Source organism: Camelus dromedarius, chromosome 9 (assembly GCF_036321535.1).
Source record: "Camelus dromedarius isolate mCamDro1 chromosome 9, mCamDro1.pat, whole genome shotgun sequence".
NCBI classification, from domain to species: Eukaryota; Metazoa; Chordata; class Mammalia; order Artiodactyla; family Camelidae; genus Camelus; species Camelus dromedarius.
Window position 1 is genome coordinate 63,621,268 of NC_087444.1, and position 142,935 is coordinate 63,764,202.

At 50.3% G+C, this 142,935-nt stretch overlaps 1 protein-coding gene across 4 annotated transcripts; it reads left to right on the forward strand.

Moving 5' to 3' along the window:
• The first annotated feature begins 1,150 nt into the window (after nucleotides 1-1,150).
• CHST8 (carbohydrate sulfotransferase 8) lies at nucleotides 1,151-121,256 on the forward strand. 4 transcript variants are annotated; one of them, XM_031458579.2, is made up of 4 exons: nucleotides 1,151-1,483; nucleotides 57,107-57,325; nucleotides 119,080-119,117; nucleotides 119,682-121,256. In XM_031458579.2, exons 2-4 carry the CDS (start codon nucleotides 57,196-57,198, stop codon nucleotides 120,786-120,788), a joined length of 1,275 nt encoding a protein of 424 aa, XP_031314439.1. In that variant the 5' UTR covers nucleotides 1,151-1,483; nucleotides 57,107-57,195; the 3' UTR covers nucleotides 120,789-121,256. The 4 variants fall into 4 exon arrangements, with proteins under 4 accessions (XP_031314439.1, XP_031314440.1, XP_031314442.1 ...); XM_031458580.2 differs by having other exon boundaries at nucleotides 57,110-57,325; XM_031458582.2 differs by lacking the exon at nucleotides 1,151-1,483 and adding an exon at nucleotides 51,682-51,986.
• The last annotated feature ends 21,679 nt before the right edge of the window (nucleotides 121,257-142,935 follow it).

Consider the following 142,935-nt stretch of genomic DNA (forward strand, 5'->3'; position numbering starts at 1 on the left):
TGTAACTCATCCATAAAACAGGAATAATGATAATGCCCGCTTTGTTGTTGCAGGAACTAAGGGAGATCATGATATTTTATCAGCAGATAAAATGAAGGTGGTGAAGGAGGGTGAACACCTTTCGCTTTATTTTACTAAAGGTTTCTCTATAGGTTTTTTAAAATACTGAGTGGCCCTTCAAGAAGAGGTGACGGATTTAGTTTCATATCGTTCCTGTGAAAAGCCAGACTGCCTTCCTTCCGGGCACCTGCTTGCCCCCTGCAGATGGGGGCTGCCTCTTCTCAGGAATAACGAGGACCGAATCAGAGCATTTCACCCACCCCCTTTATGTCCCTGCTCTGCCCTGGTGCTGTGTAGCTGTAGATCTGTGACGTGCCCACTCTGTTGTTGAGGGTGTTTATGCAGAGGGGTTGGTTGACCCACGTTGACCTCGTTCACAACCCCTCCCTGCTCTCAGGCCCGTGACCCAACAGGAATTTCAAGGAGAGCCTGGGTCATGGGGCACTTCCAGAGCCCCAGGAATTTGGGGATCGGTCCGGACACCAGGGCTCGATGCTGCCCAAGACCTTGACCGAATTCCACCGAGGCTGTAGCCAAGGGATCTCACGGAGTCTTCCTGGGATCAATCCTCTGCTTTTCGCCCGCCCCACGCCCCCGCCGCGTCGGGTCACAGGCGCGCCCTCCTGCCCAGCGGTGGTCACGGCCCGCTCCGGTGACGCCTCGTCCTTTGCCCGGGTCGGCGCCGGCCTGCGACCCACCGAGGCAGTGGCAGCACTCTGGCTGCGGTCTGGAGCCAAGTGGCAGCCGGGAGTCCGGCTCTCAGGGAACCTGGGAGACAGGCGCCGCCCCCAGCACCCCCAGTCCCACCCCCGTGGCCGCCGGACCGCGCCCAGCGGCGTTTCACTGCGAGCGCGGGGCCCCTGAGGCCGCCGGAGTCGCAGAGCGCGCGTGGGCGCGGCGCGGATGAGCTCCCGGGAGGGCCGAGCAGATCGCAGGAGTGATCCTCTCCCGGCCCGGCCACCGCCGTAGCCTACACCACCGCGGGGCGGGGCCCAGGCCGGGGGCGGGGCGCCGGTCGGGCGCGGCGCTATTTCCAGCCTCGCCGGAGGCTCAGCTCTCACTTCTCTGGGAGCCCTCCCTGTGCGAGAGCCGATCTGGCTGCTCCGTGAGGAGAAGGGAGACGGCGGCGGCGGGAGGCTGGAGGTGGGAGGGGGATGGACGGGGGCCAGTGACCGAGGAGGAACACGCCACCGCGCCCTCTCCCTTTTCTGCGCGCTCCGGCCGCCGGCCCCATGCGTCTCGCCTGACAGACCTCACGGGGCTCCGCTCGGAGCTGGAGGAGGCACCGGGCCCGAGCTGGGGCGGAGGTCCTCCCTGCAGCCCGTGCGTCCCGGAACGGAGGATTCGGCGTGGAGGACCGCGCCCGGGCTGGAGGCGCCCGGGCTGGAGGCGTCCGCGGCCCCGCGAGCGCCGGCTACGCCAGGTAAGTGCGCTGCGTCCCGGCCCCACTCCTGTCCCCGCCCTATGCCAGCTCCCGCCGGGAGCGGCGCCCCGAAAGGTCCCGGGAGGATCTGGGACTGCACTGCGCCCCAGCCTTGCGAACCGACGCGGATAAGAGTCCGAAGCCGTGGCGGAGATAGGGCGCACGGGGTTCCGGTCTGGCTGCACTTTGGGGACTGGCTCCAGTAGCGGGAACTTTAATTAGACTTTTACTTCTTGGATTTCACTCGTCGCCGCGCGTCTGTGAACTGCCACCCCTTGGGCTCTCTAGGTCCCTGCGGATCCTCCGCTCCTCTTTCCCGCTGTAGATGCTGGGCACGGGGAGGCAACGTCCGGCTCCGAAAGGGCGGGGCTGGAGTCCCCGAGGCGCCTAGGGCTTTCCCGCGCGCTCGGGACTGGGACTCGGGGACCGGTTGTGGCGGGCAGGGGCGAGACAAGAGTTCGAGGCTGCCTTCTTGGCTTCCTGCCGAACGGCGGAAGGTGCCTTCCCATTCCATCGCATTCATCCCCATCCCGCGACTCTCCCGGGCACCCGCCTGTTTTGAACTCGAGAAGAGTGTGTGTGCGTCAGTGATCGTGTGAAGGTGCGTGCGTGCGTGTGTCCAGGAGTGCAGGCGTCGGAGTCTTGGGCGGCTCCGGAGGAAGGGGAAAGGATACGCTTTGCCGCGGGACGCAGCCGAGCTCTGGCGGCGGCTGCGACTCCAGCTGCTGGCTGCTAGTTCTGCACATCAGTTGTGGTCTCGCAGAGGCAAACCCAGACAGGGGAAGGCGAGTTTCCGGGGTTTGACAGTGCCAGTGCTGGCGCTTGGGTCAGAAGTGACCCCTCTCTCTTCCTCCGCGCAGGACTCCTGCCGCCCTAACTTTCGCGGTACATCCGGGCTCCAGGCCCAGCGACCCCGACCAGGAGTGGACTCGGCATCGGTGCAGCGCCCTGGGCACTCATTGCCCGGCTGTCTGTCCCAGCCGGTTATTGGGGGCCAATCTTAGGACTCCCTGGCCCTCTACAGCCTCCGGTATCGCAGTGGACCCCGGGTCCTTGGGCCCCCTCCCAGCTGAAGCCTGAGCCGGAACTGGCTACACTAAGGGGAGCCGGCTTGGCCCTCTGTATCCGCTTGGCCGGCATCTGGCCTGGCAGCGGAGCCTGAAGGAGAGGCCGGTGAGTGAGGGGACCAGTGTTGGGGATGAGGAGGAGGCGCGGGGGTGTTGCAGAGGGGTAAGCGGCAAACTAGCCCCTTCCCCATCCCTGGGCTGCTTACAAGCTGCACTACCAAGCCCACTCTCTTTGGCTAACCTCTCACATCTAAGTTCACCTTGACCCTTGCTCATGGGATGGAGAACTTTTCCTAAGTCCTGCCTTAGAGCAGTGTGGCCTCTGAGGCAAGAGTGGCCTTTAAGAGTCCTCTTTAAAATTTCTCAACTGTCATGGCTTCTTCTGCCCATTCTCTGCCCCTGTCCCAAAGGCAAGGGAGACAGGCTATCAGAAAGGGTGACACTCTGGTCCCTGGAGGAAGCCCTATTTTCATTCAGACAGCCTACTACGACGTACAGCAGGACAGGTTCCGGGGAGATTCTGGGGGGTGTGGAAGCACATCCTGGAGACTTCATCAGATCTGCCTCTGCGAAGTAACCCACAGTGGGGATAAAATTCAGACCCTAAAGAGAGTTGAGCCACGTAGGATGATCGATAATCCAATAGCAGTTGAACACAGAGAACCTCCAAGTCTGACCCCATCTATTGCCTGGCCCATTTACCCTGGGAATCAGGGGAGGCATAGCTTATTTATTTATTTACCCGGAATCAGACTCCACAAGAGTGAATTATGTTCCCCCAATATTGATTTTTAAAAAGACCCCAAATTAAAAAGTCAAGTCTTTCTTAAAGCAAGGTCAAGGATTAATCATTTATAGAGAGACATCAATCAGCCAGTGCCGGGGCTCACTTCTAAATTGCCTGAGTGGGTGAGAGGAACATCTTCTGATTTTTCCTGACTCCGGCCGGGAGAGGAGCAGCTTTGTCTGACCTCCTGGACTGGGCAGAGCTTTCCTGGACTGTGACCAGAGGAGGATGCTTTGTAACTCAGCCTGCTATTTGAGATGCTTTTTTAATCTTGTAGCCAGAATACCACTTGGGAAATTTCATGCATATTTGCTGTGTTTCCATAATGAACATTTACTGATTACAGAGTATCAAGGGAATTTCATTTTTTTAAACATTTATTCAAATCTCTGTTTATGTAAGCTAATAAGTCTGGGAAAGTTTGGTAACTACTTTTTCACCCTGTGGTTGTTCAGAAAGTGTGCCTGGTGGGCTTGTCTCAGAATTCCCCTTCAATTCAATTAAAAGGAGGAATGTCAGATCCTCTTGATTGGAAACATTGTCAGGCTCCTTCTCTGCTCTTTCCTCTGGTTCGTGCCAGTGGTGGCCTGATAGGCTTTTTGCGGTTTTGCTGATCGAAGAGATGGGAGCTTAGAGCTTTTATCGTTGTTTGCTGATGCATCCGGTTAAAGACACCTGTGGTGGGCACTGGAGTCTTATGGGGGCTGTTAGTTTACTTATGGGGGGTTGAGGTGCCCCATCTCCTGCCTGCTGCCCGACCTGGAGTCTGAGACTTCTATTTTAGCGGTACCTGCCACACCTCCCTGATTTATCTGTGCATGGCAGCTACAATGGAGAAAGGTGGAGCAGGGAGGGAGCCTATGGGCGGGAAAGTGGACAAAGGATTATTGCAGCTCCTTTGTGAGTAACTATGGCAATTAGATAACACTGTGAAACAAGTACCCAGCCTTTCAGCTAATCAGAAGGTAAGGAGTTATAAACAGGAGGTTCATGTAGTGCTGACCCAAGGAGATCAGCGCAGCTCTGACATGGGACAGTGAGAAATAAAAAATAAATGGAGGATAGTTGTCTGGATGTGTATGTGGTGACTATGTCTGGATGTCTGGGAGTCTCAGGAAGTTTGCTGGGGGCAGGCAGCCTGCGTGGGAACAGTGTGGTGACAGTAGGCTCCCCGGCACTGTCTTTGGAGTCTTCGCCGAGACTCGTCTGACTCCAGAGCAGCTGTGTTCCCTCCCTCCTGGGAAAAGGCTGCCCAAAAGCAGAGGAAACCCTTGGGCTCAGACAGCCGGGGACACATTAGCTCAGGTAGCAGAGGACACGGGAGACGCCGTCTCATTTCTTTCTGGCTGGAGGATGTGTGACCGTGCGGTCGGTAAATCACTGTGGCAGAAGATGAGACTTACAAATTGGTCATGGGAAAAAGTTGTGACTTTTACCCTTTACGGAACTTCCTGTCATCTGTGATCGGGAGCTCTGGTCTGCGCCTGCTGGCCACAAGTGCAGCCTCGGCTACCGGCAGTGGGGAAGCCTGTGTCTAGGCGGGTTGACACCAAGAAGCCAAATTATATCTCAAAAGCCACCTTTTGGGAGGTCAGAAAGTGTTTGGAGGCAAGGGGCTAGGAGCGCAGACAGCTGCCCTCCCAGAGGCCTGGGTCTTGGCATTCTTAACTCATACCCTGAAGGACGTGCGTTTCTGGGAAATCAGTGCTCCTTGCTCCTGGTGACTGAGAGCAAGACACCCTGTCCCTGGCAACCCAAGGCCAGAGCTGGCCCTGGTGAGTGACATTTATTTGAACTAAATTAGAGTTGTCAGCATTGAAATCTGATGCCAAATAATGCTCCATCCCACCCTCCTAGCATCAGGCTCGTTGTCACTCTCCATTTTGCTGTCAGTGAGCGTTTATGAGTGCATATTAACGTCTGTTCCTGGGTCAGGCTCTGGGGAAGGCCAGCCCGAGAGTGGCCGTGCCCTGGCAGGGTCTGCAGATGGTGGGATAGAGGCTTGCTTACCATCCTCTCATCGCACACTGTTTCACGCTGCGCCAGACAACACCATTACTAGTGTTGTCTAGGCTATGATAAACGTATAAAGGAAACATCTGGGTGGTTATGAGATATAAAATAGGATGATCTGACCTAGGCTGAGGGCTCGGGAGGACCTCCCTGAGGAGGTGACTGACTCTTCAGCTGAGCTCTGAAGGAAGAGCTGGAACTAAGCATGTGGGGGTGGGAGGGGGAGCTTCCTGGCACAGAATGTGAGTGAGGGAGGGAGATCGTGGAGCGCCATCCAGGAGCTGTGGGAAGACCCATGGGGCCAGGAGAGTGGAGGAGACACAGGCCATATAGGGCCTTGCAGACGGGGGGAGGGACTTGGGACCTACCAGCAGCTGAGAGTAGGGAGCCCAGTGGGGGGGGGGGGCTGCAGTAATCCTGGAGGAGGACGGCTGTGGTGCTAAAGAGGGGTGGGTAGACATGAATCTGCCAGGGCTTGGTGCTGGGTTAGGTGCCGAGGGGAGGTGGTGACTTCTGGATCGTGACTGGGTGCCCCTTGGACCAAAATGTCCAAATGCCCATTCACTCTAGTTGGGTTATATCCTCCAGGGCCAGGGAGGGAAGGTCAGGCAGCCACTCGTGTGGCCCTGCCTCTGTGCCCCTGCCCAGCTAGCCCACCTTCCAGCTTTCCCCTGAGCCCCTGGACCTTCTGCTCCCTCCCACCATGTGTTCACCATTGAGCCCTGGCTCATGGCAGGCACTCAGTAAGTGACAGCCCAGTGCCAGTGTTCTCTTGTGAGCGTAGGCTGCTCAGACACCCACCTGCTGGCCAGAGGTGGCCTCCGCCTGTGTTTCATCCACTTAACTTTCCGGTTCCCTGGTAGGTCCTCAACCTCCCACCCACTTGTATTGTCCTGGCAGCTAGCTGGTGCCTGCCCCAGAAAAAACTCCTCTCCTGTGCCCGCCCCTCATTCTCTGTCCCCTCTCCTTCCCTCCTCCCTGGGGAGTCAGGCTCTACCTGCTCCCACCCTCTGCGATGGGCACGGTCCTGAGCTCCCAAACCCCCTCCAAAGCCAGTGAGTTCCTTGGGGCTGTGTGAGCTCAGCTCGGGCCCTGGCTTCCCCGTGGACATCAGCTGGGTCCCTCTGGCTCTGTCTTCCAGAACTGGGGTGGGGGGAGCAATTCTGTGAGTCACCCTGCATCCCATTGGGCCTACGCTGCTGGCTTTGGGCCCTGAGCCGAGCGGCCGCTGAGCTGCAGGCAACAGCCCAGGTCACTGTCACCCTGTCCTCACTCTGCCTGGACCTGAGCCAGTTCCTCCCTGGCTGGGCTAGACTCTGGGACAGAAGGGATGAGAGCCAAGGAGAGGATGCTACAAGGTACAGATCTACTCCACGGGCTCCAGGCATCTCTGGGGCTGATTCCTCCAGCCCTTGGGCTCTTTGCCTGGAGTGTGGCCTCACCAGATGGGCTTTCTTTCTATCCTGGCTGCTGCCTTCACCACCGTGGACCGCTGGTCATGCTCTCATGCTCATCAGCAGAGCCCCGTGCCAGCAGCCCCTAGCCCAGGCTCAGGCTGACTCATCCTTGGCATACTGGTCGTCCCCACCTTCAAGGCTGCCTCTTCTTGGGGGCTGACTCATCTCCCTGGACAAGACCCATCTGCCCAAGCCTGTGGACACTGAGACCCTCCTCCAGCCCTGAGATGCTGGGGGCTGTGCAAAGGGGCTTTTCTTCCTGTGCGCCTGAGGGAGCATCCAGAACCCAGCAAATTCTGATGGGGGTCCCTCATGTGCAGCACCTCCTGCCGTGTCGGGAGGAAGCTAGCTGAGCTGGTGCAAATACTGCTTTCTCCTGTGCCTGGGCCGTGATGAGCTCGGCATGGAGAAGGTACTCAGTGATTGCTGCTGGCAGGCGGAGTGAGCTTAACTGTGCCGTCTGTCTACACCGTGGCCAGCGTGTGATGCAGGTACTCTGTCTACACCAGCTGAGCCAGTACATGGTGCAGACAGTCTGTCTACACTAGTTGAGTCCAGGGTGAGCACTGGAAACTTCCATTTAGTCTGTGCCTGCCTGGCTCTCTATAGGGTCTTTGCACAGGCTCTGAAACGCTCTCTGGCTTTGGGGACTTCCCTCAGGCCTCCGCTTCCCCTTGGCCATGGCCCTGCCCATCAGGCTCTGTCTCCCAGAGCTGGGGTGGTTGAGCCCAAAGTGCAGTGCAGTCTGTCTACACTGACTGAGGCCAGTTCATGGTGTAAGCCATCTGTCTACACTAGTGGAGCCAGTAGGGGATGCAGTCAGCCTGTCTGGGGCTCCTTCTGACACTTTCCCCAGGAATACTCTTTTCTACCCCTTCCCTTATAAGGAGCCTTACTTCCAACGGGCTTTCCTTGAGGGTTCCCTCGACTTTCCCACGTCTTTTTAGGATCTTTGGCAGAGGTGTGGCCACTGGGCTGGAGGTGGTGTCACATGGGGTGTGGGGACCTGGTGCCGTATGGTGATCTCACCTAGACGCCCCCTCCCCTGTCACTGTGCTTGGGGGCTGAGCCAGCTGTCAGTGGTCACGGCCCCCTGGGCATCCTTTGCAGCAGCCACTCCTGCACATTTTTCTCATGAAAGTCTTTTAAGCATGGATGACTGCCTTGGTGTGCAGGGTGAACCGCATTTCTCCAGATTGGGTCCATCTTGCCATCTCCTGCTTAGATTTTGGGCCTCCCCATCCATGGATGTTATTTTACCTCCTGAGGGTTGGCCTCATGTGCAAATTTAATCTCATGACCTTTCATCCCTGTGAAAACACAGTCTGCCTCCATGAATTAAAGTGTCAGTGTGCAGCCATGGCAACCAGCTCCACCCCTCACCCCACCCCATGCAGCCATCTCAGGGTTGTGACTGAAGCCAACACCTGGAGTCAGACTGCCTGGGTTGAAATCCCAGCTTCACCATGTGGTCCCTCTTGGACTATAGACTCAGTTTCCTCATCTGTAAAATGGGGATGACAATATTGCCTAGACCTCACAGAGCCGTAGTGCCTAACAGATAGCCAGCCCGCAATAAATGGCAACCGCCGTTATCACCAGCATCAGCATCTCCTGTGTTTGGTCTTTCAGCCAAGGCTCAGTCCTTCTCCCTCTCGGATGCAAGGAAGCATGTTGATCAAGGGCCTTGTCTGGTGATGTGACAGAGGCTGAGGGGGCATGTGGCTCCACTGACTGATGTCTTCTTTCTTAGCAGTTTCCCATGGATGCCTTTTCCCGGACTTGCGTTCAGTACATTTGAAAACTTTATTTGAAGTGCTGTATGCACGCTGAAAAGCTCACAGATTGTGTGTACAGTGCAGTGAATATCTGCAAACAAAACAGGCCTGTGTGCCCAGGGCCAGAGCAGGAGTCAGAAGGTGGCCAGCATCCCTGTGATCTGTTCCTGATGCTTCCCTTCCAGCACCGGGAACCGCTCTCCTTACTTGTGATGGTGTGGATTGTTTTTCTTTGTTTTTAAACTTGACAGCAGTGGAGTCATAAGTCTGTGTACCTTTGTACATCATGTCTGTGAGTGTCACCCACGTTGCAGTGAGGAGTTGTAGTTTGTTCCTGTTACTGTCTAGGATTCCAGGGTGTGAAGGTGCACCGTTGTCCTGTTGATCGACATTTGGATCATTCAGAGTTTGGGGGTTTATGAACAATGCTGCTGGGACATTCTTGGATCTCTTGGGCATATATACAGGTTTTAATAAGCATATACCTCAAAGAGACTTGATGGGTCTCAGAATATGCATACCTTCATCTTTTGTAGATGCTGTCAGTTTCCTAAAGTGGCTGTACTAATTCCCATGGCGCAAACCATATATGAGTGCCAACTGCTCCACATCCTTTCCGGCACTTTGTGTTGTCAGTCTTTTTCATGTTAGCTATTCTATGAGCATGCAGAGTTATCACACTGTGGTTTTAATTTTATTTCCCAGATGACTAATACAGTGTGTGTATATATATATATATATATATATTTTTTTTTTTTTTTGCCAAGGATATGTTGAAGTTGAAAACATTTTTCAACAAATTTGAAAATTCACTTCCATCTCCAAATTGTGTCTTAAATGTCTGGGGTGCTTGTGGTTCCCTCAGCCATGCGGGTTTGAAACCACCATGCTCTTAGGCATGGGTGGAATAGACAGGTGTTTCTCTGGATGAAGCTGGGGACCTGGCCACCTGCCCCAGAACCACCAGATGGATTTCCATGGTCCATCAGTCTCTCTGGGGCTTGTCTTTCTTTCCCTTCACAGATTCCAGGAGCATTGAGACTTCCTGTCTGTCACGTGCACTGCTGTGTGCCAGCGCCTAGAATGGTCCTGGCACAGAGTAGGGCCTTGTAAATACCCACTGAATAAGAGACAGAGGATGGAGTGTTGCCTGTTGGCTTCTGTCCTCTCCTACCCCAGCTGACCTGACAGGGATTTGTTGGAAGCCTGGGTTGCTATGGGAAGGGCTCTGGAGGGTGTCCCATCCTGATGCTCTGTTCCTATAAATGACCTCCCCCTCCTCCAAAGTCATTTTCCAACCGAGGTCTGCGGTTCCGAGCCCCAGGCTCTGTGCTGATGCCCCCAGCAGCCATGCTCACCCTCAGCGCTCCAGGCGCTGGCCATTTAGGAGCATCCCTTAGGGGACCTCATCCCTGATGGGCTCACCTGTCATTGGGTCCCTCCAGAGAAGCCTGAAAGCCCCGCTGAAAGCAGCACTCCATCCCTGCTCCACGCAGCCTCCTCAGCTTTGCAACACCACCTCTTCACAGATGATATGAAAAGGGCATAAATGATATGCCCTCCGGTCAAGTGAAAGTCAGAGCTATGTCTGTTACCAGCCCACCCACTCCTGCCCTATCACATTTTGATGCGGACTATGATAAAGCCTTTCTTTGGGCTTGACTAGTTCCCTTTCTCCTCAAGGGTGGCATAATTGTTTGGAAAGCAGCATGGCTGGGGGCATGAGAGTTCTGGGTCAGACCCCTCAGGTTCAAATCCAGGTTCTTTTCTTATTTCGTTTTGAGACCAGCTGTTGCCCCTGAGGGAAGATTCATACCAACTCTGATGCAAACAGTGGAGGCTGACTGGGAGAGGCTGAGATCTCTGAAGTTGGGGACCGAGAGCAAGGGATTCTGGTTGGGGCATCTGCTGGGGACTTCACAGAGGTGGGAGACCCAGGCTGGTCCTCATAGATGGGAAGCGGGGAGATAACACCTCATGGATCACTCAGTGTCAGCCTCGAGGGACCAAAGCATGAAGTCCTCAGGGAAAGAGGTGCACTGAGCCCACAGGAGACTGTGGTCTAGTTGACATGACACGCAAGTGTATAGAGCAGTGATCAGAGTTCATTGGTGAGTTATGGAAAGCTTCCTGGAGGAGGCGTGCTTGGGACTACATGTTAAAGGCAAGAGAAGAAAATTTTATCCTGGTGCTGGTAGAAATTCTCTCTAAGCTGCGGGATCACGGGGGCAGGGACAGTGTGAACCAAATACCAGTCGCTTTAAAATAGGGCAACAAAGAATCCATGACACACACATTGTTTATGCGATGTGGAGGCGGGTGTGCAAAGATGGAAGAGCTAAAAGCAGTTTGGGAAAAACAACACCTTTTTTTTTTTTTTATGGGAAGACAGATTAGAAAGGTTTATGCTCTTCTGTGATAACTAATATGAAAAGTTTATCAAAGTTAAAAAAAAAAACTTGACGCTTACTCCAAAATTGATTTGAAGAGTTGGCAGATTTGAGGAATCGTTCAGTAACGTTTTATGAGTTGATGCTAATTTGATGCAGCAGCCCCATGCATCGCGCCAATTTACTGCCAAACCAACATTAAGCACGGACCTTTCGTGCAAGGTTTATAGGCGGACAGCTCATAAAGATGCATGCTTGACAACGATTCTGCTTCTCTTAGAATGTGCAGTATGAAGTGTTTCTCAAAACCCAACTAAATCGCCCTGGCCTTTTACTCATAAACAATCTCTGGGGACTTCAGGCCTGGATCCCATGCAATATTTCATGCAATATTTCACCAGTCTGTGTCCTGGTACATGGGGAGCCTATGCCTCCAAAAGTCCCGGGTACTGGGCAGTGGTAGGAGAGGGAACCCTTTGGGCTGAAAGATGCCCTAAGGGACCACTTTGGAAATGACTTGTTACCCAGGTCATGGGAAGGCTAGTGACACTCTTCCTAATGGGATCTGCTAAAACAAATCAAGGGTTGCACCTAAATGAGATCAGTGACCCCAAGGAAATACATTTCCTGCTTTCGTTTTTGTTTCCCAGGCTGATGTGTGATGGATCACTGCTCATTACACATCTCTCTTCATCCAAACATGCTGTCAGAGCCTCGTCAGTAAGGAGATCACTGAGTTTGTTTTGCACGCCTGGAAGTGTTTAACAATAAAAATTATCAAAACTCCTGTCTTGCACCACTGAGAACCCACTGCTTCTGTTTTCCACAAAAGAAAAGTGGACTTTTGTGGTGTCAGTCTGCATCACGCCCATCCCTGGGTTCCGCCGATCCAGTGTTAATTACCCGGGTTTAAATAGAGAAGGTTGCTGTAGGGGGGAAGTGCGCAGACCGCTGTCAGCACAAAGCCTCGTGGGGTTTCGCAAGGGAAAATTTGATCTTGGGCAAATGTCAAGGCGTTTTTGAAATCTGTGTTATGCTATCAGCTCATTGCCAGCATAGGGCTTCATCTGGATTTCATAAATATTGTATGGGGTCCTTTTCCTGCCACCTCGGCCAGCTGGAGAACACAACAGCCACACCTCCTACACACGCACACACACGCACATACATGCACACACACACACACACACACACACACACCATCGCAGTCGCAATTTATTGCAGAGTTGTCATGAAAAGCCAATTGGTGATATTTCAATCACAGTGTTCTTGTAACAAATCCCATTCAAATTCCATTGGAACGGGAGTGAAAGCTTCCTCCTGCTGCTGGGAGAATCGTATGCTAAATGTAGCCTCCTAGGGCCCTGGCAGCCATCCAGGGCTTTGTAATTTATAGTTCTCCTTCCTGGTTCTCTGAGTGACCTTGGAACCTCCGTGCTGGTGGATTTCTTAGGCTCACACGTTGCCCTCTCTTGTCGTCCTCTCTTGTGAGAACGTTTCCCATGTGAGCGCTTCCAGCACCCATCAGGCTGGCGCTTGAGAGAGAGGATGTGATCAGGGGCACCCAGGGAACACAGAGCGGGTGATTGGAAGATTGCTTGTTGCTGCTGACCTTTCCTCTGAAATTTATGTCAGCCACGAAACAGTCCAATATTGTGTTTAGAGGCAGCCTGCGGGTGACAGGAGCCTCTCCAGCCCCAGCACACAGCAGGTGATCCTGGAAAAGAAGGGGAGGGACAGTCTGCAATTACATTCATCAGCTCTTTTTGGTTGAGGAATAAACAAAATGGCCCAAACTGCTGCTGTTACAGATTCTAGCAGAGGAGTGGCGTGTAGGAAAGATTAACGTACAATTAAAACCCGTGTACTGGTAAATTATAGGGTGACAGCTATCTAATGCAAACACCGCAGACGTGTAATTAAGAGGAGTTACGGGCTCTCGAGGATGGATTTGCTGAGGAAAGTGCTAGGGAGCTGTCTGTGGAGCTGGAAGGCCAGGACGCACACTGGGACAGCGTCGGGGGGTGGGGGCCAGTGCAGGTGGTGAAGAGGACCCCCCCATGCAGCATCTGGGGGACAGTCTGGGATGTGAGGGGACCACAGCTCCTTTGGGTGACGCAGCCTGCCTCTCCGACGTCTGCTGGGTCTTGTTCCAGTCTTCCAGCCCTAACAGGAGCTATCCTGCTCTCCCCCTCCTCACCTTTGGCTTTGTGGCAGTTAGCACCCATGGATGTCTTTTTTTTTTCACGTTTTTAATTCCTTCTGCTTTGTCAGCTTTTTAAGGAATATGTTACATTATGTGGAAATTGGATGCTAACAAGATTTGTATGAATAAATTAGACTCTTAACTTTTTATGTTATTACAAAATTGAAATGGACTCTAATGACAGTCAGAATTAATGTTCTGTTTCAAATAAATGCTGGGATGTGACTGAATTTTCAGTGCAGTCTCCTCCTCTTGTGTCTCTAGCTCTTCATAGAAGGCTTTGCCTGAGAGAGAGGAGTCTCTCAGGGATCCCTGACCCCTTCTGCTGAGGCTGCCTGTAGCACTCAGGCTGGCACTGTCCCCAGCACTCAGGCTGGCACTGTCCCCCTACGACCTGTCCCTGACCATCCCCCCCACCAAGTTGTGCTCTGCCCACATGCTCCCATGGGAGCTGCTGGGAAAATCTGCAGCTGATGCTTCTAGTGGCACCCCTCCCCCACCAAATTGGAACTGCCCTTGGCCTCAGGGGGTTCCTTGCCCAAGGCTACACTCATCCTGCATCCAGTGACTGGTTGTGTCCATCCCTGCTCCAGAGCTCCCTGTGGGACCTCTTCGCAGAGCCCTTCCCAATAAACCCCAGAATTCCCAGGGAACTCAGTCCACAACACTGGCTCTCAGGGATTTCAGTTTTCCTAAACCAGTTGTCTTCCAGGTGAGTCTCTTCTGCTGGGATCAGAGTCCCCGAGGACCAAGATCGTCCTTTCTGCTCTATGTTCCCTTCTTGAGCCCAGAGCTGAGGTGAGGCACTGACAAGGTCTTGGTCTCAGTCCAGGTCCCCCTGGGTAGGGTCTGAGCAGCAGCAGGGCCAAAGGGCTCCCCGAGATCTGAGCTGTCACACCACTCGGCTGTGGGTAGGAGGCAGACTTGGAAGGATTTTCTGCAATGAAAACCATAATGTCCCAAGGGGGCAGGTCAGAACAGGGGTCAAGGGCACCGGGATATGGAGCCTGGTTCCCACAGCTGACGGTGGGAGGGGAGAGGGTCCTGGTAAAGTGGGGAGAGAGCATTGTAGCGCAGACATGGAATAGCCCAGGTGTAAAATTCTGCTCCCATTGCAGTCAGGCCTCTTGAAAAGGAAGTGGTGCAGTTTGGGATGCCCGGGGACACCTGCCCTGTTGGAAGGGTGTCAGGGAACTCAGCGCCAGCTGTCACTGCAGAAACTGGTTGGGGTTTCGGGGTAGCCAGATATTCAGATATTCAAGAATGGGTAGATTTTTATATGACATCTCTCCCCTTCTGAAATCTGGAGACGAATTCAGAATTTAAAATCAAAGTCTTCCACCGACCAAACCATATACCTGTGAACTGCATTTGGCTTCTGGGCTGGAGGAATTTGGAGCCTGGAGCTTCACTGGCAAGGTGAACAGTTCGCCACCTGGAGGGTGAGAGCCAGAGCCCAGAAAGGGACAGTAACTGCCAAGGCTGCAGGCAGCTGTGGCCTGCCCAAATGTAGCCTCTGTCCTGGGACCCCAGCCCCCGCCGCCATCTGCCGGAAGGGGGCTCTCACTGCCGGGGCTGCAGGCATCAGGTCGCTGGCTGAACCCCTAGTGCAGTTGGATCCAGGCAAGTCCAGCCGTGGCCGGTTGGGCCACTCAGCTTGGGGTTTGGTGGGTGAGTGGGTGGCAGAGGGGTATCTCACCTTGGCATTCCTGCCTTCACCATCACAAGTCTTAGCAATTCCCTGCAGAAATTCTTTAATAAAAGCAAAAAGCAGAATATCAAAATCTTATCACCCAACCCACCCTCTGGATTTGGGGCTCCCGTACGTTGTCACCAAGTGGGAGGATCTTATGTTTAAATCCCTTTACGTATATAAACTCATAAGTCATATTCATTTTACTAAAAAATGCAATAATAATTTTTATGCCTACTGCATCTAAACTGTTTAATCACTTTATGCACCACGAATGCCTTCCCCTGGGAATGGGTCTCTTTCCCTCCTGCTTTTGACACCTGCACAGCATTCCTTGGTGTGAATTTATCATAATTTGTATAAACCGTTCCCTGTTGGACATTTTGGGGGGAACCTCATTTTTGTTTTTCAATTTTAAACAATGTTGACGTGAGCGTTCTTGCTATATTCCTTTGTGCCATTTCAGGATACATTCCTGGAAGTAGAATTGTTGACTCAAAGGGTAGGCTTGCTTTTAAGACTTTTAATACTTCCTGACAAATCACCTTACAGAAGGACCCAGTGGTGCATACCAGCAAATCCTCATTTTTAAAATCTTGGTCAATTTGACAGGTTAAAGAGAGGCATGCTTGTTGCTTTTTTAAAATAACTTTTGTTTTCATCAAAGTAGTATGTATGTGTAGTTTTAAAAGCACAGATAATAAAAAGTGTGTAATAAACCCAGCAGTTCCCTGCTTCATTCCTCAACATCCCTCCCAGTCTTGCTCCCCAGAGACAACCCCCAGGAGCTGTTTCCCTGGCACGTATTATGACTTCTATATTTATTTCCACATCACATGCGTGTACTGCAGGTGTAAAATGGCCAGCCAATTGTCCCAGCATTATTTATTGAGCTCTCACTCTTTGCTTACTTCCTTTTTTTAAAATGCCAGCTTCGTCATTTGCTTAATTCTTGTATTCACTGGGGCCGCTTTGGGACTCTTCTGGTTTAGTCTGTCTATTCCAGTACTAGAACCCACTATTTTAATAAGTGGAGCTTATGAACACATTTGTAACATCTTAGAGGGCAAGTCTCCCCTCATTATTTTTGTGTGAGATCACATGTTTATTCTTTTAGGTACACTCTTAGAAATATCAGCTCAAATCTCACATAGTATCCCGCAGAGATTTGTACTGGGATTGTGTTTCATTTTAGACAAATTTAAGATTAATTTGCAGATAAATTGACCTTTTACTTTATGTATTATGTTTTACCATATTGAGTCTTCTGGTTCACTTACTCAACAAATATTTATTGAGAACCAGTTGTGTGTCAGGCACTGTTCTAGGCACAGGGGATACACCGGGAAACAAAGCAGAGGAAGATCCCAGCGCCGCCTCTCCCCCCCCCCCCCCTTGAAGCCAACATGATAGTTGCTCTGAAAAGCCAAGCAGGGTAAAGGGGATTGGAAGTGCGGGGTCAGGGGGAGGGGATGGGTGGGTCAGAGTAGGCTTTGTTGTGATTGTGAGATTTGAGGGAAATGAAGGCACAGGCCATGCAGATGATCTAGGCCAGTGGTTCTCAAACTGGGGCAGTTGTGCCCCCCCAGGGGAATTTGGCAACATCTGGGACGTGCTATTGGTATCTAGTGGGTACGGGTGAGGGATGCTCTGACCATCCTCTGATGCACAGAACTGGCCCCGCAACAAAGAATTGTCTGGCCCCAAATGATAGTGCTGAGGCTGAGAAATTCTGATCTAGGTGAAGATTTTCCAGGCAGAGGGGCACTGAGGGAAAGTCTTGAGGCAAAATTAAGGAACATCAAAGAGGTGAAGAGATGGAGGGGGAGGGTAGCTGGGAATGAGGTCATGGGTGGGAGGGTGGATGGAGAGACAATTTGGGTTATACAGGGCAGGATAAGGCATTTGACTTTACTTCATATGAGGTGGGATTTTAAACAGGAGTATGTTTTGAGAGCATCCATGATGAAGGACAAAGAGAGATGGCAGTCTGTTGCAATGAGAGATGATGTTCTGGGTCAAGATGGTGACAGTGACATGGAGAAAATGAGGTCACATTCTGGATATACTTTGAAGGCAGAGCCAACAGGATCTCCTTATGGATTGGATGGGGGTGTGAGGAAAAGAATGTTTTTGTCTGAGCAACTAGAAGGATGGAGTTGCCCACAACTGAGATGGGAAAGGCAGTAGGCAGAACAGGTGTTGGAGGGGGTTCAGCTAAGGACACACTGCATTTGAGATGTCCTGTACACATCCCACTGCAGATGTTGGCTCTTTGGTTGGATATATGAGTCTGGAGTTATAGAGAGAGGTTAGAACTGGAGATATAAATTGGGGGGGTCATCAACAGATGGTTTTTGAAGCCATAAGACTGATTGAGGTCAGTAAAGGAGTGAGTGCAGATAGAGAAGAAAAGAGAACCAATAACTGAGACCTAGAATTTTCTAACATGAGGCAGTCAGGGAGATGAGGAATCAACAGAAGAGACCAAGAAGTGACCAGTGAGATAAGAAGAAAGCAGGAGAGTGTCATGACCTAGAAGCCAAGTGAAGAAGATATCTCATGGAGGAGTGTGTGTCAAATACTGGTGACAGTTCAGGGAAGATGAGGACCAAGGATTGACCAATGGATCCACTGTGTTCCCTGGCAAGATGGCATTGGTGGGAGGAACAATGTTCTGGTTTAAGTGGGTCTTTGAGAGAATGGCAAGAGATGAGATGGTGAATGTGGGTAACTCAACGTTTTGCTGAGAAGGAGAGCAAAGAAATGGAAAGCTAGCTGCTGAGGGAGGAAGAGCTGAGAGAGGGTTTTTTGGTTGTTGTTTGGTTTTTCTGATGGGAGAAATAACAGGAAATGTTTATGTTGATGGAAATGATCCAGTAGAATGTGGACAATTCTACAGGTAGGAGAGGAGAGAATTGCTGGAGCAAAGTCCTTGAGAAGGTTGGAGAGCATTGGAGCTGGTGGAAGTGGAGGGATTTGCTCTGGGAGCACAGACATGTAACCTCTGACAAAAGGATAGAGAAGGCTGAGAGGGCAGAATCATGGATGCCCAGATGGTGACTGGAATCTGGAATTTCTCTGTCTCTCTCTCTCTGTCCCCACCGGCCCCACATAACTTTATTGAGATTTAATTACATACTATATCATTCGCCCATTTAACATGTACAATTTAATAGTTTTCAGGATGTTCACATAGTTGTGCATCCAATTCTAGAACATTTTCATCACCCCCCAAAAGAAACTCTGTACAGATTAGCAGTCACTCTTCATTTACATGTCCCCAGTCCTATACTAATCTACTTTCTGTCTCTATAAGTGTGTCTATTCTGGGCACCTCATATAAATTGAATCATTATACGATATATATATGTGGTCTTTTGGTTTTTGGCCTTTTTTTCCTTAGCAAAATGATTTCAAGTCTCATCCATAATATGACATGGCATTCTTTTTTATGGCTGAATAATATTCCATTGCAATGTATATACCACATTTATTATTTTAGCCTTTTATCAGTTGATGGGCATTTGAAATGTTCCTACCTTTTGGCTTTTATTAATGAGGCTGCACTGTACACATTATGGGACAAGTTTTTTTTTTGTGAATGTGTGTTTTCATTTCTTTGGGACATATATAGAGGAGTAGAAATTCTGGGTCATTTGGTAACTCTGTGCTCAGCCTTTTGAAGAACTGCCAGTTTTCCAAAATGACTGTACCACTTTATATTCCCACCAGCAATGTGGGTGTTCTAATTTTTTCACCTCTTTACAAGTTTGTTATTGTCTGTCCTTTTGATTTTAACCATCCTAGTGGATGTAAAGTTGTATTTGATATTTGACATGTATTTAGTATATTATTTCATTGCAGTTTTGATTTGCATTTCTCTAATGATTAATGATGTTGAACCTTTTTTCATGTACTTATTGGTCATTTGTATATCCTTGGAAAATGTCTATTCAGATCCTTTGCCCATAAATTGATTTTTTTAATTATCGAATTATAAAAGTTCTTTGTATATTCTGGGTACAAGTTCCTTATCAGATATATGATTTGCAAATATTTTATCCCAGTCTGTAGGTTATCTTGTCACTTTCTTGACAGTGTCATTTGCAGTGCAAAAGGTTTTAATTTTTATGAAGTCCAGCTTATCTATTTTTTTCTTTTGTTGCTGTGCCTTGGTATTGTATCTAAAAAGGCCTTGCCTAACTCAAGGTCATGAAGATTTACTCCTTTCTCCTTTTTATTTATATATGTTTTAAAATTTAATTTTCCTTTCTAATTGAATTGGCAAGTCTTCCCAGGACAATATTAAATAGCAGCTGGCTTCCCTTGTTCTTTTCCTGATTTTAATGTTTCTAATACTGTCTATGGGAAAATATTTTCAGAACTTGAAAAACAAAGTGTCCCATATTACTAATGTTTGTATATAATCAAGGACTTCTCCCTCTCCTGCAAAGGTTTAATCTATCTATGGAGATAAATATGGTTTTTATCCTTTGACCTATTGATGCAATAAATTATATTAATAGATATTCTAAATCTGAGCCATTCTGTAATGCATTTCTGGATTAATCTTAATTTATTGGGGTACATAATTATTTTATTATACTGCTTGTTCAATAGCCAAAGTTTTATAATTTCCTTTGTGATTCTTTGACTCATGAATTATTTAGACTAACAAGCATTTCAAGGGCAAATTTTTCTTTTCTGCTTCCCAGTCTTGCTGCATTTTAGCCAGAGACTGTGGCTTGCATGCTATTGATTCTTTAATTTTAGTTGAAAATTGTTTTGTTTTCTGGTTAGTATATGGGTTTTTTTGTTGTTGTTGTTCCATTATGTTTGAAATAATGCATACTATCTAATTGTTGGGTGCAGGAGTCTACATATATCTTTATGCATTCTTTAGCTTAGTCTTCTTGTATTGCTTGCATCTTTATATCTTTAAAGCTTTTGACTGCTTAATTTATCAATTTCAGAGTGAGGTGTATTGAAATCTCCTAATATGGTTATCAACTTGTTGATTTTTTTCTTTTTAAACTTATCAACTTTTTGTCCATATTTTTTTAAAAGCTATATTATTAGTTGCATACAGGTTCAAGATTGTTATATCTTCCTAGTGAATTATCTTTTTCTTTGTGTAAGAACTCTTGATTCCCATTGATGCTTTTTTACCTTTAATTTTGTTTTACCTTGTATTACTATTGTAAAAACCACTTTTTCATTGTCTTTTATGTGGTATAGCTTTATAGCATTGCTTGACTTTCCACATTTCTGCATCATGTTTTGGAACTTTCTCATAGCAAGAATAATGTGTGTGTGTGTGTGTGTGGTTGCTGGTGTATTTGCATTCTTTTTTCTGTTTTATTTTGTGTTTTCTACTTTTCTTTCTTTTTCAGTGTTTCTTTTTAGAAAACCTTTTCTGCTTTCTAAAAGATTGCTTGTATTTTATTTTTTCCTTTTTGCTCCCTCTATTGATTTGAAAGTTACACATTCTCTTCTTTATTCTTTCAATGATTACCTTTAATTTTTTAATATACAGACTTGCCTCCACTCAGTATGAATTAAGTAAAAATCTCTACCTTTCTCCAAAGCAACACTATAATTGTAGAACACTTTAATTTTGATTATAGTCCCATCCCATATATTTTGTCTAATTTTAGAACTACATTGTTAATAAATGCCCCAATTTTAAAATCATTATTACTATTATTATTATTTTCAGTTAATGATTATTTTGATTTACAACTTTACCAACTTTTTGCTCACCTTTGCTTATTGCATCTTACTCCTCTCTAGGTTCCATTTCTAACTACCCCTCATAACCCTTTAGTAGTTCTTTCAGAGAAGACCTGTGTAGAAGACCAAAGACTCTCTGGAACTTTGTTCATTTAAATATGATTTTGCCCTTAATGGCTAAGCTGGGTATAGAATTCTGGGATGGTAGTTGTGTTCCTTTAGCCTTTTGAAGACTTATTCCTTTATTTTATGGTCCCTACAATTCCTCAGAGAAGCCTGGAGTCAGTCTGTCTGTCCTCTGTAGATAATGTCTTTATCTCTAGTTGTTTTTATGATTTTTCCTCTCTGTTTTGATATTCATCAGCTTCACTTGGATATATCTAGGTATGTAATTTTATTTCTCCTGCGTGGAAGTTGAAGTGCGTATTTATTCAACCTGATGGATTTCTTAAGTTCTGAAAAATTTTCAGTCATTGTCTCTTCAAATAGTTCTTTCCCTTTCTTCTCAATATTGGCCTTTGAAACGCCAACCGCATGGATAGGGACAGTATAGCATGTGGTTCAGAACATGGACTCTGCAGATAGCTCTGACTCTACTTCAGTGCTTCACAGCTGAGGAAAATTTCATAAACTCTGTTTCTCAGTTTTCTTGTCTATAATTTGGGCATAATAATATTACCAAACTCTTAGTTGTTGTGATAATAATTGAGTTAATGTATGTAAAGTGCTTAAAATAGCTCCTGGCACATGGTCATTTCTATGTAAGTCCTAGTTATTAGTGTTCCCTGGAATGCTCCAGAGACCCTACACTGACACTAACGTGTTTGCTTCAGAATCATTATTGTGTGTTTTCTAGAAAGATCGAACTTTGTTTCAGTCCCTAGGGATGCATTTCTGCCAGAGTCTCCATGATTATTAGCATTTTCTGGGGCCTTCTCATTATGTTCTCTGCCTTGAAACCTCAGTCTCATAGTTTCCCTATATGCATTTTGGGTATTATACCAGGTTTATCTCCTGGATCACTACATCTCCTGGTTTACTAGTTGATTTGTTATTAAACTCTTGTACTATGTTTTTAATTTCAATAGTTATATTTTTTATTTCTAGAAATTCTATGGAGACCTTGAAAATCTACATGCTGTTTTTTGTAGTTTTTGTTCTTTCATTATTTTTAGTCTTTCTTTTACTCACTTAATAATTTAAGACATATTATCTTTGGGTTTTTTTTTTTTCTTATTGCATTCATGGAGCACTAGTCCTTCTGTTTGTTTATCAGTTGATTTTCCTTCTTGGTGAATCATTTCCTTGAGCAGACTATAATTTCTATATGATATTCGGGGGAAGCAAAAATTATCCAAACTAATTTAAGCTTGTTTTTTTTTTTTTTTTTAATGGTAGCCCTGTGCTTCCTGGGTTGTAAAGTGTTGCTTCAGAACATTTCAAAAATTGTTTCTCCTGGGAGTCATGTGGATGCATCAGTTGGGACCCACTTTCTCCATTATTTCTACATGTGGGGATTCTAACACCACATATGTAGTGTAAATTTGGACTCCATGACCATGGTACAGGCTTGGGATTTCCTTTCTTTCTAGAAACCGCCCCCTCCCCATCAAGATCTTTTGTATTTCCTCAGACAGGGGTTGAGTGTTCCAGTCCCCATTTCACTCGGGTGGGATCCCCTCTAGAGCCCAACCTTTGTACAAGAGCTCAGTTCCAACTCCTCCTCTAAGGAGAGATGAGAGCCAGGCTGTATCTCCAGCCCCTTGTGGACACTAACGCCCCAGCCCTGGCCTCTGGGGTCTGCCATCTGTTGTTCAGGGCCTCTGGGGCACCAGCTGACTGTTTATCACTCCAGCTCTCACATCTCTTCATCTTTTGCACCAGAGGATTTCCTTTTATTCCTTTAGCTCAATTATGTATTTAATTATTTTATATTATCTTCTATCTGGCGTTTCCTTGCATTTGGAACTGGGGGTGGTGATGGTGGGGGCTATGTGTGTCTGCCATGATCTTTTATTTAGGATTTTTACATCTAGAGTGACAAGCAAGATTAGTCTATGATTTTATTTTTGTTTCATCTTTGGCAGGTTTTGGTGCCAGGGTTATGCGTTATTCATAAAACTAATTAGGAAGTTTCTCTCCTTTCTTTATCCTCTGGAACATTTTAAATAGCATAGAAAATTTCTGTTCCTTGAAGGTTTGAAATTTTCCAGTGAAATCTGTCTGAGGACAACGCCTCTGGGGGTGAGGATGATTGTTTTCCACACTTATTTTCTATTCAGCTTTTCTACTTCTGAAATCAGTTTGTGTAACTTCTGCTTCCCTAGACTATCATACATTTAATCAAGATTTTAAAATTTATTAGCATAGAATTCCATGTAGTATTCTTATATTTTAATAATTTTTTGGCAGCTCTGGTTGTATCTCTTTCTCATTAATGCTTTTCTCTCTTTTCTAAATTAGACTTACCAGAGATTTGTATATTTTATTGACCTTTTCTAAGAAACAGGTACTGAATGTATTCATCTTGCTATTAAACTCTTTAAATTCTGTAATTTCTTCTTTCATCTTTCATCCCCCTTTAAGGTTTATTATCTTGTTCTTTTTCTAATTGTAAGTTGAATATCCAGTTCATTTATTATCTTTTTTCTTTAAGAATGAAACACTTAAAACAATAACATTTCCTCTGAGTATGGTTCTGGCCACAGTCCGTAAGTTTTGATGTGTGTAAATTGTTATTATCATAATTTTTCATAGTCTAAAATTGCTGTTTTTATTTCTTCTTTGATACAAGAGAGGTATTCAGGAGAGTATTTTAAACCTTTTTCTTTTTACTTTTGTTAATAATTTCTAGTTAGATAATATCATATCACATACATTTTTTAAACATTTTTTATTGATTTATAATCATTTTATAATGTTGGGTCAAATTCCAGTGTAGAGCACAATTTTTCATTTATACATGAACATATACATACTCATTGTCACATTTTTTTCTCTGTGAGCTAACATAAGATCTTGTGTGTATTTCCCTGTGCTATACAGTATAATCTTGTTTATCTATTCTACAATTTTGAAATCCCGTCTGTCTCTTCCCACCCTCTGCCCCCTTGGCAACCACAAGTTTGTATTCTATGTCTATGAGTCTATTTCTGTTTTGTATTTATGCTTTGTTTGTTTGTTTTTTTTTTTTAGATTCCACATATGAGCGATCTCATATGGTATTTTTCTTTCTTTTCCTGGCTTACTTCACTTAGAATGACATTCTCTAGGAGCATACATGTTGCTGCAAATGGCATTATGTTGTCAGTTTTTATGGCTGAATAGTATTCCATTGTATAAATATACCATACCTTCTTTATCCAGTCATCTGTTGATGGACATTTAGGCTGTTCCCATGTCTTGGCTATTGTAAACAGTGCTGCTATGAACATTGGGGTGCAGGTGTCATTCTGAAGTAGGGTTCCTTCTGGATATATGCCCAGGAGCAGGATTCCTGGGTCATATGGTAAGTCTATTCCTAGTCTTTTGAGGAATCTCCATACTGTTTTCCACAGTGGCTGCACAAAACTGCATTCCCACCAGCAGTGTAGGAGGGTTCCCTTTTCTCCACAGCCTCTCCAGCATTTGTCACTTACGGATTTTTGAATGATGGCCATTCTGACTGGTGTGAGGTGATACCTCATTGTAGTTTTGATTTGCATTTCTCTGATAATAAGTGATATTGAGCATTTTTTCATGTGCCTATTGATCATTGTATGTCTTCCTTGGAGAATTGCTTGTTTAGGTCTTTTACCCATTTTTGGATTGGGTTGTTTGTTTGTTTCTTATTAAGTTGTATGAGCTGCTTATATATTCTGGAGATCAAGCCTTTGTCGGTTTCATTTGCAAAAATTTTCTCCCATTCCTGATGTTGTCTTTTTGTTTTACTTGTGGTTTCCTTTGTTGTGCAGAAGCTTGTAAGTTTCATTAGGTCCCATTTGTTTATTCTTGCTTTTATTTCTATTGCTTGAGTAGACTGTTCTAGGAGAACATTTTTGAGATGTATGTCAGATGTTTTGCCTATATTTTCTTCTAGGAGGTTTATTGTATCTTGTCTTATGTTTAAGTCTCTGATCCATTTTGAGTTCATTTTTGTGTATGGTGTAAGGGAGTGTTCTAGCTTCATTGCTTTACATGCTGCTGTCCAGTTTTCCCAACACCATTTGCTGAAGAGACTGTCTTTATTCCATTGTATATTCTTGCCTCCTTTGTTGAAGATTAGTTGACCAAAAGTTTGTGGGTTCATTTCTGGGCTCTCTATTCTGTTCCATTGGTCCATATGTCTGTTTTTGTACCAATACCATGCTGTCTTGATGACTGTCGCTCTATAGTATTGTCTGAAGTCTGGGAGGGTTATTCCTCCAGCCTCTTTCTTTCTCTTCAGTAATGCTTTGGTAATTCTAGGTCTATGAACAATTTTAAGAAGATAGAAATTATCTCAAGCATCTTTACTGACCACAATGCCATGAAACTAGAAATCAACAACAGAGAAACAAAGGAGAAAAAAAGGAAAGCATGGAGATTAAACAATATGCTATTAAAAAACCAGTGGGTCAATGAGGAAATCAAAGCTGAAATTAAAAAATACCTTGAGACAAATGAAAATGAAAGCATAACAACACAAAATTTATGGAACACAGCAAAGGCAGTGCTAAGAGGGAAGTTTATAGCAATATAGGCCTTCCTCAAAAAAGAAGAACAATCTCAAACAAACAATTTAACCCACCAACTAAAAGAATTAGAAAAAGAAGAACAAAAAACCCCAAAAGGCAGCAGAAGGAAGGAAATTATAAAGATCAGGGAGGAAATAAATAAAATAGAGATTTTAAAAAACCATAGAAAAAATCAATCAAACCAAAAGCTGGTTTTTGAAAAAGTAAATAAAATTGACAAACCTCTGGCCAAACTCACAAAGAAGAAAAACGAGACAGCACAAATTAGTAAAATAAGAAAGGAAAATGGAGAAATTACAACAAATACAATAGAAATACAAAATATCATACATTGTTTAAAAAAACTACCACAGTCACATGAAATTTAAATCAATGCTGACTGTATTGTACACCATTATTTTATATTTCAGTGAGAAAGAAAAAAAAAACTGCTAGTTAAACTCTTAACATTCCAACAATTGTAAGATGTATCTTGGCTTCAGAGACGATGTGAAAAAGTTCATCTTTGAATGTATGAAATAATGGAGTTTATCATTCATTTTAAATTTAAGTACATTGTGATCAGAGAATATGATCTGTAATATATTAGGTCCTTGCAATACATTGTAACCTGGTATGTGATAAGTGGCAGTTTTTATAAATGTTTTACATTATTATTATTACATTATTATTTTCTTGAAAATTAGTATCTTCTCTATTTGCTGGCTATGGAAATGCCCAGAGAGCGTGCACACACACACATATTTCTGTATGTTCCACACATACACATATGCACACACATGCATATATAAAAATCAGTCTTGAAACTGTGCTTCTCAAATTTTTTATCCCTTGCTAATTTTTTATTGGCTTGATCTTTCCATTTCTGAGTGAGAACTATTAAAATCTTCCACTCTGATGGTAATTTGTTAATTTTCCTTGTGATTGCCACTTTCTGCTTTATGTATTTTGAGGTTCTGTTGTTAGATGCCTACAAGTTCCTACTTGTTATACCTTCTTTTTTAGATTGTTCTTTCTCTTATTATGCTGTACCACTCCTTACCCCGATGAGGTTTTTTTTTTGCTTTGAAGTCACTTTTATCTGATAATACTCCCACAATGTCAGCTTTCTTTTGGTTAGTACTTCCTGGCATTCTGCTTTCTAACCACTTACTTCCAGCCTTTCTGTGTTGCTTTTAAAAGTGTTTTACGACCAAGATTGATGGTTTTCATTGGGCTGGCAGTGCGCTCTCTTTGTGTGCAAGCACCTGCTTCTGAAGGCAGCAGAGAATGTGAGAAAGCACATGGGCTGGAGAACCTGCATGTATCCTGGCTCTATTCTCTGCCAGCAGCGGGTACTTGCACATATCCCTCAACCTCCTGGGGCCTCAGTTACCCCATCTATAAAATATGATCATAACAGTACCTAACTCATACACTTGTTTGGAAGATTGAAAAAGCCAATACATGTGAAATGCTTAGACCACATCTTGGCATATAGTGAGCATCGCTAAATTTTAAATGGGTTTTATCCCTTAATGTTTATTGTCATCACTAGTATTTTGGATTCATTTCTATCACCTTATTTGTGGCTTCTGTTTACTGACCTTTCATGTGCTCAATTCAATCAATATAATTTTCTTTCTTTCTTTTTTTCCTCCATTGATTTGAAAAGTATATTTTTTTCTATCATCTAACTGAGTACCCTCAAAATGTTAACAGACATATTTGACTATAAATTTTTTAGCAAATCTAAGCTTATTATCTCTGTCATCCTCCAAAACAATCAAGGAGCTTTGCACATGAGGACTGCACACCAAACACCCTCTCCCTCCATCTTCCTTCTTGTCATAGTTGAGAATTTTTTTCTACCTTAATACAAAAATAGTATTTTTAATATGTTGAGATAGTTAATTAAATTTCCTAACAAATTTTACCAGTGTTTGTGTTTTTAAAATCCCACTCATTCTCTCTGGGTTTATTTTTCTTGCAGAAATGTATCCTGTAGTAATTCTTTCATTTTAGCTGGCACACCCTCAGCTTTGAGTGCCTGAAAATGTCTTTATTTTGCCCTCATTCTTGAATAATTGAATAGAATGACTCTTATTTTCCTATAACACCTATGAAAAAATGATATTCCTGTCCTGTCTTCGGGGCATCTCTTGATGCTAAGACGTCTGCTGTTTGTCTGTTGGTAGATAAGATTTTCTTTCTGTAAACTTTAAGATTTTCCTTTTTGTTTTTGGTATCCTGTAATTTTACCAAAATCAGTGAATTGAAACATTTAGCCCTGTGTGTAAATTTTCAGTACAAAAAAAAATCACATGTTTCTTCAATTCTGAATCATTCTTAGCCACATTTCTTCAATTTATTGTTTTTTTCTACCAGTACCTCATTCTCTTCTTCTGAAACTCTGTATTAGATGAATGAGGTGATTTTTTTTTTTCCAGCAATTGAATAGGATTCCAGAGTTTGGGTGGACCAAAATTTAAACATTCTTCTACTAATGGAAATTTATATTTTTGAACTTTTTTTCTATTGAAAACAATGCTGTGACCAACATTTTTCATCTTTTTTGTTAGATTCTATTTTTATTGCAACATGGCAAAGTAATGACTTCTATTGAGATTTTTTCCCTGTAGTCTAATATAAGCCCATATTTCTAACTATCCTATGAGTGACTGAGAAAACTGTATTTTGTTTGCTGAGCACGAAGGTGTGAGAGGGAGTGCCAGATTTTATTAGTCAAATCTTTAATATTCTTATGTAATTTTGTTTGCATAATTTGTTCATTTAAAAAGTGTTAAAACCTTTATGGCTGGGGATTTGTCAAATCTTCCACCCTAATCATTTGCTTTATAGAGTCTGAAGCTATGTTGTGAGATGTACTGGTGCCCATCTATGGAGGTCACTCCACGGGGCTAACCGCTGGTGTCCCCCTAAAGCCTTTGTGGACCTCCTTCATGGCCCTTGGACTCTGCCAGGCGCTCTGACCTTTCAGAGGCTGCCCTGTCACCTGTCCTGTGCCTGTTGCACTGGGCTTGCTGGAATTCCTGGCAGAGCCCTTACCAGCTTTCTTCTGTGGATATAGGCTCCACTCCCACCCTGCCCATGTCTATATTTATTTGATCCTTTCAATAGAAGTTTGGAGGGAAAGAAGTTAGAAAAATGGTGCTTGTTTGCATCCTTAACACAGAAGTCCTTCGTCTTCTGATTTCTGCTTTTCCAAGCTAGAAAGTTCTTTCTTTACTCAGCTCGACCTTTTTCCTTAGCCCCAGCCTCCTCACATGTCCAGGTGAATGCTATCCATTTATACATGCGTTCATGGCAGGAAGGAAGGCTTCTTGCACCCCTGGCCTAACATAAGGGCACAGAAGCTATGTGGAGCTGGCAGCCTGGTCTGGAATCCAGTCGATGAATGAAGAAGGACCTGAGGTTGAGCCCCATGTGTGTGGTCATCCAGGTGGTCAGTGGTCCAGTGGGGTTTTCACCCAGGTCTTGTTTTCCTGGCCACCTCATAAATTTCAGCTGGAGCAGAGCTCAGCACCCCCTGAACCCCTCTCTCCTCCCCAAGGGAGGGGCAGTCTGGCCCCTCATGGCTGAATTATCCTTGCTGGACCAGCAGGAGCGAGGCGGTGCCCACCTCCCAGCCACACTCTTCCCTGTAGCCTGCACAGCCCCTGCCCAGCCACCTGTGGGACCCTTGCTTCTTTGGCCGGTGTTTACCCAGGGCCACTTGGGCTGCCCCTGGGTGGGTGGAGTGGATGGGGGGACAGCTCCCTCCCACAGATCTGTTTCCCACAGCAGCCAGAGTGGGTCTTTTTAAAGGGAAAATTGCACAATCTGGTGGGAGAGGTTCATAGTCATCCCTCATCCCATATCTGCCCCACCCCTCCTTCAGTTCTCACGTTGCATGTGCCAGGCACAGGGCTTTTCCTTTGCCAAGACCAGGGTCACATGCTGTGGTCTCTTGCCTCGGAAGTGTCTTGGCATCACTGGGAACTCTTTGAGGGTAATATTATACAGAATGGCACATAGTAAGTGCAGTGTTCAGTGAGGGTTTTGTGGAACCCTCAAAGGGAGGCGTTGAAGGCGGGGTGATGATGAAGGCAGAGGGCGAAGAGAAGGAGACAAAAAGGTGGAGGGAGGGTGCTCTTGAGCCAAGCTCCAGGCTCCTCCTGTTCTGAACGCCTGCCTTTGCCGCACTGTTCCCAGTGGGTGCCAGCTCTGAATGCCTGTTTAAGTCACTCCACGAAGCTCAGCTTCTCAATCTGTTTTTTATTTGCAAGGGCCAGATTCATCTTCCTTTTATAAAGTCAAGCTTCTGAGAAAGTCATTTAAATTCACAGTGATTTTCCTTTCAAATAGCTCCTTTGAATGGGGTTTTTGGAGTCATGGATCTTAGGGACTCTGCCAGGAGGGGCTGAGGGTCATAGACTCCTTGACAGGGCACGAGTTGTAGACAAGGACCAGGGACTCCAAGGATGGGGACTGTCTTCAAACAGATGGGATGTATGTGTGCCAGGAGCCTGCAGGGCATCAACTGAAAGATGGTTTTCCGAGGTGACCTTTGGACATTGGGCCCTCTTTCCTGAGAAGAAGGGAAACTGGTTATGCTAAGCTCAGCGGTCACTCTAGGTGTTTGTGTACATTGAGATTAGAATTTGCAATACCCAACATTTGAATATTATGGATAGTTAAAAAGCACGAGGTAGATCTGGATGTACTTCCTGGGAAACATGGCCAAAACATTTTGTTAAGTTAAAAAGCAGACTTGTGAACGGTATGTACTTATATTACCATTTATGGCTAAAAAATATGTACATGCAAAAAACTCCACAACTGTATATTCTCTGTTCACGTAGTCGTCAGTACACAGCTAGAAAGAAGTCTGGAAGGAATTGCACCAAATTATCCCAGGATGGAATGGACTGGATTGGGGTGGTTTTTGAAGGGATCTTTGCTTTAATTGTGTTGTGTGAAGTCTTTTCCTATGAGATGCAGTTGGATGACCCTTAGGGGTTTAATTGATCCTTAAGACACAGATGGGTATGAAAGTAGAAAAATGGCAAATGGAAATATTTTAGGCATCTAATCAGAATTATCATATTGAAAGGGTTATTTGGGAATTTACAAAACTGAAGGATAAAAAAGATTTCTCAAATCCTGTCCTGCTAGACCAGGGTGAGGCTGGGCTGCCAAAGCCCAGGAGGGAGGGTGATGGCTGCTCCTCTGTGGCTCCCGCCGGAGAGGCAGGTCCTCTGGGAAGTGCTCCTTGACCCTGTGCAGGTCTGGGAGGGATCTGAGCTTGCACATGGTTGCACTCAGGAAGCTTTGGTGTGTGAACAGGGCTCTGACTGGCCTGCGCAGCCCTGGGGAGCCAGTAGAAGGGTCAGGATAGGGCAAACATCCTCAGGTTTGGAAAAGAGTCTAGTGGCACCCCTGCAGCTGGATGCTGAAAGCCAGGCTTCTCCGGGCACCAGCCTCAGCCCTCCTGGATGGGCCTCAGAACCGCTCTGCCTCTCCTGGCTTTCTCCTGGGCTGGGGAACTGAGGTTAAAGTGCAGTGGGCTGCAGGACAGGAAGGACCCATTAGGGCCCGGCTGTGTAGACCACATTCATTTGATATGTGGCTCGAGATGGAGCACTCGTGTCTGGACTGAGTACCTCATGCCCCATGTGACCAGGAGGGTCAGGGGACCCCGAGAGAGTGTCTGCTTCTTCTCCTTCACGCTGAATGAGCACGTGTGTGTGTGTGTGCGCGCGCACACACACGCAAGCAAACACAAACGGGCACCCGCAGATGGATGTGGCTGGGAAACAATCACTAATAGGCAAGGACCCCAGCATCCCCTCCTCCCAGCCTCAAGAGGAGAATTCTGTCTGCCTGGCGTTTCCCAGGCCTCTGTGTGGTCAGGGTAATGAGAAGAAGGAGACAGATCCCATGGGTCCTGAAAGGAAGAGGGGACATGGTTACCCAGGGAAGTGCAGGGAAGAGAAGGGATGGAAGGTGAGAGAGGCCAGGCGGGCTGTGGGGCTCAGGGCTGGGTGTGAAAGGAGAAGGGGGTTGGGGCATTTGGAGCGAGGGAGGAGAGAGACGAGGGGAACAGCTTGCATGTGCATACATGCAAGATCTGGAGACTGGATGGAGACAAGAGGCAGCTGGGCATCACCCATAGGATCCCTTTTATTATCTTGGTGAGCTTTGGGGATAGATTTAATTAGAGGTTGGTTGTTAAGTGGGTATTTTTAAATTCAACTTATTTAAGCTAAGAAAATGAACAAACAGTTGACCATTTCTCCCACCCTCTCCCCTCTGGCAACCACCAGTCTGTTATCTGTGTCTATGAGCTTGTTTCTGTTGATTTTGTTTTTGGTGTCAGATTCAAAAAAGAACTATATCAAAGAGCTCACCACCTATGTTTTCTTCTAGTTTTATGGTTTTGGGTCTTACGATCTTTCATTTATTTTGAGCTAATTTTCGTGTGTAGAGAAAGATAGTGATCCAGTTTCACTTTTTTGCACGTGGCTGTCCAATGTTCTTAACACCATTTATTAAAGAGACAGTCCCTTCGCCATTGTATATTCTTGACTCCTTTGTTGTAAATTAATTGATCATATACATGTGGGTTTATTTCTGGGCTCTCTGTTCCGTTCCGCTGATTCATGTATCTGTTTTTATGCCAATACCATACTGTATAAATTACTACAGCTTTGTAATATAGTTTGAAATCAGGGCAAGTGATGCCTCAAGCTTTGTTCTTTCTCAAGATTACTTTGGTTATTTGGGGTCTTTTATGGTGCCATAGAAATTTTAGGATTGTTTGTTCTGTTTCTGTGAAAGATGTCAAAATTGAATTTTTGCTAGGGATTGCATTGAATCTATAGATTGCTCTGGGTAGTATTTTAACAATATTAACTCTTCCAATCTGTTAGCACAGAATATCTTTCCACTTATTTGTGTCTTTTAAATTTCTTTTGTTAATGTCTTATAATTTTTGATACACAGGCCTATCACCTCTTTGCTTAAATTTATTCCTGTTTTATTTTTGATGCAATTGTAAATGGGTTTTTTTTCTTAATTTCTCTTTCTAATAGTTCATTATTAGTGTACAGAAGTGCAACAGATTTTTGTGTATTCATTTTGTGTCTTCCATCTTTACTGGCTAGGACTTCCAATACTGTGTTGAATAAAAGTGAAGAGAGTGGGCATCCTTGTCTTATTCTTGATCTTAGACGAAATGTTTTTGGCTTTCCATCATTGAGTATGATGCTAGCTATGGGCTTGTCATGTATGGCCTTTATTGTGTTGAGGTATGTTCCTTCTGGACTCACTTTGTTGAGAGTTTTAATTTTTTTTATCATAAATGGATGTTTAATTTTGTCCAATGCTTTGTTCTTTATCCATTAAGATGATCATATGATTTTTATGCTTCATTTTGTTAATGTGGTATACCACACGAATTTGCAGAGGCCGAACCATCCTTGCATCTCTGGAATGAACCCTACTTGATCATAGTGTATGATTATTTTAGGATTAAGTGTATGATTGTTTTAATGTACTGTTGAATTTGGTTTGTTAATATTTTGTTGAAGATTTTTACATCTATTTGGCCTATAGTTTTCTTTTGGCATCTTTGTCTGGTTTTGGTACTGGAGTAATGCTGGCCTCATAAAATGAATTTAGAAGAGTTATCTCCTATTCTCCCCTTTGGAAGAGTTTGAGAAGGATTAGTGGTTGGTTGGTTGGTTGGTTTGTTTGTTTGTTTGTTTTAATATTTGGTAGAATTCAGCAGTGTCTGGTCCTGAACTTTTGTCTGATAGGAGGTTTTTGATTACTGATTCAGTCTCCTTACTAGTAATTAGTCTGTTCAGATTTTCTATTTCATCATTATTCAGTCTTGATAGATTGTATATTTCTAGGAATTTATACATTTTTCTATGTTGTCCAATTTGTTAGTATACAGTTGTTTATAGTACTCTCTTATGATCCTTTATATTTCTGTGCCATCAGTTGTAACATCTCCTCTTTCTCTTCTCATTTTATTTGAGTCCTCTTTTTTTTCTTGGTGATTCTAGCTAAAGGTTTGTCAATTTTGTTTACCTTTTCAAAGAACCTACTCTTAGTTTCATTGATCTTTTCTATTATTGTTTTAGTCTCTGTTTCACTTATTTCTGCTCTAATCTGTTTTATTTCCTTCCTTTTACTAATTTAGGATTTTATTTATTCTTTTTCTAGTTCCTTGAGGTGTGAAGTTAGGTTGTTTACTGGAGAATTTTCTTGATTCTTGAGGTTCCTGAGATTCTTAGATCTGCTTTTGCTGCATCCCATAAATTTTGGTGTGTTCCATTTCCATTTTCACTTGTCTCAAGTATTTTTTGAATTCTCTTTTGACTTTTTCTTTCATTCTTTGGTTGTTCAGCATGTTGTTTAATCACATAGTTGTGGATTTTCCAGTTTTGTTCATGTAACTAATTTCTAATTTCATACCATTATGTTGAGAAAGATGCTTCATATGATTTCAACCCTCTTAAATTTATTAAGTCTTGTCTTGTGGCCTAACAAATGATCTATCTTGGAAGATGTTCCATGTACACTTGAGAAGAATGTGTATTCTGTTGCTTCTGGATGGAATGTTCTATAAACATGTTAATCCCATATGACCTAGTGTGTCATTTAACCCCACTATTTCCTTACTGACTTTTTGTCTGGATGATCTATTCATTGATGGAAGCAGAGTATTAAAGTCCCTTGCTATTGTTGTATTGCTGTCATTTCTCTCTTTAGGTCTGTTAATATTTGCTGTATATATTTAGGTGCTCCTATGTTGAGTGTATAAATGTTTACAGAAGTTATATCTTCTTGTTCAATTTACCCCTTTATCATTATGTAATGCTCTTCTTTTTCTCTTATTACAATCTTTGTTTTAAAGTCTGTTTTCCCTGATATAAGTATAGCTACTCCAGCTTTCTTTTGATTTCCATTTGCATAGAATATCTTTTTCCATTCCTTTACTTTCAGTCTGTGTGTGTTCTTGCATCTAAAGTGAGTCTCTTGGAGGCAGCATGTAGATGGGTCATCTTGTCATTGTTGTTGTTGTTGTTGTTGTTGTTGTTGTTGTTTTTAATCTATCAGCTTTCTATGTCTTTTGGTTGGAGAATTTAAAGTAATTATTGCTAGGTATGTGCTTATTGCCATTTTGTTAATTGTTTTCTGGATGTTTTTGTAATTCCTCTGTGTTCCTTTCTTCTTTTGTGGTTTGATGACTTTCTTTAGAGGTATGCTTGTATTCCTCTGTCTTTACCTTTTGTGTGTTTACTATAGGTTTTTGCTTTGTGGCTACCAGGAGGTCTACATTGAATAGTCTATTTTAAGTTGATAACAACTTAATTTTGCTCTCATTGTAAAGCTCAACATTATTCCTCCCCACCTCCCCCCCACCTTTTATGTTTTTGATGGCACATCTTACATCTTTTTAACTTGGTGTATCCCTTAACAAATTGTTGTAATCACAGCTATTTTTTTTTTACTGCTTTTGTCTTTTAATCTTCAGTCTAGCTTTATAAGTGACTAAAGTGGATTAAGTGGATATTTTCCTGAAAGGGACCTGAGACGTGCCAAAGCCAGCTTCATGGGCAAGCCCCAGTGTGATCACGGTTGTGTGTGTGTGTGTGTGTGTGCGTGCACGTGCGTGCGCTCCTAGGTTTGTACATACTAAGGCTGGCCCAGATAGGTGCAACCAGCATCATTTAGCCTTGAAGAGTGAGGTTTGTAAAAGGAGGGTGAATGGTGCATTCACTGTATCTGTGTCCTGGCACACAATAGCCAGCCCTATGTGGATGCTGCCCAGAGACCCTTTTCCTGGGTCTGGACCTGACTGTGGAAAGACAGAGGGAGAAACAATGGAGGAGGAAGCCTTAATGCAGCGCCCGAACGGAATCTCCTCCTCTGCTGAAAGTTAGATCCAATTCACACCCTCGCACAGCCTGAAGGCTGGCGCTGGCTCTGTTTGGTAACATCACCGCGAACGGCAGCCTTGTCTCTATTTTGGTTCTTGCCACTGCTGCCTCTCTCCACACCTTTCAAGAAGCGCTCCTTCCTTCTGGAAGGCTGAGGTGCCAAGCTCCCCTGGCTCCCTCCCATTTTGGTAAATTAAGGGACAAATGGTGCCAAATTGTTCTCGTCTCTTTCACGAGATTATTCGTAACCGGCTTATTTTCTTTTCCCCCATTGAGTGAACGCATTAAAACTAAAATTAAATCATTACCCAAAGCACAGACGACGATCCCCTTCATAATTACATCCTCTTAATTGGCATCTGAGGACTCAGCTCATTTTAATACTTGCTGGAAAATGTCTCAGACACATTTAATTTTTTTTAGGTTTAAAGGTCAACAAGAATATCTTACCTTAATTTGACAAGTGTGCAAGAAATAATGCAAGACTGGCTTATGTTCAGGTAATGCACAAAGAAATCTATAAATCAAGCTGGGGGAATATTAGATGATGCCATATCGGAACCATCTGCCTTCATTCTCAGAAGAATCGATACCACAAAGAAAGCACTGAAGATGTAGTGATTTATGCCTTTGTGCCGGGGGAGAAATATTGGCCATCTTTAGAGTCACTTCATATCATCCTAAAACAACAGAGCCTGAGGGAAAGAATGAGAGTGGCCATAACCCTGCATGTGTCAGAGAGCAAATCTGACCCTTAGTTTTTAATTGTCTCTGCTTGAGACAGAATGATTCTGAGGTCCCTTCGCGCCCATGACTCTGCCCTCTCTGCTATTGTATGCGGGAAGGCTGCCATGAATGCTGAGATGATGTGGAAGGGAATTAACTAAATTGCATCTGAGTGATTGCTGCCAGGGGATGGAGGCTTAACACTTGGGGATCCTGGGTTTTCCGTGCTAGGCACGCTGCTTAAACCTCTGCCTTCCTTCTGAGAGCCCTCACTGGCTGTTTTCATCACCGGGCAGGGAGAGCACACAGCCTCTGGGAACTCCACCCTCTGCCACATTGGATGTTGGGACTTGGTCCCGACCAAGTTGTCTGAGATGGGAAGAGGTGCTGTGGCTTTGTGGGGAAGGAAGGAATGTCTCTGAGCCATTAGGGTTTGGAAAAACAGGTGGAATCATTTCACCGCCTTCCCCAGCGGTGGTTATCCACAGCACACTTCTCCAGGGAGATGGGAGAAAGCGGGACAGAGCAGGTGAAGCTCAGGCACTTGTACCAGTATCTGGGGAGGGAGAGGAGGATTTGTAAGGCTTGAAAAAAGAATATTTCATAATTGAAGAGGTGTTTTGTGGGGAGAGTTCAAAGTATAAAATTGTATTTTCATAAGCAAACTATAGAAAGTAAAGCTTTTCACTGTCTTCCTGGTGGGTGGGGCCCTGCAAAGTTTCTTACGAAAGAGATTTGGAGATGTTGCTCTGTGACCCTTGTGTTAGGTGCGTTGTGGGCTGTCTGTGTGTCTGTGTTGCCGTGTGTACCGTGGTTCCTGTTACAAGTCATAAACATAAGCATTTTCTGTGTTAAGTTGAAGATATGCTTTGAGGAAAAGTTTGATTTTTGTATTTACTATAGTGTGTAGCACAAAAAAAAGGGACTGTGAGCTTGTTACATCTTCAGCGTTATCCTTTCCAAGAGTTGAAGTTGGTCCTAACACGACACAAGCTGGAAATCGAAGTAAGATCATTTCCAACACCACAGGCACTAGCACACTGTGCTCACGACTTTTTATGCTAAACAGACCCACGGCCACATTCCGGCTTCTTGGAGCCTGGGCGTGAGTGGATGACTGGCCTGCCACACCCCCACCCTCTGGCTACTGGCCGTGGAGGTCACGTTGCCATTTGCATATCAAACTTGAGCATCAGGGCTCTGATTTTGCTGTCTTTGTCACACTTGGGGTAGCTGATGATGATGCATGAGGCTCATCAAGGGTAGATTTATGTCTGTTGCAAAGACAGGGTGCACCTTCCTTGAGGCATTGGCAGATTCTGGGCAATCAGGCCAAACCACATTCACATCTTAAATAATGTTGGACCAAGATCATGTGAAATTTATTCTAAAACCTGTGGGTATTTTTTTCTCCCCTCCCTCTGCAAAACATCATTCTCTGCCTCACATGAAAGAAACTAGCAGTGGAACACACCATCAGCATCTGAAACATTTGTCACCAGTCTGCACAAAACTCCTAAATGCTGGTAGGAAGGTAGAGCTCAGTGGTAGAGCATGTGCTTAGCATGCACGAGGTCCTGGGTTCAATCCCCAGTATCTCCGTTAAAAAAAAAATAAACAAATATAAGCTAATTACCTCCCCACCAAAAAAAAAAATTTTTAACTCCTAAAGGATACAGATTCTCGCCTTATTAGAAACTCCCATGAAACCTGCACTGAGGGCAGCCAGACCTTACCTTAGTGACGAAACAGAGAACACATCCTGGAGGAATTCATTACAAGAGTGGCAAGCTAAAAGTTTTGCAAAAGGTCAGATCTATTATTTGGCTACTAGCTGTGATGAATGGATGATAAAGGAAACCATGCCTACCTACTTAGAGGTGTGTGATGCATGACTCAGGGGATGATCAGAGAGGAAGTGCTGCTTTCCTAAGCTTTGGAGACTACCAATAGAGTTGACTATGTCTCTGAACCAGAGTCACACTTCTTCAAAGTAACTGAGTCGAACTGGAAAATAATATTAGACTCCCATTATGGGGGTTCTTGCAATACCAGATTCAAGATGAAGACTGTGTGTATGTGTGTTTCTCTGTCTCTATGTGTGAATACAAGGGAAAACCTCTCAAATATTTTCAGAATATCCTCCATCGTTCTCTGCCAAGCTTCAGCGTCTAACAGTTTGCCAATTTTTAGAAGATTTCAACCTTGCTAGCAAAATAATTAATTATGTTAAAAAACACACATACACACTACAACAACCAAAAACACCCACCCAAACCGAATGCATTGGATGCTGTGCTGTTTTCTTAATTCTGAGAAGATTTGCACGCCAGAGAATTTGGATTGCATGCTGAGTTCTTTCGGTCTGAACCGAAATGATCAAAGGTGCTTGGTGAGTGTATGGGCTGAAGGTAGAGGTTACCTATTTTTAATCATCCGGGAAAAGACCAATTGCATTAAACTTTCAAAAATTGATCATTCTGAAGTGTTTGGCACACTCAGCAGACATGACTGAAATAGTTTTGCAAACAGGGAACTTCAAAGTAAATACCAACCCCATTGTGCATGGTGACATACACCAGTAGAGACAGCCCAAGGCCAGTGCTGGCTGCAGAGGCGTGGTGCCCAGAACAGCTGCTCCTTTTTTCCAGTGGATGAAGTGCTCAAGACTCAGTTTCATGGAAGCCCTTTCCAGACGCATTGCATTTTTCTCTGAATCTGTCTGTAGCCTGAGCTCCTGAGATGTTTCCCGGAGACCCCTGTTGGAAGCTTCCACGGCTCCCGTTTCTTGCTGGCCTTCAGGCTTTGCTGGATGATATCCAAAAAGTGGTTGTTTCTCCAGCTCCAGGTTGATGGGCTTGCCTGAGAGAGAAGCACTTTGGGGAGCTGAGTTCATCTTCCCCAAAACAATCAGTAACATGACCGAGCACCCGCTGTGTGCCAGGCACTGCCCCAAGAGCATCACTCTTACTGTTTGTTTAGTTTTTATAACAAGTTTGAGAGGTAGCCGGGTTTTTTTTAATTTATCAAATTTATTTTTATTATGGATATTGTTATAGCAGAATATAAAAATTAAATGATAAAAATTTCTTCTAAGAGTACAATTTAACTTCAGCTTAAAAAAGTTCTTTTTTTTTTAAACTATACATACTCAGGTAGAAAAAATGCTCTTTGACTTAAACTTACAACTTCAGAATTAAAGTCTAGAAATAAATGCTATGGCCATCCAAAAGTTTATATTGACAAATTGCATACATTTTCAAATTATAATGCAATATTTGTACACAGAGTAACTATATATACACTTCAGTTACATTGCTGATATATTTTAGATGAGAGATGTTGACCATGAGGGAGTTCACTGCTGTGCTCAGTTGTAAAGGTGGAGGAACCCTGGTCCAAAGGAGGGGATTGCCCTCCATCCACTGGCCTCAGTGCGGCTCAGGTGAGGATCTGACTGAGTGAGCGAATGCAGCCTGGCAGTTTGGGAGGCCTGAGTGGAGGGGAGGGAACAGCACAGCTTTAAGACGAGGGCCCACTCCCGGGAAAGGGACCATCAGGACTTGGTGCTTGGTCCCCTGGCTGGGTAAAAGCCCCTTGTGACGTGATGATTCTCATGACCTCTTCCAGGAACTTGAGCACTTTTAGCATCTCCACCATCTCTTATAGACTACAAGGCTCTCTCTTTCTTCAGTTCTTGGACGAGAAAATTGATTTCCTTCCTCGAACTCAGGTTGACCGGCATCAACTTTCTGTAAGTGTCAGCGAGGCTGGGTATACTTACTGGCTCCGTCTCTAGCCTGACATTCTTTAAAATTGTCTCCATCCTGGCATGCTCCTTTTTAGCCACACAAAGCTTGTCAATGAGGTGGCATTTGTCCTCGATCTGCGCAGCCAATGTTTTTGCCAGTTATTTTTCACATCTTCTATTAAGTTGACTTCTAACAGACTGAATAAATCTGAAAGTAAGTAAGACACCCAGCAGTAAGGTGAGGACAGGCAGACTCAACACTATCTCCAAGCAGAAGCTCTGGAACATGAACTGGGAACACAGGCCATTGGGCAGCAGCAAAACCAGGACCGCACTCAGCTTCCTAAGGATCAGCCCAAAGCCAAGCTCCACAGAGGACGGCAGCCCCTCCATGGCACTGGTCTACCACAGGGCTCTGCCCAGTTACCATGGATCCACCAGCCACAAAAAGCCCCAGGGGACACCCCAACATTCCACCCGGAACCCAATCAGCAACTGACATCCTGGATTGGTCAGTTATCTGGTCAGTGTCAGTGGGGAGGAGGCATGGTTGTCAGAGGAGAGGTTTGTAACTAAAATGTCATTTTCTCCGTTATTGTCTAATGGTAATTTTTTCTTACCTCTTTCTTTTTGTGTTTATATCTGTATACAACAAAATATAGTGAGATGTGTCCATGTAAAGTTTATGATTTCACAAATCTTTCAAATTCCTGACCCTGGACACTATCGGAAAAGTCAGTGTTTGAATCACATCCATTAACACAGAATATATATGAGAGGTAGCCATTATTACTCTCATTTTGCAGATGAGAACATTGAGGCACAGAGAGCTAAAGTCACTTGCCTAGACACAGTGGGTAAGTGATGGAGCTGGGATTTGGACCCAAGCAGCCTGGCCACTCCAGGGCCCACCTCCCTGTCATCACCTGATGTCTCATTCCATTTTGCTCACATATACCAGGCAGCTGAGTTTCCTGCACTTCCAGGTATGAAAACCAGCTGTCAGGCCAGGCTTAATGTGAAGAGTAACTTACAGATTTTTCAGGATCCAGAATACTCACGCGGGAAAAGCTCAGCAAGTGGACCTGAGACATGTTGGTATCAGAACATCAAAGTAAAAATATGTGTATTTCAACATCATAATAAAGCCCTCTTCTAAAAGTGCCAATTTTCATGAGACTGGCAGACACGGATTTTCATGTTGTAGCAATTTTCACTTTGTAGACATTTCTCACCTAAACTGTTATCGTTGCCTGTTCCCTGGCTTCCCTGCCTCTGCCCTTGCCTACCTACGTGGCTAGTGGGACCCTGCTTGAAATACAAGTCAGATAATGTCCTTCCTCTGCCCCTATCTCACTCAAAGTCGAAGCCAATGTCCTTTCAATGGCCCACCTGACTGTACCCATACTTAGTTCTTTTATCTCATCTCTCCTTCATCTTCCTTATGTTCACTCCTCCCCACACACACTGGGTATCAAGAATGTTCCCACCCCAGGGCCTTTGCTTGTGCTGTTCCCTAGATCTCCATGTAGTTCAAGTGTCAGTTCTTACTGAGACCTACTCCCACATGCTTAGGTCCTAAGACTGCCTATAGCTTCCAGTCCTTCCAGCCCTCTCACCTTGCTGTTTTTCTTTTCTCTGTAACACTTATCACCCTCTAATGTTATTTATAATTTACTAATGTATTATGTTTGTAGCACTGGCTGTCTCTCTCGTGGTTGCAATTTGATTTTACAAGGGCAGGATGTTTGTTTTGTTCACCAATAGATCTCAATTGCCTAGAATAGTGCCCAGCACAGAGTAGGTGCTCATTAAATATTTATGACACGTAGTTACCTCAAGAGGGGAGGGAGCAGGGAAGTAGCAGGAAGGGGTACAAAAGAGTCTCCAAATATTGGTAATTGTCTTATTCTTTAAGCTAAGGGTGAATGTACTGGCTGTTCTTTATCGTTTTTATATATCATTTATCTATCTGAAATGTTTCATAGCGAACTTTTAAAAATCAAACTGAGTCAAAAAGTAAAATTTATATATTTTTGTGTCAGTGGGATGGTCCCCTTCTCCATCCAAACATATAGGCTCATTTTTGTGTAGTATTTTTGTCAATGGCTGAACGTGCGGGTTCTTAGGCAGATGCGTTTGTAACAGAGGGATGTGGAGGGACAGGAAGAGAAGGTGAGGCAGAAGCTCTGACCATCAGGGCAGCTTGATGGAGGGTGAGCAAAATGAAGGGAGCCCCGGGCTGACTTGCAGAGCTGACCATCACAGCATGTTGGGGACAGATGAGAAACAAGAGCATAGCTGCCTGGGGTCAGCTTCCGAGAGCAGGATGCTGGCAGGGCGGTGATGACCCTTGAAAGGAAAGCTTCCGTCCTTTCTGCTTGCCAGAGAAGAGACAGAAAGAGAAATGATGTTTCCTGAGCCACGAGGAAGGTGCAAAGGGCTGAGTTCAGGGACCTGGTGGAAGATGTCTGGCAGGGACTCCTCTGGGTTGGGGTTGACCTGAGAGGAACAGAACTCAGAACTCAGCTCCATGACTTCCTGTGGCCCCATAAGATCCCCAAGTCCATGAAAGGAGAGCCAGTTTCTGGATCTCTTTTTAATCATGTTCAGTTTATGCCTGTGACACTGAAGGAATGAGGGTCTTGATGGTGTAGACACTCTGGCCTGTGGGCTGTGGGTGCGGTGAGCTGGTCGGTGTCCAGGCTCGTGGCTAGGAGGACACATCATGTGTGCATGCATGCCAGGCAGCTTCCAAGACATCGATCAATGCCTCTGGTAAGCATAATTCCTTCAGAGGGAGCGCCATTGATCAGACCCGACGGAAAACAAGTGGCCATGATCGGGACGAGTGAATATTCATTTGAAAGTGTCAGTAAGCATGTGGAGATTATGCCTGTGGTGGCTGGCCAGGCAGGATCGATTCAGGACATGAGGTGGACCAGATGTCTACAGAGATTGAGGGCTCAGGCTGGGGCCCTGGGAGGAGAGGGGACCAGAGATTGTCTAGAATAGCGAGATTGCCATCTCCCCTCTCACCCCCAGCTCCCTGGATGCTGACTGAAGCTGGGGCTGACGGAGTGGTTCTTGGGGGGTGTAGGGGTATCCTGTATGGGACCTTAGTCTTCAGGTGGATCACTCCCTGCATAGCAGCCACCAGGTTTGGGGACATCTGTGTGGGTGGAGGGGGTTGAAGGGCCTCAGGACATGCAGCTGCTGGGAGAGAGAAGGGGTCTGCTGAGTCTGAGTCTAGTCTCTAGCTGAGACCCTTCTCCCCACTCCATCAGTGCATCCTCTCTCTGCACAAATGGGGCTCAGGCCAGGGAGGCTGCTTGATTTCAGACTAGGGTCCTGTGTTGTGGTTCTCCTTGCCCTGGGATGGATGGATGAATGTTTGGATTCACCCACGTCACTCTGGGACCCCTGGTCCTTGGCTAGAAGCTTCCTAGATAGAGGTGAGAGGTCATTACTGCTGCCCTGGGAGGCCAGGAGTCCTGCAAACTCACTGAGAGGGACACTTTCACCTAGCTGCAGCCCACCTCTCCCTGCCAGCCCCCATTAACCATCTGTAGGAGCTGCCACCAGCATGGGGAAGGAACTCAGTCCCTCTTCACTGTACAGACTGCTCAGCTAATGAGGGGGTTTGTGAAATTTTTAATTATGGCTTCCATGTCTAGCTAATTATTTGCATATGGCTTTTACAACTGAGAAGAGGACGCCTGCGTGCAGCGTTTCTCCTCAGCCCCACGTTTGACTTTAATTAAAGGCAGAACCTGAGGTCTTTCCATCACTAATGATCGTGGAAAATTAGCTTCCGATTCCCAGGGGTCTCCAGAGTGATGCACCCTGAGGCAGAGCGGGAACAGAGGGCGGTGGAGCGGGAGGCACAGATGGCAGAAGGCCCTGCTGGGCTGCTACCCCTGAGCACCCCCAGCCCACCCTCCCACCGGCTTCCCTCCAGACCTTGCAGAAAAGGGAGCCTTGCTCTCCCCTGCCGGGAAGGAGGCTGGACCCCAGGCAGTGGCAGGGGGAATGGGGGAGCACTGTGGAGCTGGGAGTGAAAGCTGCTGTGGTCCTTGTCCTGGTAACCAGGAGTTGGGAATGGCCTGGGCTGCAGCTGGACTGCTCCCAGCTAGTGGCCACAGGGGAGAGATATGGGAGGTTCTGGAACACCCACGCACGTACACACACACATGGACACATCCACTCATGCACATGCTCACCCAGGCATGCATACACAGGCCGTCACACTCCATCTACAGGATGGAGTCACAGAGACACATATGCACGCTGACACATGGGTGTGCCCGCACGTAGTCACAGACGCATTCATATATGAGCCGCGGGCCCTCTCAGGGCCTTCCTTGCTCTCACTGTCCCTCAAGCCCTCACTGAGGCCGGTATCTGCTTGGGAGCCCGTGGGCCATTGCTGCAGGCAGGATGTGGCTTGGAGAGGGCTTCTGAGAGCACAGAGCCGCCCTGACCCCCTCCTCATTGACTGACACAGGTCTGCACTGGAGTGTGTCTTGGATGTGGCTTCTTCAGTAACAGGCACAGTTAATGCCAGGACTCAACAGGGGGTGGTGGAGAGCCCGTCCTTTGAACTTAGACTTGAATTCAAGTCTGGTTCCACCACTTCCTAGCAGTGTGGCCTTGGGTAAGTTACTCAGCCTCTCTGAGCCCGTTTCCTCATCTGTAAAATGATGTTATAGTTGTTTATGTGGCTTTTATATGGAGCAAAGGGGAGAATAGTGATGGACTTGGTGGCAAGCTCCGTGTTGCCTCTCCGCCCCCTGCCTTGCCCCCTGGTCCTTGAGTTTGGGAGGCACCCCCCACCCCCGGCTCTGGAGAGGCCAGTTCCATCCCACTGGTTCCAGTAACCCAGACCCGCACCCACCAGCACAGGGCATTCCCCCAGCCCCAGAGGTGCTGTCGGCCTAGGGTCCAAGAGTTTTGTTCCATGGTTGGGGCGGGGTTCCCTCTCTCCTGCTGGACTTAATGAGGATGCTCATGGGCTGGACTGTGGCTCAGCCATCATACAACCATAGAGGGGACATCTGAGGATAAAATCTGCCTGAGGACAGGGAAGGGGAGCCACAGGAAGGACCTGGGTCCTGTTGACCCCGTGGAACTTCGGGATTCCCACCAAACTGGGTTTCCTGTTACTCACTTGCAAACACATTCTGGTTGTCAGGGGGCTCGTGTCAGATGCTTGGCCTGACACTGCACACAGCTGATGGCAACCACTGAACCCGGCAAGAACTGGTCTCTGGGCAGCACCCCCACTCCTTCGTGTCCCTGTGAGGATGCTGCCTGTAGGTCAGGGCTGAGCCTTCTTCCCCAGGGCTCTTTCCTTTGTTGAGGCTGCCATAATGAAGTGCCACAGACTGGGAGTCTTAAACAACTGGAAAATATTGTCTTCCAGTTCTGGAGGCTAGATGTCTGAGATCAAGGTGTCAGCAGGGCTGGTTTCTTCTGCAGGTGATGAGAGAGAATCTGCTCCAGGCCCCTCCCCTAGCTTCTGGGGATTGCTGGCAGCCTCAGGCATTCCTTGGCTTGTAGATTTCTGCCTTTCTCCTCACAGGGCATTCTCCCTGTGTGCATGTCTGTGTCCAGATTTCCCCTTTTTATAAAAATGGTGTTTTATCCTATTAGATTAGGGGCTTACCCTACTCCAGTGTGACCTCATCTTAGTCAGTCACCTCTGCAACGGCCCTATGTCCGAGTAAGATCACATTTTGAAGTACTGGGGGTTAGGACTTCAACATATGAATTTGAGGGGCAGGGGGACACAATTCAACCCATAACAGGTGCATATGAGTGTGAGTCTGTGTGTGTGTGTGTGTATGTGTGTGTGAGCCATTCCTGGGCGGAGGTCCTATGTCACTACTCCCCTGTCCCACCACAGTGACTCTCCAGGCAGAGACAGATGCCCTGTGCTGGAAGCCCGTGTTGCTGTGTGAATGTCATCCAGTTACAGAGCTGTAGAGAGCAGCTCCTGACCAGCGAAGCTAATGCAACTTCTCTCCACCGCAGCTGACTCATACACCTTCTCTCCCTTCAACTGATTTTGCACAAAATTCATTGAACATTTAGGCATCATTTTCATCCAGAGGTCGGGTGCTTTTCCCCAGTTTAGGCTATGTTCTTCATGGCAGAGGTGGCGAAGGGTGGACCTCAGGCCAAATCCGACTTGGACATGAGTTTTTATTGGCTTAAGTCAGTTTTTAAAATGTGCATTGCCTGCCAATTTGAGAATCAGGAAATTTCAAGTTAAAAATCCGGATTTCCAGACTGGAAAATCTGAGGGTCATTTAAAAATAATTTCCCACAGGGAACTATATTCAATAACTTGTAATAGCTTATAATGAAAAAGAATATGAAAAGAAATACATATATATGTATATGAATCACTATGCTGTACACTAGAAATTAACACAACATGGTAAATCGACTATACTTCAATTTAAAAATTTTTTCATATAAAATTGTCATACGGTAATTACAAGAAACAGGCTACTTCAAACGAGCATCCATTGAAGGCCAGCTATTGGCCAATCTGAGTCTCATCAAAAAAAATGTGTATTTGCACCTGTGTCTTCCTCTTTTCAGCAACCATGTAAGAAGTCAAGGCTCAAGTGACCCTTCACATGCAGAGTGGGACAAGGGCACAGCTTGGGACCTGTGGAGATGCCATTCTGCTTTCAGATGCTCCCAGTTCACTGGGTGTTGCCTACTTCCATGGCCCACCACTCCAGCCTGGCAAACATGCCACAGAGTGCCATGTTCAAGGACTGTAAAGGTTTAACCCCTTTATGACACTCCTGCCTGTGTCCTTGAGGCTGAGAGATGAAGACATACAGGACCCAGGACAGCAGAAAAGAGGCTGCAAGCTCAGAGGAAGGAAAAACAACCCCTCTCCACCATGAGTGTTATTCAAGTTAAGGAAAGAAGTCAGCAAAACCATGTGGAGAGAAAGGCGAGACCAACCGTGGGGAGAATGTACCCTGCAGGGAAGGGACTGGGACCCATAAGCCCACTCCACTTGCCCTGAGCCTCTTTCCTCCACCCCAGGACAGCATCCCATCACAGCAGGAATCTTCACAAATAGCCCTGCGGTATCCGTCCACCAGGGACTATCTTCCTGTTTGGGAAAACTGAAGCTCAGAGATGTAAAATCATGTTGCTCAAAGTCTCCCAGGGAGAAGATTTAATGCTGAGTAGCAGACACTCAAAGCCCAGTGGCCTTTTCTCTACACTAGCCTCTCACTGTTACCTGTGTTGGAGAAAAGCCCAGGGGCTCTTTGGAGCATACTGGCTTGTGTCTCACATGGCCTGGGGGCTGTCAGGGAATGGTGAGAGATGAGACTGGATACTCATGGACCTTGTGGAACATGCTGAGACATTTAAACTCGGACCATTGGGCAACTGGGACTTCAGATGGTTTTGAACAGGGGAGGATAGCGATAGCAAATACACTGCAGGGAGCTGTCCAGGACACTAGTGCTGAATCAGCTGCACTGAGGGGCTGGAAAAGACAGACAGGACACAGGGAACCAAGTCTAGAGGTGGGTGTCGGGAGAGAGGAGAGGGAGGGTTAGGTGGTCCCAAATTTCTATCTTTCCAACACTCTGTGGATAAAGAGGAAGAAGGCATTGAGGGTCACTGGGATGGAAAAGACTTGAAGTATAGGGGGGTCAAGTAGAGGGAGACATGAAGCAGAGACTTATGGAGAAGGCAGGCTCCTACCTCATGCATAGCCACTCATTAGAACTTCCAGGTCACTCCCAGCCTTGGCTCCATCCTGATAGCCTGAAGGAGACCCAGTTTTCAGCAGAACAATCAGGACAGAGTCCATAGTCTTGACTGATTGTTCTAACAGATTCTCAGTCCTTAAGCCCTCAGATTTTAAGAAACCAGGCTGTACTGAGGAGAACTCTGGGGAAAATCATGCTGCACTGGTGAGGATCAAGAAGGCTGGGGCTGAGGGGAGGGTATAGCTCAGTGGTAGAGTGTGTGCTTAGTATGCAGGAGGTCCTGGGTTTGATCTCCAGTACCTCCATTAAAAATAAGTAAATAAATAAATAAACCTTAAGAATGTGGTGGTCAGCCTTAGAGCCAGCTTAGAGAGGACACCCAGGGCACACCTGCTGGGCTCCACATGACCTCAACTCAAAGGACCCAGCTGGCCCTAGTGTGCAAGTATCCCTTTCCTTCCTCCCTTCTCTTATTAGCTCTCTCATCACTCACTACACATTGCACGAGTATGTACCTACTCAGTGCCAGGCACTAACTGGCAGTTGGAAACACAAAGACAAGTCTTCTGGGGCTCCCTTGTGCCAGCCACAGGGAAAGGGATTTCCTGGAAGGAAGCCAGACCTCCTTGCCATCCTCTCCTCCTCTGGAGGCTATGGATTGCTGTTTGCAACTTGGAGGCAGCTGCACCCTGCCAGGGGCCAGGGCATTCTGGGTTTACTCATACACTCCTTTTTGTCCATATTATACCCCAACTTTCAATTTTGAGAGGTAAATATGCAATTTTTTCCTCCCTGTAATTTTCCCTGCTGTGGCTGTGGATGTCAGAGCAGCTGGAAAATGTGAATAGCTCAGTGCTTTCTAAAAGTAAAAGGAGGCTGTGCAGCTTCATACATCGTCTGCTGCTCTTGGCAAGATCCAGCAGCTCTACTTGGGGGGGCAGGGGGAGGTTGTTCTCCAGGCTGTACTGTCAGGGGAACTTTTAACCCAAATAATTCATGTCCCCACCTACTATTAGCAATGAGATAATTGCCAAGAAGTAGGTGTGTGTATGCTCATGCAGATCACGCGTGTGTGTTGCAGGGATGTTAGCAGAGGTGAAACGAAGGTATCTGCTTACGCAGTCAAACTTTCTGCATGTTCCTCTGGAGACTTTCAAATCTTTGTGTCTCAGTAACTGAAGGTCAGGACAGTCTGATCTATGATTTTGTTTGGGAGAAACGACTCAAACAGATCTGGGATGGCTTCTTTACGGTGTAACCTTGACAATATTTAGTCTCTCTGGGTCTGTGTAAAACAGAGCAGTGGAATTGGAGATATGCTGCCTGGATCCCCTTCCAGGAAGGACTCGCTGACCACTCATGAGACAGGTGGTCAGCTGTCAGCAACTTCAGGATGTGCAGCAAACTGCCTCATCCCAGGTCACACCCTTCCCTGGGCACCCCACATCTAATTACTGAGTAAGGTGGAGACATGAAGGCACAGCCATTTCTGCAGAGTGCTCTGACAGCCGACACTCACTCCAGAGCACCCATCTAGGCTTTGTTGGACCTGTATCCCTGACCAACTTCACTTCTGCCCACTTCCTCTTCCTCCCTTTGCCCTTCACAGGTGTTGATCCTTGATAAGCATCTTGCACCCCGAACTCCATCTCAGCATCTATTTGTAAAGAACTCAGCCTGGGAAAAATAAGGATGAAGATTTTGACTTCAGGAGATTAGCTAAATGAGAAAGCTAAATGAGATGTTTTCTTAAATAATTATTTTTTAATTTGGGGGTAGGGTAATTAGGTTTATTTATTTATTTTTAGTGGAAGTACCAGAGATTGAACCCAGGACCTCGTACATGCTAAGCACGCGCTCTACCACTGAGCTATACCCTCCCCTTCTAAATGAGATGTTTATGTCATATCCAACGTAGTTCATGGAACATTAATGAGTGTGACAAATGTCTATTCCTTTTCCTTTCCTTCCACTAAACACTGTGACACTAAGTCCCATTCCCGGAATTGAGGAGTTGTTCATGTCCTGTGCTCTGTAATATCAATTTGAATAAAGCCCAAAGACAAAAATGTCCCTGAAAGTTTATCCCAGCTGCTAAGTTGAAGGGCCAGGCGGGGGACTCTGGAGCCAGCTTTGTCCCTGTGAAGTTCATTATCCGTGGATCATGTCAGTCCTCTTCAAGGTTCCTCACTGAAAGGAAATCGAGCATGCAAATACTCTTTTATCATAATCACCACATATCCACAGGGTAATTCATATAAGAGCTGGAAATATATTGAAATTCAATATTGTTTTAGTCCAAATCAATATTAATAATTGTTTGCATTTTAAAGTGCAATTTACAATTGAAAAATGCACAAAGATCAACCAGTAGTTGCTAACGCATCAAATTTTCCTGTTAAAGGCATAGTCCCCTAACTTTAAAATGTTTCTTATATGAGAGAGGGTGGCGCTGATCCATGAAAACTGTTATCTATTATTTACGTGCACAACATTAGAATTTGCTTCCATTATGTATGAGCTGAAAGGCCAGTGGCTTTTATTTTTAAGTTCTTGATTTTTTAAATTAAACTTTTTATTTTGAAATAACATTAACATGCAGTTATAAGAAGTAGTACAGAGAAATACTGTATACCCTTTATCCTGTTTCCCCCAATAGTAACATCTTGTAAAACTACAGTCCAATATCACAATGAAAATGTTCACATTGATACAGGCAAGATAGAGGACATTTCCATCACCACAAGGATGCCTCATATTGCCCTTTTGAATTCTTTAAAAATTAAAGATTTTTAAATGGCAAAGATGACCGTGGATACAGTGGGTTCCAAATCATTAGCCCTGTTTCGATTTCTGTCTTGAAATGATTTCCATCATAAATGAGGCACTGGGCTCAGTGTTGGGGTTCAAACATAGATCAGTGGTCACCTCGGTAGAGACTGGCCCCAGGAGAGACTGGCCTCAACTAGGCAGGTCTCAGGGGAGCATGGCTTTGCAGATCAGAAAGAACATGAGAAGACATTTTCCAGTTTGACGCTTGCAGGAAGGCTCTTTGCCCCCTCAAACAAGGACAGAGTTACCTCAAAAGGACCAAAACAGCTTGGCAGCTTTGGTCCATCAGAGCACAGCAGGGATCCAAATCCGTGGCAAAGGACAGTCAGCAGATGTGGGTGAGGGACGCCCTTTCCAGAGGGCCACTTGCTCTGCTCAAAAGTGGCCTCATGCAAATGAAATTCACAAGGTGCCTTTGTGTTCTCCAAGACTCCTATTTGTCTCACATCAGAGCTGCAAGGAACTTGGAAACTCGCCTATAGTGGCTATTTTGGATGTAGACTCATTCCAAAATTAGGAAAATCAAGTCCTGAAGGTCAACAGCTAATTGGAGAGGCAACCAAGCTGGGAACCTGGGCTCCCCACTCTGAGGCTAGTGTCCATCGCATGACATCTGGCCACTTTTTTCGGGCTACCTGGGTCTATAAGCCCAGTTCCTCCATGTCCTAATCATGTTTCACACATGAACTTGACCGTTCTTGTCCTCCTTAGCTCCTGGGCCCACATCCAGTCACCTGTGGAATGAGTGAAACTATCAGAGTGATTTCTGCTCAGTTTGCCTTCATTTTTTTTATTGTGGTAAAATATACATAATATAAAATTTACCATTTTAACCAAATCCAGAGGCATTAAGAACGTTCACATTGTTGTGCAGCCATTACCACCATGCATCACTGGAACTTTTTTCATCTTCCCCAACTAAAATTGATAACCAATAATCCCCATTCCTCCCTCCCCTGCTGCACCTGGTAACCACTATTCTGCTTTCTGTGTCTGAATTTGACTACATGGGATCGTACAACATTTGTCCTATTGTGACTGGCTTGTTTCACATAGCATGATGTCCTCAAGGTTCATCCATGATATACCATGTTTTGTTTGGGAGTTTCCTAGCATCATACTATATTTTAAACGTTTGGGAATCACCCATTTTACAGCATCTAAATTACTTGTATTTGTGTGTGTGTGTATTTGTGTGTGTGTGTGTGTGTGTCTTTGTGTGTGTGTGTGTGTGTGTGTGTATGTGTTCTCTGTGTTAATATACCTGTATATATAGAGTCATCATTTACCTCTTCAAGTATATTAGCCTTCAAGCCCCATGATTTGAAATCTGTCCTACCAACATGAGGATACAGAAGTGGCATCCTGGTGGTAAGGGGGCCTTGGCTGTTTAGGATCTGTCAAGTCCCATCGGACTCCCTGGTGGAGCTCAGTTCCTTGCCTCTTCTTCTATCATAGGGTTGGACTCCTCGTCGGGCCTAATTCCAACCCAGACCTGATCAAAACAAACCCACAGCTTCCTGAAACATAAATGACCTTTTTAAAATTCCAGGTTTATGGAGTGCCTCTCTCCAGATGGCCCAGTCTCCTCTCTCTATTAACTCCTACCCGTTCAATGTGCAGCGAAGTTTATCGATCACCTGTGCCAGGCACTGTGGTAAGTGCTGGGAATTCAAAGATGAGCAGAGGCCCCAAGAGTGTGAGACAGACATGTGAATGCTCTCCACACAGTGGGGGAAGGGCTGTAACTGAGGTACACATGCCCCCAGGGTTGGAGATACTGAGTCCCTATTCCAGTTTCTGCCAGAGTTAGGGTGAAAAGGGACTGTTTCTCTACCTGCAGAATTACTACCCCATACCTTACCCCATTGTCATAAAATGCCCTGAAAATGTTAAGAAGTTCAAATCAGAAATAGCATGGTGTGGTTTACCCCTGATAGCAGTGGGGGGCCTTGTGTCCTGTGACACCTTGGCCAGGCTCTCGGGACCCCCTTGCTGCATCTCTGTATTTGCAAGCTTCCCCTTATCCTCTGTGGATGAGCAGTGGTGGGAAGCTGGGCTGTGGTGTTCTAGTGGGGCTGTGGGGACAAGGCTTTGGGGCTGTTTGAGCCTGATTTATGCCTCAGCCTTTGCCTGATGGTCCCTTCTCTCCCCCTGCAGAGAACAAGGGGATTTGGAGGGAATCCCTCCCTTGTAACAGGAGAGTGGATGTCAAGTGAATTGCATCCCCCAGGAGTAGGGTGCAGTCATGCCCTCCTGGATGTGCCAAGGCTGGTCCCTGGCCATTTCAGGACCCAGGTCAGCGCTCCCCTGAGTCAGTGTTGGGGCAGGAATCTGCAGCCCCACCTCAGCCTCAGCACTTGCAGCCATTCCTCATCTTCATCATCCTCACAGAGCATTGTAACTTTATGTGTACGCATAAAAACTGGAGGGACTTGTCTTAGAGTTTGCTGCTGCCACCACCGCTGCCGTTAGAGCAAGTTTAATTAGCTGCAGGATTTTAATGAGCTGAAATCAAGAAGAACCCCATCTCAGAAGTGAGCAGGAGCTGCACACACGGAAGAATTCGTCTGACAAAACAGATGGAGGTGGTATTCTCAGGGGACTGGGTTGTGTGCTTTGTTTCAACAAAGAGCAAATGAGTTACTGGGGCCAGGAGGCTGAGGCAGGCAGCCGGGGAGGTCAGCCTCAGTGCTGGCCTCAGTGGGGGCAGAGCTGGAGGTACGGCCCCCTCTGCTGCCACGGCAGACTGCTCGGTGCCGGATTCAAGGTGACGGCAGTGCCTGGCTCCATTCTCCTCAAGTTGCCATAGCAGCCTCTCTCCCGATGAGCAGCTTCTCCTGGAGCCCTCAGCTGGGAGGGACGTCATTGTTCGTTCCTGCCGGTTTGAGGAGGAGACTGGCTGGACAGAGAACTTTCCCAGGCCTGGGGTCTGCACACCAAGTGGGTTCACCCACAGGCATGTGGCTGGATGCCTCCTGCTGCCTCCAGTGGGGCAGTGGGTGGGTCCCCACAGCCAGAGGGGTCCTCTGAGTGACTGGGGGAAGTGTCCAGGCCTTGGAGCAGCTGCAGCCAAGTGTGCCCTTGGAACCGTCCGTCCGTCTGCCTGCCGGCCCTTCACCATTGGAGGTGCGTGTGTTTTGGCTGAATTCCCAAGTCCTTGCTTGTGCCCTGAAGTGAATTTTCTGAAGAGGCAAATTTTTAAATCAGATAAATAAGGAAATAGGAGAAATCCTTGGTCCTGCCCTGTGTCCCAGGAGGTGTTTACAAGATTAATTGGATTTCTCTTTCTTACTGTAAAAATTGGTGACGCCATTTGGACCTCAGGGAGAGAAGCCTCTGGGAGGACCAGGGATTGTGAGGAGGGCAGGACCTCGTGAAAACTCCATGAGCTGTTTATTTTTCTTGCCTTACCCCTCCCTCCTCCACCCCCAGCTATTTGAATTTTTTTATTGTCTGTTGGTCTTGGAAGGGAAGCAGGGAAGCAGGGGAGGGTTTTCCACTTGTGATTGGAGCTGAGTGTGATGCAGTGAGTGGTGAGGATGCACCAGTCCCAGGTTGGGGCAGAGGCCTGTGAATGTGTGCATGGGGCCCTGGGCAGCCCAGCCCCAGCCTGGGACAGGGCGTACTGCCCTCTTCTAGGCAGCAGTTCAACTCCCAGGAGAGGGAGACAGTACCTCCCCGTTGCCTTGAAAATAATGTGTGATTTTGAAGACAGGGACCCTCACAGGAACAAAGGGAATCAGACGTGCACCCTGTCTGGAGTGTCTGGTGGTCTGTTGATGACCTCCCATCTACCTCCCCTTTAAAGGATGGAGGTTCCTACACATTCTGTGAGATTGGCCCCCTCCTGGGGCATTGAAGACCCTGCCAGACTACAAACCAGGGTCGGGGGCATGCTAACTTTTGATTCCTGTTTGCACGGAGCAGAGAGAGAGCAGGTCAGATGGTCTCCAGTGAGAGTGGACCCTGGGAGGAGGGTCCCAGCAGGGGAAGACTGGGGTCTGAGGCTGAGGGTCTGGAGCTGGGCAGGGAAAGACATGCACGCCTCTAACACCAGCTTCCCTGGGCGTGGAGAGGGTGCGCACGTCCTCCTGGGGGCCAGCAAAGGGGAGAGTCTCTGAAATGAGACACCTGAACCGTTGTTGCTCCTGCCATGGTGAAGGTGAGGTCCTGGGGCTGTTCTCTTCCCTGCAGCAGATTTGGGGGTGGGGATGCGGTCCTCATGCTGACTCCCAGGCACGTGGGCTGCCGGAGCCTGGCTCCACTTGGTGAGCTTGGTTTGGGCAGGTTCAGAAACAAGTGAGGGCAGGCTGTGGCTGCAGGACATGGGGAAGTCTCTCCTGGCCTGAACGGCGACGGTGTAACAGATCGGAGAGAAGAGGGAACTGGCCAGCTCTTCTGTGGTCACTTCTGCAGCGCCAGATGCTGTATAAACAATTCGGTGGTAAAACCACGTGCGTCTGAGTCCCCTTTTTCCATCAGTAGTCTTTGGGTCGACATCGGGTGGCATTTTATTCGCTATTTTACCTGGCAGCTGTGTATGCTGGCCATCAACTTGCTGTCCTTTCTTTCCTCCTTCCCTCTCCCTGTCCTTATGAAGTGTCCTGACCCCAGAGCTCACCCTGGATCAGATCAACCTCCTGACGTCGTGTCTGACACAGGAGGCTGTGTCTGCAGAAAGTGTGCCAACACCACGGCTAGCATGAGCTGGGTTTCCTTACGGCTGGAGCCTTGCTTCTGGGCTGACCCCTTGGGCCCTGCATGCGGAGCCTGTGATCACTGAGGGAAGGGGCTGGGAAAACACAGGGTGTCCGCTGTGGGCGGTGTGGAGAGTGTCCTCGTTCTTCCCCGGGGCCTGGGGCCCGCACTCCTTCATCTGTGTCTTTGCAGGATGAGGAGCCAGGGCCCAGGGAAAACCCCACCTGGGGCAGCCACAGTTGGGGAGGCCACGGTCCCTCACGAGGGGCTTCAGGGTCTGAGCCTTCAGGGACACGTGGCTGCCCATTTTCACCCCCTACAAGCCTACGGCAGCTGTGTCCCTGGTGATGGCAGGAAGCAGCCGTTTTTCTCTGCGGCGGGGTCTGCTGCAGTGAGGTCGGGGCCAGCTGGAACCCTGAAACCGACTCCAGAGGCAAAACTGAGCCCGGCTCAGCGCTGCGTGCATCCCAAACACAAAAGCTAGGAGGTCGTGGGAAACTCCTGCTCGGCATCGCCCAGAGAGCCCGCCCGGCATTCAGGCGTGTTCCCGTGCGTGGAGGCCTGGGGCAGGTTAATTAAAGTTAACTGAGTGAAAAAATAATTACAGAGACGGCAGAGGGAAGAAACCCAAACCTGCAATTTAACACTCCTCAGCCTCAGAGCTTTGCGGAGACCAGGCTAGACCTTGGGAATCTTTGTCTGCACAGGGGAGGGAGGGGCCTCTCTTATTACCACTTCCTGCCTCATGCCCCGTGAGGCTGGATGCAGAGAGACAAAATCGGGGGCTTCCGCCCCCATCACCAAGGTGCCAGATCGGGGATGGGTTCCCTGACCAAAGTACTTCGCCAAGGAGACCCCGGGCAGGGAGCCAACCTTGTGCTGAGCAGCACGTCTGGTCTGGGGCCTGCCCAGCCACCCAGCTGTGGTCTCCGAGGCTGCTGGGAGCTGCCCACCAGGTCTCAGCCTCCCTTGGGCACTGCCCCGTGCCAGGGAGGGGGAAGATCCCAAAGGCTCTTTTGGGTGGAAAAGGGGCAACATCCCTGGGCCTGGAGGGTAGGACCGGGTGAGGGTAAGGGGACAGAGTGACCCCCCCCCCCATGGGAGGTCCTGGAATTCCTGCCCATCTAGCCCAGCTTGCTGGATGGATTCGTCTTCCACACCTGCCTGACTGTCCCCATATCCCACCCCACTGCAGGAACTTACATCCTTCCTTTGGGCACATGGCCTTGGGGTGCTCCGTCCTGACCCACAGCTTGGCCCAGTTGAGGTCACTGGCTGGTCTTTGGGGTATTTGGAATTTCTTCCCCCTCAGGAGGAACCAGGGTGGGGGCAAGTCATGCGGGGATGCTGTGGGTCTGCAGTGGCCAGAGCAGCAGGTATCTGTCCTCGGGGACACGGCCTCTGAGCCTGAAGTCTGTCCGACCCAAGTCTGGCCACCCCGTCTCAGCTCCAGGCCCAGGGGTCTTGAGAGCGAGGACAACTGTGATCCAGCCGGAGCTGCAGCTCCTACTGGTGGGACTATCCATGGGACCTTGATCCCACTAGCCCATCCCTCGATCTGTCAGGGAGGGAGAGCCCTGGCTGGTGTGGGTGGGGAGTCAGTCCTTGACATCCTCTGGGCCTGGGAGGCTCCTTCTCAAAGCCTCCTGTTCTGTGGAGACCCTTGTCCCCAGCATTTGGTAGAGAGGAACCAGGGCAGAGAGATCTAAGAGCTTTTCTGTCCACCAGGCCAGTGGTGAGGGACAAGGACCCAGATTCCTGCCTGGACAGTGCAGGGGGGTGACTGCTATCCCTGGCTGTGGGGGTCATGGGTCCACCCTGGGCTCCCCTGGGCAGGAGTTGGAGAGTCTCCCTCCATGGTTTTCCTGGGGGTGCAGATTCAGGAACCCTGGCAGGAAGCCAGTGTCCCAGCTGCAGGTGGTGGCCAGCCTTCCCTTTCACCTGCTTGGGCTTGAAAAGATGAAAGGGACACACCTGAGTAAGAAGGGGGTTGGTTACAGGGATGATACTCGGTCACGTGCAGTGACTGGGGCCCTATGCCTCAGTGACGGACCGTCTTTCTCCCCTGCTGCCCAGTAGCCCGTGGCCTGATGGACGCCTGGTGTGGATGATGAAGGAAGAGCGCGCCTCCCACACCCGAGAGGTGACCCCGGAGCGAGCCCTGGATGACCCCGAGAGCAGGAGCGATGCGGCTGGCCTGCATGTTCTCATCCATCCTGCTGTTCGGAGCCGCAGGCCTCCTCCTCTTCATCAGTCTGCAGGACCCCACGGAGCTCGCCCCCCAGCAGGTGCCAGGTGAGCCCGTGCACTCGGCCCCGCCGCCCACTTGCCGCAGCTTTCCCGCCCAACGTGCAGGCCTCCATGCTGTCCTGGTGCCAAGGCTGTGCTGAGACCCCCCAGCAGGCAGAGGAGGGATCCTGGCCTCCTGCTGGTGGTCATCAGCCTTAATATGGGGACACTGTGTCTGTTGTCAGACCACCAGCCTCAGGGTTCTGGCCTCTGGTCTCTGCCCTCTGGCCTCTGGCCAGTGCACTCCTCTTGGGAATGATAGCCAGACTGTCCATCTCCCAGCCAGTTGTTGTGGTTGGTGAAACTCAGATTTAAGGAGGATTCTGCCACCTCTTGGGGCCTCTTCCACGTAGTCTGGGATATCAGAGGACGAATGACTTCTCCCTGAGCCCAGGCCTCCCAAGTAGGACTCAGTTTCTCTGCCCAACCCTGAGGACCCCTTGAATTTGGTCCCTTCAGCCTGGACCAGGGTGGGGGTCACAGCACCTCTTGGCTTGTGAAACTGAGGCGGCTCCTTCTGCCCCCTCAGCCATTGCCCCCCACCCACTGGAGGGAAGCACCCTCCCTGACTCGCAGAGGTGAGACGGCAGAGAGGTGAGAGCAGGAAGGATGGTTCTGGAGCCTTGAGACAGAAGGGGTGTGGAGAGGGGACCTTGGGCAAGGCCCCTCTGGCTGGGACACAGCCCCCACCTCAGAGAGCATGGAAGGGCTGGAGGGCAGCAGGTGCCGAGCCAAAGCCAGAGGTCACTCTGCTTTGGGGTGAGAGGAAAGCGTCGGTTGCCAGGCACGGGGACCAGCGATTCCCAGCAGTGGTCCTGGAGGCCTTGTGAAGGCAGCCCTGTGCTCCAGGACATGGACAGCAGGAAAGAGACATGGAGACTGGGGGGTTAGGCAGAGGGACTTGTGTACCATCCCTGCCTGCAGCCCATAGCCCAGGAGTGTGGGGCATGATGCAGGAGCACCTGGCCCTTGGGGAGGGCACTCAGGCCCTCAGGCCTGCAGCCTCCTCCCCAGCCCCACCCTCAGCTGTGGTTCACACTCTCAGGGCAGCCAGCACCCCACCTGAGCTCAGACTGAGGGTCTGTAAGCACCACGTAGAAAGGCAGAAAGAGCACAAAGGATCCAGAGCTGGGACCCTGGGCCTGGCAGCTGTGATCAGAGGCCCTGGTGGGACAGGCTGGTGAGTTGGTTCTTTCATCACAGAGAGTCAGCAAGAGGCAGCCCAGGCGCTGGGCCCCCAGGAGATGGCGGGTGAGTCACAGGTGCTGACTCATGCCTGGGCTGGACCCTGACTGGCGGGGGTGAGGGGGTGGGGGTGGTCAAAATGGATCTGGCTGCTCCCTGGCTTCTAAAGAAGCAAGGACCCATGACCCTGCTGGCTGCTTTGTGGAGACTTTGCAGCCTCATGGGAGCCTCAGGGTGTCTGGCGACCCTGTGTCAACAGACCCGGGCCCCACACGTAGCACCGTCAGGAGGCACTAAGAGTTGGTCTCTGCAGTTGGGTGTTATGTGTGCAGAAGTGAGCTCCCCCAAAAGGCCCTCAGACACAGCTTGGGGTCCATGGCTCTGTGTATCCTTGGAGCACGTCCTGGCGTGTGCATGGTTGGGGCGCACGTGTGCAGAGGGTCCTCATGTCTGGTGTCTGCATTCTGTGGGATGGGCCTGGGAGAGAAGGCATGAGTGTGTCTGTGGTGTCCACGCAGGACGGGCCATGTGCTTATCTGGGGTATCCTCCAGGGACAGGTGTTATATTCCTGGGTGGAGCTGGAGTCTGGTGGCCACGACACATGTCCTGCAGTGCCGTAGCAGCTGGCAAAGCAGAGCGTTTGCCCCTCATGTCTTCTGCAGGTGTGGATTCCTGTCCCTCCCCCCAGCCAGCATTGCCCTGCACAGCTGCCCCAGTGCACGTGCGTGTAGGCCTCCTTGATTATCGCTGGGGCGGGGGCCTATGGACGGCTAGGATTTCTGGGGTGGAGTGGTGAATGGGGAAGGAGCATGGAGCCTCAGGCTGGCAGGGCATGTAGGTGAGCGTCCCCTGCAGCTGGGAATGTTGTGGACCTGGCAGACGCAGGCAAGGAGGATGCTTAGGTCTTGAGCTGCCTTCTTCTGGCTGTAAATGGAGCTGGACCACCCTCGTCCCATGCCATGTGGTGGGCAACCTGGCCATTCTACGTAAATCACATCAAACACAGTCATAAAACTTTAGGTAATGCTTACGTTACTTTCCCTGAGCAAAGTGTTCCTGACACAGGCTGTTTGTGTTGATTTGTTACTATTCATTTATTCTTTCCCTGTACTTCTCACAGCAGCCTAATTGTGATTCGGTACCAAGAAAGCAATATCAAAGTAATTTTCCACAACATTAGTTACAATTTTCTTCTGATCTTTCAAGTGAAACAATCCCATCCTGTTGGCTTCTCTGAACATATAAACCTTGATTACATTTATCTGTTGGAAACAGTGCTTACAAAGTGTATGTATCCAGTTGCATGGGTGGGTGGTACTGTGGGCCCCCGGACAAGCCCGGATTTCTCCCCATGGGACATTCAGACTCCGGAGGCTGCCCTGCCATCTAGATCTGGCAAGGCCAATGGGCAGGTACTTTTTTACAGAGGAAATTCCACACAGGCGTCTCTGGCTTTCCTAGCTGCAGAAACTTCCCTGGGAATGGAGAGCCTGAGATCTGCTGTTGGGGGCCCTGATGAAGCAGGGAGGAAGAGGGGGAGCAGGTGAAGCTCTAGAAACAAGCTTGAGAAGGCAGGCCGTGCCTTTAGTTGTTTGTGGTCCCTCGGGGTTCAGATTTCTCCCCTGCAGCTCCCAGGTGTTAACAGCATCTGAACTTCTCAGAGGCCAGCCAGTCTCACCTGCTTTGTGCATCAAACGTAACCCTACAGGGTTGCCCACTTTTGTAAACCAAGCCATATTTTCAAAAATGTTTGCTTATATTTTAAATCAAACCTTTCAAAACATAAAATTGCTTACCTTCCTTCTAAGATTAGATTTTCTTGGGTATCAGAGAATTCACCTATCCAACTATTTTCCAGTCTGCACTATTGCCAGGTCCTGGGGCCTCAGGAAACTCACTTGTTGACCCAGGAGACTACAGCTTCCCCTTCCCTAAGTGGGAGACTCGGAGAACAGGCCAGAACCAGGGCTGACACATCCCAATATGCTGACCCTGGGGGTGCAGGAGGCACACACCACACGTGTGTTTGGGCAGGCTGACTTTTTATGAGTTCATAAAAAACTTATGAACCTTAGGAACTTTGTATCATGGAGAGCTTGGAACACACACAAAAGTAGATTAGTATATAGTACAATGAACCATGTGCACCCAACACCCAGCAGCCCCAACATGGCCCCATCCACTTCTCTCCTGTCTCATTTTGAAGCATATACCAGATGGCCTGTCACTTCAGCCGTAATTATTTCAATATATTTTTCAGTTTAAAAGATAAGAACTCTTTCTTCTTTAAATTCAACAATTCTTTAATATCATTAAACATCCCGTGTTCAAATTTCTAGTTGTCCCGCAAACACTACCAATACCTTTCTGTCCAGTTTGTTTTATCCAGGATCCAGATGAGGCTTGCACACCGCAGGTGCTGGATGAGTCGTTTAAGTCTCTCTCAGTCTCTAAGAGTCCCTCGTCATCTTAATTTTTCTCTTGTTATTTATTGGAGGAAACTGGGTTGCAGGTCCTGTACGTTTCCCACAGTTGGGATTTTTGCTGACTGTGCCCGTTTGGTGGAGCTCAACGTTGCCTTCTGTTCTTTGTATCCCCTGTCAGTAAAGTAGATCTAGCAGGCCAGGTATAGATTTGGCTTTTACTTCTTTTTTTGGCAAGAATTTACATGTGGTCCGGTGTTCTTCTGTCGGGAGGCATGCACCTGCTTTGGGATGTCAATTTGCCACTGATCGTGTGTCTAGACCATCTGTTCATTCGGGGCCGCACAATGCCATGCGCTAATTGTGTCATTCCTTCGTCATTCGTTTAAGTGGGATGGATTTTGTTTTAATGGGGTGAGGTGAGGTGTTGTTAGTGACCCATGAAGCCAAAGTGATCAGTGGATTGATTGGCTTATTCATTGATACATTAAAAAAAAAAGCGATCTAATGATAGTTTCTGTTTCTAGCACACTATAGTTGTTTCAATGTTTGGCTTTTGCAGAGTGAATTTCTTTAAAGCAGGCCGCTCCACATTTTAGTGAAGTAGCTCTTTGCTTTCCCAAAGCCGTGGGGTTGTGGGTGAGGCTGCTGGGGGCTGGGGCCAGTGCTGGGGTGCCGAGTGGGGAGGGTAGCCACAGTGACGGCTCAGGGGCCCCAGGTGCAGACAAGGGGACTAGACAGCCCCTGATGACTTGTTGGTCGATAGCTGGCCCCAGGACGTTCATCCAGGGCGCAAGAGCTTCCAGGGATAACAACAGTAATAACAACGGGGAATTCACCACATGCCAGGTCTCATGTAAGCCCTCTACATGTTGTAATGCGTATAATTCTTATAATAAATGAGATGCCGAGATGTACAGGGTGGACCCACAGACACCACCACCACTGATGTTGGCTCACCCTCCGAGCCACTCCCTGTGTGCCCGGCACTAGGGAAGACAAGCACTTCACGAGTATTTAGCACTCATTTAATGGTTTCGGAACCCCCTGAGTTAAGTCCTATTACACCATTTGACAGATGAGACTCCTGAGATAAGAGAGGTTACACGCTGTGCCCATAATCACACAGCTTTGGGCTTCAGAGCCGAGAGTTGTCCTGCCCGCTGTACCTACTGCCCTCCCAACAGTAGTCATTGCTACAGGAGGGCCTGTCCAGGCCCAGAGCAGAGCGTGGCAGAGAGAAGAGCGTGGGTCCAGGTTCGGAGGCACTAGAGAATGTGTGTAGGAAGAGCCCCCGGCTACGTTAGGGGCTGGAGTGAGATCCGTGGGTCCAGACTTGTGGCTGAAGATGCAGGCAGGCTCAGGGACCCCGAGCCCTTGGACCGCTCAGGGGAGCGAGCCTTTGCCGCAGACTCAGCTGGGGGAGCTCTGGGGATTCTGAGGGGCAGTGGCCATCGGAGAGCCCACTCCAGTGGCTGCATGTCATGGAGTCGTGGGCAACAGCAGAGGGGGAGACCACAAGACCCAAGGACCAGCTGGGAGAGGGTGAGTGAGGCCGGAAGAGATGGTTAGGCCTGGGGCAGGCAGGCAGGGACAGGAGAGGGTGATTCAGGGGCATCAGCGGGTCCGGGCATTTGGCGACCATGTGGATGGGAGAATGAGGAGGGTGAGGAGGGCAGCCGTCCAGGTTCAGGGTGACTCTGGCTCAGGGTTTCTCGCTGTGGTCAATGGGACTTGGGGTGCCACTCACCAAGGCAGACACAGCAGACAGGGAGTGGTCTGGGGGAGGGAATGGAGACCATGTGTTCTGTTTTGGGCAGATGGCATCTGAGATGCTGGGCAGGGTGTGTGGTGTTGCCCTGTGACTCCTGCATCCGGGGTTCCAGACTCACAGAACAGGTGAGAGAAGCAGAAGCTCCCACCCTGCCCCCACCCCCCTCCTCCACCTGCATCCCTACTCACAGGTCATGCACTCACTCCTTCGCTCTCACACATCCAAGGGCAGGGTCCTGGCCAGAGAAGTCAGGGGGGGGCTTCCTGGAGGAGGCAGGCTGTCGGTTGTTTGGTTGCCTTCTCCAGTGCACAAGAGGCAACAAAGTACTCACCTCCAGCGGAAACAGTGAAGAGGACTTGGGTGAGACTCTGTGGGAGCCTGGGGTCTCTCTCCAGAATGCATGGTGTTATGTGTCTTGCCCAATATCTCGTAGTTAGAACCTGACAGAGCCAGAATTCCAAGCCCAGGGGTCTGACCCACCCTAGAGCACCCACGAGGCAGGGATGTTTTGGCTGGATAAAGTGGGGCCCTCAGCCTCGATTCCATAGTTACCAGGGACCCATGGCCCTGCCTGTGCCAACACTGAAGGCTGAAGATTTGTCTTGTTCCTACAGCAACTGTCTTTGTCCAGGTGTGACCCCTTGTATCCCCGAGACACGTCACCAGGTGAAAAGCTCTGGGTGGGCCAGGACCAAGGGACAAAATGCTGAGATGCTCTCAACAGCTCACCCATGTGAGCGTGACAGAGTAAACAGCAATGTGATGGCTGTCCCTCCTCTGCACTCTCTGGGCAAGTGGCTCCAGTCTGGCCTTGGGGGACGGGCAGCCTGCTGGAGCCGGGGTGCCTACGCCCACGCTCCTTCCAGGGCCAGGGGAGCCAGTCCCTCCAGTTTCCATGGAGCCGTCTACTTTGCCTGGGCAGGTGGGTTTTATTGGAATCCTCTGGAGTCTGTCTCCTGAAACCATTTTCTAACGGCACTGTGGAACATCATATATATTTCCTACAAACCTTGCGAGGCTGACACCTCCTTGTTGTGACTGTGAATATCAGAAGTGACATGTAATTGCAGTGATCCATCCTGTTAAGTAGCTGGCAATATATCATTGCAAAATCAGCAGGGCTGGGACTCTCAGAACCCAGTGTTTCTAAACAATGCACCTGCAAGCGTGTGTGTTCAGACTCTCTTCACCGAATGCCACCCAGGGCTCACGGAGGCTGCCTCACCTCCCTCGCCTTGCCATTCTGCGGCCACAGCAGAGACAAGTGGACTCTGGGTAAACCCACTCAGTGAGTTTTCAGGTATCTGGAGTCCCTGCTCCTCGTCACAGAATGCACAGGCCTCTCAAAGTCAGGGCTGCGGGCCAGGATGCTCATAGCAGTGCTCTCTCCAAGCGTGGCCCTGGGGCTTTCTGCCTCTCTTTCCTCAACTCCAGAGTGACTTTACCGGGGTTCTTTCTGGTGCCATAGGGTGGGAAGTGAGCTGACCAGCCCAGCCATCACTGTGCCAGCCGAGGGAAGGAAACTGGTGGGGTCAGTGTGGACAATTTAGAGGACTGGCGACCAGGGGTGGCTGGAGCCCATGGCATAATGGCTGAGTACCCACCACAGATGGGGTGGGAGCATTGAGGCAGAGCTTGCACATTTTGGGGGGCACCCCTCACGTGATATGCAGTGCTAATTCCAGGGTAGTGTTGATTTAAACTGTGGTGTGAAGGGCGCCCCCTGGAGTTGTGCAGAGGACAGTACTCCAACAGGGGCAGACCTGGGACGTACCCATGGCGATCAGAAATGGGGGGGGTCATCAGAACATGCAGCCCTCAAGTGTGAGTGCCACAGCCCAGTGGGTTTGGGAGCCCTGGGGGTGCTGGCTTTGGAATCTTCTCTAGAGTCTGCTTTTGGGGAGGATTTCTTGGAGGACCTTCACTACCACCCTCCCTGGAAGGCCCTGGCCTCAGGGGTGCCCACTGTGGGCCCCTGCAGTGGGAGTTTCTCTGCTCCCACCCTCTCTCACCTGAAACACCGCCTTGGCCTGCAGCTCGCTGGCATCTGCTTCTGATGTAGCCCCCATTTCTGGGGTTCCTCTACCCTCCTGCAGAGGGGAGGGAACATTTCCTTACCCCCTGCAGAAGACACCCCGGAGGTCTCCAGCCAGAGCCTCACTTTTCCTTTGGTGCATTAAAATATGCTAAATGAAAAATAATGAGCATGTAGGAACTAATAACAGGAATCACCTAATTAAATTAGGAAACAGACATCATATCACTGTAATCTGAAAATTGATATTAATAGAAAATGGTCCCAGCATTGTTATGCTAAAGGTTCCTAGGGGTGGGGAAATTAAAAAGGAGAGATGAATGGAAAATGGGGACAATCGGATCCAATAAGAGCAAGACTTGGGTTTTAAAGGAACTAAAGTAAAATGCTAAAAATAGAAGATGGATCACCGTGTAGCTCTAATGAAGTAAGGGACAAAGATGGCTTTGAAATCCATGGAGCTCCACACACGTGTACGATGATAATTTTTTAAACGAGACAATGTAATTAAGCTTCAGTGTGCATGAAACCTAGTAATAGTTTTCATTCATTGGCGCCAGCCACTGTCCCCAGTGCCTTCATTTCATCTTCCTTCACCCTGTGAGAGAGACGCAGGCATCATTGTCCTCAACTTAGATTCAGAGACGTTAGGTCAGTTGTCCAAAGACCCACAGCCAGAGTGGCCAGAGCCGGGATTCAAACCCAGATTTGCCTGCTTCAAAACCCTTCTTCACTCAGCTCAGTCCGCCCTCCTCGCCTGTTGCTGCTGGTTAACGTGTCAGTCTGCAGTGCTCGTATTTTCTCATTCGATGTTTTTCTACCCTCTCCTCAAAAGGCATTTCTTGCCAACACCCAGCAGGTTTTGTTAGCAGCTGGCCACCCTGCTCAGCCCCAAGTCTCCTCTGGCGTCTTGGTTAATGAAGCCCGCACAAAGACATCTTCTGAAATTACAGTGCAAGTGGAACACTGGGTTTCCCATTGTGTCCAGGCAGGGTGGGGCTGAGCCGTGCTGAGCCGGGCCAAGTGGGGCTGGCGGTTCCGATGCTCACGCTGCCCCGGGAGCCCTGGTTTCGGGTTGTGTCTCCACAGCAGGTGATTATTCCCCCACCCCAGGCCCCCACCTGGGAGGGTGAATCAGGCTCTGTTCACCTGCGATGTGAGTCACAACTCCACAGGCCCAGAGCGGGGCTCAGGTGTGGGTGACCCCTTTCCCATCTGCCCAGAATGAATAAGAGGGACACAGGGAGGAGGAAGAGGGCTCAAGATCTGTGTGTGATGCCCCAGAATTACGTCTGGCCTGGGCCACCGTGGTGACCGCACCTGTGGCAGCATTAGCCAGGCTGAGCTCCCTCCACATGTGTCCCGCACCTCTGCCACCCCTGTGCCCATTCACCAGCCAGGAGTCTTCAGTAGTGGGGGGTACCTGACCTCAGAGCCAGGCCCCCCTACTCAGCCCAGGAGCTCTGCCAGGGGGACCAGGAGGGCAGGGCAAGACTCCAACCCCAAAGTGGCACAGGGCTCCGAGAGGGCAGCCTCTTCTGCCTGTCTCGTCTTCCCGCTCAGGTCCACTTGGCTGGCCTCAGTCTCTGGGTGAGGAGACGGGGTGTGGGGAGAGGGGCTCAGGACACATGGTGAATCTCACTGCCCACGTGGGGAAGGGTCCCGTCAGGTCCTAACATGTGCTTATCGAGGCTCCGCTAACCTTCCAGAAATGCTAGGTTGCTAACGCTGGCAGCAGAGAGATGACTTTGTGCCGAAACCCGGTCCAAGGACAAGGCTGTCGCTACGGGTCGTTGTCCTTCTCCACAGCCACTGGGTGGTTCTTGTTTCTGTAAACCCTGGAAAGGTCATGGTGGTAGTTATGACAACGGAAGCACCGGAGGCTGGGTCTGGAGGCCCATGTGGGTCCACGATGGATGCAGTGGGCCCATCAGGGATGCCCTGGGTGTGGGCTGAGGCCCTCGGGCCTCGGGCCCGGTCCTGTGGGGCTCTCACCTGGGCCCCAGCTGCCTGCTCAGGGCGGAGATGGGCACGCTGACCCCTCCTGTTTGTGGTGATGCCTTTCATGTGGCTTTAGGGTCAATGCGGATCTCCTTCCCGAAATCTCTGCAGGAAGTTGGGGGCTCAGGCAGACCCCGTCTAAGCCAGAAGCTCATTGTTACGGATTTGCCCATGTTTTCATTAGAAAGCTTATTTCCCAGGATTTGTGGCTCTGCAGTTTTAACTTGAATCACGGTGGAACTCGGTGGACAGTCCTGTTATTAAAATTTTTTTATTTATGTTGGAAAAATAGCCAAACATAAACAGGTTCCATTGTCCCCAGCAGTTGCTGCTTGGGATCTCCTGCACAGCTGACTGGCTCTCAGTGGAGGGGTGAGGAGACCCCCGGGTGGGGGAGAGTCCTCCCATTCTCCTAGTCTGGGGTCCGGGCCGGAAGCTGGGGGCTGCCTCTCGCTAAGCCCTGCAGCCTGGCTGTGGCAGTTCCCAGCCTCCAGAAGTCCTGAAAACCGGCCACCTGTCAAGTGAGCTGACTCCTCTCCAAGCTCCCCGCTCACCCCTGCTTGACTGTCCCCAGAGCAGGTCAAGGGTCCAGTCCCTGGCCCAAGGTTCTCAGCCTGGGTTGTTCCCAACCTGGGTTGGACTGAGGGGGTGATCTGTGGACCACTCACCACATTTTGGTTATGTGCCTGAATGTGTTTTGTCCTGTCAAGGAAAGGCAGCCTGGGAGGCACTGAGGCCCCCCACCCCACCTCCCCAAAGGCTACCAAGCATGTATGAGTGCATTTGACCTTGGCCTCGGGTCTGGGCCTATGCCTGAGGGAGGCAGGTAAGAAAGAGGAGGAGATGAGGGGGGATGTCAGTGAAAACCGTGTGGGGTCACCAGGTCCATCAGAAAATGTTTCAGCACAGAGCAGCCAGGGCGCGGGCACCGCGGGGAATGGGATGGGGAAGAGGGGAGGACAGATGGTTCCTGGCTCCTCAGGCAGGGCCACTGCTCAGCTGCAGCCAAGAATTCTGTGTGGGATGCAGACCCAGGGTGGCCAGATCCACCTTTTTAGTTTTTATTTTTTTCAAAGAAGCTAGGAGGCTGTAACATAGAATTATGTAATTTCTCCTGATTTTCAAGCGGCAGCTCAAATTGTAGAAGGTGCCTTCAGAGTTGGTTGGTCACACTTGACACCTGTTGGTTGGATGGGCTGGAAGGAGAGGGTCTGTCCCGTATCCCACTCTCCCTCAGGCTGAGGCCTTTCCCCTCCTCCCCCACCTGCCTGGCACAGAGAGGTGGGGGGTCTCCATGGTGGGCAGGAGACTTGTTAGCTCTTTCCAGTCCTGGCAGGACTCACATCAAGCCAGTCCCCAAGCAAATCATGGGCAGAGCTTCTCTAGGGCCTGCTGCCCAAGGATGACCTCCCAGAACCCTGAGGGACCCCTGTCTGGTTCAGGGGGCCAGGAGCCCCACCAGACAACTGTTCACCATTCAGGCTTGGGACCTGGGCACCAAGGACCAGGTGACTGGTTGGCAGAGATATCAGGGAAGCGAGAGCCAGGGAGTGGCCTCAATGTTGGGGGTGATGCCACGGGGGCTGTGAGTGGGACCGGAGAGCATTCAGGGAGGTGGCACCTGGGGCTGCACTGTGAGCAGCGATGATGGTGTGAGTGCCAGGGACCTACTGTCTACCAGGCACCACACTTTACATGCTTTATAAATTTTCGCACACTGAAGCCTCACAGCACCCAATCTCCATTTTCCAGATAGAGAAACTAAAGCCCAGAGAGGCAGAGTCACTTGCCCAAGGTTACACAGCCAGGAAGTGGCAGTGTCTAAGTTAGAACCCGGGTCTTTGGATCCCAAAGACACAGGATTTTACTGGTGACCCTGATAGTCACTCGGAGCTGAGACACACAGTATTGGAGGGCCAGACTGGGGGCCCGCATACAGTGCCACACTGATGTGTGGGGTGTGCTTCATTCCTGTGCATTGCAGACACTTTCTGGTCTGCGCATACATGTGCTGGTGAAGGGACGGGGACCTCTATGACTGCATGTGCATGTCTGGCTCTCATGCACGATCGTGTGTATGGAGTGTGTGCGTGCACAACACCAAGAGAGGGTGTGTCTCAGACTTGCAGCTCATGTGGGAAACACTTCCCACTGAAGTCTGGGGCTGGCTGCCTGGAACGCCCACTGACATTCACAACTGCAGGTGATATGAGCAGGCGTGGGACATGCGCCTCAGGACCTGGCCCGGGGCAGGTGACTTTGCTACCACGGAAGGGAGTTGTCTGTGCTACCACAGAAGGGAGTTGTCTGCGGTTGTCTGTCACCATTGAAGTGGGTAAGAAATTAATTGCCATTCCAGCAGGAACTCAGCAGAACCAGTTACTGTAACCCCCCTGCCTGCGACCGGGGCAGACCGAATAATGAAATTACATTCATAATATTTCAGGTCGAGTGACGGCTGCTCGAATTAGTTCCTTCCCAGAGCCCAGCCAGAAGTAGCGGCAGTAATTAAAGGATTTTCTGGGCTTAAACCAACTCTGCTCGTCGAGCACGTACAATCTACAGGGCTTGCAAAATGTGTGTGGGCCTTGCCCCTTGTTGGGGACTGGAAGAACCGTCAGTGAGAACAAGAAGGCCACAAGCCGGAAGGAGGTGGGTTCTTGCTGGGGGCACTTTTCCACTTTCATTTGTTTATCTTAGAAATATTTACTGAGTCCTAACACAGCCAGGCACTGGGATTCTGCAGAGAACAGGACCACAAGGAACTCACAGTGAGTAGGGTGATGGGGAGTTCCTGGTGTCCACCTGACTCCTCCCCAAACAAGCTGGTCCTAGGAGAGCGATGATGTCTGGGTCTGCTTCCTCTTGCACTTTAGGGCCTGTGAATTAGGGTCTGAGGCTGAGACCATGCTGAGATGTCCTGCTGATCAGAGAAAGGGAAAGGAAGGGCACTGGCATGGCATGACCCCCATCTGACTTGTCCTGTGTCCTAGAGAGAGGGGTGGGGGAGCCAGGTCCAACAGCAGGAGCCGATCGGAGCTCCCACCCAGGTTGGAGCATCCTCCACCAAGCCGATTTTTTAAATGTCTTCCACTCGCTTCACTGAGGGGAACACACAGCCCTCCTCAGGGAAGAGAAAATGCCAGAATCCCAGGAAAGTAAATGCCGACAGTGCAGCTGACTGAGCTGGTACACCTGCCCACCCCAGGTAAAATAGAACCTATGACTTCTTTAAAACTCAGGAAGGAAAGAGGACTCCCAAGAGGCAGAAAATGAGAGGAATTAGAGAGAAGCAGTGAGCACCAGGGGACGCCTGCCACAGAGCCTGGGGCGAGGGCTTTTTTTTTTTTTTTTTACAGAACAGCTTTATTCGGGTATAATTTACATGCCATGAAATTCACCTATTTCAAGTGTACACTTCAGTGATTTTTAATAAACTTACAGAGCTGTGTAATCACCGCAATCCAATTTTAGGATATTTCCACCCACCTTTCAGCCCGGCTCCAGCCCAAAATCTCTCAGGTCCATTTGCAGTCATTCCCCGTTGCCCCAGGCAACCGCTAATCTACTCTCCATTTTTATAGATTTGCCTTTTCTGAACATTTCCCATAAATGTAATCATATGATATGTAGTCTTTTACATCTGGCTTCTTTCACTTAGCATCATGTTTTTGAGATTCATCAGGTAGCCTGAATGAGTGGTTCATCCCTCTTTTTTGCTCAGTAGTATTCCATTGCATGGATTCTTGGTTTCTCCATCCACCAGTTGATGGACATTTGATTTGTTTACACTTTTTGGCTGTTACGAATAATGCTGCTACGAACATTCACATGCGAGTCTTTGTGTGAACATATGTTTTCGTTTCTCTTGGGTAGATATTTAGGAGTAGAATTCCTAGGCTGTATAGTAAATTTATGTTGAATTTTTAAAGGAACTGTTGCCAAAATGGCTACGCTATTTTATCCCGCCAACAGTGTATGAGGGTTCCAATTTCTTCACATTCTCGTCAACGTTTGTTGTTATCTATTTTTTTAATTATAGCCATTCTAGTGAGGGTGAAGTGGTACCTCACTGTGGTTTTAATTTGCATTCTCTAATGACTAATGATATTGAGCATATTTTCATGTGCTTATTAGCCATTCGAATATCTTCTTTAGTGAAATATCTATTCAAATCTATTGCCCATCTTTTAAATTGAGTTATTTGTCTTTTTATTGAGTTGTTATTCTTTGTTTTCTAGCTACAAGTACTTATTAGGTTTGCAAATAATTTCTCCCATCTGTGGTTTGTCTTTTTATTTTCTTAATGGTGTCTTTTGAAGTGCGAAAGTCTTTAAATTTGAAGAAGTGCAATTCATTTTTTTTCTTTTATGGATCATGCTTTTCGAACTGTATCTAAGAAATCTTTGCCTAACTGAAAGTTATTAAGATTTTCTCCTATGTTTTCCTTTAAAAGTTATAGCTCTTACATCTATGTCCATGATTCATTATAGATTAATTTTTGTGTTTCGTGTGAGATAATGGCCTTTTGCATGTGGATATCCAATTATCCCAGCACTGCTTCTAGAAGGCTATCTTTTCTGCATTAAATTGCCTTATCATTTTGGTCAAAATAAATTGGCTTGAAATGTAAGGGTTTGTTCCTGGTGTCTTAATTCTATTCCGTTCATCTATTTGTTGATCCTTATGCCAACAGAACAATGTCTTGATTACCATAGGTTTATAATAAGTTGTGATATTAGTAAGTATAAGTCCTTCAGCTTTGTTCTTTTTTTTTTTTTAAGATTGTTTTGGTTATTCTGAGTCTTTGTAAAGATCATTTCCAGGTAAATTTTAGGATCAGTCAATTTCCGCCAACAAAGCCCACTGGGATTTTGATAGGCATTTGCACTGAATCCAACAATCAACTTGGGAAGAATTGCACCCTTAACGATTGAGTTTTCCAATCTATGAACATGGAATGCCTCTCCATTTATTTAGATCTTCTTTGGTTCCTATTGGCAATATTTTATAGCTTTCAGTGTACAAGTCTTACCCCTCTTTTGTTAAATTTATTCCTGTTTTTTATCCTTTTTGATGCTATAGTGAATTAAATTGGTTTTCTTAATTTCACTTCTGGATTGTTAATCACTAATATGTAGAAATACAATTGGTTTTTCTATGTTGATCTTGTACCCTGCGACTTGTTGATTAGTTCTAGTAGTTCTTTTTGTAAATTCCCTAGGATTTGCTAAATATAGGGTCATGTTGTTTGCAAATAAAGAGAGTTTTACTTCATTTCCAATCTCAATGCCTTTTTTTCATGCCTGATTACACTGACTAGAACCTCTACTCCAATATGAAATAGAAGTAGTGAGAGTAGCCATCCTTGCCTTATTCCTAATCTTAGAGGGAAAGCATTCAATCTTTGACCATTAAGTATAATGGTAGCTGTAGGATTTTTGACCTTTACCAGTTTGAGGAAGTTTTCTTCTATTGCTAGTTTGTTGGGAAAAAAAAATTTTTTTTTACCATGAATGGGTGTTGGATTTTTTCAAGTGCTTGTTCTATATCTATCAAGATGTGTATATGGTTTTATCCTTTATTCTGTAAATATGGTGTATTACACTAATACATCAACCTTGCATGCTTGAGGTAAATCCTTCTTGGTCATGGTGTATACTATTTTTCATGGGTTGCTGAATTCATTTTGGTAAAGTTATGGTGTGGAATTTTTTGAAGGATAGTTGTCTGTAGTTTTCTTGTGATGTTTTCATCTAACTTTGGTATCAGATTAATATAGGTCTTAGAATGAGTTGGAAAGTGTTTCCTCCACCACCTCCTCTATCTTTCTGGAAGAGTTTGTGAAGGATTGGCATTATTTCTTTTTAAAATGTTTAGTAGAATTTGCTAATGAAGCCATATGGAGCTGGACTTTTCTTTGTGGGAAGATTTTTAAATTACAAACTTGATTTCTTTACTCCAAGTCTATTCAGATTTTCCATTTCTTCTTGAGTTAGCTTCAGTAATTTACGTCTTTCTAGGGCTTTGTTCATTTCATTCAAGTCTCATTTGTTGGTGTAAAAATGTTGATAGTATTTCTATATATTCTTTAGTGACGTCTCCTCTTTTGTTCCTGATTGTCCATTTTGGTGATCTTTTAAAAGAATCAACTTTTAGTTCCACTGTTTTTGTCTTTTTTTCCCCTGTTTTCTATTTCATTGATTTCTACTCTAATATTTATTATTTCCTTTTTTTCTTTCTTTGACTTTAATTTATTTTTCTAGTTTCTCAAGGCAGAAGTTTAGGTCACTGGCTTGAGACCCTTGTTTCCTGATATAGATATTACTGTTATAAATTTCCTTCTGAGCACTGCCTTATCTGTAGTCCGCTTTAGTTGTCTCATTTTAGATCCCACTTTAACTTTCTGTATGGTCTGCTGGTCTATTCCTTCCCCTCCCCTGTATCACACTTTGAGCTAGCTGGGAATTTGGAATTATTACTTTCAACAACATTCCTGAGCATGGAAATGTTTCATCTTCATAGCCGTCTCTGCCTTGGTGGGACTTCAACCACCAGGAAACTGGGTGAGGGTGATGGGAGTAGCCCTAGGCTGAAATACTGTGGGTTTACATTGTTCTTCCTATGATTCAGTAGAATTTCTTGAATAATTGCTTCCTAATATGTTGTATATCTTTGGTCAATTTCCAGCGTTCTAAAGTTGTTGTTTTGATTTTTTTTCCTGTTACGTCATTTCCTTTGGGGAAGGACTTTGCTGAGCTCCTCACTTAGCCGTTCCAGACACCCACCTCCATCCTGGGGTCTCGATGTCTGCATAGACAGGAGGGGGCAGATCTCTGGCCTGACTAAAGTGCTGAACTAGAATGTAATCTGTCTGTAAATAGCACTCACAGAAGGCATCAAGCCCTCTGCCCGTTGGTCCAGTTTGCTTGGGAGAGTCCGAGTTTATACCTATGGCCTGGTATAATTGTTATCCATGCTCCCTCAACTCCCAGAAGTGGCTTTATTTTGATGATAAATCACCCTGTAGATGTAATTCTGTAAGAAAAAATTTTAACCAGAAAGAATGGGATGCAAAAAATGGTGGTAAGAAAATAAGTTGTAGGTATGTAGATAAATGTAATTAAATATTTACTTTAAAAATATAATAAACACTCATTTTGCAGAGGTTTAGGAACTGCAATAACATGGAAATTTATATGGGAGACAGTAATTGGAGTTAAGAATTCTAGGATCCTTATCATGTTAGGGAGGAAAATAGGGATAGTAATAACTTTGGACTTTATTTTTAAATGCAGCTAACCCTTGGAAGCAGAATATGTAACTTCTGAGTCTCTGCACCGGCCCCTCTCAGTGTAGCCCCACTCCTAGAGCCGGGTGCCTGTTTAATTACCTCCTATTGACCTCGTTGGTAAGAAGGGATTCCCAACCTGTGATTATGGAGGTGGCCAACCCTCAACACTAGACAGCTGAACTCAACAGCCATTGACTAGTCACATGTACCCACAGCCTCGGGCAGGCGGACACCACATGCCATTCCCCTAGGGTCACATGGAGAGGGAACAAGCAGGAACTATGGGAGGCAGGCTCGTAGTATCAGGAGGGTAAGGGGCCCCCTGATTCTCACAGGAGGATGTCATTGGCTCATTTGAATAATTTCATGGGCTGGTAGGGCACTGAAACCTGCTACTCAGGGTGAGCCTGAACTGTGCTTGGACCCCCGACAGGTGGGTTGTTCGACCAGGGGACCTCATCTGCCGGAGCAGAGTGGGGAGGGGGCTTGCAGTTGGGCCACGGGAGGCCCTCTCGATTTCACCAGGTGTCAAGGCAGCACACAATACTGGGCCTTAATTTTAGGCCTTGCTCCACAGCAGCGGACTGTCCAATGGGAGCCTAAGTGGAAATACCTCACTCTGAGTCGGGGCAGCCCTGAGCCAAGAACTGGAGAGGGGGCTCCTTGCCCTACTAGTCTTAGGACACCCCCCCACCCCAGCTAGGGTGCTGGGACCTTGCCTGATTGCTGCCGATCACCCTCTGCCCTTCCACCCTGCCAGTCTGTATGTCCACCTCTCTCCCCGCCATCTGTCCACCCTTGTTTAGAGGGACATGCTATAAAAGGCTTAGCTCATGACTCCTTCAGATACAATGTAGATGGAGACTGGCCATCCAGTGTGGGCCCTCTCACCCCGTGGACAGCAGCCAGGCATCAGTGATGAGGCTCTGAGCCCAGCCTTGGGGTTTCTGGCACTCACATCCCCTACCTGCCATCGGTAACCCCAGCATCACCTGGCACAGGCCCCTCCATCCCTGACGCATGAGAGGGGTCTGTCGCCCAGCCATGCTCACTGCCATTTCAAGAACCAGTGTACTTCAGTGGGTGGGCGAAATGAGGTTCCACTTGCCACTCATGGCTTCTCTCAGTCCACAGGGGTCTGTGGAGGTACCGCATCTTCCAGTGTCTGCTCTCCCAGCCGAGGAACGAGGCTTGGTCGCCCGGGCAGGCACCGCTGCTCGGGGCGGCCTTGGCATCCTGTTAGCAGTAAAGCAGCAGTAGGCTCCCCCTCAGCCATCTTTGAGGCGCTGCCTCAAATGCCACCGGGTCACAGGCAGTTGTGCTGGTGAGACCACTGCCTCCCCTCCCCCTTTCCCTCCTAGGGTCTCCGTTCCTCGAGGCATGGAGCTACCAGGCAAAACCCGAGCATTTCAAGTTGTGACTGCTGGAGAGGCTGGGATGGGGGTTTTGAATCTACCTGGGCTTTTGAGCTGCAGGTGCCGGACAGAGCCTGGCTGAGGAGTGCAGGGCTGGGCCAGAGCAGCCTGAATGCCAGGCCTTGCAGTTACCCAGCACCCTCTACCTGGTACTGGAAGGGGCAGCCACTACTTAGAAATAACAGTTCTCAGCCCAGAGTGCATGTTAGAATTACCTGCGGACATTTTAAAATCCTGAAGTCTAAACTGCCTGCTAGACCAATCAAATCCAAATCTCTGGAGAAGAGACCCAGGCAGCAGAAGTTTACAGAGCTCCCCAGGCGACTCCACTCTGCAAGCAATTCTGAAAGCCATTGGATTAAGCATAGTGTTTCTCAGATTTTAATGTATCTCCTCATCTCTTGGACAACCTGTTAAAATGCAGATTCTGATTCTGAGGGTCTGAGTGGGCCCAAGATTCTGCATTTCTAACAGCAAGTGTTCATAATTTGAATCATGCTACTTAAAATGTGGCCTGTGGACCGACTGGCATCATCTGCAACACTTGGGAGCTTCCTAAAACCTCGGACTCTGAGACCTGCCCCCAGATGTCCTGAATTAGAATCTGCAGATTGATAAGATTCCCAGGTGGTGTGAATGCACTTGGAGGCCGAGACACGCTGGACACGTGACAGGCTGAGACATGTTTAGGAGACTTTAATGGCCCAGTAAGCCTGAGAGAGAGGAGGGCTGCTTCTGGACCTCATCGGGGGTCACAGGCAAACATCTCTGTCATCAAATGACGATGCCCAGGCTTGGGTCCTTCCAGCTCCTGACAGCTCTTTCGTCCTCTCCCTCTTCCACTCTGAGTCCTGACCCAGCTGGGGGTGGCCCTCCCTCTGTCCTCCTTAAGCCCCTGCTTCAGCCCCTCCTTCCCCATCCCACTGGGTGTGGGATCCTGACACCAGACATGCTCATACTGACCCAAGCCTCGGAACTTCAGCTCCAGCTTCACAGAGCAGCCTTGCCCATCAGGGGGATGGCACAGCCTACTGACACACAGCACGGTCATCAACACAGCCACCCCACTCCACCTGCCCTGCACCCAGCCAGCCCCTCCCTCCACAGCCCCCTCACCCCAGCACCGAGGCTACCAGCTGTCACCTTCTCGCACACTCCCGCTTCCCTCTAGATGGGGCTCGTGCAGAATGCTCACCCTGCTGTTTTCATGTTTGCCCTGTTGCCATCTGAACTGCCTCTCTTCTCCAGCCAGTAAAAAACTCCAGCCCTGCCCTTGAACAAGTCACTCCCTTGCTCTGCACCCTGGTCCTCCCCTTCCCCACTCTCCCGGGGCTGCTGTTTGGTTCAGGCCACGGGTATGCTGTGAATGGCTCGAAGCTCCCAACCCGCTGCCTGGCTATGCCTTGGCCCCCTGCGTGATCTGAGCCCTTTCGGGAGCAGGGACTTAGACCCCCATTCCTGGGGTGGGGAACATAGTGGGTCTTGGCGGGGGTCTTGCAGCCTCTCCTGGAACTGAGGTCAGGCGGGGAAAGCAGACCCAGAGGGCTGGTTTATGAATTGATAGGGACTGGTCTCAAGGTAGTGCTGATAGGGCTGTGATTTAGGAAATGGAAGATAAGACTTCCTGGGACTGGCAGCTCTGCATCCCAGCATGCTTCTGGTTGCCTTGGCAACTCAACAGGTTCAGTCTCTGTTCTGGGCATCAGTGTCTGCTCAGGCAGGAGGTGACAGGAGCCCTGGAGATGAGCAGGTCTTCAACGGGCAGACGGCTCAGCGCCAAGGATACTCTGCATCTCCTTGCTGAGTTGGTTGGTCTTGGTCGTCATCCAGCTCCCAGCGTAGCATGATCATGTGATCACATCCAACCAGCCACCCATCCTCCCATCCATCCATCCATCCATCTGTTTATCCAGCAAGCAGTCATTGAGCGTCTGCTGTGTGCCTGGCTTCATGCTGACCTCTTCAGGCAGGTGTATGAGTTCCTGGCCTTCCAGGTCAAACAGAAGTGGTTCCATGGATCCAGAGGTACCTGGGCAAGCACGCAAGTCAGGCAGGCCATAGAGATTGTCTACCAACACATGTATGAGTCCATTTGGAAGGTATTCTCAACACACATGCACTGCAAGCCTGCCTACCACCCTCTGCCAGGCCCTTCTTAGATACATGTAATCTGCATAAACACAATCACACCCCACACCCTGTAATCTGTTTTCTCTCACCTAATGCTGCTGGGTGGACTTCTTTCCACACAGACACATAAAGATTATTTTTGCCCTTCTTAACAGCCTTACAGTATTCATTGTAAAGATGTACCATCGATTTGTTTAACCAGCTCCCCACTGATTTACGTTTAAAGTGTTTGCAATTTTTGTCTAGTTTATAAATTATTTCTGTTTCCTCTGGGGTCATCTTTTCCTGTTTGCTTCTTTTGGTCTCTCTTGTGTTGGGGGCAGTCCTCCGATGCTTGGTGACCCTAAGATATCGATTCATAGTTGACAGCAGGGCACCAAACACCTGATTGTTTGATGTAAGGTCGGGGGCAAGGCTTTCCTCCATGGAGTGTGGGGAGGCGTCAGCCTTCTAGCCGGAGACTTCCAAGGGAGAATGTCAGTCTGCTAGGGCTGCCACAGACTGCAGGGTATTCCGTCACAGTCCTGGAGGCTAGACATCCAAGATCGAGGTGTTGGCACAGTTGCGTTCTTCTGAGGCCTCTCTCCTTGGCTTACAGGTGGCCGTCTTCTCCCTGCGTCTTCACATGGTCTGTCTTTAGCTCTGTCTGAATCTCTTCTTCTTACAAGGACACCAGTTATGTTGGATTAGAACCTCCTTGTAACTTCACTGCCTCTTTAAAGACCTCATCTTCAATTGCATTCAGAACTACTGAGGGATAGGACTTCAACAGATGGATTTCGGGTCTCAGCGAGATCTGCCGTCTCTAGCCTGCAGGGAGGCCTCCGGTACCTGCAGTTCATCCTCACTCCAGAGCAGCCCTGCTCCCCTCCCCACCTGGAGTCCCCAAGCCCTTAGCACTTTCACTGGAGGGGAAATCTTCCATCCCGTGCTGGGTGGATCGGGGGTGCAGGTGGTGATGAAGGGACAGTTGGCTAGGCCCACACGTCAGCCCCGGCAGCTGGGGTTTTCCACGTCCCAAGCCTCTCTGGAGTCAGTGAGGCAGATCAGTCCGCCGTACGTGCCTCTGCAGGCTTGGCTACACGGCTCCTTCACCCTGTAGCATCTGTTATCACCCTCCATCCACTTCCCAGCTTCCAAAAATGTGTTGAAATCTGGCATCTGCTGCTGACCCTCCTCCAGGTCCCTGCTCCAGGTCTCTGGTCCTCTATATGCTTTATTCCTTGGCTGTCATTACACGAGGATCTTGGGAGGAAGATGAGATAGATGTATGTGTTCAGTCCACTTTGTTCACCCAGAAGCCCCTGGCCTGCAGGGGACAGTGCGGAAGCCCTTGGACCCGGTGGGGAGGGGCGACAGCCACCTGGAGCTTGAGACGGGGTGAGACGGGGTCTGCGGGAGGGGCCCGTGGGGCTGCCATAGAATCCTGAATCCCTGTTGCTACTCGGATAGAGGGAGGAGGCTCCCAGGTCTTTCTCTGCGTGACGGCGGGCTCCGGACCCCAGGTTTGGTTCCCAGGGCCTGGAACTGCCATGCCTGCCAGGCCCCCTCTCCCACTAGTGATGTAATGGGTGTGACACTCTAGAGCCAGAGACAGGGCAGGCGTCTGACACCTGTCTCCAAAATAATGCATGTTTTCCAAACTGTTGCTGAAGCTGCTAAAATGTTTTTTAAAACTGTTTACACTTCCCTTGATATAAGGCAAATGCCTTCTGTCAGCCGGGCGTGGGTCGGGAGCGGGGGGGGGGGGGGCCTGAGACTGGAGGAGCAGGATCAGAGCAAGGACTTTCCCCAGGAAATAAAGAAAGGCTTCTGGGGAGACCCAGGCCTGGGGGTGGAACCCTGTGTCTGTAAGGGGGGAGGGGGGAGCTGCAGGGCAGGCAGGAAGGGGCTGTGCTGTTGCTGCAGAATAATCCATGGTGATAGTAATTCATGTTTAGTTCTGGTTGAATTTTTCCTTCTGAGGTCTCTCTGTGTCCTTGTGGGGGAGTGGATTTGTATCTGAGATGACGCCCCCCTACTTCCGGTTTCTGTTCTGGAAAGTCTGCACTCACTGAGGAATTGTTCTAGGGGAAAGGGACGGGGGTGTCTTTGAAAGATGTGAGCAGATTCAATGTCCAAAGCTGAGACGAATGGGAGTTTGCTCAAGGCTAGGAAGAGACAGGTGTTTGGGGTTCTCTGGGTAGGAGGTGACAGGCTCAGGGAGGTGGCAGGACGATGAGGGACCAGGGGAGACTGGACAGTGCCTGAGGACTGGACCTCCACCTGCCTGCATTGACCAAGGAGGACACCCCAGGACCCCGGCAAGGAAGAAAGGGGGCCAGACATGGCTGAGCCTGACCCTCCTGTCAGCCGAATGGGGCCCGGAGCAATTTATTTTGAGTTACAAGAAATAAAGAAACTCTTGCAGTGAAACCGGAACCGTTCACAGCAAGCCCAGGCTTTACACGGCGTGTGACCGGCTCCTGTAAACAGCCCTCAAGCCGCCAGGGAGGCCACCAGCCTGTGTTGTGACAGTGCCACCGCTGTGGCCACACACTCAGCCTGTCAGCTGCCGGATGACAATGGGAAGGCTTAGGGCCACCAGGAGACACTTGGGCTCCGGCTTCCCCACTGTGGGACCTTCAAACCTGTGGCGTTTGGGAGGCGGGGCCATCCTCCAGTCTGCCTCAGTGGCCCTCCCCCGTGGAAGCTGGGACTTACCCCTCGGAGGGGCAGAAGCTCCCAGCCAGACCATCTCGACTAGAGAACCTGTCAGAGAAGGGAAAGGACCTGGGCTTCCAGGTGCCTTGGGAGGGGCAGGGAGGTACCTCACACCCACATGTGCACACACACACACACACACAACATACACACCACATCACACATCATACACACCGAATATCACACTCATACCCCACCACACATACTCACATCACACATAACACACACACATCACACACACCCAGACATACATACACACTACACTCCGTCCCATTGGCTGCTGTTCACCAGCCAAAGTCATGCACGGTCGAAGCTCTGCCTCCAAGCCTGGCGTCTGCATGCTGCAGGGGGCAGCCCTTTTCCTTCCTTTAACCCTCTGGGGCTCCCGTGGTGACTGCAGCTTCCGCCCCAGTGATGAGAGCTAGGGCACGTGTCCACTCCAAGGCCACGAGGATGCAGCCGGCAGGGAGCTGGGCAGGCGAAGGTGTGCAGTGCAGGAGCTTCCCAGGGCAGGGACCTCTCAGTTCCTTTCCCCCTGTAGAGGCCACCTCGCCCGGGAGCTGGGGCCAGGTGTGTGGGAGCCCTCCACAGGAATGGCCATGCCCGTCATTGCTGTACTCTGAGTCAGCCTGGATGCAGGAAGGAATGGTGCCCGGACCTGGCCCGAGCCAGGGTGGCTGAAGCTTGGTCCGACCAGACATGTTCTGCCTGTCCCTGGCCTGCATATGTGGCCGTCCCCGGGCTCAAGGTCATTTGTCCCAGATGTGACTGGTCTGTAGCAACAGGAAACCCAAAGTCCATATATCCATGAATGAAAATTTTGTAGAGGGGTGATGGAATCCGACAGGAAGACTGGTGGTCCCTTAGGAGTTCTTAGGTTCTTAGGTTCCTGGGTGTCCTGTGAACACCCCTCGAAGCCCAGTTCCAAGGTCTTTAGAGCCCCATGTTGCCTTTAGAGGTGTGCATTTGCCTTGCCACCAGCAGAGGGCGCCCTGAGCCAGCTCACAACTGTCTAGTCTGTTGAATGGACAGAAGGATGGATAGAAGAACAGATGAAGAAAGGGAGGGAGGGAGAAGGGAAGAGGGAAGAAAGAAAAGGAGGGAAGGGGGAGAGACGGACTGGTGGATTGATGGATGGATCAATGGCTGGATGGACAAATGGGTAGGTGGGTATATGGATCAACAGGTGGATGGATGGATGGATGGATGGATGGATGGATGGATGGATGGATAGGTGGATGTACTATAAGAAGGAAGTGAGAGGGAGATCAGTAAAGGTGTACTGATAGACTGAAGCCATAGCCCCTGCTGTGGACTAAATTCTCTCAGGAAACAGAGAACATCTCCAGGAAAAAGGTCCAAATGCTGACATTTCCTTCCAGCTCTCACACCCAGTGTTCCTATGATCTTGTCATCTAGTTTCTACCTGTTCTACCTCTGTCCTGCCTGTTCCCTGGTTACATCCCTTCCCCTCTCCAATAATCTGGGCTGGGCATTCACCACTGGGACGCAGATCTGGAACGGGTGTGACTACAGAAATGAGGTTTCTGGAGAGAAACCACTGTTTCCCGCCAGGGCCTAACTGCTGGTCCAGCACCGCACCCCTCACCCCGCGTGGCCCTGTCCTCCCCTGCCCTTTATGTTCTTTAGTTCGTCCTGGCTCAGGCTCTGGGGCTGCTGGTTTGAGTACACTAAGTGGATCAATAACGTGTCAGCCCTTTGCCAAGAGCAAGCTGCATCAGTCAAGGGCTGAGTGACAGTTAATCATTTTTCACCTGGTGTTCACCCTTCCAGAGATCCATGGCTCTGCTCCGAGGCCTGCTGGAGACCAGCAGGCAGTGTCAGACTCTGCCCCATGCCCCTGCAGGCCAAGGGCATTCGCCCTGGTCCACTCCCAACACGCCATCCCACCAAGAGCTCCACTTAGTGGGAACCTGAACTCTCCCTGAGCTCGTGAGCACACGTGTGCCTGTGAGTATGAGCAGCTTGGAGGGTGACTGCCAGCTTTAGGGTGTGCCTGAGGGCTCCTCTGTATGTGCATCTGACAGTGAGCATTTATTTGAGAATAGGCATGTCTGTGTGTGCAGATCTGCATGCACATCCCTGAGTGTGTGCACATGTATAGAAGCCCATGTCTGTGACTGTGTGTGCACATGTGTGTCTACATGAAGGTGTGTGCCGGATGCCTGTGTGTGTCATCAGGATGCTGCTGTACATGCCAGAGGCTGCAGCCCCCTTGGGTACCCCTGAGTCCTCTCTCTGGGAGAGGGGTGCCTGCAGGATGCCCTACCCTGGGCCATCTCACTGTCATGTCACTCCCCCCTTAGCTGGTGCCTGAAAGGGAGGAGTGGTGACTGGAGCTCTGTGCCCACCCATTGTCCCTTTCCTGCTGGAGAAAGCAGGTGCCAGAAAGAGGAAGTGAATCTGTAGGGAGAAGGGTCCTGGGTTGACAAGAACATTTCAGTTGAAAGAGATGGCATCAGGTAGGGCTGTATTCAGCTGCTATCTCAGTCATCAGAACACAGCTTCTCTATTCCTCACCTCTGCTTTCTTCTTATGGGCTTCATTCCCAGGCAGCCTTTCACCAAGGGGTGTACCTGTCATCTCTAGGCCTCCATTATCACCCTGGCTTTGTCACCTGACCCTCCTTGAGTCAATTCCTATGGGGATGAACTAAGCTGGTTGGTGCAGCTGGATCACATGTCCCTCCTGGTGTGTATGGTGTCATCTTGTCCAAATTGCAAGGGCTGAGAGTGGGGAGGGGGAACAGTGGGTGCTGATTGGATGGGAACGGGAGGCTCAGTGGGCAGGAGCCATATTTGGCACTTTTCTCCCTGGCGAGGGTCTCCTGTCCCAGGTACGAAAGGTGCAGCCTGAAGGCACTGGGCCTGCATCCTCAGTGCCCCCAGCCTCTTGTCGGAGCTCAAAACAGCCACTATGCGGGCCCTGGGTGAGGTCAGCTGTTCTAGCTTCAGGCTTTCAACAACCCTGGCCCCTGGCCACCTGCCTTGGACGAGGCTCCACTGGTTACCAGTCACCCAGGCCCTAAACTGGCTTCTGCCCATGAAACCCAAACTCTCCCCCCAGACTCCCCGGCCAGGCCCCGTCCTGCTCCTGCTCTATTGCCTACCCCCTTCCCGACAGACTCTGACCCAGTCTGCACCCTGGGTGTGGGGCCCCCAACCCCATGGCAGCCTCTCAGAAGAAGGGGAAGGTGCTGGGCCAGTGCTCCCCTAGGGGGTCAGGTACAGCGTGGGGGCCTTGCCTTCCCAGTGATCCTCCCATCCTGGATGGAGACATCCAAGGCCCTTCTGGGGTACAGCCAGAGCAGCCGGAGGCAGCCCTCTGCGAGTGGCAGCAGGGTGGCTCACAGCAGGCAGGCAGCTCTTCCAAGTCTCCATGAATAATTGAAGGCACCTTAAAATGTGCACCTGCAGCCTGGAGGATGCTCCTCCCCCAATGCGTGCAGCAACAGGCTCAGATGGCTCTGCTGGGTGGGTCTCATCTTCGGGGGATGGCCCTGGAGAGGGGGGAGGCCTTGCCCAAGCCTGCCCCTCAGGGGCTGCCCCCTGCACCAGTCTCCTTACGCACCTCCCCATCCTTGGAGCCCTCAGGGCAGGAGTGGGGTCACTGCCTCTGTACGTGCAGGCGTGGAAAGCCTGGGAAGGGCTTGGGAGCCAGCTCAAACAAAAAGGCCGCTTATGGGTGGGGCAGGGGAGTGGCCTGGGCCATCCCCAGCAGCCCCTCCTCTCTGCAGCTGATCCAGGGGCCCAGAGGGAGGAGCCACACATGAGCCCATCTCACTCCAGCTGGGGGGCCAGGCTGGAGCACAGACAGCCTGCAGCTGCTCCAAGGCAGATCCCTGGAGGAGGCACCCAGAGGTGATGGGGAAAGGAGGCAGGCAGTGTGCCCCAAGCCCTGGGGAGCCATCCAACTCAGCTGTGCATGGACGTGTTGAGGGGTGGGGAGCAGGTGTCATGAGAGCCAGGAACGTGTGTGTGCCGGTGTGTGGTATTGTGTGGGTGGGTCAGAAGCTGAGTAGCTGTGTGTGTGACTGAGGGATCACAGCTGGGTCCCCAGGTCTATGCCTCTGCATGTCACAGGGACTCGAGCAGGGCTAGGAGATCCCGAGCCTGGAAGGGCATCTCCCTTTAGCTTAGGTTGACCACCCTCAGAGGTACCGCCAGGGCATCCCCTCCTGGAGCACATCCACTGGCCACTGGCCGGGCTCCTCAGACCCGCATTCTGAGAGTGGAGCCTGAGGTCTTAAGCCTTCAAACCTGAAATTTTCGTTGATGAAATTTGGGAAAGGTGAAAATTAAAAACCAATGGCCACATCCCTCGGTCACTGTGCCAGCCTGGGCTCCTGCTGGGCCCTGGGTGGGGTCTTGGAGGCCTGGCACCTGGAGGGGCTTTGGTGTCCCCGTTAGTAGAAGGGGGTGACTCTTCCCGCCTTCTCTTCCCTGTCTGTTCCAAATGGCACACGAGCGGGAGGTAGGATTTCCCCTGTGGCTCCCCACCACCCTCCATCCCGGTCCTCACCTGGGACTCTGGGGGTCTCAGTAGAGAGGCGTGAGCAGGGAAGGGGTCGGGTGGGAGCGGGAGCAGGCAGCACCAGACTGGGGCATTCAGCTATGCGTGAGCCCTCACCTCTGGCCCCAGCGTTCCCTGTCCCTTTGTGTCCCCTCATCTGGTCATGGTAGACACTTTGAAGACACTTGGGTCAGGGTGGCCTGGCGGGGGCCTGGGTTCAGCTAGACTCGCCGCTTGGAATAGGGCCCCTCGGGGCTCTTGCCTGCAGTCCAGCAGCCCGGAGGGAAGTGGCCAGTCTGCACAGGAAGGTCATTGCTCATGGTGGTGGGGGCATCCTGCACAATCCCTCTTCTTCCCTCCCTGACCTGGAAGAGGCCAGTTGGCTGGAGGCTGGAGTTGACCCAGCTCTGCCCTGAGGTCTTCGTGGACCTGGGCAGTGGGACCTTGGGCCACTCATCTCTTGAGATGACCATGCTGCCCACTGGGAGTGCAAGGTGGGGCTGTGGGTAGGGTAGGGGACAGAGCCAGGTCACATGGGTCTGGTCACAGTGAGTATTGGGCCACTTAAAGGTGAGGCATCAGCCTCGGTGTGGTGGCAAGGCCGCGGACCCTAGACCTCTCTGCTGGGTGGGAAATCTGGAGCTGGGTCTATTTTCCTAGAGCAGAGACACCCACCAAATAACAGCCTCTCCACAAAGGCGCCAAGCCCCACACTTGGCAAGGGAAGCTCTGGGTTTGTGTCTTCATCTAGCTGCCAGGAAGGAGGGGTCCCCTGGTAAGGGGCGAGGGTTGTGAGCAAACACAGTGGGAGGAAAAGGTGACAGCAGACCCCGCAGTTGGGCCTCCCAGCTGCCTGGCCTTGGCGCTGCTCCCACCCACACCAGCACCCAGCCTGGCCATGCTGCCCAATTTCTCCCGACCTGATGGGTTCCCCTCCCAGCACAGGCACCTGCTGGGACAATGCACTTTGTTCAGAATCACGTGGGAGCCATTGACAGCCATGTGTCTGGCTTCCCAGATGTGCCCAAGTCATGATGCTCCCACACCAGCTTCTTCAGAACTGTGTTCCCTTGCTCTGGCCTTTGTTCCCACCAGAGGGGAATCCTGGTACCGTGGGCATCCCCTCCTGGAAGTCCTCCATCTGCAGAGCTTGGATGGAAAGGCTGGGCCAGACCACTAACTTGTGCTAACCCAGGAGGCTGGACCAGTTCCCATGGCTCCTCTCAGCACCACTCGAGGAGTCCTGCCTGGGGGGGCCCGGGGACTGGGCAGAGAGCGGGGAGGCTCCTGCCAGCCTGTGGGCAGGTGTATCCACACACACGAGTGTCTGTGCACTTGTCTGTGCCAGAGTGGGCCTCGGGGGAGCTGAGAATCTGCGGCTGGCCGGGCTCATGCTCCCAGCAGCGCTGGGGGCGGGGGACTGCTGCTGGCCGGGGGGCATGCATCTTGTCTCAGCTGGCTTCTTTATTAATCCGCTTTGTGAGCAGACCCGGAGTTCATGTTGTGAATCTGGCCACTTGCTCCTGTTTCCTCCGTGCCCCCCCGGGAGGAGGAGCACATGTTAAATATTTGTGGTTTTGCTGCGTTAGGTTTTAAAGTTCAGCAGTAATTACCGTGACCAGGTGCCAAGTGAATCTGCTCCCTGGGGACACCTCCTGCTGCAGCGGGCTGGTGGCTGCCTTCCAGGACAGCCTCTGTGTGCTGTTTGCACAAACTTGTGTGCCTTCCTTTGCCTCCCCTTCCAGAGTCCCGCAGCCCTGGCCCCACTGTCTTGCTGAGCCCCAAACCCAGCCAGGCTCTAACCACCTGTGGTGGGTCACGGATGGGGGGTCCTCTCCCCAGGGGCCCCAGGGCAGGGCTGTGGGTAGCCGAGCCCCAATGCTGTGAGCAGAGCCTGGGGGCTGCAGCCAGCCCTAGCCTCCTGACAGGTTCACAGCCACACCTGTGGCAGTCCACAGAAATTCTGGCATCACAGTCAGAACTTTCTTTCCAGAATAGATTTTAATTGTTTAGTTCTAGACCCGCAGCCACACCCCACCTCCCCAGACTACTTAGCTACTCTCTCTGGTAAATTCAGTCCAGCCCATGATTTCTTGGACAAATTCGGGATAATTAACACAGTCGCATCCAGTTTAGGATCCACTCTGACTCTGGCCTAGGCGAGGGGTGATGTCTGTGTCCTCCATCTGGTTGTATGTGGATGCGGCTTTGGGGGTGGCTCCTGTGGCAGGGGTGGTGGTACCTTTAACCTTTCTGAGTAGCATCTGCTTCTCCCCCTGGCTTTTCCCAGGACTACACACCACAGCCTCCGACAATGGATGTCCTTCAGGGTGCCTGCCAGATCCAAAGGGGTGGGGGGATTTAGTGCCAACTGGTACCAGGTGAAGATCGGGTGCATTCAGGCTGGACCTCAGATAACCATGCCCCAGGGCCCTCATGCAGTCCCAGCTGAGAGCTCCCAGCATGTCCTCTGATACTTGGGTTTCATTCACTCAGCAACCTGGCCACCCCCAAGCTGTCTACAGGCACCCAGAGGTGCACCTGCCCTCATGAGACTCACAGCTCACTGGGAAGAGAGGTGCAGGGAGCCCAGAACAGGAGAGGGAGGGAAGGAGGGAGGCAGAGCCTACCCCTTCCAGCTGTCTGGGAGATTGTGAGGTGGGGTCAAGAGGAGCTGGGGTCCCCCAGGGAAAGAATGCATCCTGAGGCAGGTTTGCCCCCTTGAGGGAGCCTTGGGCCTCAGAATGGAGACAAGCTCATGTAACCATGGTGTTGGCTGCTCTAGTCTGACTTTTGCCCCCAACCCCACCTTCTGTGGACCACATTGCATCCTGTGGGAGAGGCTGGAAACAGACAAGAAGAGCATCTGACCGAGTGCTGACAAAGCCTTCTAGCCCAGGGAGCTGCCCTGCTGGCATCTAGCAGGAGTGGGACAGAGGGGAGACGGGCCCACCCCATTTACACCAGAATACCCTGCCACTAGGGCCCCCCAGGAGCTCCAGGCCTCAGTCGCCAGGGGAACTTGGAGGGAAGTCCAGTGGAAGCTCAGGGGCAAACAGGCCACAATCAAGGTGTGGCTGGGGAGGCAGTCTCATCTGAAGGTTTGACTGAGGGCACATCTGTTTCCGAGCTCACACAAATAGATGTTGACAGGAGTCATTCCTCTCAGGACAGAGAACTCCCCCAGTCCCTTGCTGTGTGGGCCTCCCCCTCTCACAACATGGGAGCTGGCTGCTTTCAGAGCGAGTAAGCAGGACAGGGCAGACCAAACCGTAGTCTCAGTGTCTGTAACTTACAGTCAGAAGTGACATCCATCACGTTAGCTGTCCCCTGTGTATTAGAGGCTGGTCTCCCACACACATGGAGAGGGGACTACAAGGGCATGTTACCAGGCAGGGGGGCCCTTGAGCACCATATTGGGGGCTGCATACCACAGGTGGGATGTGATTGGGGCGCCTTCATAGGGAAATGACGTGTTCTGATTTACAGCATAAAGAATCACTCTGGCTGCTGTGTGCAAACAGTTGGGGTGGGGCAAGGGTAAAGCAGGGAGACCACTGGGGAGAAGCTTGACTTCTCTGAGACTAGTCTCCCTATCCATAAGGTGGGTGTAAGGTTACTAACAGAGCTTCCTCACATGGCAGGCGAGAATTAAATGAGGCAATATGGGGACCAGGCTCGGCGTGGGGCTACGCAGACATGTGATCGTTTTCCCTCGGACATCGTTTTGCCCCTTTCCCTCCCAGAGCCTGGCATTTACTGCTGCCCTCTTTGTTGTTGAACCCAAGTTCGTGTGCCTGACACACAGTGAAGCCAAACAAACCAAAATATTGGGGTTTGGAGCAGGAAAAGTTTTCTTGATCGAGAGGGCACCAACTGAGGGAATGGGAAATATAGGTTTGTCTCAAATCCATCTTACTGGCTGCCCCCGGCATTTGGGATGAAGGATGCAGGGGGCATAACGTTCTTCTGATCTGTTGGTCGTGTTTTAGGAACATCAATCATCAATTTTCTGGCTCCAGCCAGTCTGGGGTCTGCATGCTTCTGCTCAGCATGCAGCCATCATCCCCCACCCTCCACCTAGGTGGGGGGCCTTAGTTCCTGCAGAACAATTCTATATCCCTTGAGGAGGAACTTGGACTCTGTGTTATTGCTGAACTATTGTTTCTTGACTCCTTTTCCTTTGTTTCTGCATTCCCTCACTTGTCTAATTAGTAACGATTCTAATACACTCTTTGGAACTCAGGGAAGGTTTAGGAGCCTTTTTCTACAAACAAGAGATGAGATGGGGGACTTAGAAAGGCCCCTGTACCCGGGAGGGCCCCGCAGTGTCCTGCTCAGCTTTGATCCCCCTTTTCTTTGATATTCCTCAGTCCTGAGGGGAACAAGTGCAGGACAAGAAAAGGCATAACGTTTTGGATAGAGAGGTCAGTCATAAACTCAGCAGAGGAACTTGGGTGTTAGGGGAACTGGGTTTCACCTTCAGCTCACTGGATGTGTCATTATGTGTCCGCATGTGTGCAAACAGTGACTGAAGACAAGTTTAAGTTCTTGCCATGGAGCTCTGGGCCCTGGGCAGCAGAGTACGGCTTAATTCTCTGGTTTGCCCAGGAAGAGCCTGGGCAGAGGAGAGGTGTGAGGATGCTCTGTTCTCCTTGCTGGCTGCCTCAGACCCCATTTCCACCTGAAGCAGCTCACAGCCTCGGGAACAGGAGAGGCATCTCAGCACCTTGATCACATGGCAGGGATTGGGGTTCAGGTGTCGGGGGCCCTTCATCCACATGCTGGGGCCTCTGAGCGTACACTTTAACCCCACTGGGTGTGCCACCACACTGAGCATGGCCCTGTGAGTCCAGCCAAGAGCTGGCTGTGCTCCCTGTGACGCTGACTCTTTCTTTGAAGGGGTCTGGAAAACAGCTCCTGGGGCTTGTCATTGCTCTGAATTTTAGGATGAGGTCAACACATTCACCTGTCACAGGGGAGTCCCCTTGTCTAATGCCCCCACCAAGAATCCTTGTTCTTCTTTGGCTGTTGAGAAGCTCATGTTCTGGTCTGTTTCCCCACAACTAGGAGTGGGGTGGGGGCTACAACACAGAATGCAGTTCTGACTCTAACACCCTGGTCAGTCCCACAAGTGGAAGGCAGAGTCCCCTGTAAGACTGAGCCAGCCGCCAGTGGGGTCCCCAGGCCACCCCCGCTGCTCACCCATGGGCTACAAATTCAGGAGTTCCACCATCCCCTCCAGTTTGATAATCAGTCGCAGAAGCCAGGAAAGTGCTGTCTTTACCGTAACAGCTCCGTTATAAGGGATACACCCAGAGCAGGTCTAGGAGCATCCTGAACTCAGAGCTTCCATGTCCTTCCCCATGGAGTCAGGGCACATCACCCTCCTGGCACATCAGTGTGTTTAACCAGGCGCTCCCCTGAGCCTCAGTGTCCAGAGTTTTTACTGAGGTATCAGAACGGAGGCACGATCAGTTAATCACTGATCGCACAATAGAGCTCAGTCTGCAGGCCCCCACCCCGTCTCCGTCAGGCGCTGAAAGTCCCAACTCTCCAATCAGATGGTTGACCTTTCTGGTGACCCGCCCCCATCCTGAAGTTCTCTTGGGACCCCCACAGGAGTCATCTCATTAGCATAACAAAGACACCTACCACTCAGGAGATTCCAGGGGTTTTTGAAGCTCTGTGCCAGGAGCTGAGGACAAAGACTGGTTATATTCTTTGTTACACCACAGCCTATTCCCAAATGAATACATCGTTGTGAAGGCTGAACGTTGGATCCATTTAGAGCCCCTTCCTTGTTTCTCCTTTGTCAGGCCCACTTTTAATTTATGCGGGCGTGTCTTGTACACCATCCTCAACCCTCTCCACACAAGATGGAGTATCATGGATAAATCACTGGTTCCAGCTTCAGCTCCAAAAAAACACATGACATCTAAGGGTGCTCTGTGTCACGCCCGACCTCGTGGAGCACTGTTCTCGAGGCCCCGCTTCACACCCACAGCCCATCTCAGGCTTCAGGGGCTGATCTTGTAGATTCTCCAAGTCGAGGCTCCTTCCTCTATGAGCAGACAGCAGCAGGGACCCCCAGGCATGACTCAGGGTGCTGCCCTTGGGTGGAGGTGAAGGGGTGGGGGTGGTGACTAGCCAGGCCAGGCCCCAGGCTCCTAACCCCCAGGAGTGTGCCCTTCCACTGTCACCCCAATTGCAGGAGCTCACTGAGGGCAGAGGGGGGAGGGAGGGCTCTTACTCAGTGCCCACCCAGGCCAGGAGGGTCACCAGCAGCAGAGTCTGCCGGGAATGGGGACCCCCCGTCCTGCTCCCAGAGCTGCCCTGAGCCAAGCGGGGTAAGGCCTCTCCTGCCCCTCCCGCCATGCCTGGCACCCGTCCGTGAGAGCTGACTTACCCTGAGTACCTTTCCTGCCTGAGGGGTGGAGAGTGAGTGAAGACCCTGCACAGTGAGTTGGGGGTGATGTCCCAGTGACAACCATGAATCCTCCCCAGTTGGTCCCCAACATCCCCCTTCTGCATCAAGCTGAGCAGAGAGTGAGCAGGGTCTCTGTCCAGGGGTCCTCCGTACCACAGCCAAGCAAGGCAAGAAGCTGCAGTAAATTTCAGGCGGGGAAGCCCGCGGCCCTGGGGAGGAGGAGGAGGAGGCAGCCTTTAAAGGCATGTGTTTGCTGGCAAGCAGCAGTGCCAGAGCTGGCTTTCCATTAGCAAAATCCCAGCTGTTGGCAGAGACAAAGACAATCCCTGGACACAGCCTGGCTGGGGAGAGAGGGAAGAGAGGCGGGGACAGCTTCGGGCCCCCTCCTCCCCGACACTCAGCCTCCTGCCACAGAGGCCACCTCTTTGCTTCTCAGCAGGGGGTGAGGGGGGCACATCCAGCCAAGGCTTCAAACACTTAGCACTCAGAGTAAGCGATTGAGCTGGAGAAGAGAACTCACAGATTGATGGGGAGAGGCGCCAAGTGTGTCCCTGGCAGCATGAGAAGTGAATGTGAGGGGACACTGCCTGACTTCAGCTGAGTGCTGCCTCCTCTCCTGGTTCCCCAGCCCACAGGCAGCCAAGGAGTCTGCACTAGAGCCATCTCCTTACCCACCTCTCCCCCTTCCTCCCTCTCTCTCTCCCTCTCTCTCTCTCTCTGACACACACACACACACACACACCCGCGAGCGCGCGCACACACACACTTCGCTCCACACCAGCCGTAGAAAATCAGACTCTGCTTTCCACCAGAAGGATCACTTACACCTGTGAATGGAATCCAATGTCTCCGCCACCTGTTTCTAATTAAGGGTTGTGAGTTTTTTAAAAATGTATTTATATATAGAGTGGCTAACATTTGCAAATCTCGAACTCCAAAATTTATCCCTTCCCACCCCCTTTCCCCATAACCGTAAGATTGTTTACTATGTCTACGAGTCTGTTTCTGTTTTGTGGGTGAGTTCATAGTGTCCTTTTTTCTTCTTTTTTCTTTTAGATTCCACATATGAGTGATACATGGTATTTTCCTTTCTCTTTCTGGCTTACTTCACTTAGAGTGACAATCTCTAGGTCCATCTATGTTGCTGCTGCAAATGACAAAACAGACACCCGAGCCCCAGCCTGCTCTTGGAAGGGCCTCTTGCCTCGTTCCCCTGCACGGACCCTCAGCCTGAGAACAGTCTTGGAGGCCTTCTGGGTGGAGGCAGCCTTTGGAATCCCTTCCTAAGCCTGTGCTCCACTGAGTTCCTAGCAACGCCCCAAAGTCTGCCCTCAGGATGAATGATTTGCTTTTATCCTTGTCCTATCAGTTGTGCTTGCTGAACTGAGAATTGGACCCCTTCCTGAAGGGCAAGGAAGGAGGCTGGAGGATGAATTAGAGAGTGCATCAGAGTCGAGGTGCTTTTTGGAAACCAGCAGTGAAGAACTAGCCAGGAACTTATTAAGCCACACTCAGTGCTGACCTGGGGTCCTGCCTCCTGCCTGCCTTCCTCAGGTGCCCTCTGGGACTCCACTCCCACCTCCTGAGGAAACCATCTTTCATCATCAGCCATGAACATGGATGGGGGCAAGGGAGAAGTCTAACCAGGACTTGAACGTTGAATGCATGTTAGGATCATACGGGGTTCCCCCAGACCCTGCTGTTCAGAATGAAGGTGTAGGGTGGGTGGCACTTCTTAGAAAGTCTCCCCAGCTGGTCCTCAGCTAAACTGCTTCCCCTCCCCTGTCTATGGTTTGCACCTGGCTGTTCCTTTAGCAGGGTACTGCCATCTCCAGAGAGCGGGACCTCGCTTTTACAGAGAAGGAATCCCTCTGAGGACTCTTCTGAGGCTCTAGGGGTGTCTGCCTGAGCTCAGACCAGATGATTAGTCCAGTGCCTGCCAGGCCAACTGGGGTGACCGCTTACTTGGCAGATGAGTATGTTGGTGCAGTGTGGGGAACTGGGGCACTGCAGAGGTCCTGTGTCCTTGGGGTTGGGGAAGTGTCCTGTCCAAACTCCCTTCCTGTTCCTGAAGGGATGGTCCAGCAGCAGCAGACACACTGTCCCCCACAACCACCTCCCGACCCCACACCACAGAAGTTGGGGATCTGTGGCCATGTAGGATACAGCCGTGCCCCCAATATACATGAAAGAAAGAATGTGTGGTGTCTCATTGTCATTCCACATCTAAGTGCAGGGCCAGTGGGACATGCATTCAGAGCTGTGCCCTGCATTGGAAATCGGCTGCCTGGTGACTGGGGATAAGGGTGGCTTTAATTAGAGCTGAGACAAATGGGGGAGACAGTTCACCTTCCCCTGCTATTCAGTCCTTACAGTTAGCTTTTCAAGATCCAGACAAAGGCCACAGGACAGAAATCCAAAAAGGACTTGTCCCCAGGGAGTGCCTGGGCTTGTCACATTCTCCTAGCCATCTCTTCCCAGGGCTCCTCCAAGTTTGTTCTCTGCCCAGCCTATTCCCCCTGCCCAATCCTGGGTTCTCATTCTTCCCCTGACCACCTGTCATGGGGCCTCTGCCTTTGGTAGGCACGCACCTGGCCCCTGGGCTGTGACTCAGCATTTATCTCCAAATCTCCAGAGAATTTCCTCCTGTCATCCTCAGCAACATGTGGTTGCGGTTTTCATTATCATAAGACCTTAAAAAAAAACTGTAGCTGAGAAAATAGATATGTGCCTTCCACCTTACACTGGGAACATCTTGACATTTAAATCCAATTACCCTTTTCCCATTCTTGATGAGGATATGACATGCAGCGAGAGAACATTCTGCTAGATAAATATATCATTTTCTCTGACTGCTCAAAACTTCCCAGGGGCTGATCTGGGGACTCTGTGTCCCCCAGCCACCATTGGCCTGTGTGAGAGGACGCAGTCATGGGCTGGCCACTTTGAAAGGTCCTGACAATGTATGTTTGGAAAGTTTGTGCAGCATTTCATCTCTGCCCTTCTCCGAGTCATTAATCGGGGCAATGGAACAATTGCAGAGGCAGGAGAGCTCACAACAGCCTTCGAAAAGACTGCAGTCATTCTGAGCTCGCCATCCCTGGGCTTCCAGGAAACCCAACTGGCCGAAGCAGAGTGGGGATTACTGAACACATTCAGAACTTCAGTTCTCTCAGAAGCAAGGAGTCGTGGACTCCAAATGAGTCAGAAAGCCACTACAGACCTGTGTGCTGTTACTCTGATGTAAATATTAGTTCTCGTTGACGTCTGGAGAGACGGGGCACAAGTTCTTTAGCAAGTGCACTGACGGTTTCCTGGCTGGAGAAGGGGACAGTGGGAGCAGAGGAGGTTGCCAGGATTAATTCAGGCTGTGAGAATCCTGCCTGCTTTCACTTCCAGAAGGGCTCCCTGGTATGGGCTGTGTCCAAGAAGATCAGGCACGGCTCCCCATGCAACATTGCCCCCTTCAGAAATCCGTTTACCATTTAAAGTTACAGGATGTGCCTTGACTGTCCTCTCTCCATTTCCATCTGCGGGGGAGGTGGGGGGAGCAAGGAAAATGTAAGTTCTTGGAGATTTAGAGTCTCATTTTAACTTAGTTCCAACCATCTAATCTCTTCCCCGGTTCACTCCCAGCCATGGCCGTTCCCAGCCAGAGCTAACTCTTCTCTCACTCCCACAAGATGGAGTGATAACAAGCAGAGAAAGGTTAGCCCTGCCTGGACTTCACCCATCCCCAGAAGTCACAGAAAGAGAAAACCTTCCGTCCACCTCTCCCTCCCTTCCGTTCCGTCTGAGCTGAGTGAGGCGCTGTCTGATCATCCTCAGACACTCCACACAGTGTCTGCATTTGTTCATCCCAGATTACACTGTAGCTTTATCCTCTGTGCTCAGGACTGCTTAGTAAATGAAAATTAAGTCACTCATTTACTTTTTGCACAAATCACAGCATGAGACTCAAGTGGTACTTACATTTGTGATTGCATGGATATGAAACTGTGTACCTGCTTGCGTGTTAGATGGAATTCAAGATTCATTCCATCAGTCCCAAAGAGTTGTTCCCAAGAGTTCCGGGGGGGCTCCTGGAATGGGAGAGCTGAAGAACAGGAGGACCTAGGGCCAAACCCTGGAGGGGAAAGAGCCCTGGGAGCTGTCCCTAGTCCTGAAAACAGCCTCCCTTCTCCCAGATGGCTCAGTTGCCACCACAGGGTCCCATTTTCAGGGATGCCGTGGTGCCTGGTTTTAATCACCTGATTTCTATGGTTCTTGGTCCAGCTTAGATCCCAGGCAGAATCTGGCCTTTTGCTTCAGTCATGCCCCTAGTCCTTGCAATTGTTGACGTGAGCCTGTCTGAATCACCTCTGCCTGTAACCTCAGTCCTGCCAGGCCCTGAACCAGCTCTGGCCTCTGATTGCAAAGCTCTATTTCCACTCCAGCCTATTGCATGTTGGGTTCCTTGGGAAAGCAAACCCTGAGACAGAGATTTACGTGCAGGAAATTTATTGGGACTGTATTATGACAGGGGAGAGGAGAGTTAAAGAAGCTTTGGAGCAAACTAAACATCTACTGTTGTCCATTCCAAGTCAGTGTGAACTGTTTCTGATACTCCTTTTTGACAGGGATGGAAAAGAATCTATTTGTCAAACCATGGACGTATACCATGTATCCGAGGCCACGTAAATCTAGCAAAGATTCCACACCTGACACAGTGGTTACAATTGGGGCTACAACTTGATAGAGTTTGCGGCAATCTACTGTCATCCTCCAGGACCCATTTGTCACTTTTCTGGACTAGACTAGTGAATTACGTGGAGATTTGATGGTTTGACTACTCCTGCATCTTTTAGATCTCTAAAGGTGGCACTAATCTCTGCCATTTCCCCAGGAATGGTAAAATGGAAAATTAAGTATTATCTTTGATTTAATATCTTGGCTCAGGGTATATAGTAACTTTCAAAGGCTTCCATTAGGCATTCCTTACTGTGATAGCTCTTATCCCAGGGGTAAGGACACAGGGGCTCTGCCAACTATCACATATGTCCATTTTGATTGTACATCTAGAGATCAGAGGGGGAGTCTATGAACCTGACTTGAGCCAGACGTGGGCCATTTATTACCCGACCCTTATATTCCCGCACCCTACCAGGGAGGCTACAGTGACATGTCAGTTCCCCAAGGGCCAAGTTCCCAGGTGTAAATGTCAATTCATAATAGTCTAGAAACATTCAGGTGTCATTCCCCACACACCCCTGCAGTGTACACTTATCCAAATAAATGGCCATAGGTCACTTTGAGGGAGGACTACTGTGTACCCTTGCCACGATGATATAAGGGTCTTCCTCTTGGGAACCCAACCTCTTCTCAGTCCTTGAGTTCTGGATTTGAAAACTGTCCAAGGGATTGTGTCATTTTATTGGGACAGCTGCCCTCAGCCTCCTGATTGTCCCATCCTTGGTTTCCTCTCATTGTATATATGGGTCAACACCTTTGTTGGCTGTCCATCACTCTTGCCCTTGGGAATACAATGTTCTATTAACCTTCTTCATAGTTCTCTGCAGGTTAGCTCCTCTTGGCTGCCACTCTGACATTGCTGCTCAGGATTCACTTCTAGTAACTAAGCACCACCATGTGGTTTTTATTATTTCAGGATCCTGTTGTCCCCCACTGATATCAAGGAATCCTGGTCTGTAAAGGCATCTCCCTACCCAGCCATGTTCTACACAGGAGAGCCAACACTGAGCTTCTCACTGCTGCTGGTGCCCCTCTCACCGGTGCATTTTCTATTGCTTTAGGCAGGGGAATACCCTCCAGGCCCTCCTACAAAACAGTCATGCTATGGGTTCTCCAGCCTTCCACAGATTACCCCGGCATGATCACCTTTGTGAGCCTTTTGATCTCTTCCTTCACTGTCTGCCACAGAAGTTCTGTCATTTCTGCTTAATTTGTGTGGACCGTCACCTTCTCTGTGTTTCTCAGAGCTATCATAGCAGCATGTTAGCATCACCATCTTTGGTCCTGGCCATACTCTTAAATCCTGTATCTCAAGAGAATGCTCCCCTATAAATTGTTCCTCCCTTTCCAGCTTGATGTTCTGCTTTCTTGTCTAATGCCCTCCGAATCAAGTTCTATGTATACACCTGGCTCCTACTGGTACCTGTTTCCTGGGTCCTTCACCTCTCTCAGGAGTATAGTCCCTTTCGTCTTCACATGCATCAATCCAGATGTCCCCATCCCATTTCTCAGGGTCCCATCCCTTCCCCATCAGGTGCCTGACATTGCTGAGAATTAACCTTCTCACTCCACTACTCCACTTCTCTTACAATGAAGTCCTAAGACTGGTCTTCTTGCTGCAGAAGATGAGAGTCTTTTGATAAGCTGCCAAAGAGGCGATAGACAGCCAATTCGTTGTCCCTAAATTACCTTTTGCCCTATATTTCTCAAACGTCTCATACATTTTTGTACACACCAGTTCATTTCCTTCCACTGGTATGCCATCCTAGTTCACCACCAGTAAAAGTTTTAACAATTGCATTACTGCCTCTTGCCAAGGGCTGTCTGTTGCTCTACCTACCGCCAGGTCTGGGGTCCTTGTTGCTGGCTGGTCATCATGTGATTCAACTCTAATACTTCATCCTAGCATCTCCTTTTTCAAACCACTGGTACCAACTGTCAGATTCTTGCAGAGCAGATTCAGGAAGTGCAGGGAATGTGGGGCTCGGGGGCTGGGAGGGGGAGTGGGGGAAGGGAGGGAAGTAAGAGTGGGCAGAGGGAGAAATCAGACTGTGATTTAATCAGCCAGTCCTCCTAAACTGATGCAAGGGGCTGGAGCCTTATGGTCTACATCAACCAGTCACTGGATACCGGCAGCCCCAGGGAAGATGCGACCTTGGGTGAGGCAACTTTCCACAGCTGAGAGTGATCTCTGGAAGGAAACTTGTATGTGAGCAGTGTCACTGTGCTTCAACAGTGGCCACTGCACCCCATCATCCCCCAAATCTTATCTGATCCCAGCCTCCCCACAGTGTTCACCTCCAGCTCCCAGCCCTCACTCTCCTGACCCCTCCAACCCACATGTGCTTAAGCCTTAATTGTGGGGGAGCAGTTTTTCCAAATTGCTTCGCTTACTCGAGGATCATTGAAAATTAACTGTAGCTGATGTTAATAAATTCACTTCTTTTTTTCAGTTTCCTAAAAACCTTTTCGTTCCAGGTATTGCCATTTGGTTTCTGAGCTACAAGCACAATCTCTGCAAAACAAAAAGAGCATTTTTTTCTAACATGGCACCTTAGACATGTTCTAAAACATGTTCACACAATTTTTAATCAATTTAATCAAGGTATAATTTATACACGGGAAAACACATTTATTGTCAGTGAGTCCTGACAAATGAAATGCCATCACCCCAATTGAGATATAAAACATTTCCCTCACCCTAGAACATTTTTTCATACCCCTGCTCGCTCAGCCCACTCCGCCCCATCCCCCTAGGCAACCACCGATCTTATTCCGTCACTAGAGATTAGTTTTGCCTGTTGTAGAATTTCACGTAGGTGAGACCCCACAGCACATACAGTATGGCTTCGTCTGTTCAGCGTGACGCCTGTGAATTTCATCCACGTTGCCATGTGTATCAGTAGCTGTGTCTTTTTACAGACAGTTAACACTCCATTGTATGGATTTGCCATAATTTATTTACCCATTCGTCTGTTTGTGGGCATGTTCTTAGAGTTCACTGTCACGGCATACCTGGACCCAGGCAGCATGTTCCTTAGTGCAGTTCAGGTGGGAGGTGTGACCTGTACACAGCCATGCAGACAGAATTAGCTACGAGGGGGACTCCTTGAGCCAGGAGGCTGGACTTTCCTCCAGCATCACTTACCCAAAGAGCTCTAGGAGACAATGCTCTGGCCAAAAAACCGGTGCATTTTGTAGTTTCTTCCAAGGTATGTATTTTTCTAGAAGATGCTCTAAGCATTTTCTTTGGGTGCTACTTGAGTTCATATCCTGCCAAGCAACATTAATTCTCCTTTTTAATTCAGGGTAATAGTAATTGAGGGGCAGACCAGCAGAGCAATCGGGTTTGGCACATGCATGTCAAAAGGACTATATATCATGACATGAGACATTTCGAGAAAATTGCTTTTCCTCCCTGAATGCCAAGTCATAAATAACTTCAGGTTGGGAAGAGCTCTGGTAGGCACGTGCTTGACTCCAGGGAGTGGCCTATAAATACTGTGAGCCGTAGAGTAAAAAACGAAGGGGCAGATTTGTGAGGCCACTTCTCATCTGGGTCTTGCTATAACTCTTGTTGTGGATGCTGTGGGTGCCCTGCCCAAATCTGCGTCCCCGGTGGCTGCGCCCATTACCCGCTACCGTGAGTGAGGGCTGCTGATGGCTCACAGCTGCACCCTTAATCAGAGATTTGACCTCCGCTGACAGGAACCTGTTCTGGAAGGTGATGCCTTCCTCCTGGAGGTGGCTTCCAACGAGACACATGCTGGTAAACGTGTTTTGGGGGCAGGAGACAAACAAACAAATCTCTGATTGGTAGCATTTGCCAATTTCTGTGGTGTAAATGTCCGCAGTGTGGCCAATTCCAAGCTACCTTGCAAAAACAAATATTTTTCTTAGGAGGAGAAGCAAATGCAAAAAAAGAGAAAAGACATTTAAAAGACAAGAAAGTGATAAACACAGAATTCAGTGTAGTGGTTACCCTGGCCGGGCAGGATGGGGATGTCTGAGAGGGGCAGAGGGATTCTGGGTGATACTGATAATATTAACAAAGCTGTTTCTTATGCTGGGTGGTGAATTACCTGGATGTTTGTGGGTTTTTTTCCTTTATATTGTAAACATTATATGTTATGTATATTCTTTTGTGTGATGAATTGTTTCATGACAAAAAAAAAACCCTAAGGAAGCCTTTTAAGCTTTGAACTTATATTCACCTACACACGTGGGGTATGGCTTTTTGGTGGAGATCGTGGAAGCAGCTTGAAGGCTGCTCTTGGCTCCCCCTGCATCCACTGGGGGTGCAGCTACAAAGTTCACACTCCTAACAAGCTCTAAGTGTGGTCCAGTGGATGGAGAGTCCCGTTTGCTTCAGGAAGGGCAGCCCTGCCTGTGGGCGTGAACAGCTCCATGTGGAATCTAGAAAAATGACACAAATGAATTTATTTACAAAACAGAAACAGACTCACAGACATAGAAAACAAATCTATGGTTTCCAGGAGGGAAAGGGCATGAGGAAGGATAAATTAGGAATTCGGGATTAGCAGGTACTAACTACTATATATAAAACAGATAAACAAGGTCCTACCGTATAGCACAGGAAACTATGTTCAATATCTTGTAATAACCTATTGTGAGAAAGAATATGAAAAGGAATATATATATATATATACACATATATATATAACTGAATCACTGTGCTATACACCAGAAACTAACACAACATTGTAAATTGACTATACTTCAATTTTAAAAAGTTTTTAAATAATAAAGTCAAAGAAAGAATTGGGCGGGGGGAGAAAGAAAGAAAGCAGTAGATGGGGAGGAAAGCAGTCCCTGGGACCAAGGACCACTGGATTCAAATCCTGGCTCAGCCATGACCAGCTGTGTGCCCATGGGCTGCTTAACACGTGTTCATCTTGATCTCTTCATGGGTCAGTTGGGTCAAAATCACACCAGCCTTGTGGGCTTCTGTAAGGGTCCAGAGCTTCTACAGGGCTGCCTGGAATCAGCAAATGCCCTCACTGACAGGAACACGGGGTCAGTTCAGGAGCAGGGCGGTGCCTGCTCTTCCCTCGGTGGCCCCCAGGGTGGTCTCTGGGCACTGTGGGTGGGCTGCTGAGATGGGAGACCCAGCCTTCAAGGATCAGAGCCTTAGGAGAAGGGAGGCAGGGGCCCCTTGCCAAGGGTGGGCACTGTGCGGTGGGCTCACACATTTGTGAGAGGACTGGGGTCATTAATGGCACACATCAGGCCAGGTGGGGCCACGGTAGGCACTCAAATCTCTGGATGGGTCCTGCCTTTCATCTGTCCACAGGCTGCATCACCTAAGTCCTGCAGGGCCCGAGGGCCTCTATAAAGTGCAACCAGAGCTAAGGTTGTCCGAGGCAGCTGACACAACTGAGGGGCCACAGCACTAGGGCAAGCCAGAGGGGTCAGGGCTGGGAGGACCCAGACCCCGCATCAGGGTGCTCTGTGTCAGGCCTGCCTGGGAGGAGGGGCCCCTCCCTGAGGAGGAGAGTCAGGAGGAGTCTGGAAGCTGAAAGAGAAATGGGGCCCAAGAAGAGTGTCCTGAGCAGGGTGGTGACAGCATGGGGTTGTTGCAGGAAAAATGGGGTGTGAGAGGTTGGTCATGTCCCAGGTCTTGGGCGAGTCCCTGGGATACACCCTGACAAGTGAGGATTCTTGGCTTTGCACAGAAAAGATTTCCAGAGTGAGCCATAGCAAAGTGAAAGCAAGTTTATTCAAGGAGATAGACACTCCATAGACAGAATGTGGGCTGTCCCAGAAGGCAGAGTGGCCGTCCCAGGAGATGAGGTGGTCTTGAAAGTGAGAGTGGCTTAGGAGATGCACATTCCATAGGCAGAATGCTGGCCATCTCAAAAGGCGAGAGGCTGTGAGGTGTGGGGATGTTTGGTTTAGTTTTGTTTTGTTTTGTTTATGTTTTTAATGGGAATAGAAAAGTCTTATTTGGGCCAAACTGAGGGCTACAGCCTGGGAGACGCACATTCAAGAAGCACTTGAATTGTGTTCTTCCAGACTACAAAATTGGGGAGGCTAATAAAGGCAAAAACCACACAATTATGTAAGTTGTTTGTCAAGAATTATAATTGGAGCTGGCAAAAAGCAAGGGTGCTTGTTAAGCAAGGGTTGGTTGGAGTCTGAAATGGTTGCACAGTTACAAGGGGAGACCTTGAGACCATAAGGCTGCAGCTGGCAGATGCTGGCAGACGCTGTTTTGAGAATGGCTGGTGGTGTCCTTGCATCTGATACAGATCAGAAGATTCAGGTTCTCAGTGATGCAGGAACATGTCTAGAACCACATCCACAGTGGCCACCTGGCTCCATTCTGGATGCCTGAACCACGGTTACTCCATTCAGATTGTTAAATGAATTCTTTTTTTTTAATGGCTAAAGCAGATGTACGCTGCAAGTTCCATAGGCCATAAAGCAGACTGCTCTAGTTAGCATCAATTCCAAGTTAAATCATGAATAAGACAGAACGACTTCGTTGGGGGCATTTAGTTTAGAGTAAAAGTAGATACACACTCCCTAGACAGAGTGTGGGCCGTCTCAGAAGGTGAGAGGGGGGAGAGAGAGGCCACAGGGTGCAGGCTTGTTGGTTTTAAGGGCTCGGTCACTTCACGTGCTCACAAGTGAGAGGATTATTCCAGCTACTTTGGGGAAGGGGTGGGGATTTCCCAGAATTGGCCGCTGCCCACTTTTTGGCTTTTGGCAGTCAGCCTCAGAACTGTCGTGGAGCCTGCGGGTATCACTTAGCAAGCTGGTGTGTTACAGTGAGCATATAATGAGGCTCGAGGTCTAGTGGAAGTGGAAACTTCCGCCATCTTGGGCTTAGTAGGTTCTAACCAGTTTTTGTCATGTCATCAATGGCTGTGCCATTCTTTTAATGGTTGTGCCCTGCCCCCTTCCCTCCTGTCTCAGGGTCACTTAGGAGACTCTGATGGGGTCAGTGAGTGGGGTCACAGGGTGTGACTAGGGGAGATTACCGAGTGGGGTCAGTGGGGGGTCTGGAGGATGTGTTCTTGGGCAGGGGCCTGTCCCATGTCCTCAGAGGGTCACAACTGCACTCAGTTTTTGCAGGACTGCACCAGGGACTCTGGTCCCCAGTGAGGGCATGCACTGGGGCAGACCCTTCCTACTCAGAGTCTCTTGTGCATTCTTCCCTGGGGCTACGTGGCCCTGAGGGTCTGTCTTTGAGGAGAAGCCACAAAATTAGAGCCTCTCTGTGTCCTGAGCCACCCTTCCCTCCCCACCCCCCTTCCCCAGCTGTGGGCCAGACCATCCAGTCTGCAGAGACTGCCAGAAGAGAACACCACACCCCCACTCCGCCAGCAGCCAGGCTCCTGGGACCCACCTTCTCATCTCCCTGTCAGGGATCCAGAACTATTGATTCTCTTAATTGGTTACCCACAGAGGACCAAAATGAAAAATAGGCAGAGCAAAATAAAACATTCCTTTTAGTTTTCCACAAGTGTGGAAACCAAAACCTCGTGATTCTCCCAGAAGACCTTAAATGCTGGGGTTCCCACCCCCAGGGGAGGGCAGGGGCAGCCATGGGCACTGGCCTGAGCCCCTCAGATTGAGCTTCCCATGCAGGACAGCCCCTGTGTCCCTCAGCCGCAGCCAAATGCAACCCGTCCTGGCCCCCAACCCTCCCAGCCGTGAGGGGGAGGGCCTGAGCTCAGATTATTACCAAGCACAAGGGGGAGGGAAGGGGATGTTATAAGGTCCCTTTTGATGATGAATCCCATTTCCTCTTGCAGTTGGTTTTCTTGCAACAGATGCTGTTGCAGAAAATGGAACAAAATGGGAAAGACAAAAAGGCGAGTAATTAACTTGGCCCCAAAGCCTTCCCAGCAGATGTCAGGGACGGCGGGGCAGGGTGCCCAAGGCCCGCCCACCGCACCCTCGCCTGGCACGGCTGCCGTGGGGACCCATATGTTCCTATGATTCTCAGCTTGGCTCGGTGTTGGGGAAGCATGGAGCCGCCCTCCCGCTGTTCAATAACTGATGACCATTTTTCTCCAATTAAACTGAAATTGAAGGATGCTCAGACTTAGACACCCAAGTAAAATAATTAGTGCTTAAAATGTTAATTGTGCTCAGATGTGCTTTTGCCTCTGGAACTGCGAGCGAGCATGCAGGAAGGCGGTCCTCTGTGGACAAAGTTCTACCCTCTGCACACCCCCTGCTGCTGCCCTGCAGGCTGGCCTCCCCAGAAAGCCCAGAGTGGGCAGCCCAAGGCCAAGACCCTGGTGCCCAATCTGACTGTGTGACACACAGAGCGTGATGGCTCTGTGAGACCTGATGTGACACCCCTGTCTGGCCAGACCACTGTCCCCAGACACTAGCAGGCAGTGTTGCATAATGGTTAGAATGAGGTCATAGAGTCGGACAGGTCTGGCCTGGATGCCAGCTCTGCCACCCACAAGGCCAGCAGCATGGAGGCCAGCAACCTAAGGAACCTCTCTGAGACTCATGCACTCATACAAAACAGAAAGAGCAAGACCCTCTCTGCTGAGTGCGTGAGACACCCTTGTGTCCTCAGTACCCACCAGGTTCCAGATAAGTAATTCCAGAAACAAAGCTCCCCCTCCACCAGGATCAGGAGGGTTGGGGGTTGAGAACAGGGTCATTGTGTTCTCTCCTTCTGAGCTGTAAAGCCTGCTTCCCCTGGGAAGGACTCCTCCTTGGAGAGGAAGGGTTGTGGGGGCCGCCCACACCCACCGCAGTCCCACCAACCTGCTTGCCAACCAGGGGAACATCTCCCTGCCCCTGGAGAGGACTCACCATCACCCCCAAGGCATTTCCTGCTCGTGACTCTGCCCACGCATGCGCCCCAGTTCCATTCTGTGCAGAGATGACACGCCTAAGAGGCTTAGGTTCCTTCAGACCGTGCATCCCAAGGAAATCCACTTACATATTCCGTGTTCCCTGATTCCCCACGTAATAAGATTCCTTTATCTCTTGTTGTCATGGGAAGTATATATTAACTGATTAATATTAATGTGTTGGCCGATTAATATTAATACCAAACCGGTTCATACTTCACAAGGCAGGGATGCAGATGAGCACTGCGGAGCCCAGACAGCTGTCGGGTTTTGGCAGATCCCGAGGGAGACGGTGGAAGTCGATGCTGACCCTCTCCTTGGTGCCTCGTGACAGACACCATGTCATTAGCGGTGTCTGTTGGAGCTGGCGTGAAAGTGTGTTTAGACTCTGAGTGTGGCAATTAAAATCCTTGGCATCCAAGACAGCATATTTTATCATTTAAATAGCATTTTTACATTCTCCTAACATATTTTCCCAGTAACATTGTTAAATTAGGTGATAAAAGGTTATTTCTTGCTTCTGAAGTTGAAATACGTTACCATCATTCCTTATCTGCCTGGAATTCGAAAGGTTTCGGTATTATATGTTCTAAAGGTTTCATTATCAAAATTGGCCAGACTTTATAAAACAAACATTTTTTTGGTCCTTGTTTTAATCAAAGATGGACAGAAGCTTTGTCTTCTGATGTTGGAGATTGCTTTCAGCATTTAATGGAAAGAGAAGTGCCATCTTTTGAAGCCACCACGATGTACACTCGGGGCCCAAGGGGGTCAGAGGGGGCCCTGGTTTTTCTTTGACTTGGAGCTGCCACTGCTGCTGTCACCTAAGCCACCTCCTGAGCATCAGGGAAGCCAAAGACGGTCAGGGAGGCTGGAGTTTCCTGTCCATCTTGTCCTCAGGCAAGGCACAACCAGAGGCTGCGTCTTTGGCCAGTGGGGCTGGACTGCACCTGCCTGAGCCTGTGTAACTTCCTTCTCTCTCCATCTCCCCTCCAGCTACCCACTTGTCCAGCCACAGTTCTCACCTAGCCTCCATCGCAAACCCTTTCCCTGGACCTCGACCCCTTCATCCAGTATCCACTTTCCGTCCAGCCCCCACCCACCAAGCATCCACCCATCATCCACCACCACTCACATGCCATGCTCATCCCATCCCACCCGCTACCTGTGCAGTATCCCAGCTGCTGTCAGTGTCCCAGCCACCTGCCATCTCCCCTTCACCTGTGCTGCATCACATCTGACGTGGAAGACACCCTGTGTGTAGCACATGAGCCTCCCCCCACCCAGATTTCCCCACCCACATCTCCCAGTTAGATGTGCCATGAGCAGCTGGGGTCATTATCTGGCCACGGATCACTTTTTTCCAGTGCCTGGCAGCCCTGAGTCACCCCGTATCATGACCTCCAATGAGCACCCTGTCTTTGATGTGGCATTTTAGGCCATGGAGCTCCTCTGAGAATACATCTCTTTGCCTAGGAAGAGAGTCCAGGGGCCAGAAGAGCTGCTGTGTTCCCATTAGATGAGCAGACCTTCCCCAGAAACTTGACCCCAGTCCTGCCTCCTCCCATCACCTCCCAACCCCTGCTCCGCATCCCCCACCTCCGGCTTTGAGGCCATGGATGGGATTCATTTTACCAATAAGGAGTCTCGTGCTCCCACAGACTTCTGGCCAGAATGGAGCTTCAGCTGGGCTGGTGGGAACAGTCCAGGTTATTCTGGGACAGCCTTTCGAGTGTTCACCTCCCCGCATGCCATCTCCAGCCTCTGTCCTGCCTCACAAGGACAGCCAATCCCAGAGCATCTCAGTGAGAGATGCCAGCCCAGGGTCCTCTGCAGCCCGACTAGTCCTCATTCTTCCCAGGAGCTCAGCCCTGCCGCGCCATCTTAGCCTGACCCATCCAGGTCCTCTCCCAACCCAAGACAGGAAAATGGCCCAAGTGTGTTCCAGAAGCTGTCCTTACACAGAGGAATGGTATAACCTCCGGAGGCACACATGGATTCCTGGGCCCCGATCTCAGCTGGCTTGTGCTCTCAGTCGGAGATGCAGCAGGGCAGACAGTGGTTGAAAGCTGGAAATGATATTCTCAGGATGCCTGCCACCCATGTGCCCCGCCCCTCCCGGTGTCCAGGATAGTGCCTTCCTGTGGCTTTCCAGCTCTTCCAAAATCCCCACCATCTCCAACCACAGATTCTCACAAAGGCCTCAGGCATTCAAAGCCTGATACATCCTGTTCAAGTGCTCCTCTACCTGACGCTGCCAGTGTCCTGGGCACTCCACGCGCCACATGAGCTGTTACACAGCAGCCCCTCATTCTGTAATCACCTCCCTAACAAACAGAAAACATGCTAGTCGCTGTTGTAAGCATCCCCCGTGTGATTTATTGCCATCATCACAATATTTTGTTTGGAGCTATAAACCTCCAGACATAAATCAAGTCATTAGAAGGAATGACGTTTAATCCTGCAGAAGAAGCCTCAGTGGGCTGAGCTGTTCTCACCCAGCCAGAGAATCATTAATTCTAGAGAAGATGGCCCCATCTGCAGCAACACGGGCAGCCCCTCGTCTCCACCGCACACAGGCTTTGGAAGGACGAAGGGACGAGCCAGGCTGCTTTTGTTTTGTGCAGTAGCACATTCACGACTGCAAAGAGGGGCCCCAAACCCGTGCCTGGCAGTCCAGACAGGAGTCTTAATTCCAAAGGAAATGCACACAGCTGGGAGGGGCCGCGTCTATGCCTGTGATTGGCATGCGTTGTCCTGAGAGCAGCCTCTGGTTGGACTTCAAAGAAAACAGGAAAACAGCTCAGAACATCTTCTTTAGCTCCCTGTTCATGGTGACCCTCGCCACCCTTCGAGCAGCCATTACACAGGGACCATGTTCTATTTGCAAAGCTGACGGGTCTAATTTCCAGGGGTTTGCTGCTAATGTGCAGGCCAAGGCTAAGAGGAGACCTGCTGAGCCTTGAAGGGAACGTTCAGGGGGACCTCAGACCTGCCTTCCAGGAAACCTGCAGCCGCACCCCAGCGCAGGCAAAGGCCCACATTGAGTTCCCCGAGAAGGGTGCCTCTCAGAGTTAAGGAGACAGCCCCAAAATCCTGGACAGGGGAGGGGACACGGAGCGGGGGGTCTCTGCTGAGGGATTTCCTTAAAGATTTTGGCAAATTCTAAGAACACTTGACATTTGTGAAAATTCTGGATGTCATTGCCAGGGTGCAGGTCCACTTAAAATTCCTGTGCTCAGAGCTAATGAGGGTGGTGTTAGGCAGTGTTATATGGGCCCCTGGAAGTTTGGGCTGGGCTTCGTGGTTTGTGTCTGGACACTGTCTCCAGCAGAGCGCCTCTACATGCAGGCTTTACTCAAGACTTGGGTGTCAGGCTCTAGATGGCCAAGCCCAGGGGCGGGTCTTCCTCCAGTTGGCTCCTCCCTCCCCCGAACCTCCCTCTGACAGCATGTACGCGGCCGGGTCCCCCAGACAGTTCCCTCACCTTCACCTCTCGTACTCCTGACCCACCAAGTCCTCCAGTCCTCCCACCTGGTCATCCTCCAGAATCTACTCTCCCCTTCTCATCTCCCTGCCCTGCCTGAGTTCGGGCCCACCATTGCTCGCCTATGTTAGGAGATATGAGTCAGTTTTCCCCCTTTCTTTATGCCTTACTCTTCTGCAGGCCATTCCCCAGTTGCCTCCAGAAAGACCTTTGAACATGCAGCCCACAGGGCCCCTCTGCCCTCCCCACTTTTCCCAGTCATGCGGTCAGTGCCCTAGGATTGGTCATGAGCCAGAAGCTGGATGCGCTGGGCCTGTGGGTGTTTGCAGGGCTGTGTGACGTGGTGTGGAGCCCAGCCCCAGCACGCTGTGGTGGAGCAGTGGCAGGATAGGACGTCTGTGCTTCCCAGGATGGCCTGGGGCTGCCGTTGTCAGCCCACTGCCAGCCCAGTGGGGTCCACTGCTAGCTGGACCCCAGGGTGCTAAGCTGGGCAGAGCCAAGGGCTGGCCAACCGGAAGGGAGAGGAAGTGGGTCTCAGCCAGATGTCCAAGGAAAGTGACGTTCCCACAACCAGCCACTGCCAAGGCCAGGATTCACATCTGTACTCTGGGGCTTACCTCTTAGGAGAACCAGCCAAATCCTCAGGCCAGAGGATTTCTGAGCTGCTGGTGGTGCAGTGCTTGGCTGGACCCAACTCCACTCTCAGGGCCCTGCCTTGGGAGAGTCACCTCTCCTCTTAGATGTGGATGGCAGCTCTCCAGACCCGTGGGAGAGAACAGCAGGACTGACCTCCAGGGCCCCCAGGTGCTCCAGGCACCACCAACCTTACCCATGTGATCTGTGAGTCACCAGGGACCCAATTCTGCTCAGGGGACACACAGGATGATCTCTGAAATGCCACTGCACTGCCCCTCAGTGGTCCCAGAGGTGCTGGAAGAGACACTGGAGACAGGCTGAGCCTAGGCGGTGTTGGAGTTGGGGCTGGGGGCCCCTCTGGGTACAGTCAGGGGACAGTGGCAACCACCGGTGCACGATCATCTGGAGTGCCCCTCTGAGGATCAGCATATCCATCCCCAAGCCCCTGGGCAGCTCTTTGCAGCCTCACTTGCAGGAGCCCGACTCCCCCCTGGGGGCCTGGAGCACCTCCCTCTCCGAGCTGTCTGGCAGCAGGTGGAGGGGTGCACTTCAAGGAACCATCAACTAGGATTTACTTCCGTGGCTCTCCAGGCATCGCAGGCAACAGCTGTGACGGGTCTGACAGCCCCAGCCCAGCTCAGTAATTGACGCCGTGGCTGGAACGTCACATCCTAAAGCCGGCTAGAGCCAGACCAATCATTATCTTGCGGCCAGGCCACCGCGATGATGAGACTGCCCTGCTGGTGGCCTCCGCTGGCCTGGCTCGGCTCCGGTGAAGAAGTGTCTGTCACAGGCCTGGACCAGCCGGTGATGCTGGCATTTTTCCTGCAAGCAGGCAGCCCCTCGGTGGGGCCACCTCAGACTCCAGCATGACTCACTCATTTTTATTTTCTGGTAACCCCCGGCGGGAACTCACCAATATCTAAGCCAAATTCGGCCCCCTTCTGCAGAGCTGGCTGGAGAGCAGTCACCAGGGGTCCTGATAGCCACACAGGAGGAACCGTTACATCCATCCCATTAAACATGGCCACGACCACTCAGAGCCCAAGCTGTGGTGCCCCACGGGCTCTGGACAAAGGCAGGACTCGGGCCAGGCCCACTGCCGGTGCTTCAGGTAATTGGCTGCCTCAGCCCTGCAATCTGTCCTCTGGAAAGTGTGGGTCCCACACCGCCACCAACCCTGGACAGCCACAGGCTGTGGAATGTGCCCCCGGCTCATACAGCTGCCCCTACCCCTTGCTTGTCCCTCCTTCCCTCTCTGTCCTCTGCCTTCTGGATGTCTACTCTTGGGAAACCCACAGGCATCTCAGACTCAACGAGAGTCTGCCCCTCTTTGCAGGAAATGGTCCCAGCATCCACCCACTGCTCAAGTCCGAAGCCAGACTCTCCCTTATTCTGCACTCAGTCAGTCCCCAGGTCCTGCTGAAGCAGGCAGCTGCAGGAGCCGGCTGGTACCAGCCCACAGGGGCCCAGCAACACCACGTTCACATAATTAGCTTGAAATCTGCCACAGTGGGAGTATTTACACCCCAGAAATAAGCAAATACTACAAATTAGACTCCGCCCTACCCCCACCCCATCACCCAAGGAGCCAGTTGTTAAACATTTAGCAGCACACCGCCCTGCAGATTATTCCTCCTGAAATATCCTCTGCATCTGTTCTCCACCTCCTGTCATCATCACCTGGGTCCAGGCCTCAGACGTCTCCTGCCTGGACAATGGTCACTTCTGCTGACCAGCCTTTCTGCTGCTGTCTCAGCTCTTCATCTCAGAATGGCCTGTAAATTCAACGTACCTCATGGCTCAAAGCCCTTCTAGGTTCCCCTTAGGTCTTAGGAGAGAAGGTAAGATCTGCTGCCTTTACCAGGACCATAAGGCCCCTTGCCTGCTGGTCACTCCTGCAGCCACCGTGGTCCTGCCATTTCCTGACACCCGCCAGTCTCTGCATCTCTTTGTCCCATAAGCCCTGCTGTCATGGTGCAAGGCCACCAACCTCTGCCAGGAATGACCTCATTACCGCCCAGTGCCAATTAATTGTCACTACCTTAGGGAGGCCTCACCTGATGCCCTGGGCTTGCTGACGTCTCCCACGACATGCTGCCTGCCACGTCCTCCATTGCTGCCATCACGTGTGGAACTTCAGAGCCTCACCTCCTTGCTAGACTGTAAACTCCATGAGGGCGGGGCCACGGTTGCCCTGTTCATGGCCAAGACACCGTCACCGGTGCCTGAGTCACTGCCTGGCTCATACAGTACTCAGTCACTGTAGAGTGAAAGGACAGATGGTGGTGGCCTGTGTGACTGTGCTCTGCCATCATACTGCAGGGTAAGAAGAGACAGGCTGCCAGGGGCACCGTGGCTTTGCTGGCAAGTGTCACAAACTTAGTTCTGTTTCATCCGCAGCAGCATGCACTAGGTCCTACTTATCCTTCCAGGCCCATGTGTGTTGAAGGGAGGAAAAGGTGTGACCTGCCCTAAACCACGTGCCATGGGCTCTCAGAAACTGTACATGGCTGTGAACACACTCTCCACCCAGGACAGGCCACAGCACACAGCAGAAGCCTGCAAGTGTGCAGCACAGAGATGTGATGTGATGCATTCTCTCGGCACGCATGGTACAACACATCACAAAACAGCATGAGCCCTGTTCCATGCAGCATGCACACATGGGGGTGCAGTGCAGTGCATGGCATGTGTACTGGGGCCACACACACCCCAAACATGGTGGAGTCACCCACAGGTTCTGACAGAGGAGAGCTTCAAAGCAGGAGCTGGAGATCCCTCCCTTGTGGACAGGACACACAGAGGATGCTCAGGGACACACTGCCCCCTTCCTCCTGCAACCAAGTGATGGGCAGATGGGGGGTGGGATGTGGAGTGGCAGGACAGCTGTTGGGTTTGCAGACCGGCTAACTGGCTGGCTGGTTGACTGACAGGCAGCTCCGATGCTCCATTCTGACAGCTCCAAGGGAATTCACAGCCAAGGCTAAGCTGACAGGGAACTACCCAGTTGAATCGTAGATCCTAATCACAGAGGCTAGGCAATGGAATCGCTAAACAAAACAAGTAGCAGTCAGAGCCATCAGGTGCCCATCAGCCCAAGACGGGAAGATGCCCACTTCCCTCCCCCACAGACAGCTCCCAGAGCCCCTGCGCTGGTGCAGGAGCTGGGCTCAGGGAAACTCAGCTACCAGGAAGGGATCCAGGTGATTGGAGCACCGGGAGCCGGCGGCTTCCATCCCGTGCGCTCTTTGTGCCCAGCACTGTGCATCGTTTCATTTGTACATTGTCAGATCTGTGAGATGGGAATTTTTATACCATTTTACAGATAAGGAGACTAAGGTTCAGTGAGGTCAAGGTCCTCATTCTCTTTTTTTTCTTCTTCTTCTTAAATATACTGTCCCCTGTTAACAGCTATGACTCGGTGGAGTCTCTAAGTGAAGGAAGAAGAAGCCCCTGCTCTGATCTAGGCCAAAAATGTGTGACACCACTGTGAGCTGGGTTGTCTCAGAACAACCTGAAGAAGCACCCCCCATATCCCCACCACCAGAGGCAGGAGGAGAGGGGAGCACGGGTGGCGTGACTCTCACCTTCTCCTGAGGTCCACACTCTGACCATAGAGCCACCTTTGGGTTCCAAGGGCAGCCGGCACCTCTGTCTGGAGCTTCCTGCTGCCCGGAGCCCCCTTTCCCTGCCCTGGGCCCTGGGGGCAGCAGAGGTGGCATGGCTGTGCACAGAGGCCTTAGCAGAGAATTTAATGAGTTGAATTTTCTAGTGAACACAAGTGAGGGTTTAAGGTCCTCTGGTGAGGCTTCTTCTATCTGAATTCTGTGCCTTGAGCCCAGGCTGCCCTCTAATTGCTGAGTGTTTAAACTTCAGTTTTGCATCTAATCTGCATAAATTAACAATCTGCCTAGTTGAAGGGAGCTGCTCAAAATGAGGCAGGCAGAGGCCGATGGGGAGTGGAGAGGGTTTGCCCCTCCAAAGGGCGGAGCCTGAGCTGGTGGGAGAAGAGCCAGAGGAGGTACAGCCACCGGGGGCAGGCCCCGGCTGTGCCCTGCTGATGGCAGAAGGAGGCAGCCAGCTGGGTGTGTCCTAGTTCTGACCCCACAGACCCCACACATCCAGCGTGGGGTGGACAGACCCTCAGCCGGGGCAGCTCCTGTCTGTATCTGGCCGCTCAGCTGGCAGCTGCCCCCAGACACACAGAGCCTTCCCAGGCAGCCAGGCCAGGAGTTGGCAGGCTCCAGCCAGATCCCTGGGCCCAGCTTCTTCAGAGAAAAGCCCAACACCCACCCCTACGTCCAGGGCCAGCTCTCAGTTCAGACAGCATCTGCTTTTCTGCAAGAATTTATGAAGCTTCTGCCAATAACACAGGTGGACAGGACACAGTCCCTGCCCCGAAGAACACAGAGAACTAACACAATCCTTTGCTACTGATTGGACAACCCAACCCAGCAGGGTAAGTATTTTCTCACCTCCTCCAGGCCGTTCCTGCCCTGCCTTCACATGCTCTTAAAGCCTCTGAAATCTCGCCACTCCTTGTGAGTTGGATTGTGTCCTCACTCCCCCACAATGGGTTGAACCTGTGAGCATGACCACATTATAGGGTCTTTTTAGATGTGATCAGGATGAAGTCATTAGGATGGGCCCTAATTCAAAACAACCAGAGAAGAGATAGGTATCCAAGACAGCCATGTGAAGACAGAGGCAGAAATTGGGTTTAAATTGCCACAGCCAAGGAACACCTTGTCAACCGGAAGCTGAGAGAGGCCAGGAAGGATGCTCCCCTGGAGGCTGCAGAGGGAGCACCTCCCTGCTAACACCTTCATTTTAGACCTCTGGCCTCCAGACTGTGAGAGAATAAATGTTCATTCTTTTTAAAGAACAAAATATACCTGCCATGATGCTTAAGTTTATAAACCAATTTGACGAAGTTATGGTGCCCAGATGTTTGGTCAAACACCAGTCTAGATGTTACTGTGAAGATAATTTTTAGATGTGATTAACCTTTAATTTTTTTATTCCTTTTTTGGGATTTGTTTTTCTTTTTTTTTTTTTCTTTTTTCTTTTCTTTCTTTTTTTTTTTCTTTTTGATGCGGGGAGGTAATTAGGTTTATTTATTCATTTACTTATTTATTTTAATGGAGGTACTGGGAATTGAATCCAGGACCTTGTACACACTAAGTGTGTGCTCTACCACTGAGCTATACCCTCCCCCCTGTGATTAACCTTTAAATCATTAGACTTTGAGTAAAGCAGATTACCCTCCAGAATGTGGGTGGGCCACATCCAATCAGTGGAAGGCATTAGGAGAAAAGACCGAGGTCCCCTAGGGAAGAAGGAATTCTGAGATGGCCCTCAGACTTGAGCTGCACCATCCACTCTTCCCTGGGTCTCCAGCCTGCTGACTTGCCCTTCAGATTTCACAAAGTGCCCGTAACTGCATGAGCCAATTCCTTAAAATAATTTGCCCTCCAGATATATATATATATCTCCTATGGATTGTTTCCCTGGAAGACCTTCATTCAGAAACCTTACAGACTTCCTTTGGAGTGAAGCCTGGCAGCTCCCTCAGAATTTTCTCCCCAGACCCCAGTGGGCAGCATGTGCACCCTGACTGCATTTTTTCCTGCCATCAGCCCTGCTTCACACCTTGTGGCTCATCCCGACTTATGTGATGTCCCGTACACTGGCCAGCCATGCAGGGCAGCCCCAGGGTGTGGAGGTCTTCCTCCCAGCACACATGCCAGGTACAGGATATACTTCTTTCTAATTGGAATGTGGAAACGGCAGAGCAGGGCAACAGTGTTTGTCCCACCAGATGTGACTGCCAGCAAATCTGGGGTGGGACTGACACTTGGACACAGGATCTTATGCATGGAGAAGCCAAGGTGCAGTGAGGGACTTGCCTTTGGTGTTTCTCCTGGCCCAACTCAGCTTGAAACCACTGGAAGTTTCCTGGCCTGATGAGCAGCGTAAGTGGATAAGTGGGTGGATGGCACAGGTGGGTGTGGGGCCATCCATCATATAGGCTCAGCCACAGAAGAGCCAGGCCATGGAAAAAGAGCCAAGGAAACACAGCTTGGTGTCAGAAACTCTAGGGAATCCAAGGACCACAAGTCTGAAACTCTGTACAGGGCAGGGGCTTTGGACTTACCCTCAAGCCCTGTGGCCTCTCCTGACCCCTTCAGTTCTTCCCCATCTCTGTCCCTCTTTGTGGGTCTGACTCCTTCAAGATGGCCATGCCTTCCCCAAGGCTGCAGTGTTCACAGTGACAAGACCCTCTCCCTACTGACCATCAGGGCCCAGGGCTGGGATTTGAACAGCCATAATAGCAGTCACTCTCTTCAGACATGACCAACCTGGGACCAGGGGGTCAAGGGCTCATGAAGCAGCCCCTTCTAGGCACTTGAGTCCTGTTTTGACTCATGTCAGTGTCACCTGTCTACATAGCCTCACCAAAAGGCTGGTCCTCAGCCTCCAGCCCCAGTGGGCATCCAGGATTGGGGCTTTTGAATTGAATGCAGCAGGTGTCCCTCCTGTGATTTAGAAAACAGTGGGCAAGGGACCCTCCTCCCCAGCAGCCCACGTGCTGGTTGAAGCCCCTGCCCCAGCTCTGCTCCAGACCCAGGCAGTGTGGCCTCATTATAGGAACCTGGCCTAACATACCCTCACATCAGCCTCTGCCTCCCCTTGGCAGGGAACCAGAAAGCTTTTCAGCCAAATGCTCAGAAGAAAATCTTCAGCCAATGAAGAGCTCACAGTGTGGAGCACACTTGGCAGCCCCAATAACTCATGCCTTGTTTATTCTCACCAATGCTCACTCTTATCATCCCGCGTGTGTTTCAACTGCTCTGCGAATGTTCTCTGTCCAGAAAGAGAAAGTGGTTGTTTATTTCTCACCATTTCAGGGGGATAGGGCTCCCTTACAGGTTGTTAATATTATGCTGAAAAGAGAGGACAAGTGACTCAGACTCTGAAAGTGAATCGTGTACATGACTCTCCTTGGGGTTTCCTGTCACAGTGTCGGGGTAGGGAGACATGGGATGTGAGAGGCAACGTGATGATTTTGGATGCAAGGGGAGGCTGAGGGCATGGCTTTTATCTAGACTGCACACTTATTTGAGGGCTTGGAGGGGGGGTGCTGATGGTGTTACATTGAGGCCAAGCCCTGCTCTAAGTCCCCCATGGCACGGGTTCTGGGGGCTCCTGGCGGCAGTACCTTCCTCGTGGTGTAGCAGAGGCAGAGCCCTTCCTCTGGCCCGCCTCGGAGCTGTCCAGGGTCCTGAAGTGCAGCCCTCTGGGGAATGCGCAGCCCCCCCGGGCCTCAAGATGCCCAAGATTCCTGGTCGCTGCACTCTGAGCTGGAGACGGTCTTTGCTTCAGCCGTTATCTGCGCAGTGCATGAAGGAGCAGCTTCCTCCGCGGAAAAAGTATGGACACTGGGCCCCCGGCCAGCGGGCGAGCCCATTACGTTTCCTCCGTTGTTTATTTCTTTATTCCAAAGTGGCTACATGGGACAGTCTCAGTCTTCACAAACAAGCTGTCATAAGTTCAAGGTCAGGAACATGCAGCTTGTGGCAAACTCAGGCTCTACATAAGATCTGTTATTGGGTTTTCCACAAGATAATTCTGTTTGATTTTTTTTTCCCCAAAGCGGGCAGTTGCAGCCACGTTGGCTTTGTTGGGCAAAAGTAACCAAGATGTCAGGAGACTCACTGAGCCCTGGGCGCTGTCCAGCAAGGTCTTTGTCTCAGAGCTCTGGCCCCACCTGTCTTCCAGTGGGCCAACCTTGGAAACCCTTTGGGTTCAGTGCTCTCTTGTCCAGTCTGCACAGATAAAATGGGTCAGGCCCCACAGCCCACCACCCTCCAGGCTGTGAGGACGGTGCCAGTGGAAGGTCACAGCTGTAGGGGCTGTGACCTCTGTAAGCACATACTCGTCTGACTTCACCCACCAGCAAGATGCCTTTTGTAAGTGGCTCCTCACCCCACTCTCGGCCAAATCTGGCGTGATTCATTTGCTCCAGAAAAGGAATATAAATAAGTGCCATCGCACCTTGACAGGTTGACAGGACTGACAAGCAGAGTAAATTCCCGTATCTGAGACTCTGAGGAGAAGTGATTTAGCAGAGCCAGCTGCCATCACCAGAAGAAAATAATTAAGCAAACCCGGCAGTGTGGAGGAAAACTGAGTGCGCAGAAGGTCCCTTCTAGTGAAGGGATCTGTGTTCATTGGCTGCAGGAGGAAACCCACACATACCAGAGGGAAATGAGCTCAGGAAACATGCTGGGGACAGCCGTGGGGCAGGGGGTGGCCAGCAGAGGGAAAGAGACTCTGGGCTGAGAGGGGGACCCTGGTGAGGGGCTTAATTCTAAGAGCTCTCAAGGCTGGGCACCCATTACTCACACCCCATCCCCTGAGAGGTGCAGCCAGTTCTACATGGAGCTTCCCCTCAGCCTCCATGGAAGAATCTGGACGGCCTGTTTCAGTGCTCACCCACATGCACACACACATATGCACATCAGCTTGGAAATGCCCAGGAAGGTGTGGACACTCTGCCCTTTGCCCAGGGAAGGGTCGGCCCCTGTTCCCAGTCCAAAGAGATCAAAGAATTGTATTGCAGCAGATGAAAGATGCAACGTGACAAGCTGTGCCTTTATCTCCACCGCTCTTGGGACTCGAGGAAGTTCCCGGCAGGCTCAGGGATTTTAACTTTCCAGCCCATGGGTGACCTCATGTCCTCCCCCATCCCCAGTCCTCTATTGCTGATGAATGAAGAATTGTGGGCATATCCGCAGACTGACCAGTATAAGGCCAGGATTATAGCAGTGGCTGAACCTGCAAAACTAGACAGCATGAGAAATCAGCAGAGTCCCTGGTTCAGGGACAGAGAACCTGGATGTCCCCTCGCCAGCTGGGCCCCAGCCACTGGACCTCTGCCAAGTACACAGAGACAGCCAGGGAAGTGCTGGGCCTCCGAAACATCCCACCCCCCACCCCTGGCAGCAGCCAGAACTCGGTCAGGTGTGGTCGACACAGTGCCCCATTGTGCCAGCTGGAAGCTGGAGCTCTCTGCTTGTTTAAAGGATGGCTTGTCCTTATTTTGGCAAAGCCTCAGAGCAGAAATGTCTACTCACATGGCACAGGAGCAGGAAGAGCCCCAGTGTCTCAGTGGCCAGGCAGGGACAGGGAAGGAGACCAAGACTCCTAAGTAGGTTTCCCTGAAGGAAATCCTCTCAGGACCTCCCCCAAAATGGGTCAAACTGAGTATGAAGCAGAATCCTCTCCTCTGGCCAAAGGTTTGCCTCCCCAGAGCTTATCCTGAGTGACCCTGGCCCTAGCACAGGCAAATCACCTCCTTGGTGGGCAGAGAGGATGTTCTGAAGTGTAGCCAGTGATGCACTGATATCTCTCCATCTCCCCCGAGTCTCCAGACAGGGGTAGCCAGGCAATCAATCACTGTGTTGGCCTCTCCTCTGCCCATTAGAGGAGACCAGGTGAGCAGGATGAAGCCAGTTCACCCCAGAGCCCCATGACCACCTGAGACAGCCAAAATCGCAAAACAGATACCTAGGTGAAGGAACTTTCTGGAGCCAGCGAGGAGGCCCCAGTTTGAGGGGAAGGAGTGTGTTCCACTCCCAGGCCTGGCGTGAGCAAGAGTGTGGGTAGGAGTGGGTCATAGCTGAGTGCAAAAGTCCACGTTGACTAGAGCCAGGGCAGGGTGTAGAGAGAAGACGGACAGATCCTCCCGAAGGGCCCTTTCCTCGTGACATTGACAGTGTGAGGTTCCTGGCTGCTCCACTGGGTGGGTGTGTGGGCACACCCGGGCAGGGTGCTTCCTGGACCTTCCAGGTCACATCAGGAAGTGAGACCCACAGATGTGTGCATCAGCTGGGAGCCAGTGAGACCAAATCTTTGCTGCACCCCTACTCTCCCCACGGGTATGGGATTGGAGGGGCATTTGCACTGAGGGGTGCCTCTGCTCCCTCCTCTGAACTGCCTTTCACAGAGTCCACCCCAAGTACCCTCCAGCCCAGGCACCTGCAGTCAAGAGCCCATAAGCAGGTCCCTGGGAGCCACACAGTGGTACTTCCACCGCTAATACTGTTCTCTTTGCTTTTCAGGAATAAAGTTCAACATCAGGCCACAGCAGCGCCACAACGTGAGTTCAGAGAGTCTGATAAATCTCAGCATGGGCAGCCTGGGGAAAGCTGGGGAGGGCAGGGAAGAAAACTCGGAGCTCACATTAAATCTATTTTTGGAAAGAAAAATGTGTCCGGTCCTTCCCAGGAGCCTTAGGAACAAATGCCGGGGCTTTGGGCCCATGAAGTTCCCTTTCCTATTGGATGGCAGCTTTGGTCTGTGCTAATAGAAGCATTAAATCGGAGCCTGGCTCCTTCAGGCCACCAAGTACCCCAACTCCTCCTCTCCAGACAGAGGTTCCTGGGAGACCTGCGCCATCTTGTGGCCAAAACGACACTTGCCCCTCACACCATGGCCAGCAGAGGGGAGGGGGCAGTGGGGGCTGGACCAGGGCTCAGACCAAGGGGGTCACATCCTGCAGGTCACATCTTGCAGGGTCAGCCTGTCCCCCGCTCCCTCACCTGGGAAAAACTCAGTCCAAAGAGGGTGGCAGGGACCTGGCCATGGCGAGGTCCTGGCTTGTGTAACCCTCAGTGTCCAGCTATCCTGCCCACCTTGTTAACTGTTTCTCTTCTTGCCCCAGGACCTCCCACCAGGCAGTTCCCAGGATGGTGACTTGAAGGCACCCACAGAGAGGGCCACTCGAGACTTGTCCAGCCGGGCCCCAAGAGGCCTCAACCTGCTGGTGCCAGATCAGCCTCAACCTCGCGTAAACAGGGGGGCCCGTCTGCGTCCACGGCAGCGCCGCCGCCGTCTGCTTATCAAGAAAATGCCGGCTGCGGCGGCCATTCTGACCAACAGCTCAGCCAGTACGTTCGTGCAGCCGGCACCCAGGGCCCTGGACAGCTACTGGGTCGGCCTGCAGCGGCGTCAGCAGGAACGCAAGCGAGTGATGCAGGAGGCGTGCGCCAAGTACCGGGCAAGCAGCAGCCGCAGGGCGGTCACGCCCCGCCACGTGTCCCGCATCTTCGTGGAGGACCGCCACCGCGTGCTGTACTGCGAGGTGCCCAAGGCGGGCTGCTCCAACTGGAAGCGGGTGCTCATGGTGCTGGCAGGGCTGGCCTCATCCACCACCGACATCCAGCACAACACCGTCCACTACGGCAGCGCCCTCAAGCGGCTGGACACCTTCGACCGCCAGGGCATCCTTCACCGCCTCAGCACCTACACCAAGATGCTCTTTGTTCGCGAGCCCTTCGAGAGGCTGGTCTCCGCCTTCCGCGACAAGTTCGAACACCCCAATAGCTACTATCACCCTGTCTTCGGTAAGGCCATCCTAGCCCGGTACCGGGCCAACGCCTCTCGGGAGGCCCTGCGGACGGGCTCCGGTGTGCGGTTCCCCGAGTTTGTCCAGTACCTGCTGGACGTGCACCGGCCAGTGGGCATGGACATCCACTGGGACCACGTCAGCCGGCTCTGCAGCCCATGCCTCATCGACTATGACTTTGTGGGCAAGTTTGAGAGCATGGAGGACGATGCCAACTTCTTCCTGAGCCTCATCCATGCACCGCGCAACCTGACCTTCCCCCGGTTCAAGGACCGGCACTCGCAGGAGGCACGGACCACCGCGCGGATCACCCACCAGTACTTCGCCCAGCTCTCAACCCTGCAGCGGCAGCGCACCTACGACTTCTACTACATGGACTACCTGATGTTCAACTACTCCAAGCCCTTTGCAGATTTGTACTGAGGGGCGTGGGCAACCCTGCCCCACCCACTCACCTGTCGGCAGGCGGCATCCCGCTCCTCCTAGGTCCTCACCTGGGAGCTGAGATGTACCCAGAGAAACAGGGCTCTGAGGAGGTGAGGAGCCGTGGCTGCTGGGTGGTGCCGGCGCGTCAGGGGGGACAGAGGCCCAGGCCTTGAATGGGGACCCTGGCCCTTGCCCCATACCCACTTCCTCACTCCTCAAATAAGGAAGATGCTGGTGGTGGGTGAGCCGAACACCCCAGGAGTCCCAGCTGCCCATATCCAGCTCGGCCAAGAGTCAGGATGACCAGGGAAGTCTGAGGCCCAGAGGACAGGGGCCCCAGCGGTAAGGGATTTCCTGCAGTCCCTTAGCCATTGCCTTGTACCAAACCACACGGTTTGCAGCTTTTCTAAGACCAAGGGGGGAAGGGTCCCTTGGGATGAGTTTCCAAATAAAGCACATGGTTTCCAGAGCAGCCTTGTCTATACTCCGTGTGTTGGTGTGGGAACACACAGACCCTTCCCTGTGCTTTCTGGGGCTCTTCCTCCCTCCCCACGCTGGCCTGAGCCAGGTGCTCACAAGCAACACCCAGGGCAGCCGAGGGCAGGAGCAGCCTGTGTGTGACAGGAGCAGAAGGAGCAGGGGACTCGGTGGCAGCATCCCGCCTCAGGCTCCCCAGGCTAGGACTCTGTCCGCGGGGTCCTCTCGTCTTGCTACCAGCGCAGTCATCCCAAAAGAAGACAGACCTGTCCCCATGGAGGGCCATCAGAGTCCCTTCTTGTAAGTGCACTTTGTGGGGGGCCCTTTGGGGACATCCAGAGCAGTGACAAGGTCTCTCCGGGCAAGCTACCACTTGGGGCTGCCTCTGGGTTCAGTGGGACACTGCACATGGGTCTCAGGGGGTTGCGTTTCCAGCAGGGAGTGATGCCATCCCTGGCTTTCTGAACCTCAGGGGAAGCAGGGCTTTGGCCCAAAGATGTCATCCACAGACCCCCTGACCCTGACCTTGATCCCTGACTCCAGCTGACAAAACCACCTCAAAACTGCTAGGACTCCCTGCCCCACTGTGAACCAACTCAGGGGGAGGGGGAGGAGAAGCTGCATAGGAAACTTTTTCTCCAAAACCATACATTTTCACACTCAAAAATGGTTCTGAAATTGTCAAAAAGCCAGGGCGATTCTTGAAATTTCTCAGAAAAAGTGAGGGCATGACTGTGGCTGTCTTGGGGTCTTGTTTGTCGTGGTTGTTTCCAGGGGCCTGTCTGTCTGTCTCTCTGCCACTTTGAGGTCTCATCTGTCTGTCAACCTGTCTGCCAGCAGTCCGCTGCACAGCTTCCCACATCTTTCTGTGGCCTGAGTCTCTCCTGGGAGATTGCTCTCAATCTGTTCCCACTTGCTAGGGGGGTGCCGCCAGACCCTGCGGGGATGCTGCTGGTCCCCAAGGTGGGACATGATGCTGGATCCCAGCCAGGCTCACACTGTCATGAACTGCTCCATCTTTCTTCCTAAGCTCTGGAAATTTATAAAAGTAGAACAGGGGGCTGAGGCTGCCACCTGTCTGCTTGGGGCCACACGCATCCAAGAACCCTGAGCAGGGTGAAGCTTCCCCTGAGGTCAGGCGGGAGGGTAGGAGGTTGTGATCAGTGCTGGAAGGACTCACAGATGTGAAGGGCAGGAAGGGAGATGCCGAAGGCTCAGAGAGCCAGAGAGACGGACCCACACCTTGGGCAGGGCCAGGTCAGCATGGGAGGAAGCTGGGAGGGGCCTGGCGGACAATGACCCGGAAACAGCTGCCCCTGGGCTGTGGTGCTCACAAAGTGAGAGGGAATACACAATACAGAGAAACAATGTCTCTGGTCATGGATGCATTTGGTGAAGCCTGTGGCTGTGTCACTGGTCATCTGATCAACGAGGAGACACGGGGAAGCCCAGCTGAGGCAGCCTGCAGGGCGCCTTCACTCACTGCTGCTGTTTGGAGATGATCAAGACTGCCCGGGGGCCATCCTCCCATGGTGGGTGTGTGTGTGTGTGTGTGTCTAGGAAGAGGGTGGTGAGCATGTGAGTCTACGTGTATGTATGTGTGTATAAGTGACATAGTAGGTATCCGTCTGATGGGGATAGTGTCTGGGGTGAGGGGATATGTAAATGTGTGTGAGTCTATACGTGTCAGGGGGTCGGGGGACTGTGGGCAGTCCTCCTCTGTGGGACAGTCTTGTGCTGCTCCCTCCCCTGCCCATCCCTGCCCGATTGTATCTTCTCATCACTTTGTGGGGTATAGTCTAGAGGGAACCATCTAGAAGGGGCCATGGACTCCTCCAAGGAGTCAAGCAGGCCCATTGAGTTGGGGAAATAACCAGAGAACCCCCAGTGCCCTCTGCCAGCTTGGTTCTCCAAACTTCACTGAAGCCCCTACCAGGCCTTTGCCCTGAGAGTGGCTGAGACCTTCCCAGACATGAGCCCTCCTCTCTGTGTACTGAAGAAAATAGATGTCCCCAAACCTAGGGTCCCCACTGAGGCCTGTGAGCTCCAGAAGTCTGGAGTTCCCTGGGGAGGTGAGGTGCCAGATCAAGCCAGGTGGTCAGACATGAAATTGAGGCCCCCCGGCCTCCTAGACATGGCCAAACCCTCCTATGTGCTGTCCCCAGGGTCCTGGCTGCACACAGGACCCAGGACCGAGGTGGGTGGCAGTGGATGGAGGAACAGTTGTCCAGTACCCCCTCCCCACCCAGGCAGGGCCCATTTACCAATTCCATCCTCAGGAGTTGAGCCCCCTCAGTGGGGGATGGGTGCCCCAGGGGAGCCTGAGGTGGGGAGGTGGTCTGCTCTCTCTCCCTCCAGCATCTTAGCCCTTTCCTCTCTGGGGAACACCCTTGGCTAATCCTGGGGTCGCCCCCATCCCACCCAAGTGCTGGAGAACCCAGAGCTGGGCACAGGTCGGGGTGGAGGGCTGAGAGTTGACTCATGGTCCCAGGAATGGACCAGGATGGTCTCTGGAAGCCAGGGGCCAGCAGTCTGGGGCTGAGCAGGCCTGAAATACTCCTGCCTCCAACTCTGGGCCCCCGAGGCTGATGGGTACAATGACCCTGAATGAGGCTGGTGGAGCTGCCCCTGGCATGGAGCATGTGTTAGCTCTGACAGCTGTTACTACAGAGAGAATGGGCTCCAGCGTCTGGTGGCCCAGGCTCAGGGGAAGGTGTGCGAGAGCCCTGAGCTTTGTTTTGGTTCCTGGGGCTGGCCTGGCCTGGCGGTGAGGCCCGCTGCTGTTCCCTGACTATTCACGCTGCCCAGAAGGGCCCTTTGCACACAAGACTCAACCGTAAGATGGCATCAGAGGGTGATCAGGGGTCTGCCGAAATTGGGACCACCTGGGAACAGACGCTCCTGCCCTCTCCCCGCCTCCGGAAGTGGGAGGTGGAGAGAGAAGGCTGGAGGCCTGTTCCTGAGAGCACCTGAAACCTAGGGTAAGGGTCGGGGGTCAGAGGTCAGAAATGGGTAATTCCAAACCATGGAGCCTAGGATGTGCCCGCTTGAATCAAGCGCTCCTGATGCGCCAGTGCTGTGCTGGCCTCGCCTACGTGCTGCCTGAAATGCCTCTCCCCGCAGCCCTGACCACGCCTCGCCGGACTTTTCAGGTGAGGAGACCGAGGCGCAGAGGCTTGCCTAGAGCTGCACAGCGACAGGCCCTGGAGCTGGCATCCGACCCATGCAGGCGGGCTGGGCCGCCTCGCTTTTGTGTCCGCCCACCGCCCCGCCCCCTCGGCAACTGTGCTGTGGGGGCGGGAGGGCGATGGAAGGTGGGGTGGGGGTTTTGCAGGAGGGCGCGGGTCTCCACGGGCAGAGACAGCACTTGGCCACCAGAGGGCGCAAAGTCCTCGCTCCTGAGCTGTGCCCTGAGCATCCCCGATCGGCCCACGAGGTGGCAGCAACACCCCGAATGTGTGCAGCTCATGCGAGGCGGTGCTTCCCCCAGACCCAGCGGAAAGTGCATCGGTCTTCTGCCCTCTGTCCCTCCCAGCCATGGGGTCACGGGGACCCTGCCTCTCCAGCTCTGTCTCCAGGAAGACCCTGGAGGTCATTCTCAAACCCACCAGTTCCAGAGGACACATCTGCCCTAATACCAAAACCCCAAAATTCCCCAGCGCTCCTCACCCCTCACAGGCCTAATGGGGCCAGGAAGCCATGGAAAGCACAGACTGGTCAGCACGAAGGACACAGAGTGCAGAAGGGCCAAGTGTCACCAGGGGTGGGGGGATAGGGGGGCTGCCATCACCTCTGCTGGCTTCACTCCTTTGGCAAGCTTAGTGCACTCTGACCCACCTTACGACCTTGACCTTTTTCTGTCTCCTGCCCCTGGTGGACCCCAGTGCAACCAACCCACTCCAGCCTGCCCCCTCTGCTGCAGGAGGAGAGGGTGCACTGAGCTTTCCTTACACTCACGATCACAAACTTCACAGGGCCACCACCAACCAGCCAGTGTTTATCTCCCACTCTCCAGGAGGGTGACACAGGCCTTCTGTGACCTCAGCCACAACACACATACATACACACACACACTTTTGTGGGCATAAACACATGCAGACATGCCCACACACACAGATACACAGAGATACACACATACCCTTTCTCCGAAATCCATACACATCCAGACCTAGAGACACAGCCACAGATGCACAGATACAAACATGTGCGCACGCACACACGCATGCACACTTGTGACACATATACACATATAAGCATGCACAGAGACCCAGGTGCACCTGGACACAGAAACACATCCACACACACAGAAACACACACACAGAGAAATGTGCACAGCTGACAGTGTACCTCTTACTGCAGTGAAATGAAAGGGAAGGACCAGAGAGGCCTTCTCTGTCTCATGTCGAATTGATGCTCCTTATGCCCTGGCCCCAGTTCTCCTTCTCCTCCTGCCCTGCCAGGGTCAGCCCTCCACTCCCTCATCCCAGCCCTCCTCTCCTCCGCAAAGACCTCACCCTCTGTCTGCCAGCTCATCAGGCTTGATCAGTGCCCCATCTTCAAAAACAGGAAAGCCTTAGCCCCACACCACCCCCCCCAGCTCCTGTCCCATCTCTGTCCTCTCCTTCCCAGCAAAACTTGTCCCGCTGCCTCACACATTCACCAGCCTTTTACTCTTGAGCTCACCATGGTCTGCCTTCCAGTCCCCCCACCCATAGAAACAGCTCGCTTCAGCGTCTCCAACTATCCCATGTTCTGAATTGGACAGAGACTCCTGGATCTACACACTCCCTGGACGTGCTCAGCCAGCCTCACATCGTTGTGCTGCTGGTGCCCAAATCGGCACCTCCAGCCCTGAGCTCAGACCCCCGCAGCACACCTTGGTGGGCGTGTCTCAGGGCACCTGGCTTCTCACGTACCAGCTGAGCCTCGCATCTCTCCCCGCTCAGGTCTTTCCTCCCCAGGCATCCTGTCTCAGCCCTCTAGCCCTGGACTCCTCCCTTTCACACAGGTCATTCTCTCTGTCCCCTGAGTATATCTTGAATCCATCCTTCTCTCCCTGTCCAGTGCCTTCAGCTTAACCCAAGCCACCTCTGTCTCCCTCCTCAGCCCCTGAAGCAATCATAAGAATTATAGTTTTACTGCTTTACCAGAGACTGCTCTAAGCATTTCATATATATATTAGCTTATGTACCCTGTAAAGTAGATACAGTCATTATCCTCCCATTTTTTACAGAAGAGGATATTGACACAGAGAGGTTAAGTAATTTGCCCAAGCTCAAACAGCTATTAAGAGGATATTCCAGGGTTCAAACTCTGGCAGTTTGGCCCTCGTGTCCCCCATGTGCTGTCCTGCTTCTCAAACAGCACAGACAAGGTCAGAGCTGGGCTCCTCCTAGGCATGTGTGCTGGAAGGAGGGGAGGGGACAGGGAAACAGTGGCCTGAGGGACCTGGGCAAGACCAGAAGGGACAGGACAGGAAAGGCTGCTGGCAGATTGAAGGTAGGAAGGTCTATGGAGAAGAAGAAAGATGGGAGTTGGGAATCTGTGACCTTGGAGATAGTGTGGTTTCTGTGTAACAAGGACAGACTGTGGCTGATGGGGGGAGATGCAAGGGCAGGGTGGGCAGAAGGGAAGGTCACTGGACAGAGATGACATCAGTTCCAGAGCTTGAAGACAAGTCACGTCCCATAGACATACTTTCTTCAGCCTCCTCTTGGGTCCAAAGATGCCATCATCCCACACCTGCATCCAGCCCCATCAGGTCATGTCTGCCACCTGCCTGCTAAACTGCCTGTCACCTAGAACAGCCTGTGTCTGCCTGACGGTGGCTCTGTGGCTATAACTGCTAAGTGTCCAGGTCAGCCTGACTGCAGGACAGGTGGCAGGTCCCTGGGCTGTGAGTCAGACATCTTCTTGGTGTGCAGTGCCTGGGAGCAAGGGTAAGGGGTGGAACCAGACCCAGGACCACTGACACCTGGAACCTTCTCCAGGCAGCTCTAGGCCACACAGGGAGGCGGACCCAGCCTGCAGGACAGGCCAGGGCAGCAAATGCAGTTCAGGAGGGAAAGCTGCCTTCTTACTCTCTGAGCCGATGTGCTGAATTTTACTTTTCCTTTTATTTATTTCTTCTGCTTAAACCCTGTTTCTCTCCCTGAGGCATCTAATCTATTATTTAACATTGGATTGTGCGATGGAAACTCCCAGGCAAATTGAAAATTATTTGTGTTTGAGGTTTCAGGCATGAAGCCGAGGCAACCATTTCTGGGAGATCCTGAGAACCTGGGTGAAGGTAAAGACCCGGCAGCCCTGCTCCTAGAAGGGGCGGGTGGAGCAGGTGGGGGTCCAGGCCCCATGGGCTGGTCCGGCTCCTCCCAGCCTCGCCCACCCAAGCCTGAGGCTCAGGGGTCATTTCATCTCCACGCTGCATTTCACTTGGGAAACTCCAACAACACTGGCAAAGTCCTGGCGGGCCCAGCAGGTGTGATGGGACGCCCAGCGCTCCCCTGTGCCCCGAGGGAAGGCCTTGGTCACAGGAGAGTTAATGGCACAGGGACAAGGCTCGCCATCCTTTTTCAGAGGTTGTGCTCTCCGCGGAGCTGCAGGGGCGTTGGGGCCTGACGGGGTCTGTGCGGAGGGCACCGATGTGGGCGGGGCCCAGGGTGGGGCTGAGGACTCTGACCTTGGGGGGCTCGGTGACTTGGAGCCCGAGGGCTGAGAGGGCGTGAGACCCGACCCCCGTAGGGCTGGCTCCTAGGGCAGGAATGGGGACCAGCCCTGAGGCGGAGCAGGCCTGAGTCCGGGCAGTGCGCACAGACACGCCTGCAGCTCCTGAGCTGGGGGGAGGGCAGAGCCCCGCAGGCCATGATAAGGAGATTGGATTTTGTGCAGAAAACCCCCGGGAGCCACTGCAGGGCTTTAGGACAGGGAAATGCGATCGCTTTTTCACGTCAAAAAGGATCATAAGGAGGCAGAGACCGTCCACTCCGCAGCACCTAAGCGTCACATCCGCCAGGCGCTGCAGACACGTGGTCAGCAGGTGGGATGACGGTCAGGCTGGGGACCACTCCTCCCCCATACGGCCCTCGGCCCCCTAGACAGGTCACTAGAGCCCCCGTTGCCCTCGCAGGATCACTGGGAGGCTCAGGGATCACAAAAGACCCTGCAGGGCCAGCCTGCTGCCAGACCCCGCCACAAAGCCGGGAAATTGCTCAGACTCTGCTCCCCCTCTGCCTCTCAGCCCCTCAGCCTAGTCTCTTTGTGCAGTGACACCCCCCCCACCTCACCCTGCTGTGTCCACTGACATCGTATCTGGCACAAGGTCTGGGCCACTGAACGTACTTACCCACATAACCCTCCCTTCCTTCCACTCCTGACCCACAACCAGGCACGGAGACCCAGCCCAGCCAAGGCCAAGGAGGGGTTCACACTGTTGCGCTCACAGTCTGCTTAAGTATAACTTTGTAACCAACAGAGTGTGTCATCTTTTCCAAGGCCTCTGAAATACACACAAAAGTTTATCAAGGATCTCTCTCTCCCTCTGTCTCTCTCTCTCTCTCTCTCTCTCACACACACACACACACACACACACACTCTCTCTCACACACACACACACACACACACCCTTCAGTCCCCAAGGAAGGGATGTAAAAGCCACATATTTAGAGAACAATGACAAGAATTGGAATTTATAACAGCTGAGCCCTTTTGGTAGCAAGGATAGGAAATCTGTCAGCACCAACTTCAGGGAAAGGAGGACCTTACCAAAGGTCTGGTAAGATGGGGACACACCCAGCTGGACTGCGGGAACCCCTGCTGACCCATTTTCAACTTCTGAACTCCAAAACTGTAAGATAATAAATGCGTGTTGTTTTAAGCCACTAAGTGTGTGGCATTTCGTTGTAACAGCAGCAGGAAACGAACCCAGCATCAGAGCCCAGCTTCTCCCTCTGTCTAATCCTGCTTCCTTCCCCTCCATTCCACAAGCGCTGCTCCCGGGAGCTCTCCCTGGTAAACCTCTCACATACTGATGAGTTCTGCTTCCAGGGGACCCCCAAGTGCAGCAGCCACAGCTGAGTAGTCCGGGAAAGCAGATGCTGGGGTGAGGGGTTGGGTTCCAGAACAGGTTCACCCATCTCGCCTGCCTGGTCACAGTGGTCAGTGGGACACAGGCAGCTCCGGTTACAACAAGGTGACAGTGCAATTAAAACGGTCACCTTCGGTGAGTTGAGATAGTTTACCTGTGGAAGGAAATGCGATGCTGAGGGCTATTCAGCTACCTGAGAAATACCAGGGAAAAGCGAAATCGGTGGAATTATTGCTAAACTTGACTGACACTTTGAAAAAAGCTAACAAAAGGCTGAGCTCGATTAAGAGCTAAGCGTGAAAACCAGAGGGCCGGCGGTGGCACATAAGGAGGTCCTTGAGTCCTGGTAGTGGAGGATCTCAGAGCAGCCAAGTTCCAAAGAAAGTTAAAAGCAACTGAAGTAGCTCTGTGTCAAGATCATGCTCTGACTGGGAAGGAGTGTCACCTGGAGGTTTTAGATGGGACACCTGAGTTGATGCACCCCAAATCTGAAGTCCCTGGATTGCCTTGAACCCTCTGGGCCTGCAGAAGTAGCCCATTCTTCCCTATTCAGGGCGAATGCTCCTCTATTCCTTGAAGAAATGCAGGAGGTCTCTGCTCTGTGAGACAGTACGCAGCCCCCCCCCCCAGGATCTGCCCCCATCTCCCTTCTCACCATGAGACCTGTAATTAGGGGTCAAGTCCCTCCGTGACTGGGCCAAGACAGTGCTGGGACTTGATAAGCAGGGAAAGGAGCTATAGCCCACAGGTACGGGAGGGGCCAGGAGAGCACAGGTGGGACTGGATTTTGAAGATGCATCGTCCAGAGCTGGGCAGGAGAGCAGGAAAGACACATATGGTTGGAATGTTTGGAGAGCTTATCAACGCGCGGGCACTTTCCTAGGATACGAGGTTCAGTGTCCTTGCAAGCACCACAGGCGATGGTGCCAAAATGCTGCTAGGGTGGCTCCTAGAAGCACAGAAAAAGTCACGGCCTGTACCTTTAAAAGTGCCAGAATTTTTGAGTCAGATGGTAGAAAAGGGAATTGAAGGGCTCTGCGAAGTGAGCGCGCTGGAGTGAATGTGCTAAAGCCCCAAGGCGGGGAACATTGGAGGAGGACTACGTTCCTCTGGAGGGTCCGACAGACACACCACTTACCCAAGCAGCCAGGGACACACCCGTGAGAAGAGCCCTGAGACGGTGGGTGACAGCACGCGTCTGTGGCCCGGGCTACTGGTAGGGCCAGCTCTCATGGTCCAAGGGTCACTAACAGCAGTAAGAGCAAGAGAACCGCAAACAACAGAGGTCTTGCGGTGACGTTTACCCATCCAGAGAGAGGCGGATGCAATTATAATGAGTGGCCAGGTAGGAGTGGCCCCAGGTGGCCTGGCTGCAGCGAGTCCTGGAGAACAAGGTGTCCCCTGGGGCACAAAATAGATGGGCAGCCAACAAATGTTCTACTCAGTCTGTGCAATCAAAGAAATCAAGAATGGACAATCAAGAGCCTAATGGCAATCCTCCCGACCAAAGTAATGGTCATGATTTCTTTGCCCTGTTTCTGGAGGTAAGTCAGTTTTCAGACCAGGAACCCACCGACTAAAGGAGAAACCAAGCCCCCAGGATGAGCCTGCAACACCAAAGCAAGTGTTATCTAGTAGTCATACCCCCAGTCCTCCTGCAAAAGCTAAATAAATCTGGGGCGTTGGACGGGGTCCAACTCAGTATAGATGCGTTAAGCTCTGATGGATCACTGTGGACCTCCATTCGAGCAGGGGCACACAGGTCAGGTAACAGATGGAATGCTGGCCCAGGCCTGGCTTACAGTGGATCCACTGGATCCTTGGATTTACCCAGTCATCTTTTCCCTACTCCCCAAAGTGTAATTAGACACTTAGTAATTGTCACAACTCCCACTTTGACTCCTTGGCCTGTAGGGTGACAGCTTTTGTAGTGGGCCAGGCAAAGAGGAAGTCCCTGAAACTGTCCTCTGTGTCCTTCCAAGCTAGTAAATAAAAAACAGTACCTCATCCCAGCTCGGGGAGGGGGAGGGTGGTAGCAGATATTGGAGCTACCTTTTAAAAGCTCAAGGATCTAAGGGTCGTGGTCCTCATTACAGCTCCATTGAACTAACCAGTTTGGCCTTTGCAAAAACAAGACAGATCCTGGAGGATGACAGTTCAAATCCAGCCAAGTGATAGTCAAGACTGCAGCTGCTGTGACAAATGTGGTAGTCTTGCTAGCGCAATGATCATGACCTCTGTGCATGGTCCTTGGCCATTGATCTGGCAAATGCATCACTTTCCATCCCGATCAGAAAAGAGGATCAAAACCAGCTCGCATTCAGTTGGAATGGATAACAGGATACATTTACAGTCTTGCCCCAGAAATACGTTCACCCTCAGGTCTCCAAGTTCTGGATTGGCCGAGGATCCTGCAAAATATCACGTTGGTCTGCCTTATCAATAACCTCGTGCCCATCAGAATGAATGAACGGGAAGTGGCGAGTACGCTGTGAGTCTGATTAAGACCCATGCACTCCAAAAGGTGGGAGGGTAAGCCTGGTGAGGTTTCGGGGGCCTGTCATCTCAGTAAAACCTTTAGGAGCTGCCATGGTCTGGAGCATGCCAGGGTAGCCAGTGAAGGACAAATAATGGCCGCTTGCACCTCCCACCTCAAAGAAAGAGGCACAATGCTTGGGAGGCCTCTGTGGGTTCTGAAGGCACAGTCCCCCTTCAGGATTGAGTACCTGCAAACCACATACCAGGGGACGTGAAGAGCTGCCATCTTTGAGTCAGTCCAGAGATGGCAGAGACTTTGCAGCAGGTCTAGGCAATGGTGCCAGAGGTGTAATTCATATAGCTGACTCGGGCTATCTGACCCAGAGGGCCCTATGGTATTGGAGTTATCAGCACCGGTAGAAGACACCATGCAGAGTTTTTGGCAAGCCCCCAAGAGAGAATTACAAAGAAGACTTTTAAGGGTCTGCCACAAGGCCATGCCATAGGGAAAATTATAAATCTTTTGGAAAGCAGTTCCTGGCATGCTGTGGGCCCTTGCCCTGACTGTGGGACACCATAACTGCCTGTCTTGGTCTGTCCGGGCTGCTATAATAAAATACCATACACTGGATAATTTATAAACAGCAAATATTTATTTCTCACAGTTCTAGAAGCTGGGAGGTCCAAGATCATGGCACCGGCATGGCTGGGTGAAGACCTTCTTTCTAGTTCACAGCCAGCATTTTCTTGCTGTCCTCTCACAGTAGAAGGGGCTGGGGAATCTCTCTGGAGCCTCTTTTAGAAGGCACTCATCTCATTCATGAGGGCCCCACCCTTATGATTTAAGCACCTGGCAGAGGCCCCACCTCCTTATACCATCAAATTTCAATAGATGAATTTGGGGGACAGAAACACTCAGACCGTAGCACTGCCCATCACGAGTTGGGTTCTGTCAGACCCACCAGCTCAGAAGGTCAAGTGGACCCAGCGTCATCCATCGTAAGACAGAAGTGGTACATCCAGGACCGGGGTGAGCAGGATGAGAGGCCACAAGCAAGGTGTGCTGGCAGGCCGCTTAGACCACCTTGCTACCCACCACTGTTGCAGAGGCGCCTCCCTTGATTTGCACCTATGGCCCCAGGGGGAGGGGTGTGACCAGCTGATGAAAGACAGCTTTGTTCCCAGAAGTGTTGGCTTGGTTTGTGGAAGCAAGTGAAAACCAGATGGTGCCTGGACTGCAGCCCCACTCAGGGCTGGCCTGGAGAGTTGACGGCAAAGTGAAATCTTGCCAATAGGTAGAGGTTTGGGCAGAGCACTTGGCATCTGCTTTGGTGGAAACAGAAGTCAGGGGACCAGAAGGAGAATGACTGGATGGTGGGACAAGGCTATCTGGGGCAGTCTTGTGGCCGGGACTCGGCACAAAGTGTGAAGCTTTCTGTCTCAATGGAGAGCATCCACCATGAAAGAGACACTAAACAAGCGAGTCAACAGAATGACTTGGCCAAGTGACATCAACCAGCTTCTGTCATTGACCCATTTAGGAAGACGTCTAACAGCGTAGGATCTCACCCACCGAGGCTGATCAAGCTGCTCTGCTACTGCTACTGAATGTTCAGTCTTCCAGCAACAGAGCCCAAAGCCAAGTCCCAGACACAGTGCCACTCCTTGAGGACACCAGCCTGGTGGCGAGTTGACCACAGTGGATCCCTTTCATCCTGAAAGGAGCAGTGAGACATTTTGTTAGGGGTAGACACATATTCTGGATACAGATTTGCTTTTCCTGCCCACAGGGCCTAAGCCAGACCACTGTCTAAGGGCTTCCGGAGCACTGGATGCACCCACGCAGGGTCCCCCAAAGCGCCGTGTCAGCACCCGAGCTGTGAGGGCTGGCACATGACCACAAGGTGCACTGGTCGTATCACTTGCGTCTCCCTGAATCTGCCGGTCTGATAAAGCAACGGAGGGCCTGTTACTGGCACAGCTCAAGTGCCAGCTCAGAGATATTATTTCACAAAGATGGGGGTGTCATTCTCCAGAGCAAAGTGCATGCTTTAAATAAGCAATAGGTTGACATGGGTCTACCGTGAGGTCAGCAGAATAATGGCTCCTCCCCCAAAAGCTGTCCAGGTCCTAATTCCCACAACCTGTGAATAGGTTCCCTTTACTTGGCACAAGGGACTTAGGAGGTGTGATTAAGGTAAGGACCTTGAGATGGGGAGAGTATCCTTAGTTATCTGGGTGGGGACAACATCCTTCTAAGTGAAAGAGGGAAACAAGAGAGTGTCAGAGGGGTGGGTGCAGAGTGAGGAGGACTCAACCAGCCTTTGCTGGCTCTGATGAGGGAAGGAGCCATGAGGCAAGGAATGAGCCAGGCTCTAGGAGCTAGAAAAGGCAGAGAGACGGATTCTCCCCCAGGACCTCCAGGAGGAACGCAGCCCTGCCTACACCTGGATTTTTAGCCCAGTGAGATCCATCTGGTGCCTGCTTAATGCATTTGCTTCCTGGTACTCCCTGGCCCAATTTTGACAGTAAACGGGCAGGCGCGGCAACTCTGGCCTGAGAAGGTCATTCTGGCCAGGGATTCAGACCCCTCTGGGACAAGGGTCTGGCTATGCCACCAGGTAAGCCACTGAGACCAGGACAGTCATTCGCTGAGGGGAGGGGAGTCCAGAATCAATAGTGAAGGCAAGGGAAGATGAGGATCAGTGTGCGCTTCAGTTAACCCCATCAACCGTCCTCTTCTAACTCCCCCCAGAGGGAGGCACGCCAGAATCCTGGAGGAGCTGCTCCCTGAACGTATATGAAAAAGTGGAGCCTGGTCAACACAAAGGTTGGATTGTGTTGGACACTGTCGTGCACCACCAGACCCCACTTCAGTGAGAAAGAACTTACTCCCGCAGCTGCTGGGAGTGTTGCCTGCAGAAAGCCTTTAGCCATCAGCTCCCTTCAGAGAATGCCTCAGGTGAAGAGAGATGCCTCCCCACCTCCAAAGACACATCCAGTGGCCAATATGGCGGCGCAGACACAGAAGCCCAGCACACTTGCCCCAGACGGAGGACAACTCTGCCCCTTGAGGGGTCAGCTGAGACCTCTGTTGAGATTGATAAGGGCTCAACTTCTCCCTCTGCCCACTCCTTCCTTGCCCTCCCTCTCACAGATGCAGATGCGAAAGCTCTTTGTAGTAAACCTCCTGCAATAATCTCCACCTCAGCGCCTGCTTCCCAGGGAGCCCAACCTGCAACAGAGGATGAGGGGAAGGATGGAGGTGGGGCTAGGGAAGAGGTGGGCCAGTCCACACGCGCCACAGAGGATGGCGGTATCATCTCTTAGAGCCACGGAGCCTTGGCAAGGTTTAAGCAGTTACACGATCTTTCTAAAAGATCCCTCTGGCTGGCATGAGTAAAAGATTGTGAGGGCAAGATTGACAGCAGTGAGGCCAGGATTGTCCGGCAGGCCTCCAGATGAGGTGAGATAGACTGTGGCTGGACCAGGCTGGTAGAGGTGGTGATGGAGGAACGAGGGTGGGTGTGGGGAGTAATCTGACAGACCCTGGTGATGGACTGGAAATGGGAAATGAAGAGGAGATGAAGAGGGTCAAGGAGAAGGAGCTTCCCAGATGACTCCCAGGTCCTAGCTTGCACATCTGAGTGGCAAGGTGAGACGGGGACACGGAGAGGAGGCCAGACTTGGAGGAGGGGGCAAGATCATGAGTCTGAGTCAGGGAATGTGTAGTCTGAAGAACCTCTGATCCCCCAGAGGCATCAGGTGGGCGGCACCACCTGCAGGTGGGAGGAGGTGTAAACCTGTGTGTCATTGACACTGCAGAGTTGGGTGAGATTATGGAGGGAGAAAGTGTGAGAAGAGAGGAGAAGGAGGCCTGGGAATGGCCAGACTGGGGCGGAGAGGAGATGAGTCAGCAAACAAAATTGAAAAGCAGTGGGCTGAGTAGGAGGGGAAGACACAGGTTGGAGGTTTGCTCTGCAGACATCTGGTGTAGCAGTCAGGACAGGGGCGGTTGTGCTGCAAGAACAAATAGGCCCCAAATAGCAAAGACCAAAGTTGGTTTCTCCCTCACTCTATGGGGGCAGCGTGGGTCAGCAGGCACTCTGCTCATCACGGTCACTTAGGAACTGGGTGATGAGAGGCTCCATCTTGAAACTAGGCACCCTGGCTCCTCACTCAGGTTTGGGGGCCTCACCTAACTTCAGAGGAGGGACGGAGGGAGGGACCATGTCGCCATGGAGCCCACAGAGGAAGAGAGCTGGGAGCTCTTGGGAAGCATAGATAGTCACCACCCCAAGGAAGGGAGAGGAATGGCTGGCTGAGTCAAAAGCTATTGAGAGGCGGAGTAGCAAGAGGACTGAGAAATGCCCTTTGAATGAGGTGATGTGGGTCTTTGGTGACCTGAGAAAGAGCTGTTTGGTGGCCTTCAGGGATTAAAGGCCAGAAGACGACTGGAATTGATTGTGGAGGGTTTGGGAGGTGAGTAGGAGACAGGCAGTGTAGACCTTTCTTTCCATTATGTCAGTTGGGAGCGGTGGAGCGAGTCAGGGAAGAGGCTGGAATAGGATGCTGAACGGTTAAGAGTTCTGTTTGCTTTTTTCGAGTGAGAGATAACCCGAATGTGCACGAAGGCTAATGGAAAGGATCCATTGCTTGGGAGAGAGTAACTATGCAAGAGAAAGATGGGACAATCAGCAGGTAAGAGGTCTATGTGTACAGATGTACCTGGGGCCCCGGAACTTCCTGCCCCAACAGCCCGAAGCTTACTACCTGGGCCTAAGGGGGCCTCTTTCTCAGGTCCTTTGAGGGTAAACAGCATCCACCAGTGTGTGCACCCCCAGGTCTGCCATCTGTGGGTGGTGCGGACAGCCTGGGTGTGCAGGGTGGGGTGTGGCTACGGCACACGGTGGGGGATAGAGCCAGGTGTCGTGAGAGAAGGGGGTTGGCCTGGACCCCATGCCACCACATTCTAGCACATCACATCAAGGAATCCAAGAATTCCAAATGGAACCCAGCCTTTCAAGTCATTATGAAGGTGTATTTGTCAAAGGTTGGAGCATATAATCTGTTTGATTTAACACTTATGAGCTTGATTTATACCTTTTAAGTATTTAGACATATGATATGAGGCTCTCCATTTATCCTCTTGTTCCAAATGTTAGGAGAGGACCAAGGTAGGTAATAAACAAATAAATGTACACATACATAAAATTGCACACACTGTCTTTATTATCTATAATACACAATAAATATATATATATAATATAATTATAAATCCTAGATCATAAATCAAACATAAATGATATAGATCATTATACATCTACCATATATACATTCCCACCCAAATTGGATTGGGATGGTATACACACACACACACACACACACACACACACACACGGGTACAGTTTGTATCAGTCAGCTTTTGCCGTGTGACAAGCACACAAAACACAGTTTCAGTGGCATAAACAATCAGCGTTTATTTCTCCTGTATGTGTTCAGGGTTGCTCGTGCAGCCCCAACCCACGTGTCTCATTCTGGAGCTCAGCTTGGAGGGGCAGAACTGCCTGGGGCACTTTCTCCCTATTGCAGTGGCAGAAGCTCGAGAGGAGGAGACAGCAGACCTCCGCTCCTGCCACATCTGCTGGTTTCCCTTTGGTGAAGCCCAGTGTCGGGGAGTGGAGGAGGACATTCTGCCAGGCAGGATGCAGTGGCAAGGGTAAAGATGTCTAAAGCCACTACAGGACAGGGAAAAACTGGTATCAATAATTTAACCTATTACATATACCAAACTGAGATTCCCTAGGAAGAGGAATATGAGATTACCAGGGTGTGTATGTGTGTTGAGGGGGAGAGGCTAATTTGTAATTAATTCCAATTACTAAAATAACAGATAGCTTAATTTTTTACAACTTACATGTATTCCCACATTCTTCTGTAAGAGAGCAAAAATAAGAAGACCTTGATTCTCCCCTTGCCCGATCAAAATCTTAATATAGATTTTTATACTAGTTACTTCACCTGGAAGACTGGCTAGCTGTTTTGAAAGACAAATTCATTTTTAGATCCTGATTTCAAACCACAAACAAAAGTTAATTCTAAAAGGATAGGAGACCTAAATGTAAAAACAGGACTGTAAGAATTCTCAGGGAGATAATGTTTTGAAATATATCGAGATGCCTTTTCTTTTTGCACTTCCTTGGGTGACCTTCCAGCTTTTCAGCCAGAGGCTTGCATTGCCTAGAGGTGGAGGGAGATGGAAGGGGAGAGAGGAGGGGGGAGGAGGAGAAGGGGGGGGAGGAAAGGGAGGAGGAGGATGGGGAAAGGGAGGAGGGGGGAGATGAAGGAAGGAGGAGGGAAAGGAAGGGGAAAAGAGGGAGGACGGGAAGAAAGGAGGGGTAAGAAGGGGGACGAAGTGGGACAGGGGAGGAGTGGACTGCAGCCACCCAAACATCTCTTCCCAAAGCAGCCTGGTGGGAGGTGGGAGATGGGAGGGGTTGGTGGGAGGCGGGAGGTGGAGCTGTTCCTTCCCGCTGACACCACAGTGGCCAGAAACCACTGTTTTCAGCATTTGCATCAAAGACCCAGTTCCACCAGGAGATGCCTTTGGGAGACCTTGGCATATAATACACGGAAGAGCTGGCTGGGGTGGGGGGCGGTGGCCAGTGCAGGAGGCAGAGGCCCCCTGCGTGGATGAAGGGAGCCACAAGGGAGGGCACCGACCATGCCCAGTGATGTGAGAAGAGCGAGTGGCAAAAGCAAAATGCAAGAGGAGGTACCACTGGATACCATTTATGTGAAAGTTTCAAACATACAGAAATGTCATGTCTGTTGATGAACACATTCATGTGTTGCAAAAAGTATAAAATGTGCTTAGGAATGTGACAACTTCTGGGTAGCAATTACAGGGTGTGGGAAGAAGGGAGGGGTTTAAACTGATTTATTAGTTCATTTGCTGTTTAAAGAGGGATCTGAAGCAAATATTTGTGCTTCTGACATTTGTTATGTCTGGGTGATGGGCATATGTAGATATCTGTTAGATGATTTTCTGTATTTTGAAATACACAATAGAGGAGGGAAGATAGACTGCGGATTAGTATGAACAGTTTGATGCCGCAGTTTAAAAACCACGTGCCCGTGTGCATGTTTGCATATCTATTCAGGCATGTGTGCACATGTGTGTATCTGTGTGAGTCTATGCGATTGTGTGGCTATGTGTGTACATGAATAGGAAGATGACTGGCTGGACAAACACCAAATCACTGAATCATTTCTCTCTGGGAAGGAGAAACCAATTTTTGCTTCCTCTTTTTACACTTCAGTGTGTGTGTGTGTGTCTGTGTGTTCTTTTTTTTTTTTAAACAGTGATCACATATTCTTTTATTTATTTATTTTTTTGGTTGGGGAGAGGTAATTAGGTTTATTTATTATTTTTAGTGGAGGTACCAGGGATTGAACCCAGGACGTCGTGCATGCTAAGCACGCACTCTACCACTGAGCTATACCCTCCTCCCCCTCATACATTCTTTATTAAAATTTTAAAATACTTCTTAAAGAGACAGCAAAGAGTTTCACAGTTTGAAAAATGAAAAGAATTTATCAGCAGATCCTTGCTACCCTCCGAGGCTCCTCTCTGCCTTCTGGGTCCCAACCCGTGATTCCATCCGCCCCCAAGCGCCCTGAGCTCAGAGGAGCCTGAGGACACTTTCTGGCCCCACCCCAGGGACACAGCCCAAAGCAAGCACAAAATTTCTCTCAAGTCTTGTGTTTTATCTTTAAATGTTAAGCAACTTTCACATTCTCCCCTTCAACGTATACGTGTTTCTGTTAATTACACAAGCACTAGGTTTTAACTCCCAAATCTGGGAGTCAAGGGGCCTCCCCTTCACTCACTTCCCCAGCTCCTGTGCGCCTCCTGCAGGTGGGTCCCGGTGTAGGACTGGGGATGTAACTGCAGCCCCACCAGAGGCGCTCGGAAGGTCAGTTGGATGAGGAAGCAACCATCACCCTTTCAAGAGCACTGCCACTGGGCTGGGCCGAGTTCTTTGCACCTGCTCTTACACTGATTTCTCCCAGCAAGGCCACCAGCTCCGTACTATTACTGTTCTCCCGTTACACAGGAGGATACTGGCACTCGCTGCAAGATTAATCCCAAGGTCACTCCATTGTACTCAGATTTCCAAGTTCATGCACAGAATGCCTCCCGACAGGAAGCCCAAGGAGAATGAACTGCCTGTGACAAGGAAGAGGGTCAGTGTACCGAGCTTTGGCCGAAGGAAGGAGCCCTGGGCGGGGTTTCTGACTGACCAAAGGCTGCTTGCCTCACTAACTCAGCTCTTCTTTTCCCCTCAGGCCCGTGCAAATGCATCTGCAGGGCCCCTTGTCCTGTGACCTTAGGGCCACTTAGATGGTCACTTGGAGCCAGAGTGGCAGCCACACATTTAGGGTCAGGACTTGGTGTTTAAGGCTGTTTTCCCCAGGCTCGCCTGACAATGATTGAGAGACCCAGACCCTAGAGAGGGCCTCATGGGCCCCCAGCGACTGCAACAGCTTCAGCTTAATGGAACTCTCTTCTGTGTGTTGTGCAGAGACAGCAACACATGTGGCTTGCCCAGCTGAAGCCCAGATGCCTTTGACAGGGAACAGCCTCATCCCCACACCTTGAGGGGCTGCTGGGAGGACCTTGGGGTTTAACTGATGCAGCTCGAGAGGAGAACTGAGAGGAAGCCAAAGGTGAGGAGGGCAGAGGGTCTGGGGCCTGTGGCCTGGCCCGGTTGCCTGGGGGCAGCCAGACTCTGCCAGGTCAGGTGTCTCCCAGGCCCCCGGAGGGGCATCTCTGTTGCCACCTTCCTGGAGGTGCCCTTTAGGGGTTTGGGGCCTCTCTTTCCTGTTTAGCTTCTACCTTCCTTCCAGCTCAGGGTCCTAGTCAACAGCTCTTCACCTTTGGGGCCCCCAACAAAAAGCCCACCCTCTCCTCCTTCCCCCAGGCAGATCCTGATTGTGCCTAGGGTCCACCTACCTCCCCACCACTCAGGGCAGCCACCCCAGCCTGTTGCAGGCCAGGGCTAAACCTGATTGGTCCATGCTTTCCCAGGGTGTGGCTTGCAAGTTAGCCAATGGGATGTGCCAAAGAGGGCTGTGAAGGTCACTGGATCACTTCCCTGTTCTCCTTGCATGTCCAAGTAGTTATGAAGCTTTGAGCTACATTATCTTGAGACCAGAGTGGACTTGGTGTAAGGACAGGCCAACATGCAGAGGATGGCTGGGGCAAGTGGAGAGAGCCTGGGCCCTGAACACTCTGCTGAGTCACTGAATGGGCTCCAGGGCCACTTTGCCTCCCATTATGTGAAAGAACCCGCTTTCCTCATCATGAAGCCGTTATGAGGTAGGTTTTGTTATTTGCACCCAAATTCACATGGACTCTGAGAATCTGGTAAAACTGCTGAAACTTCTCTTGGGAAGAAAACTCAAATGCAGAGCATTGAGCAACTTGAGGGGTGGGGAGTGTCCTGGTCCCCCAGAGGTCATCCACAGGCCACCACCATGTTAGGATTCCTGGTCAGGAGATCTCAGTCTTGTCATTGCTGTCACTCTGATGCTGCTCCGGGGGAGGGCAGGTTGGTTTGGTTCTGAGCAGCATATACCCAGGCTGCAGGCAGAAGGTAGGAATGGGGGAGGGGGCGGTCAGTAGCACCTGGAGGCAGCCCTGGCTTCCTCTCCCTTCAGGAACCAGAAGTGCCCACTGAGCATCTTGCTGGGGACTGGGCAGAGCTCAGTGAGAGCTGGTTGGTCTTGTTTTACTCTCTTTAAGAACAGGCAGGGGCCATCTGCCCCTATCTCCCCTCCTTCAATCCTCTGCTCTCCAGGGAGTAGGTCACCTGGCTGACAGTCAGGAGACCCAGTTTGCGGGAGGCAGCACTAACAGTCCCACATTTAGCCACTGCCTTAATCTCTAGGTTCACTGGGGTCCCAGAGAGAAGACTGGTGGGATTCCTGGTGAGGAGGCAGAGGCCACGTGGACGTCAGACTGTGATCTCTGGGCCATGCTGGCTCCGTCGTAGCCTGGTCAGGGGCCGTGTCTGAACCTGGAGGTGGGCACAGACCTAGGAGGGTCTGGCTTTCACCCCAGGGAGCCTGGGGGTGGGAGAGGAGACAGCCCTGCTTTAACACTCCAGACCCCAGCTCTTCACCACGCCAACACACACCCCATCCTCTGAGGGCAGCAGCTGGGTCCTGGCCTGTTTATCTGGTGCCGGGTCACACACTTCCTGAGAAGGTCGAGTTCAGCAGACTCTGGGACCTCATGTTGGGGCTCATTTCACTTTTCTTAAAATATAGTCCGCAAACAGCAACAACAACAAAGTACAAAATCACACTGGAAGCCGCTTTGAAACATCCGGAGACTGAGGTCTTGTCTGCAGCACCTGGATGCAGGGCCCGACCTGCATCGTGCTTCAGGTGAGCTCATGCAGGGCAGCCTCAAAGCAAACTCAGATTTGAACCTGCTTTTTAAAATATGCAAACCATAATGGCTCAAGTGTTAGTCAAATCTACTGATAAAGCAAGTTCTATTCTGATTAGATCTAATTTCGTCTCTTGGACAATAGTCATGAAACAAGATGTATTTCACAAGATGTTTCAATATATTTTCAGTCCTAATTACACATCTTCAATTTAAAAAAAAAAAAAAAAGCCTCCCCATTGCATTAGATACCACAGATCATTAAATGCCTATCACAGTCTGTGTCCAAGTCTCTCAATGTAAAAGATGGTTGACATTTAGCCGGGAACTTTTAAAACACTTGAGAATAAATTATGATCCAAACTTACTCTTCTTAATGACACGTATAAAGTTCAGCTCTTTAATAAAAGGATTCAGGAATATGAAAACAAAGTTCCCAGCAATATTAAGGAAATAAAGGTCTTTCCAAATGGCCAGTTCTTGTTTCGATTAAATTGTGCATTTTTAATATAGTTGGTATAAAGTGAAACTCTTAAAAAAACATTGAGGAATTTAAAATGAAATGGAACAGCCTATTTTCAGGGTCACCAGTACCACAGTGAGATTTGTCTCTTAAACAATGACACTTAGTATCTCTGTAGTTC

Coding starts and splice junctions, on each gene's coding strand:
- CHST8 (XM_031458579.2), top strand. CDS start 57,196: ATGACCCCGAGAGCAGGAGCGATGCGGCTGGCCTGCATGTTCTCATCC. Junction 57,326..119,079: donor CGCCCCCCAGCAGGTGCCAG/GTGAGCCCGTGC, acceptor TTTGCTTTTCAG/GAATAAAGTTCAACATCAGG. Junction 119,118..119,681: donor GGCCACAGCAGCGCCACAAC/GTGAGTTCAGAG, acceptor TTCTTGCCCCAG/GACCTCCCACCAGGCAGTTC.